The following is a 144,179-nucleotide window of genomic DNA, read 5'->3' as shown; positions in this document are numbered from 1 at the left end:
GGCCAATCAGACTTTAGTTTACACAACACAGACGCAGAAAAAAAATAGAAACAGAAAATAAAAAAAATGCGTTTAAAATGCCGCTACTTTGATGTCGTTTTCTGAGCATTGTGACGTCAAAAGATAAGAGCCCTTTTCTCATGACGGCAGTCATTTATACTACTACATGTGTAATAAAATAATAGAATCAAATTTTTGGACTTTAATACCCGTCCGAGAAATCAGAAGAGTAGGCCTACTGTCTTTTGCTTTATATATTTTAACCATCATTGGTACTTGAAGATTACCAATTTGTTTTTATATTTTCTCAATCAAGCTTCGCTAATTAATAATCAACGAAAATTCCTTTAAAAAATCCGGAAATCATCTGAATTTTTTGTATTTTACAATCTTGCGCATGCGCATTACATTCACGCTAAATCACGGGAGGCTCTTTAGTTTACGTTTCCACAATATCACATTTGCATGGATAAATTTAGAAACGATAATCCAATGCAAGTACGTGAAAATTTTCATTAAAAATTTGTCATATATATCATAATTATATATTCTGTTCATCAAAGGAAATACGGGAGAAAACTTTAACTCAGTGCATTTAATATGAAAAGTCCCAAGAGTTCCGAATGTCAGCATGGTGTGTAAATTCAAAGCAATTAAACGTTGGGCAAAAGTGTTTAATTTTTTTAAATAAGAATTAAAGTTTTAGATGAAAGGTATTTTCAGCCCCAAAATGGTTTGTTATGAAAAATTTAACTGCTATTTTTAATGCAGCTTCATTAATTTTCTCCAAAATCGTTTTGGAGCGATTCGGAACCATGCAGGAAGGCATTTTAACTGTTGTGAAGGCCTGTACCGAGACACAGCTAGATTATTCTAACTTAAGTGAAATCAATAGCATTATTGTAAGCTTAAAGCTCGATCGATGTATCTTTTTCGTTAATGTCCGGCATCATAAGCAATGTCAACCCGTGCACGCACGGGTCAAAGTCTAGTTTATCATTTTATTCATTACTTGCCATACTAATATGGTTTGAACGTGGTCAGTAAATTGCATATAAAGCTCGAGCTCCACTCTCGCCCCAAATGAAATTTACTGACCTCGTATAAACCATATCAGGTCAACTACGAACCATATAAAAGTAATGGCATATGTCGTTTTTACGTAACGTAAGATTTAACAAAGCAAAAAAGGTGCGAAGGAGCGTTCTAAAATGCATGTTTCGTCCCTGCAAAATATATTATATTACAAACAAGTAAATATCACCGTATCAAAAGAAAACCAAACAAACAAACAACAAAAACGGAAGAAATTGCAATGTTGGTAATAAATTGCAAGCAAAAATGTATAAATTTGTTATGGAAACTTTTGTAATAAACAAAACATGTTAACATTATTCAAATGATGAAACGTCCCAAACCTTAATAATTCAAAATCGATTTGAAAAAATGGACATGTATTAAAATTTCTCTCAGCAATTATGTGGACGATCTAGGTCGTAAAATATAAACCAAGATATTGTATTAAGACACGATATTGTATTGCAATGAACATACTTTGTTCTAAATTTAATATTAATAGTTCTTTGGTTAAAGGTTGAAATTGTTTTTAAAATCATAGACTGATCCTTTTTAAAAAAAAATGCATCATTTAACTGATGGATATGACGCCTTTCATTCTTCACAACGGCAATTCAGGAAATAGTCTTATATTATACATCTTTTTAATATGTAAACGGTGTGACCGTTGGTCCGAGCGCAGATTTAACACAGTGCAGTTTGATTTTTGTAGAACAAAATATATTTGAAACGTACACAGTAGGATCCGCCTGTGTGCCTACTCAAATCATCAGCCAAAGTTAAACCAAACGTCGCGTGCTCAGTCTACATTATGACATCATGTTATAGACGTAAAACGTACACGTTTTGTCTTTGGAAATAGCCGAAGAGTTACGTTATTCCGAATTTTTGTTTTATTTCTTCTTTCATTGTTTATCAATTTAATTCATATAAATGCTGCGGTAATAAAATTGAATACTTCAGCACCTAAAAGATCAGTTCCTTGACGTGAATGTTTTTATTTTCCATCTGATATTTGATAAGACATACATAGAACTAGTCGTGTTTCTTGATTGAAGCACTATTGAAACTTATCTTGTGTCCTCTTTTATTTCTTTTGATTTAAATTACCTTTTATTGAAACATAGGAAAATTTTAATTGAGTTTAGGAGCAATAAACATCGATAAGTACCAGTCAATCAGTGATCGAACTAACTTTTAAAAAACAAAATGGCTGCCAATATGGCGGCGCCCAGGGCTGGAATAATTTTTTTTGGCCTTAGTACCCCTGATTCAATTTTCATTTTTCACTGATTTTCTTATATATACGTGTTACTATTACTTCGCCCGCCTCTCGCTGCGCTCGGTATAACTTGACTGCCTATACGGCAGCATGAAGTTTTTAAAGCACCGTTGGAATGTGTTACATGTATCAACTTTTTTGTGTTATAATACCCATAAAAGGCGTTTTATTTTGCTTCTGTTTGCCAATTAATGCTTTTGAAAAGCTTTATTTTGCCATTTGTTGCATTAAGGACAGTTTGAAAACGCGTATTACGTTTATTAATATGTAAACGGTGTGACCGTTGGACCGAGCGCAGCTTTAACACAGTGCAGTTTGATTTTTGTATAATAAAATTTATTTAAAACGCACCATGTAGGATCCGCCAGCATGGTTGCCTACTCAAATCATTCGTCAAAGTTAAACTAAACGTCGCGTGCTCAGTCTACATTATGACGTCATATTTAAGACGTAAAACGTTAAAGTTTTGTCTTCGGAAATAGCCGAAGAGAGTTACGTGATTCCGAATTTTTTTAAAATTTCTTCTTTCATTGTTCATCAATTTAATTCATATGAATGCCAATGTAATGAAATTGAATACTTTATTCAGAATCTAAAAGATCAGTTCTTGACGTTAATGTATTTATTTTCCATCTGAAAAATTGATAAGACATACATAGAACAAGTCGTGTTTCTTGATTGAATCACTTTTGAAACTTATCTGGTTTCTATTTTAATTTCTTTTCATTTAAATTACCTTCTATTGAAACACTGGAACTTATTTAATCGAGTTTAGAGGCAATAAACATCGATAAGTACCAGTCAATCAATGATCGAACTAACTTTTTAAAAACAAAATGGCTGCCAATATGGCGGCGCCCAGGGCTGGAAGAAATTTTTTTTGGCCTTAGTACCCCTGATTCAACTTTCTTTTTTCACTGATTTTCTTATATATACGTGTTACCATTAATCCTCGCTTCGCGAGGCGGGCTTAGCTCGCCTCTTGCTGCGCTCGGTATTACGCGTATCCTCATGTAATTTACCTTTTGTTTTTTTCTGAGTTGAAATATAGTACTGTTTTAAAGTATTTAATATGATATATTGCTTTTTTCGCTAACTATACCTTTTATAAAATGTTAAAGGTATTTGTATTAATCAGATTTAAACGTTATGTTGCTATGCCTAGAATGTCCGGCCGGGTATTATGGTGTCAACTGTACGAAGAAATGCCCTCCATTATATTACGGCATAATGTGTAACCAGAAGTGCGATTGTTCACCTTGTCATTATGTTCACGGCTGTATTTCTACTCCCCGTATAACAGGTGAGATATTAAGTACTCTAAGGAAACTTAAAAAAAGATTCTAGTAATTAAATGATATGTTTGTTATTCGTGTATAAAAAATATGGAATGTCTAACATTTAAAATAAATTTGACATACGTAAAACCATAAATAATATGATTATAACAGAAAGTTTATGTAGTATATGATTAGTTTGCATATACATGTGAATATATACACTCAATAAAACTTCTAAGTGATCACCCTGTTAAATTGAAGAATTTGAAAACTTCCAAGTAAAATAATGTAAATTTTTCAATATTTTGTAACTGATATGTCTTTTCATCAATATCACATACAAAAATAGAACCATTTTAACAAAAGCTTGGACTTTGGGTAGTTGGTGTCAAACAGCAATGTGACATAGGCCTGTCTATTTCATTTTAGGCCACTCGGCCATTGCTCTTTGAAATTAACAAGATTTGTCTGGCTTTTGAGCTAAGACTACGCAATCGTTGTATATTTCACTGGACACCAGCGTCATTTTTAGCTTGTTTTGACGCAAGAAATAGATAGTTACATCCTACCGAAAGTCCAAGGCCTTGTTAAATTGGTTCTAAGACAACAAGATTGAAATATTTAGCAAAGGTCAAAGTCTTGGGTCGCAACCAAAGGTCAAGGTCAAAACGTTCTTAACGTGTTGAAAGATAAGTGGAAATCAGACGCCCCGACGACAAGATAAATAAATGCTCTCATTTTACAAGGTAAATACATTATACTACATGAACACTTAGAACTTTTGTTGAGTGTGTTTTATCAATAAAAGAATAGAAAAACTAAGTTGTGCAGCTAAAGTTAATTCTAGAAATTATTTAATGTATTTTAAATTTTTAAGATTTTTGATATCAAATGTCTGATTATCCCTAAAAGGGTTGTTTTGTAATCTAGTTATCATTTAGAGCGGGTATATTTCACGATGTGTTGATTTTCATTTACTTATAACAACTTCCACATCTCTAGTGTATAAAGTTAACAGTAATAGTAAATAAATTATATATCCCAGAAATAATGATCTATATATGAGACATTAGATGGAATAAAGGAAACCACAAAATCACAAGGCACCAATAAAAATACACTTTAAATTAAACGTACTTGCACTCTAAATTTTAAGCTGACCCTATGCCGACAGAACTAGTTCTCTGTCATATGGAGTAAGCGATAATCATTAAATACGAGGTTTCTTTCACTCTCTTTTTTTCACAGAATCAACCAGCTACGAAAAGGAAAACAAAACACGAGGACATGAAACCAATTCTGGTAGAAATGTAGTTATTTTCGTTGGATCTGTATTCAGTTTTCTATTGATATTAGCAATTATTCGAGAAATATGTCTATGCTGCCGATATCTTAGTCCTACTGGCGAACAGAAAATCCTTGATGATGTTTATGCAGATATAGGTGAAATGGAAAATAGAGGAACAGAATGAAGATAAACAGTATTTCACTCCATGGGCCACAAATTAATCAAAGATTTCTATCAATGCTATTGGAAAATTTTGGAAAATTTATGTATTATTTAGTTGGAAAATGATAAAATTATTAAAGTAAACTTGTTCTTTATTAAGAAGTATGTACACTTTATTACTGGCCGACAGAAGGCGATCGGTTGTATGGTATGAAAGTAAAAACTAGCCGAACGCTTGCTTTTCTACAGAGCGATAATGAACGTCTAGTTCAAGCTTTGCTCAGAAATTGTGTGGTTGGTTAAACGATACTAGATATGATTTTTAAAGATTTAAATGTATTTGAAAAAAGAAAGGTTTCTGTTTCTTTTTCAATCATTTAAAAAAGGCTGATGTACACAACATTGCCTATATGTTCGTGGGTACAGCAAAATTATCGACACTTTTCATTTTAAATATTGTTTGGTAAAATAAATTATTTTATGACCGTTATTTAGAAGCTTTTTGTCATTTTTTCCCTTCTAATTAGGGTTAGTCCATGATTTTCTGTTACTACTTCAATTAATATTTAAGCTTTTTACATACATGCAAATACATGTACATACTAAACGTCAAGCCTTCATAAATCTGCATCTACATTAACATGTAAAATGATGTAAATAAAATTATGTTCAATTGATAAATATACATTAGTAAAGGATTGTAATAACCACAGGCAGTAGGATGATAAGTTAAAATAAAGGTCTGCTTCACACTTCAGTGCGTATAGTTGAGTCCAAAAGCAATTCTCAAGTAAACCCAAAGTAAACCCTAAGTAAACCCAGAGTGGACCCAAATTTTCAAAAAGTAAACCCAACGTAAACCCAGAAAGTAAACACGGGGTTTAGCTGGGGTTTACTCTGGTGTTAGGTTGGGTCTGATCGGTACTTTATGTTAATATGTCAATATTAATATTAACAACAACTGACATTGAAATAAAAAAAGTTTACACTTCATAGAAATTTGTGAAGTATATTTGTAAATTCAATCAACCGATCAAACTTTTTGTCTAACTAAAAATAAGGGGCCAGTTTTTCTAAAGGTGGTAACTCGAAACGTATATAGACGTAAACGCAGACATAGACGTAACTAAGGCTAATTTTGCGTTTTACTAAAGGCCGTATCTTACGTTTTGTTGTAGATTTACGTCAAAATTTACGGGTGACGTGCAGCATACGTAGAAACGTACGTACCGTAATAAAAATGGCGACATATTTACTTATACAGCGTTCTCTGAGACAGCAGCGTGTTTTTCGAGATAGAACCTAACCACTGGACTCTTTAAATGACTTGGGGCTCATTTCTAGATACCGTTTCCCTCGAAGGGTAATTCTAGACATGATTGACGGGGTGGATAAGCAACTACGACCATATACTAACAGGTATCCATGCCATCCCTACGCAGCCGCAGGTACTTTTTAGTTAACATTGAAAATGATAGAACCTATGTTACATGTACATAATGGCAACGGGGGTTCTCCTGTTAGCACCAGATGTGAATCTAGTCAATTCGATCATAATTGATAGATTTGATTCATGTCTAGTTTCTTTATTTATTGTGCTTAAGGCTTTCCAAGCTTATTAGGCACATAATGGACTCCAAACAAATATTATCCTTATTAATGTTGTTTTGATCAGTTTAATATTTGAGCTCATGATAACATTTTTTCAATTTAGTTGACAAAAAACGACAATACACGTACATTTTTTTTTTTACTTTTTTATGATTTCGTCAATAAAAGTTCTTTTTTTTTGCCTAAACGACTGAGAAAGGCCTTCTATGCTAAGATGTTCTACGTTAGATTATTTGAATAACAATTGTTTACATGCTTTTTTAATTTCTTTTTTCAGATGTCGGGAGGATTAAAACAATGATAAAATCAACGGTGCATGTGATATATATATATATAATATTATGTGAAAACAATAATAACTTTTGAGCTGCATTTCTTTTGTTTAGGAAAAAATAATGAATCAATACTGATTTATTTTAACATATATACCAGTGAATTTTGTTGAAACAAAACTATACATCAAAATGTCATGGAGAAAAGCTCAAAAAGAAAAGCTTGAGATTGAGATGGAATGAAGATCAACATTAATTTTGATGCAGCAACTGAAACCAACACTGAACCAGTGAACGTTTGCATATTGAAATTATTTGAATCAACAGATTTCCGGCTGAACTCCCTGTAAACAAATTTGACCACAAATGAAAGAGTGTTTGCCGGTTCTACCCATCGAATGTTATATTTCAAACCCTGGATTTCATAGTTACAAATTTTCCTTCGAAGTTGGACTTTATTTCAACTTTGTTTATTGAAATGTCACATGCGCCTGGTAAATTATAATTGAAAATTCAACTATTGATAAAAAAGCATTTCAGGATAAAAATCAATGTCTTCAGTATCGCCTCTATTAAACTACTGATGTCTTCAGAAAAGCCTCCAAACCACTTTCAACTTCAAGAACAGTATTTTGATATGCTCTCTGTGTGTGACTTTTATGAGGTCATTCTAGTGGATAGAAGGGAGATCGAATGTTCATCACTTGAATGATGGCTTAATTAACGTTAAATTATGAGAGCCCCTAACACATAAATGTTATGATATATGTTTTCAAGACCACTTCATGATGAGAGATCAGGAGAACTGGTTTTTACAAAACGATCTACTGAACAAAACTGCATCAAATCCAAAAACCGGGAATGGATGAAAATCATAACAACTGCATTAGCTGTCACTATGATGTGCACTAAACACATGCATAAGTCACATACATCTTAATGAATTCATCTCAGGAGACCTGATGTCTTTATGGTTAGAATAATATACAATTGTAGCGGTTAAATTTTTTTTTCAAAAGTGATCACCTGTCAAAGGCATGCATTTTGACAGATATTTTAAAAAAATGATGCGCATTATTTAATGAAGAATGAAGTCGTATTAAATATATAATATCTTCCTTGTCTTTGCATCCATGTTACTTTATAACATCATTAAAATTAAATAATAATGTATAAAGACAAATCATCAATGTATGTCAACACGTTTTGTCTCTCTAAATTTTAAGCCTTGTACTGCTGATATGTATATTATAAGGACCTCAATCAAAAAATGTTCAACCTTTCAGCCAGCACCAATCAAGGCCTAGAACTAGTTTCTGAGACCATCCCATAAAAAGTCCTTCTCCACAACTTGAATTTGATGAGCCTCTGCCAAGCTGTAAGCTAAAATGGACTCTATTTCTTAAAGAATTCAAATTTTATTTATTTCAATGTTTGCATGAAAATCATGATGATCCCGTCTGATAGAGCTATTCAAAAAGGACCCTTTGACTGCTTTGCCATTTAAGTTGTTTTTTGTTGATGAATTAGTTAATTACATGTAAATCGTTAACTAACAATTGTTATAAGTTTCTAATTTAGGCAGCACTTTAACCGTACGTGGAGCAGGAGACAAAGCAAACACATCAGGCTGGTTCAGTGGTCAAACACTGGACACAAAGAGATTACCATTACAATTATAGTATAGGGTGTTGGATATTGATAGAAATTGGACGCGTCTTTATTGATATTGCAACTATTTTTTCTCCAGGCACTCCAAAGCATGCTGATGCAAACCATTTTTGTCCGTGTATTGTGCTCAATGACATGCACTTGATGAAATGACACCTAGATAATAAAAGTGCTTGACGTCCATAATAATCCCAAAAGGTACATAAAACTACCACCCAGTTGTAATGTGGAGGTGGCTCCCTTACTCAGAAAAACGCCACTGTCACAATTAGGGTCACTATAATAGAATTGTTTACAAAGCTAAGGAAATGGAATTATTGATGATGAAATATAATTATCATTATCAATTTTGTGTGAATACTCTTAAATACTTCAGTAGATGGTTTTTTCATAATGTTCTTGATTATTTAACAGGAATGACAGCAGAACAATCCACTGGATGGAGTTATAGCACTAATTAGAGATGCTGAGGTAATCATCATTATCAAGATTAACTTCATTCACTGATACACTCAAGATGTGAAGAAAATAAAATATGCGTAAATATAAAACTAAGATAAACTTTAATACTATTTTCAATGAAAGAAGTGCTGAAAATATATACCATTTCTATACCATAATGCTGAGGGATTATCATTATCGAAATAATTTGATTCACTGTTACGCAAGATATAGAGCAAATTAAAATTACATATAGTCAAATGAATAGAAACTTTGATACTATTTCAATGCTAGAAGTGCAGAAAACATGTTACATTTATACAATTTATACTTCTTTTTTATTGTATGCTGCAGTGACTGGGGGTCGGTCTGTCAAGATCAACATTGATGGGCGCCAGACAGAGATCTGTGAGAGTGGGGACTACACTAAATAAAGCAAAACAACTGCAGCAAGATGCTCATACATCAGAATGTCAGAACATTATTGCGTTAGATAGTGACTGGAAAAGGACACGTGCTATCAAAGAAATCACCCACATCCCTTTAAATTGTTGATACGTTTTGTATATTTTTACCAATTCATAAATCAAGTTTGGAAAGATATATCACTTGATTGTTATGCATGATATCTTCTTTATGACTACTTAAAATGCGTTCATGCATTATATTTAGAAATGATTTGAACCAGAGAATATCTGGAATTAAAACTTACATTATATTGTGGTTTCATTGATTTAGTAAAACTCAAAGTTAGAAGGAAAGTTGCATTACCAGATATTGACCGTTTGATTTCATATATGACACAAACAACCGGTAATCCTAAGTAATTAGTGTTTTCAATTGATGAGATCACACTATGATTAATTTTGAGGAGCTTTTAAGTTAGTACAGATAAATGGACAGGTCTCCTTTAGAGGGAAGTCAAATTATTATAGATTTGGTTTATTTTCTTTTTGATATGTGAATGTTTTAAAAGATTGATTTCAATTATCTAGTGCAATTCCTTTTTCTGAAATATGAGTGTTAAATGTTTTCATCTACATGTAGCTAGCTTTATTTCTAAAGGTATAGCAAAACGTCTGACAATGGCGAGATTTTTCAACTTTATGGCTCATTTGTCTGTCATATCGTACTTTTCGAAAATCTGTTCAAAGAGAACGAGATATTCGAATCTTGGACTTACATGTGTATAATTCCGGAATTTCGTGATTTGGATGCTACATGTATGTTACATGTATGAAGTACTGGTTGCAAAAATTTATCATTGATGTTTAAAGTTATTGATATAGTTTTGACCGAATGAAAACTTGTCCGTCAAACTGTTTCAATGTGTAATCAGGGGGAATATCCATGAACAGATGTAAGGAAGTAAAATTGCATAAAATATTAAATTTTTATTGATTGCAACGGAACGATCATTCATAATCAATGATTATATTTTGATTATAGACACCTGTTACACCAAGAATCAAACTTTGACTCAAGGGTTTATAAATACACATACCAGGAAGTTAAGGGCACATAAAGGAAAGGCACAGCTACAAAAAAAATATAACGTAAAACCGAAAATCAAAACATCCATAAACATGATAGAACTAACAAAAAATGACCGTAAATTACATCAGTCCTGGAACTATATCGAAATTTGCTTTATCATTTTGTTACTTGCACAAATCAAAACATTGTGAAAATGTACACTAGTGACAAAGAATATTCACCCACATTTATTTTCGCTCCTTTCGCCCTCGTTGGCAATGAGCGAATTAAAGAATGGCGAATTCAAATAATATTTGAATACTAAATATATATATAACATCAGAGCAAACACTAATACGAAGTTTACACCGCGAAGGAATGTTAAGGGAGAAGACAGTCTGACTCATGGTCGTCCACGTCGTCGAGGTGCTCCGTGATTTGGGAGATCCACATGGCTGTCCGGTTCATACGGGTCATACGGGCTGCTGATATGTGTGGCCGGTGGGGTCGGAGTTGAGGCTCGGATGGTTGTTCAGCATCAGCTAAGAACAAAATGCGGATGTTTCTAAAGCAGTTTGTGTTATATATGAATAGAATAGCTGAAATATACCTAAAAAGTTAAAATCATTTGAGACCTGCCTAAAAATTACATTTAAAAAACCCGACCCCCATCTATATCCCCTTCACATTTATTTAAACGATGTTAACATTACATAACCACTTACCATTGTTTCATGTGTCCTTTTCACACATTCACATAATTTCCTCAATATTAAATTCAGCAATATGTTTGATTAAGGATATTTAAATGCACTTTTGGAGAAAACATGTCCCCGAAGCATGTTTTAGGTTTTACAATTGTAATTCCATTGCTGTTGATCCTATACCTTAATACTTGCACAAAACGGTATGTTTTAAATTGTAATTTGCAGTTTTTTTGTTCTTTTAAATGTATCCGTATATTTAATTCACAAACAACTTGCTAATTACAGTAAGTCAATAATGATTGCATTACTTAAAATGTATTTCAGGGCTCTTGCAGAGTGTTTGACCAATTTTTACAAAGATGGGAACATGTGCAAAGGTATTGTACATTTTAAGATTAACAAGTAGTGTATAGAGATATGGATATAAATATTTTGTAGCTAAATAATCATCAACCTGGTAGGACACCATCTCAATTCAAAAAGTAGTTGTAGTTCTCGACGATGATAAATTGTTAATATTAAAATGGTATTTTCAACTTTACCAATAAATACGCATGCACGTAAGGTTTCAATCCTTACAGACTTTGTCATGGAAACTTCTGGTATAATATTTTATTCACTGTCAAAGTATATAATATGATCATTGTTTATCAAAGTATGCTACACACATTTACAATGCAATATGTAGAATGTCCGGCCGGTTACTACAATGACAACTGCTCAGATGTATGTCCTGAACCACTTTATGGCCTTCTTTGTGCCCAAAAATGTGACTGTTTGCCTTGTCATCACGTCTACGGCTGTTCTTCTACTCTCTTTATAGAAGGTAAGATACTCAGTACGTATTATAGATGTTACAATAAGAATGATGTTGGTACTTTTTTTTTATCAAGACTATTATTTCATGATAACTGTATCAACCAATAGCAAGTTTTGTTAACAAGTATTTACTTTTTGGTGATTTTTTGCGAATTTATTTATCTGATTTTCAGAATAAAATAACTTAAAGCGTTTATATAACGTAAACAAATATTTGCGTCAAAATTGTGCATACCTGTTAGATGCAATGAAATTTGTCAACGCAATATGTTATAAACTATTTAAAGTTTGTTGAATATTGTTTGGAAGCTTAATTTTATTTTATTGAAAAAATGTAACTATATTGTTTTTTTCAAAGATCTGGCATACTTGGGTTGCGCTTTTTATTTTCAAATTTAGAAGAAAAAACACTAAATAGGATATGCATACAATGATTGTTGTAATAAAACTGAAAAAAAACCACCACGAGGCTTGTTCAAAAAGTTAAGAGGACACGAGGAATCACTGAAACACCAGAATATATTGTGTAATTTGTAAATTATGAATAACTATTACATGTAATTGATAAGAACGTGTTCGTTGTGGGCATAGGGCTTATGGAAATCCGCTTTTGAGTTTTAAACGAAAATGTGTATTTTCGTAAGAAGTCTAGTCAGTCGAAGTAAATGTTTCTAGTTAATGGTTTTGTAATACCAACCTTCGAGACATGGAATGTGTTAAATAGATATTGTAAATTATCTGTAAGACATATTGTTGTTAATAAAAACCTTTGTTTTAATTATCGTTTAAGGAAGTTAACTGTACATACGAGGGTTGTCCCAAAATAATGTAGACAGGACACATAATTTATAATCTGTTCACTGCAATTTCATTAGACTTCTGTGTTTTCTTCAATGACCCTTTTGCAAACAATGCTGAAAAGTTCAAACCTGTACTTTATTCATTTCTCGAGAAAATGAATAATTATTAACAACAAGTTTTGTCAGGCGGCGCAATGTGCGACGTCGAAAATTTCCAGTTTTACGTTGTTGCTAAACCCTCCACATCGTTCACGATAACATTTATGTTTTATTTCCGAAAATGTCCTAGAAAAAATATTATCTTTGAACATGTACTCTGCGTGCACATTCAATATATATTTCTAGTTTTGTTTTGTTTTTAAATATTTTCTAAGTACAAACGATCTGTCGGCTCCAAACTTGCCCTGAATTACTTGTTGTCTAACGTCCGTCTTACCAAAATGTGACGTTCAACATTTTGACGTCCATTGATATCGTTCGGGGTTTCTTTTTTTCCACTTATTGTCATCATACTTGTTCAAATATTTTCAATGTTGTTTAACTACTTATTCACAAAACGCATTTCTCATCGATTTCGTTAATTTCATTTCCTTCCAAAGCCGCTTAAGATTTATTTCATGGTCTTTACAATATTGTATCAGTTACTGCTGCGCTGCCTTAAACGCTGACAACGTCATTTTATTACCTGTTAACTTTTCAACTTGTCACAAAACGCGATATAAAATATTTAAAAGTTTTGTTATAGCCAAAACATTTTCTGAGTATATGAAAGAATTATTATCAACTATCAGTGTATGTTTTATTTGAATTTTTTCATTCGAAAAGTACTTTTCCGCCCAATTTTCAATTCATTATGTTGATTTTAACTTTTTGTTTTTAACATTGCGCCGCATGTCGAATTTCTGATCTAACATGCTTTCATTTCACTAATTTAATCTCAAATAATATTCAATTTTAAAACATTATTTGAATGCAAATTTCTTGAACCCTTTGTGGCACACATTTCATCTTCCTTTGTTTTCGATTAACTGAATAACGCCACTTGTCTACGCTATTTTGGGACAACCCTCGTACATGTGTGTGATTGACACATGAAAAGCATTATCTGATACAAACATATGTGTGTATCGATTAGGAGGAATTTCGGAATGAATAATATTGATATCACATGAGTTGGCAGATTTAAATAATTGTATCATTCTTGTGAATGATTAGAAGTAGTTCTTTACCAGGTCAAACAATAATTGAATATTTAAACCTGTGATGAAATACTCAAAGATATCACATGATAAAAATCAGCATAAAAATGTTATGATGCGAATATGCGTATTGTCATTTTAATAGTTGATATTGTTTGCTTCTACACTGTTTTAAAACCATTAAACTGATAAATAAAGCAAAATAGATTAATGAATTTTAAAAACAAATTCCCGTTTGTTCAACAGAAACAACAAACGATGATTTTGAAACTCGGAGTAAAAAGGAAGACAACAAGCAGGCATCCGGAAACAGAACAATTTCTGGTAGGATTATAAAAATTACGATTGAATATGTTATATGTTTCTTATTCATACACATGTATATTTAGTCGAGGAATTTACTTATGCTGCCTATTTACTCAACTATTTAGCATAAACACAGTCTCAGCTGGTGTTGATGCAGATACTGCTGATGTTGAAAGTATTAGAACAAAATGTGAAGTGCAGTACTGTGTTGTTCAAAAGAATTCTAAATTAAAAAAAATGAACTTGCATTTGATATATTTTATTTGGAATGTTTAAATTATTACACAGATAATTGAAAGCTAGATACTATAACATGCAATTATGTTTGTTAGTTTATTTGTGCAATTTCATGACCTGCTTTTTAAAAAATGATTTTAATTACAAAAGTAATGCTAAATAATGATTTATCTAAACGTTAAATACTCGCGTCACGTATTGGTAGTCCGAAGTGATGATTATTGTTCTCGAGTATTTGAAACTTAGTTCAATTCAATGTAAATTCATACGAGACGAGAATGAACAAAAATGATGAATCATTTGATTACGTATTTCGCAAATATGCGTATTATTACATTTGTAAGACCAGAATATTAAATTAATAATTCTTATCAAATCTTAGATATGAACAAAAATATTTTATGCCAGTCTGATTAAACCATTTCATAAATGCCTTTTTATAACCTACTTGGAGGTGATTTATACTTTAGAATGATATCATCATCAAGTGTAAGTTCTGAATTAGATTAGTAAGTTGTTTTTTAAGCTATGGTTCGATTCCATCTGTGGGCAAACTTTGTTTCAAATTAGCGGCATATTAAAAACACCGATTTATTATTTTTTTAAATGTAGAATTGTGCATTTTGTATATTTAAATTTGATCAGTGTTACTCGAGACAGGTGCCACATTTAAAAAAAAAACAAGCCGAGCAATAACTGCTGCGTTTGCCTTTCCAGAACATCAATAGGAAATGGTACAATTTTGTGGGAAGTACTGCAAAGTAGATTCAGTTTGTTCTTTGCAAAGATTGTGTGCACTGGTTTCATTTGGTAACAATTTTGCGAAAAATACAGGCGGAAGGTTAATAGATTAGACAAAAATAGGTGAGGGCCAGTTAGAGTTTTCCGTCCCCTTGCCATCCCGGCATCAGGTACGTCCCCTTATACAAATGATGCAGCTGTTAATACGGATAAGAGTTCAGTTGAATGTACCTGACAGTGAATGATGATAATGTTCGAACGCCCCGCAAACATTCTTCTACATCTACAAACATCACTCTTCCAGTTATATCTGTTAGAAAAATTAGGGCTAATTGCATTATTTGTCGCAAAGAGTCAAGGGTTTGTGACATTTGAAATTGCGTCACGCAAGACCTGCGATAGCTGCTAATAAGTTCTTGGTTAAAAATAAACGCATAAAAAACATCTATTATATTAAAGATAATAAACTAAAAATAAAATTAAAAGATAAAGTAAAAAAAGCGTCCATCACTCATACTGCTCGGACAACGACTGTGAAACCTTATTTTCTCAATCACTATACATTATGAGAACTAGATACTAAGAGTTTACTGTGTATGGTCCAAAACCAAGAATGGAACGGAAATCAATATGCGTTATATAAAGACACAAACATGCACAATTATATAAAGTGAAACTTTTAAAACTTTTTAAAAATAAATTTTACGAAAATAAGTTTTAAATTTTGATATTTAGAAATTTTGAAATAAGTATAACAATTTCCTTAAATGATGTCATAAACATTACATGACCATTTTATATTGATTTATGAATCCTTTTCACACATTCACAAAATGTCCTCAATATTTAATTAATCGATATGTTTGATAAAGCATAGATAGATAAAGGATGTCTAAACAAACTGTTGGAAAAATCATGTACTCTAAATATGATTTTGGTTTTACAATTGTACTTCCATTGCTGTTGAACCTCTACCTCAATGGTTGCTCTAAAGGGTATGTTTTGTTTATTTGTAATCTGCATTTTGATATGTTTTTTGCTAAGTCAGTCTGTAAGTTTATTTTACAACCAGCTTGCTAATTACAGTAAGATAATAACAATTACATCACTAAAAATGGATTTCATGGCTTTTGCAGACAGTCCATTAGAATGTTCGACCAATTATTACAAAGATGGGAACGAATGTAAAGGTATTAAACTATTCGAAGATTAACAAGTAGTTTATAGAGAAAGAAATAGAGAAATCATTTTGTAGCTAGATAATCATCAACCTGGTAGGACACCATCTCAATTCAAAAGTTGGTTGTAGTTCTAGACGATGATAAGTTATTAATATCAATATGGTATTTTCAACTTTACCAATAAATACGTATGCACGTATTTATGGTTTAAATCCTTAGAAACTATGTCATGCAAGCTTCTGGTATTATCTTAACCACTATCAAAGTATATAATATGATTATTGTTTGTCAATGTATGCTATAAATTATAAACATTCACAATGCAATATGTAGAATGTCCGGTTGGTTACTACAATGACAACTGCTCAGATATATGTCCTCCATCATATTATGGTCCTCGATGTGCCCAAAAATGTGACTGTTTGCCTTGTCATCATGTCTACGGCTGTTCTTCTTCTCCCTTTATAGAAGGTAAGACACTCTCAGTACATGTTTCAGGAATAACCATACATTTGAGACTAGTTTTGTACTTGTTCATCAATACGTTTTTCTTAATAATTAATATTATCAACCAATAACGTTGTTTGCTTATACATGTAATTACCAATCTCCTGATTATTACATATGATTAACAAACTGATGCTTTGTATATTTGTTTTATAGTATTATTTTGGTGCTATACCAAAAAATGATTAAATAAAACAAAAAAAATTTTTCGCCAGAGACAGCGAGCGATTATATTTCAACTCGGGATAAAATAGAAGACAAAACGAAAGCATCAGGAAACAAATTAACCACTTCTGGTAATGATACTCTCGTTACATGTAAAAGAATGTAACTATTTGATTGAGGCTACTTTTGTACTTCTTCATTAAGACAATTGAATATTATCAACAAAAAACATGGTCTGCTTAATTTCCAATCTCCTGATGAATCTTTATTATGTTTCGATATACAAATTGATGCTTTGCATATTTATTTTTATAGTATTACTTTGGTGCATGTCGTCACTATGCCAAATAAAAAAATATAAACGCTCATTCATTTTTACTAGAGACAGCGAGCGATTACATCCCAACTTTGGATAAAATAGAAGACAAAAAGCAAGCATCGGGAAACAAATTAACCACCTCTGGTAGAATTATAATTATTTCAATAGGATCTGTAGTATGCTTCATATTAATGCTTGTAATAATTCGAGAGTTGTGGTTAGGTTGCCAATTTCCTCAACCTACTGGCAAACGGACAATCATTAATGATGTTTATGAGGATATTGCTGAAATAGACAGTGTGAGAGTAGAATGAAATTCGGTGCTGTTCAGGAACTCCCAAAATGATACAAACTATAGAAGTGAAAACAGTGTAATAACCAATTTCGAACTAATTTTATATTATTGAAACAATATATTACATACCAAAAAAACCTATTTAAATTTTATTTAGATTTCTATTCAAATATTTTAGTTAATGATTTGCTGTAGATATTTTTATGAATATGAGTAATTTTACATTTAAATTTAAAAATATTAGTATGGTTATCCGCAGTTGAGAACTTCATTATATGATCTTATAAATATTCAAGAAATTTTTTTGAAACAAAACTAATAAGGAAAAGAGGATAGCAAACACGAAGAGCTTTAAAATTTGACGAGAGTTTTTGTGTACGGTTTCCATTTTGGTTCAATTTTGTTGAATATTCTGCAAGTATTCGCACTAACTCCGGGATAGTACACAACTACAGAGATGAATTATAGAAATTTACTGCGATAAATGGGTTCCAGTGCTTTTGCGAAGAACGGAGAGGTCAAGAATTTGAACCTGTACGTCTACGGATACGTTTGAAACTTGTACAAGTTTGTTACAAGATAAGCTTCAAATCTGCATGTGTACTCTTATGAGTAAAACAATTTGATATTTTCAACATATTCAATGTACCATACTGTGTATGGTAAAATTTGATATCTATTATATAATTCAGTGTACAGTCGATTTTGATTTATCCTCTCATTCACTTTCAATATTGTTTACGCTTATACTATATTTTAAGTTTTAAAAACTACAAGTCTATAGCCCATGCACTTTTGTTTCTTCACTTTTATACAATATGTAGAATTACGCGAAATGCAGAAATTACGACGCAATGAGCATCAAATTAGGATATTCTCCTAGTTACCGATACTCATACACGTAAACTTTTCCTTGCTTAAACTCTCTAATAAATGCATTTTGCTACTGGACCTACATTATTTTACCGACAGTTTGTGCGAGTTTTTTACTGTATTGAGCTATATTGTTTTTTATCAAATTTAAAGTGACGTATTATTTACGTAAGCAAGGTTACAAGGGATTCTAATGAAATTTGTGAATGATGGTTGTATCCATAGCATGTTAATCGTCAGCTTACGATCTTTAATGACTTAAAAGAGACGAATGATGTTAATGTTAAAAAAAATGCTGATATAATAAAATGAGAGAATTTTAGTGGATTCTCACGATATTGCTTGTTGCCTTGGAAAGACAAAATGCTACAGATCTAAATAAAAATCAGAGAGTAATTACTTGAAATTCCTTCACACTTTTTTTCAATGTACTTATCGTTATTCATTTGAAAGTTAAAAAAAACACTGATAACAAATTCTTAGTTTTCTCTGATACACCTTTTGTTCAGATTGTTAAAAAATACAATGATACTAGATGATCTTTGTATTGAATTATCTGACAAACAAAATTATTAAAAAATTAAAAGAACAAACTATTGTTTTGAAAAGAATACCGAATATCAGCAGTAAATTATGTATAATATTTTTTGTTTATGGACAAACAGTTATTTACAGACATTAAATATGAATGAATTATGAGATATTAGAAGATAATTTTTTCTAATGATAAATTAAATTTTTTTTACTTACGTTTATTCATTTTATTTTTATAAACAGTTTTAAAGTACATGTATGATTTTAAAATGGTTTTTTTAAATTTCTATTTTTCCCTTTGACCACCCATTCATACATGTACATATATTCGCATTAGTTAAGTGTTTGTTTTAAATTTACACAGGTAAAGGGAAGATAAAAAAAGAGTGAATTAATTATTGTTCTCGATGCTAAAACATATAAAGTAATACATTACTAGTTTTGTTTAAAAATATGTTTCCAGAGAGACCACTGGTTATTAAAAATTAACAATTGCTCCACATCTTTCAATGTAATATTTTATTTTCAAATGGCATAAAAAGGTCACACATTATATCTGGAATTATACTTTGTAACAAGCATGAATATAATAAAATTCATCACATTGGTGATACCATTTAATGGTGTCTCACCTAAAATAAATATTGATAACATTAAAACCGACTCTATCAGAGGTTGTTGTGTATATATGCAGGCTGAAATTTCTCACCAGAGGTAATATTTTTCACACATAACTAACACATGCAGTATAGTTTTATTTCAGTGTCACAAATCTACAGCAGTCATAAGATTTAATTTTGATTTTTTTATGGTAGTACATGTTACATACATGTACAGGGAAAATCCTATGAAGGATTCTGTACTGTGAGCATTGATAGGACGAATCAATTGTAATTTTTAAACAATCTTTAAACACATTTTGTAAACATATATTAGCAAGTCCATGTGAAGACCGCTCATCATTCCATTTATATACTGAAGTTGGATTAATATTGTTTTTGTTAACACAATTATAAATCACTTTTTTACTTTTTTCATTTAATAGAATTATTTCAAAATAAAAAAGGTTGATATGGACTACCTCTTTTTTGAACAACATTTTTGTTCAATGACATACATTTTAAAAAATGGAAATAATAGAAATAATACTATTGTACTGCATTAGACTTGAAATATTGAATATTTGCTGAAACATATTTTTTATAAAAGGTTGCCATCATTTGATAAAAATTTACATTTTAACACCATTTTAATACCGTTGTTTGTAGAAAACACTGTTGTTATTAACCCTTATATGAGAATTAAACCATTAAACTGGAACATACAAAAAAAATTTTTTTGCATACATTTCATTTTCAGTATTCTTCATGACACATAGCCATGAGGTAAAAACATCACACCAAAAATCATTATTTTTCGGTATCAAAATATCTGAGATAAATGAATCACTAAAATCATATATTCTGTTTACTATGTCTCTACCATTCACCATCTCTACCGTCAAATCTAACCAATACATATCAAACATACTCATTTTGGGCTGTGTATATTAAATGGTGCCAATTAAGTAATGCACACGGGATCCTCAAAGGTTATAATGACGAGTTTCATTAACACGTCACAAACGTTGAACGCTATAAACCGCAACTGTCAAGCTTTGCGCCTTTTACCATAGCTTTTCCATTAATATGAACTTACCCTTAGGAAACGATAGGAATTTTAAGGTATAAATCACATTTGCAGACAAGGCATGATTTTAAAAAAGGTAAATATTAAACCATGACTTTTTGAGATATACAGTCTCATAACTGCAGCGATGTGTTCATACAAATTTTCATAACGCGTTAACGCGCGTTACACAATTTGTATGCACACACCGCTTCAGTTATGAGACTGTATACTTAAAAGAAATCATTATCCAATGCTGTAATAAAACCCTTAAAATCACACTAAGATTTTTGTGATCAAACTTTCAATATATTAGATATGAAATATGATAGTTATGGATGGACTACCTTAAAGGGGCATGGTCACGATTTTGGTCAAAAATTATTTTTCCCATTTGAATAATTACAATGCTTCAGTGAGGCATTCTTAATAGGCAAACAAAATTTGAGTGTCATTTGGTGAGTTATAAGCGAGTTACAGAGCTTACAATTCTTTGACATTTAAAAAAAGCTTTTGTTTACATTTGGAATGTTGAAGAAAAAATTTCAAATTTAGACCTTAAATGAATGTGTTAAACGTTACGAACTGTTAATCCATGCTTGAAATGAATAAGAAGATAGAAAAATCAGCTTGAAAGATGTTTTAATTTGTAAATTGTACCTATGTAAACAAAAAAAACAGGGCACGAGCTTTGTTAACATGACACAGATTTGTGAGCTCTGTATCCAGCTTAAATCTTAAAGACTGACTCTCAAATTTCATTTGATCTTTAGAAATGCATTTCTAAAGCATTGTAAATAATAAAAATAGAATTTGACGAAAATCGTGACCATGCTTTTTTAAAGACGAAAGGTACGATTAAACGGTTTTTTTTTTAAAAATCTGTTTAAATAACGTTACTTCCACCATGTTGCCGTACATATGTTTACGTTAATTTGTAAGGCAGTAACAGATGCCTTTCATCCAATCACGTCGAGGCATTTTAGTCTGAGGCAAAACAATTTATCTTATGACGTTGCTTGCAGTTTATCAATCTTCGACGTTTGTTACCTCATCATAGAACCAATCCTTTAACTTTTGACCCTCTACTCCGATTATTGTGTTTGGACTTACATCGTTTTCCACACTCGTCAATATATATGTGGAATGCAAATAGAATAATATTCAAAAATTTTCTATTTAACACAATCATAAATTTCCTTAATGCTTTTTATCTGTTAATTATTTCCTCATTTACAGAGATGAAATATAATGTTAAATGGGAATTATTGCATTTTTTGAATAAAACATATACCCAAATTCTCATTGTGGATTTACAGTTGCCATTCCATTGCTGTGGACAGTCCATTTAAATAATTTCACAAGGTATGTTTTCGGAAAGTTTCGTTACTAGGAGTGGAACAATTAATGAGTCTTTTGACCAAATACATACTTTTATCTCTGTACAATACTTGTTGTGTAAGTGTGCCTTTTATTATAAACATTTCAATAGTGTTTTCAAATCACGTTCATCCATCTTATGACATTTATATGTAAGCATTACCTATTATCTCAATCGATCGATTTCGGGAGAGAGAGAGAGAGAGAGAGAGAGAGAGAGAGAGAGAGAGAGAGAGAGAGAGAGAGAGAGAGAGAGAGAGAGAGTATGCCTGTTTTCAGTCAGATTAATCTTAATTTACATCCCATCGTGATTTTCAGAGCTTTTGCAGACAAAATTCAAAAGTGTATCCACAATTATTATAATGATGGAGGCATTTGCAAAGGTATTGCACTTTTAATTTATAGGAAACATAAAAATGTAACAATATGTATGACCATATAAATGAAGCTAATTCAATGACACCACATCTTTTCAGCTACATTTCAAAACTTTTAATATTTACATGTAGCTACCAATTAAAACAAAAGAATACGTTAATTTTCATACAATTGCAAATCTCTACTTTGTATGTGATATAACGAGATCTAGAGTTGAAGTAATCGAACGACGTGTACATGTTATAAAATATTTCAGGAGTCAATTCAAATCTTATCAATTAACATGACTGAATGTATTGTGTTCATGATTTACAAAGAACTAAAACTATGTAATTTAAGAGTTAACGTTAATAAAGAGCTATTAATTGATTGTTAAAAGTAAGTAAATTAACTAAATAACTGTTGATGTATACCAGTACGTTACTTAAAAGAAACAGCCAGATCGTATTCTATGGGAATTTGAGTCTATCATCAAAACAAGTTTAGCTTTAAAAAAAGCTTACCGTCTTAAGAGCAAACTATAAACAGCAATTAGTTATCAAAGACAAATGACTTTTTTTTTTATGTCACCTTCCTCTACATGGCGTTTGGAACATTTTTATATCATTATGTGTCTTTTAAGCCTGCGTGTCTAAAATTGAGAAATGCGTAACACGAGTTAGAAGTTGAGATCGACTATAGTATGATAAAAGAGATCTTAGGAAGGGTCGTAGACTCGTATTATTTTGATAAAATCAAAGTTATATCGCTGCATTTAGCATTTTGTTTAACAAATATTATTACCTATCGATTTTACATTTTTGTATTTGAATAAATATAATAAAAGAAAAGCAAATAATTTCAATAGCTATAATAGAATATTGTTTTCAACTAATTGGACCTGAAAATCAAAGACTGAAATTCATTCACAGCAATTTGCGTCGCTTTTTCTATTTTTAACTTTTTAAGATATGAAATCTACAAAATTTGTTAAGTCGTACGTGAAAAAATTGATCAGAAAATTAACTCCCTTGCACCGAACATATTTTCAACCAATGAAAAAATTGAAAATTTTCACAGCATGTATTTTCTTCCAATCACAAAGGAGAGGAAGTGCACAACCCGGAGACTGCAAATTATTTCAACTCTTTATACCGTATTGCAAGAAAGACGGTATTTACTATTTTGTGCAGTCTGAGATTTTTCATAGCACTCCTTTTTGATAAATGTAATTCTTCAGGCACTGAACGATACAAAATTAATCAATATTGTGTCATTTACGATAGATAATTCGTTAAAATGCAGCATATTTTGATTTGAAACGGTTAAGCTGAATGTAATTTCGACGATTCTCATAAAACTATCCGTGTATGTGATGTATTGCATAATAAAATATAGTTAAAAAACATTAGAGGCTTACGAATAGATTGCTCGAAATAGAATTTTTTCGTATAGATTGGATATAGTATGTTGTAAAGAAGCAAGGAGTTTTTGCAAGATAGCCCTAGTAATTGGTATTCTCACATCAGTCATCGGTTTGCGCTTACGAGCTCCAGTTAATACTTTTGTAAAATAAATGATAAGCATGGATCTTGGAGACCATTGAGTTAATGGACGTGACTGATGGCAAAAAGATGAGATGTTATCATCGACAGCGCATAATCTTGTGAGAAAAGAAAAGCATTATAGAGAATTGATATGTGTTGTTGAACGGGGATATCCGTTTGTAAATTGTACTTTTCCGCAAAGTTCCCAAACGTCGACCAAGCGTGAGTGTATGATGATGAAGTTGACGCAGTCAAACCGGAATCCAGAAGTTTGTTCACAACCGGGTCAAATTGGATATGTCTGAAGACTAGGAATCTCAACTGGTTGTTTTTCAAGGTGCTAATAGTAGAAATTGCTGTACCTTGGAACGAGAAAGCAAATCAAATAGTATATTTTCTGTTTATGTTCAATGTTTTGCTTTAAAGTAGATATTATATTCGAGACAGCAACGAGCTCGTGAACAAGAGCCGTGATATCTTTCTCCGTGCATGTTTGTTTATAACAAGCACCAATGTCTGATTATCCGTGTTAAAAAAATATACTTGTTAGTCAACATATTTCCCCACAATTTTATTGAAAGAACAATAAGAAAAAGTTCTAAGACTGCAATATTTTATATTGCCAGTTAGTATCCCAGTTTCCATAGAACCACTGAGTACCGAATATCGCTGCATAACCGCTCAAACCCGAAGCATCTGTGTACAATTTAAGCTCATGCGAAACACCTTGACCACTTATCTGGGAGGAAAATCGAAGATCCATTGAATTTATCAAAAAAATATTCCCAAACTTTCAAATTCTCTTTCACTTCTTTTGTCATGCTGATTTTGTACAAAATCTTACTGATACCGATGTGTCTTTGCAAACTTTATTCTATCTATGCACTTTACTATTTTTTCATGAGACAACTTAGACTCCATCTTGCACAAATCCAGCTCATAGCCTAAGTAAGTTACAGTCTGAAGAGGACCAGAAGTTTTCCCCAGGAATATTGGAACGCCTCTGTCAATACACAGTATAAAATGCCTTCAACTGTCAAACACATATTACAGTGTAAGGAGCAATTGTGGGTGATTATAAAATCGTCTACTACATGAAAAATACACGAAATCCCCAGTTTGTTTTGCGCTATCCACTCTAGCGCCGTCGAAAAACGTTTAAAGATCATCCACGAAGAATTGAGACCAGTTATGCAAATTGAAGACATGTATCCACATAATACTTATTCTTCCATTTAAAACAAGCGAATCTGAATTAAGTTGATTATCCTAAAGGCAGAATTTATATCAGTTTTGCAACAATACGGACCAACTCCACAGTTCCTGATGTGACTGATGGCATCTCCAACCGAACAAATGATCCCTTGCGTGGAATGCCATCATTAACTGATTGGTTTGTAGGATAAGATAAATGATGCATCATTCTAAATTCACCTGTTACCTTTTTCTCTACCAAACCTAATTGGGAACATTGTGCGTCAGCAAATAGTTTGGAATCATTTGGACCTAACACTCTGCCCTTTAAAAATTCTTTAAGAACATTTTCATCAATTATATCCGGACAAATATACGCTGATCTAAGATTTTAAGACTCTACACCAGGACATTCACAAACAAACCCTAATGAAAAATCATTTGAAATACCATTTTTTATAGTTTGTCTCAGTTTCGATGTAACTAGACAGCCAATCTGCAAGTCTATTTGGTTGGATTAGTGTGGGCCCTTGCTTGGTAAGAGGGGTTGACTTCGACGAATTGGCAAATTTGGTTGGCTGTGGTGACTGATACATAAATCTTTGTAAGACATGAGAGTGCCGCTGATGTTTTGTGCACTGGATGAATGGGTTCGAGCCACCACAGTTGTAACACCTGTGCTGAAAACGACATGCAAGACCTGCATTGCACTGCTTACCTAATTGAAACTGGAAACAAGCTTCTCTTGGGATAGTTCTACTCAAATCTTATGTGAATTAGTTGCTTTGATAGATTGAGAAGACGTGTGTTTAGGTAAAATTCAATATGAACGTCTCTCCAATGCACCTGGACTTGTTCAATTAAGGATCGGAAGTCCTTATCGTAACAATACAAGTTATTTTCTGCATCTGCAATGTCCCTGACCGCTTCTAGATGTTTTGCGAGTTTAGCTTGATCATGTGGATACTTTATGCAATAAATTGCCATATACCTATTCAAAGCTGTAATCCAGTCGTTCATAGAGGACATTTCACATTCCTATCATCTCACTTCGCTTGGGGAATTGTAAGCATACTTGGCCTCATCGAATTCTCTTCCTTATATTGTTTGGTCCGGAGTAGCAGACTACTGAAATCCACGTACTGCTTGGAACTATTCAAAGATGTTACCCGTGCGGTGTTCTGAAAGAGAGTGAATTAGCACGTCTTTCCAAACAAGTTCTTTGATAAAAACATAAAATCTAAGATAGGAGATCCAATCCATGTTCTTTGGGAAAAAAAGTTTCATAATTACATTGTTTTGTAAAAGACATTTTAGTTTGCAGCATTACACTTCTTGAATATGCGTTTAACATACTTTTAATGAAGTAATGCCTTTATCGTATTAGTGCATTCTTTTTTAAAGCAGTATGGCGTCGTTCGAAAGCTTTATGATCTTTATCTTTTTTTTGGTTATGTTCCTACAGAAAATGTTATGTTGCTTCTGTTTACTAAATAATGACTTTAAAAGGCGTTTTTATGTTTTTTTGCTTTAAAACACAGTTTAAACAAGCATTATTTCGCACAACCTCATGTTACCATTTGCCTGTTTCTGAGTTGTAAAGCTCTTTTAAATATGCTGCATATCTTTTTTTCAAGGAACAATACATCTTTTTTTTTTCATTTATTTCAGATTTAAACGTTATATCTTTATGTTTAGAATGTCCGTCTGGGTATCATGGAGTCAACTGCTCAGCTGTATGTCCAGCATCATATTATGGCATTTTGTGTCTCCAAAAGTGCAATTGTTCACCTTGTCATCATGTCTATGTCTTACTATTTCTAGTGTAGCTGGAGAGAAACTAAGCACTCTAAGTAAACATAAAAATATTACATAAGTTTGTTTATTAATCGTGGATCAAAATATTTGGCAATTTTCTCCCACTCAGTTCATAAACTCATTTAAATATAATGGCTAACATTTAAAATAAATCTAGCATATATAAAACTGTAGATAATATAATTATAACAAAAAACCTCATCTTATTTGTACTTATTTTGCATATATTATATCAAAAAGATATATTTTAAAGAGGAAATTAATTTGTGTAGTTAAAGTTTTAGAAATGTTTTAATATATCTAAAAATTTCATAGGATTGTTTATATCATATGTTAGTCTGACCGTCACTGAAAGGGTTGTATTTAACAATAAAAGTAAACAACTTAATTAAAATATTCTAGAAACAACAATACATGAATATGAGATCAAAGACAAAGTAAAGAAAACCACAAAAATGCAAGGTACATTTACAAATGAACATTTAAACATTCTTTTAATTAAACGTTCTGACACTCTAATTTCTAAACTGACTCTACATCTACACAAAGTAAACGATGATCATTATATACGAGTTGTTTTTTTTTTTACAGAGTTAACCAACTACGAAAATGGAAACAAAGATAGAGTAAACTGTACAAACCAAACACCAGAATACAAGGCCAATTCTGGTAGGAATGTAATTATATATGTTGGAGCTGTATTGAGTTTTATATTAATATTTGCAATTATTCGAGAATTTTCTTTATGCTGCCGATTTCCTGGGCCTACTGGCCGACATCTATACAGACATTGGTGAAAAGGAAAATACTAGAGCAGTATGAAGTGAAACTATATTTCTGTTCATGGGCCACCACAAATAATAGAATTTAAATCGTAACTAATATAATATTCAGTTGGAGAACGATGACATTATGAAAGTAAATCTGTTCTTGATTTAAAAAGTGTGTACACTAATATTACAGGACGCCAGAAGATGGTTGGTTATATGCGTATGAAATATCAAAGTACTAAAAGTACTGAAAGCGGGTGGCAAGCTTGTTTGCATGTTGCTGGGAATACATGCGTTAAGATTAAATTCTTTGGCAAAATGTAGTTCCAATACAAATTTTACCATTTAAGTTTAAGCTTAAAGTTTTTAACTTGAAGTTGTGGTTAACCCGGTAGAATACACATCATTTTCCTATTTATATACAGTATTGCCCAACATTCTTAAGGTATTTTGTATTTGATTTATATTGTTAATTGACAATTGTAATCTAAATGTTCTTAAATATATATAATGAATTCAGAAGAAAGCAAAATTTATTATTTTCGCTCAAGTAAACACTGGATAAATACTCTGAAACGAATGAAAGAAATCGATAAATTGTATATTAAGGACGGTACATTGTATTCCAATATATACTGAGTTACGCACTTCCGATACAACAACTTGACATATGTTTTACCACAGACAGTCCGATGTAATGATGTTTACAAATCGATACCAAAATGCAGAAATCCAATACAGTTTACATTTAAAGAAATAGCGAGAATCCAATCTCCCAGAAGTAAAATAAAATCATTATACTTGATGAAAAAAAGTTACGTGTACATAACAAACAAAAATCGCATTTTATAAAATGTAAGAAGGTAATAGTTGTGTCTATAAATGACAATCACACATTTGTTCTGTGAAGAAGTTTTATTTATAATTTTTACCATTAAATTGTAGCATGCATCATTGGGTATGCATATTTTCATTATAAAATTAACCATATTTTGATAATGAACCTATTTTAATTATAATTGATTTTACACGCCTTGTACAACTTGTAGATTTACGCGGAATGCAGAAATCATGACGTAATCTTGACGCAATGCCCAAATAAAATGGATTCTCATAATCACAAGTATTCGTACACGAACACAATTAAATGTTTAACCTAATTATCTAACTTGTATTTTACTGCTGGTTAGTTTCAGTTTACTTTAAGAACACATGTTTATTTTATCAAGCCACATAATGTTTTATCAGAGAATGATTGAAAGCAAAGTATCATATTAACATTTAGTTTATCAATAAAACTTCTTAGGTTGCTGTAGATTTTCAAATGCATTTAACAAAAAAAAAATAGTTTTCGAATGTATTATCTAAACATTGAACAGATGCTTCAAGTATTGGTGGTCCGAAGTTGATAAAGTCATTGAAGGCTTCATGTTAAGGTAATATGAATACTTTTGAAAGATCCAAAGTGAAGCTGAAATAAGTAACTTCAATGATAACAAACGAACGAATGTTTACCTTGACCAGAGTTCTTGTCCAGGGTTTCCGTTCAGTTTTGTTGAAGAAAATGAAAGAGGTCAAAGGGACTGATATACTACGATGAAGAATATGTAACAGTAATTATAGTTTGTTACTGGTAAATGTGATAGTTAATCTTAACATAAGTCGTTAGTTGTTAAATAACCAAAACCGCATTGTGTTTTATCATAAATTAAGTGACATATGTTTGCAGCAAATTATTAAACGTTTACATGCGATTGCAATATATGATTTAAGCGTGTATGCACGCATTATGAATCGTGATTTTAATTAAGAACGATTAAAAAAAGAAAGTGACCAGAGCCTTTTTATAATTTTAATCTTCTTTTATTTGAATAATCAGATTAAAACTGTTTTTTGAATTTCAGTACATGCACTTAAATGCGGACATAAAAGAAATATATAAGATTAAACAGGACAAAACCCCATGTATTTCCCGAAAATCCGTATTCCAAGTCCGGTATAATTTTTTTCAATTATGTATCGCTCGTGAATTTTATCAATTAGAAAACATTCGTCTACTCGAATTTTTCCGACAAAATATTCAAGATAACTGTTCAATAGGGCCGAGTACCTAGTACTTTGTAAATGTTCAACTGTACTCAAGATAACACTGGAACTAAAAGATATGATTCATTTTAACAATGCATAAATGTATTAAACATTTAGAATCTTAAATACCCCATTCAAATTTTATCCCGAAAAAATCAGTTCTGAATAAAATAACAAAAGATGACAAACTTCAAGTCTTGATATATCATTAATTATTTCCTCGAAAGAATTCGGAAACATAACCGCTTTACATTTTTAATGAATTAATCAATTTGATTTCCTCAACGCTTTTTCTAATCATAAATTATAATCATTTCCCTATTTATCTAGATATAACACAATCAGACTGCATATGTATCGACACACTTTAAATTAAAATATGTACTCAAAATCTGTTTTTCAATTTACGAGTGTAATCCCATTGCTGTTCACAATTTACAATGATTACTACAACAAAAGGTACGTTTGTTTATGTTTGCATTTCATTTTAATTTTGTTTAAGCTGCTTGGTCCGATTTTTTTGTTATTACAGTATCAAATTTTTTTCCATACAAATTATTCATCTTAATAAGTTATGGACCTTCTCCTATTTACACCAGCAGAATCAGTCTCCTTTCAAAGTAAGAAATATTCAAAGTAAATAAAAATAATTTCTTTTTGGGCAAACGAAAAAACAAACCAAAATGCATCACGGGAATGTTTAGAAAATGAAACCGCTTGGTTTCATCCCCCGAATGATTGGGGTTATTCAACCCGCATGCTATGCATTGATTGTAAAGAAAGCAGACTTCAGAAATATTAGCGAACAAAACGTACACATGTTTATTTGTAATTTGTCTGATCATTTCGACCTTTATTAAGCGCGATGTCAAATTCGTAATACAACCATACCCGTCTCGTCGTCGGGGGTGAAATTTAACATGAGGCGAAATAACGCGGTACCTTTTAATGTCGTTTGTTTTGTTAGCAAATTTTGGAAGTATTTTTTTTCATTAAATTTTGGTATAATTGACGGGTAAAACTACTGCAATGTCTATTATTATACATATACTAAGCATAGCCATCGTTTAAAAGCGTGCATAAAATTTGATAAAAAAATCGGACCAAGCAGCTTTAATTATTTCATTCATGTTTTGTTTTTTAAGAAATAATGTATTAAATCAGATAAAAATATCACTGGGAATGGATTTCAGAGCTCTTGCAGACAGCACTTCACGATGTCTGACAAATTATTATAGAGATGGTGACGATTGCATAGGTATTGTACATTTTCTATTTAGAAGTTACATGTAGTAGATAAGACAGCATGTAAATTTTAATCCCCGTGAAGCTGAGTCACCATCAATAGTTTAGTAAAATGAAACATGATAATCTACTTTATGATAAGGCTCGTTAAAGTTCTGATTTTTTATCTTTGTTATTTAGATACTATTATATAGTGTGTGTGGATGAAAAAAATACATTTGATGTTTTTTTATGAAAGTTTTCTTTTTTGTTTGTTGTTGGTTTAAACTGTTTTCAATTTTATGTTAATACCCTTTGTTATGCAATAATTAATATTACTAGGGAAAAGTGAAATGAAAGTATACTTTAAAGTTGATAGTTGTCAAATTTATATAACTGGCTCCATGTTATCACAAGTACGTCTCCATCGATATATATATAACAGTGCTGAAAAAGAAATTTTAAGTATACCTGACTGCATGCTTTTTATATATTGATTTTACAATTTTCAAGCTAACGAGTTATTGCACTTTATATTGGCAGTCGTTCTACTGAAAGTAAATTCAAAATAGATTTAGTTTTTTTAATAGTAATGTAGGCGATATACATGTATCGTACTTCGGGAAGGCGCTATAAAGCCTTTATTTGTGTTTCAACGCATTTTAACGGTTTCAATACCGTTCGTTTTTCAATTACTTGAATGATACTTTAAGGCTTTATATATGAATGAAAAGATACTGTTTCAATGTTTAGAGTGTCCAGCTGGTTATTTTGGTGACAACTGCACAAATATATGTCCTTCGTCATACTATGGCCGTTACTGTGTTCAGAAATGCAAATGCTTACCTTGCCATCATATCTACGGTTGTGTTTCTTCTACCCTTAAACATGTAGCAGGTAAGTAACTCTTAGTCTGACAAATATGGTCAGAAAAAAGCCTTATCTTTGATTGTGAAATTATTGTCTGCTTAAGAAGAGGTTTAGGCAATAAAATTACTATAGCTTTTAAAAGAATTATATCGCGTTCCCCTTCAATCCAACAAGAAAATGAAAAGTTATTTCCCTAAGATATCGAGCTTCTTATTCAGTTTTACAGATTTTATTTGTACAGCAACTTACTCCATGTTAAACTATAATGATCTCTCGACGTCATTCTTATCATTTTATCGTATCAAAGTATTGAATTATAAAGCATTCCTTTTATTGGTAGTAAACGCTTTTTAGCAAAAATAATATATATGCATAAGATATAATTATAAATGTTTGGTTTAAAGTTAATGTTTTATTGTACTATAAACAAGGCACGGGCAACATTTTGCAAGTATACTATTGTATAGGAATTACAATTAAAAATATATTGAATAAGCAATGTAAAAGTAAAAATTGAAACATAAAATTCAAAACGTTTTCTCTCATTTCGTTGTCATGCTACTTTATGGTGGCATGAGACACTTCCATATTGTGCCGTGCTATTTATCTAAATAAACAATGAAATCAAGGGCAATTTCATAAATAATTTCTTTCCCAAAATTATTGCCTAACGGCGTAGCTTAGCGAGTTAGAGGTTTCTCTGCAAATCTGTAAGTTTTGAGTTCGAATCACGCTGGGGATTTTAAAATTTTTGCCTTTGCAAAAATTATTTAAAGCGTATTTTTGGCTAGAGATTGTGAAATTTGAAAATTCTGAAATTGTGAAAGTATCTTTAAAATTATACTCATCTGTACTTTAATCCACATTAATATCAACATTTGTACTTAAAATATCGGCTACTGGTGAGATAACTATGTTGTATCTGTCATAATGTAGAATAGAATTATACATTCTTAGCATTTTAGATTAACAGATCCAACATTTCATCCTATCATGCAACAGTCATTTATGCTATAAAAAGTTCCGATAAAATTTATTTATTTATGTATATATTACAGAAAGAACAAGCTATTCTTATGACACCAAAGACGAAACAACGGACACAAATCAAATACATGTACCAGGTAAAGATTAACGTAATCATCAAAAACACGTATTGGGGCATAGTATTGTATGACTTTATAAAAACAGAACTAATTTTCACACCAAATATAGTAAATATTATTTTTTGTTACCAATCTTTTCTTTACAGAAACTACTAACTATTAATAGCTTAGATAAAGCAAAATGCTCAAATCAATTATTTGGAAACATGAAAATGACCGGTAGGACTTTTGTTTTTTTGGTTGGTGTTATGTTATTTTTAGTAATCATGCTATAATATTCCTCAACCTGTTCGCAGACGGAAATCCCGTGCTGACGTTTATGCAGATTGTACTGAAAAGCAAAATGAAAGAACGCTAACAGAATAAAGAATTAAGCACATTATTCACATTAATACTTGCTTAATATTATTTCAAAACAAAATGAATAAATAAATTTGTATCTATTTCTATATAGAACTAGACAAGAAAGAAATATATACATTGTATCATAAGCTGACTTTGTTAAAACTATATACTTTTAATTTTTAAATTAGTTTTCGACATGATATATTTATTATAAGTCTCCACAGACGTTCTCTCTGAGAAAAACTTCTAAAAAGCATTTCATTAAACCGTCCCGATTACTGCATAATAAATCGCAGAAACGCACAGTTACTTTCATATCAATGATATAACCGACCGCCTTTTGACGACCGATACTGAAGCTTTAATAAGACTAGCAAGGTGAAAGTATCAAAGAAAAGCTTCCAACTCGACGAGAGTTCTTGTGCAAGGTTTCTGTTAAACTTTGTTGAAAAAGAACTATATGCAATAAAGTCTAATTTTTGCCCCCGTGTTTTATAAATTTAAAAAGATCATCATATCATAAAATATATCTTGATAAAACTAAAACTGATAATGCAAGTTACAGAAATTTTAAAGTTTTTCAACATCGACCATTCCTCATTTTTCTAGGACGTCACGTAAATGGGCCATTTCCCGAATTTTCTCAAAAGCATGAACATTTCATAAGTGTTTCCTCTTATTCAAAAGGAGGAAGTCTAGAGCGCAGTGTTTCGTTTAAACCCATTTTACATATATTATTGTTCATATTATTTTGCATATCATATCAAAAAATTGTGTTGAAGCAAGCATGCGCACGATGTTCACTTTCTAATGAATTGATTAGAAATTCCCCATTTTTTGATAAAATTCGTACTTTTGTGAAATTAGCTCATTATTAACATATCATATGTCTATTATGACTTCGATTAGACAATCTTTCTTTATAAACATGAATTAGGTATATATTAACCCGTGCATTCTAAAGCTCTATTCATAACTTTGAATTTTGGAGCAAAAAACCCACTTTATCCACCACAGAGTTCTTTGTGGGAAGTCGTCATACTAACTCCAGAAAAGAACATGTCAAAGGGATTCAAGTCCTGCAGTGAAAAAAGTACAACGTTTTGAAGTAAGGCATGGGACTCTCAATACTATAGTGAAGAATATGTGCATTTTACAGCTGATAAGTTAGAGTTAACCATAGAGACATTTGTCTCAGGTTGTCGACTGTATTAAGCCATATTTTGTTTTATCAAAATTTATGCTAGAAATCAAATCAAAACGTTATATATCATAGGCGTCGGAACCGGCGGGGCTGGGGGGGGGGGGGGCTTAGGCCCCCCACTTTTTTTTGCAAAGTTATACCTAACCATTAGAAACATAGCATGATAGAGGGTTCAGCCCCCCTCCCCCCCCCCCCACTTTTTCTCGCAGGAAGGAATGTTGTTCCTAAATTTACCTTAAAAGATTGAGAAGTTGGATTGAGAAGCATACTAGCCCCCCCCCCCCCCCCCCCCCCCCCCCCCCCCCACGGATTAGGAATTTCAAGATTTTTGGGTGTTAGTTTTTTTTTTCTTTTTGGAGTAAAGGTATACTCTCTTTTGGGAATTACTTTTTTCTCAATATTTTTGAGGATTAGTCTAGCCCCCCCCCCCCCCCACTTTCAATTTGCTTCCGACGCCAGTGTATATGCATATATATATATATATATATATATATATATTGAACAAGGATATAAATCAACTGATCAATTGTCTCTTTTTAGGCGATCTCTAAACAGTTTCAAATACACCATGCTGATAATTGTACAAAATATGGTATTAAAAAATGATACAAAGTTGCTTGTCACGATTTTGGTCAAAAATTATTTTTTCAATTTTAATGTTTACAATGCTTAAGAAAGGCACCTTTAACAGGCAATCAAAATGTGAGGATCATTTGTTGAGTTATAAGCGAGTTACAGACCTTACACATTTTGCAATGTTAACAATGCTTTTGTTTACATTTTTAAGTGAAATTCCCGTTTAAGAACTTAAATGAATATGTTAAACGTTATGAACTGCTTATTCATGCATAAAATAAATAAGAATGTCGAAAAATCAGATTAAAAGAGATTTTCACTGGTATAATGAACCTTTTAAACAAAAACAGGACACGAAACTTGTTTACACGACATACAATCGTGAGCCCTGTATATTGCTTATAACTCTAAGACTGACTCTCAAATTTCAGTTGATCATTAAATATGCATTCTTAAAGCATTGTAAATACTAAAAAATAAGTTTTTGACCGAAATCGTGACCATGCCCCTTTAAAAGGCTTTCATGATATTGTTAATACTCTGTAATAAAGGTAAAATTCTACACGTCTTCAATGAATGAAAAGCCCGTGCTTAAAAGCTTTAAATGCATCTTGAGAAAAACCCTTTAATTTCTTCTATGTGTAATTTGCATACAAAACAAAAATGTTTAACCTAATATTTATGCTTTTTCATCTTACAACAGTTATGGTAAGTTTTTGACAGAAAAAGGCCAGTTCAAGAAATGTTTACATTAGTTTTTGATCCTCAAATGTACGAAATGGCCGCACATCCCCTTGAAGGAGATGGCGGCTTAAAACCTTTTTGAGTGAGGTAAGCTGTGTTGCTGTAAACCAGCACAGTTATTTGTTATGGCTTTCATGTCTAAGGTTTGTTGATTTTTTTTTCAAGGGTCCTAATGACAAAGTGTCTAGATGATATGAAAGCGCCTATATCTAAGAAATTGTCCAATAGTGTCTTGATAGTTCTCAGTAAATGGTTTATACTGCATTGGCGAAGAAAAATATTTGTTTAAAAACAAAATATGCAGTTATTAATTCTTTTGCTGCATTCATACATGTATATTTACATCTACAAAGTATTATTCCCTCTGTCTCTTACGGAAACCTACTGCGGTTTCATTGATATTCAAGGGCATCAATTTTCGTGGATAAAGTGAAAATCACAGGTTCAAGGATACGTAAATTCGTGGCCAATGACCCTATCAATACAAAATGTTACTTACGTACATTGACAGTAATTTAGTGAATTTTACTTACTTTTCATAATCAATTTATTAATTAGCTAAAAGAAAGATGTTAATATAAACAATAAAATGAATATAACGCGAGTTATGTATTTTTTTCTGCAATGTCGCTACCTTCATATCCCGAATGAATCACCAAAGAAAGCATTTTATTGTTTAAATATTCATAATTTACCTTCAACCCATACCATTTAGGGGATTTAACAGTCATGCCCCAACCATTTATGGGAATGTAACAGTTATGCCACAACCATTTAGGGGACTTTAATAGCTATGCTCATTTAGGACTTAAACTGTCGTGGCCCAACCATTAGGGGACTTTAACAGTCATGCTCCAACCATTCAGGGGACTAACAGTCCTGAATCAACCATTTAGGGGATCGAACCCGTTTCAGTGACTTGTAATATTACAATGTTTAAACATAAAAATATTTTAGAAAGCCTAACAAATTTAATTTTTTCATTCATTTGTAAACAAGCAACATTATTTATTCTAGATCTATAAGTCTCAGTCCACGTACATTGCATAACCTAACTACCCAACATTGTCTATGGATTTTAGGCAAGACACAATACTGACTCGTAAATTGTTATACTACTTTATGTTCCCCTTGTCATTCAAATGGATCCCATCTGGGAGAAACACCAGCTGCTGGCTCTCTTTAGACCAAAACACAGTCAGATGAAAGAAAAATATGTCATCTACATTTAGAAGGTAGCTGGACATGCGTTGGTTTCATTCATCCACCCTAGAATTGAACCATGTTGTATCCACCTTGTAACGTACTCGAAAGGTAGGAGGTAGCCTATACTGTGTTTGTAACACTACAACATTTTTAACAGATTTCAATATCTCAGGGTAATTACAAAGTCTACCAGCTCCCTGAATATGTAATTCACAGATTTATTCTTTTTACATAAGTCATTTGATACCCCTTGTATCAAAACAACACTGGTCTGTAGTCGAGGGACGTAATCTTGGCCAAGCGCGCGAATCCGCTGAAGGGATGCTCCTTTTTTTTACCCATAAAACGAACAGCAACTTCCTCTGTTCTTAAATTAAAGTTTTTAGATACGCGATGGTCAATACTCCTCGCGATAAACTGCTCCAAACGGCATACAAATGAATGAACCAGAATTATACATTATAACACAATGCGGCATCTTGTAAACAGAATGCAGGCAGCGGTTTCTGCGGGGGGTAAAAGTTAAAGAGTTAAACCAGCTTGCGCTTTGTATTCAGTGCGATTGCATAAATATACTTACAATAATTGAAGAATAAAGAGCAAATAATCAGTTTGTCTGTTGACAGTCACAACAAATAATCAACTGGGCCGTACAATCAACAAATAACTAAACAATATACATGTATAAGGTACAAAAATACTCGAGATGGTATAAATTCCTTTATACTGCACATAAATACAACTATTTTCGCGATTGTTTAAGATTGTGTTAATGAAAATCGTACCAATAAATCCGAGTCGTATGGTCAGTAATTACACAAGATTCGTATCATCTTTTTTTTTAAATGGGGAGGCAAACTTATCCGAAATCTTTACATCTTTGCAAGCAAAAAAGAAATGATATCTAAAAAAAATCCCCGACCATGCAATTCGTGGGGTTGGAAATGGACAGCGTAGTTCCTAAGACTTCTTAATTTTATAATATGTTAATTTCGTTAACTTCACAACAATTTTTATTATTTTAATATATACGTGTACTTTAGGGGGGGGGGGAGTACTTCATAATTCAATTTTTGATGTAAAATTAAGAATTCTCCTTGTTGCGAGAAAAAGTGGGAAGGAGGGGGAATGGCAAGTCATCCTTCCCTACCCACCTCCTCCTTCTAATGCTGCGTGTCATGTAATGTGAGAGTCATATACGAGATTAAATACATATATTTTAACTACTCTTTTTTAAATTTTCCATGAATTATAATCATTAAGGCCGATGTTGGTTCAATCTTTTGTCTCTATTTTTATTTTGTCACATACAGTATTTTCATCTCCTTTATTTTTTTTTGACTAAATACCCTGTAGAACTGTTTATGTTGATACTTAGTGATTAAGACACAATTCTTTAATTATATTGTTGAATTGTTGAATTACTACAAAGTTGTGTTGAAATAAAATAAAAGTTCTTAAAGTAACCTCAATGGTGATACATGTAAAACCTTACTGTAAATATCATGGCGGCTACACTAAGTGCATGTAGGATGCAATTAGGTGACATCATTAAGTACATGTTCTTCACTTGACGCAATAATTTGAATTTGCATCAATAAAAAGCACACAGGTTAGATAATAGTTTAATAATTTACCTTTTATACAATGCCTGTATATGAATTTCCTCTTTAAAAATGATCCTTTTGATTGGCACTATTTGCTTTATCTCTGAATATGAGTTATACATTAAAAAAAACTACAAATGTATAATATGATTGATTAATTAGCGCTCTGATTGGCTGATATCCAACAATGTAGAAAAAAAATTCAACGTTATATTCATCTGCATGTGGCCTAAGAGGTCAATGTAATATTTGCTTTTCTCTACATCGGACCAAAAATAGAAATTGTAGAAATTGTTCCCTACAATGCGGGGAAAATTGCCGGTTACATATATTCATGCGCGTACACCTTTGTATGCTTAAATTATCTATTATACTTTAGAATAAACGTTCATTTTTTGAAATAAATCTATAAAAATTATATCACTAAAACTCATGACTTTATGCATGCATGTATATTGCTTAATTGTAACATTTACACGTTGGTTTATATAAACTCTCTTTTACATTAAAAGGTAAACGTTCATTTTAGGAACAAAAACCAATAAAAAAAATAATAGCTTTAGAAATTACTTTTTACCAAATTTGGAATTATGTCAAATAACTTCATGGAAACAGAGAGCGTACAAACTTTGAATATTATTTTGTACCTATTCAAGAAATAAACAGACATTCAAAAAATTAACGGAGATATGAACTTGTACCTATTCAAGAAATAAACAGCATTTCAAAACATTCACGAGGATATGAACTTGGTTGATAGCTTGATCAAATCCTGTGAATCCCCAAGGCCTTCTCAGAAGATTTGATCAGGTACAAACCAAGTTCATGTCCCGATGAACGTTTTACAATTGCTGTTTATTACTTATACATACGGTTGAGAATGGAAACTTGTTTAAAATCATTGATATAAAGGTGTTGTTACGTTTACAATATTGCAACCGTCAAGCGAAAAGCGCGTGCAGTTATCATTGAGACGTCAAAAAAAAGGTTCACACAGAATTGAACGTTTTCGCTTTTCTATAGGTTCATGTAAGGAGGCATATTCATAAATATATAACAATCAACTTCAAATCATCTTTACAAAACGTGCTAGACTATTACATTCAGTTACATTATGATTCTAGATTTTTTTGTACTTTCAAATCCATGAGATACAATCAATCTGAAGAGGGTGTGTGGATGAGAAAACTCATTTTATCACACAGATGCATCTGTTTTTATAATGTATATGTATATATATTACATTTTCTTTTAATTTGATAAAATTTTGTTTTTATTTCCCCATTAGTGTCGGTTGACTATTCTGACTATTATTTTGTAATTGCAGTGATTATCGAAACGTCAGACATAAAGATACTTGCATAAATTGTGTCTATTAAAATTGCTTATTTTCGTGTTATAATAATATCGTTGTATAGCGATTGATTTGAAGCATATCATAAATGTAATTTTAATTAGAATATATAGAATCATTTTATTACCTATATCATAAAACGCAATTCATGATTAATATGTAAAGGTAAATTCATTTTCTTCATTTATGAAAATGGTTCTATGTGTATGTTTTGTAGTAAACAAATAATGGTAGTTTCCCAAAGATAATTGTTTTGGAATATTTATTTGCTATTTCCTGCACACGTTCATTGTTCATTTTTAAATTATGTGAAGTATAAACCTATCAGTTTATCAACTAGTACCTAACTAATGGATGTTATCATGATTTTACTTGACAATCCTACACTATCTAGTAAGCTATTCATACGAAAACGATTATAAAAGGTATAAACTTCACACTGCAATATGTAGAATGCCCTGCTGGTTATTACGGTGACAACTGCTCAGCACATTATGGCATTTTGTGTTTCCAGGAATGTGACTGTTTGCCTTGTCATCACGTCTACGGCTGTTCTTCTACTCTTATAGAAGGTAAGGCAGTCTCAGTAATTATAAAAGATTAAATCATACGACTGAGGCTAGATTTGTACCTTTTATTTATCAAGTTTATATTTTACTTATTACAATAGCAACCAGTAGCATGTTTTAATTACCAATTTATCATACTCTAGGTTAGTCTCTACATATGTTAAGAATTTGATGCGTTGTAAATTGTTTTATTAGTGTTCTAGGAAGTATATCGTCAGATAAAGTGGTCTACTGAATAAAGTAAACAAAATAAAATATATGATTGTTTATATATCCTCTTATATTTTCGCTGACAAAGATGCAACTCACGATGATCACGAAAGTCAAGATAAAATAGCAGACAAAAAGCAAGCATCAGGATATATATTAAACTTTTCTGGTAGAATCAGTTATTTTCATAGGATCTATATTATGCTTCATTTTAATATTTGTAATTATTCGAGAACTATGCTTATGTGGCCGATCTCCTCTGCCTACTGGCATACGGACTATTGAGGATGTTTATGCAGATATTGCTGAAATATAGAAATACATGTATATAAACAAAATGAAATAAAAATCGTTGTACAGGAGCTTCCTATTCGCTTCAAAACTATTGATCGAAATAAAGTGTACTTACAAATTTTTAATTGATTTTTATCATCAACAAAACATAATCCGTGATTTAAAATGAATTTCTATTAGTTTATGATTAATTTTGCTTTAGATATTCCATATGAATACTTATAATCTCTCAAATACTGAAAATTTTTACATCCTCACTTCGAATGTCATCATCTGATCATTTTCATTATCTCATCCTTTACACCACGCGGTGTGAAGGACAGCGACACATTTACTCCACTTTTGCCTATCCTGGGGCAGCCAGGTTAATGATCCTCAAGAATAGTGCCTTTACATCTCCATTTCAACTGTTCTTCTTCATGATATTTCTGGCGGCCCCCTCTTTCTCTTGCCCTTTGGGGTACACAGGGGTGTGTTCTTTTCGTAAGACATGTCCTTTTCATATCCATCGGCGTTTGTACTGATGATAAGTACGTCCTTTTGATGGCATCTGTTCGGTAGGTTTTATTCGTAATCTTCTCAAGCCAGAATATTCTTAGTATTTGCCGGAGAACCACATATCTCAAACCAGAGGGCGACAAAAAGGAGAACATTCACAGCAGATTGGGCAAGGCCAAGAGTGTTTTTAGAGAAATGAACAACAACTTGAGGTATTCACAGTATAGCATCGACACCAAGCTGAAGCTATACCAGAGCTGTTAATATCTATTCTCTCTTATGGATCCGAATGATGGAGTATGATATACTAGTAGACAAATCTTTGCGATGTACGAGCGTTCCACACCATGTGTTTTCGGTGAACGTCAGTATATGATGAAATAAGTAATATAAAATTATCTAGGCAACAGTAATAGTGAAAAACGGCAAACCATCATTTCGAAGAGAATTTTATATAAGATATCCGTCAAATTTTGTTAAAAATCTGCAAAAGGTTGTCACACTTACCCCGAGAAAGAACATATATATTTAGTGCTAAAAAAGAATACGTACAATTTACAAAAGTAAGCAATAAAACGTGCACATGTACATCTACGGATATATGTGAAGGTGTTGAATATATACTCTAAATGAAAATAAATGAAAGGCAGTGTTTACCTTGTTGAAGAAAATGGCGGATCCTGGTCACCCCGACTACCAAGTCAGCTGACAGAGGAAATTACATATAATTTATGTTAATAAATTTCTTCTACTGATATTATGTTTTTAAGTAAACATGTTTTTATTATTTACAGTGCATTTCTAATGATCATATAATATTTGACAGTCATTCGTAGAGTTATAAGCAAGATACAGAGCTCACAATTCTTTGTCATGGAAACAAGGCTCGTGCCCTGATTTTGTACCAGTAAAAAATATTTTCCTAGCTTATTTCTCTATCTTTTCATTTATTTTAAGCATATCTAAACAGTTTCTAGCGTTTAACACATTTGTTTAAGGTTTAAAACTGAAATTTTTACTTCAACGTACAAAATGTAAACAAACACTTTGTTTTTACGAAGAATTTCAAGCTCTGTAAGTGATAATTATAATTCAACAAATAACACTCAAATTTCGGTTGCCTATCAAAAATGCCTTTCTGGAGCATTGTAAATATTAAAATCGGAAAAATAATTTTTGTCCAAAATCGTGACCATGCCCCTTTAAATGCTTAACATTGCAAATGTGCATTTTGCTGTAACAATTTGTTAGTTTCGGTTTACTTTCAAAGCAGTTGTTGATTTTATCAAACCACACTGTGTTTTATCGGAGAACCAGATGAAGTGCAGTTATGTGTTGTTTTAAAAAAAAAAAACCCTTGAAAAAAAGATTCCGTTGCACTTGGATTTGATGGAGTTTGTATATTATTTTATGATTGAAGGCAAAATATTGTATTAACATGTAAGTATGTTTGTCAGTTTATTAATGCAACGTAATGAGTTGCTGTAGTTTTTATAATGCATTTAATAAAAATGTTTTATGATGCTTTATCTAATATTAAACAATTGCTGCTTCAAGTATTTGTGGTCCAAAGTTGATAAATTCATTGAAAGCGTTATGTTAAAATCACATGAATATTCATGAAAGAATAAAATGAAACTGAGATAAGCAAATTGACTGAAATTGTAATCTCGTTGTCCAGAGTTTCATTTGAGTTTTGTTGAAGAATTTATAAGAAGTCATCAGAGGGGTTGTGAAATACTACGGTGAATCATATGTACATTTTGTTACATATCTTTTAATTTAAGTATTGGTTATAAGCCAAAAACTGTCTATTATGTTAGATATTAGACAGTCCGAGGCGCGAAACACCGAGGATTGTCTTATATCTAACATAATTGGCAGTTTGAGGCTAATATTTGAATCCGTTCAAATGTTACGCCTCACTGACCTTACCTGGCACTGTCCAATATGTTCGCCTACTGTGTGCTGTTTTTTTTTTTTTGTTTATCGTGCAAAATGTACGTTGAAATGGAATTTCTTTTGTTATAAATAGAAAACATATAGATCCACTTGCTTGGCCTTAGAGTGTTGCATTTAGATAAATACTAGTCCCTGAGCATGCACAGTTTGTGAGTAAAAATTCGAACCATTCATTTAGTGACCAGTCAGATAGTTAGCATGTCGGACTACGAGTTCGTAACACAGAGTTCATTTTGTGAACAAAACTTGAGTGATTCTAACGATATACTGGACGAAATCATTTTGATTTAAATTTTTTGACAGTGAAGTCCAGAGAATACTCCTCGGATATATCAGGTTTTGACGACTCCGACGAAATGCTCGTGAAAGCTTCACAAGATGCTGAGATAAATACAGTCGAGTCAGGTGAGCAGAAAACACCTAGATTTTTGGCCCCTTTGTCAGATGTGGAATTAAAGAATCTCAAGGAATGTGCAATACAAGAAATAAAGCTAAATAGGCTATGCGGCTTTGCGTCATGATAAGCTGAAAGAAGAATACAAAAACCGGTCTTGGAAATGACAAAGAACTTAATGACCGACTGTCTTCATCTGTAACTGAGTTGAAAACATTGAAAGGTACAAATTACAAACCAAATACGCTTTATGAAATAATACAACACCATTAACGCACAAATGGCAAATTCATTCCCTTCTTAATGACGCCGATTTTTTCCGATTTTCGTATTGTTCTAGACTCAAACACGAAAGAGCTATCCAAACTTGGTTTAGGGATCAACAAAAAACAGGCCCTCATTATCACAGAAGAACAAGAAAACATACTTTTGGAAAGGAATATTCTTGGTAGCGCTAACGCACAGCAACTTCTTGATACGATTTGTTTCTTTGGTTGGACTAAACTTTGTTTTGCGAGCTGGCCACGAACATAGAAATCTGCGCATTGGAGAACATTCTCAATTGATCTTGAAAACTTCTCGTGTAGACGGAAGGCGATACCTGCAGTACAGAGAAGACATTTCCAAATGTGTAAATGGAGGATTGAAAAGTCGAAAAACGGCTTCAAAATTGTTAATGCTTATGAAAACACGACATACCCTGAGAGATATATTGTATCCATGTACGAAAAGTATATCAGCCTCGGGTAATCTTGAATTAATTCACTATTCTATACATTTAAAATAACGCAAACAGTGTTTCCTTGCAAACCTTAATATAATTAAACAACACATAATAACATAGCTTCAACCATTTCTTTTTGCAGACCCAATAACGGAAAGTCGTCATCGGCCTTTTATTTCCGAGCAAATTTTTCAGTCCAAACAAATGGTATGACGACACCCTAGTCAGTGTCCATCCGCTTCAACAACCGTCGCCAAGTTGTGCAAGATGGCGATATTTGAAGGATTTTTCTCTAACCATTCCTTGCGTGCTACGGCCGCTACTCGGCTGTATTTGGCAGGTGTGGATGAACAATTAATCGCTGAGAAAACTGATCACAGATCAGTGTCATTGAGAAATTATAAACAAACATCTAAGGACCAAGCGCGTGAGCGACATTGTACAAGGACAAAAATTAGGAAGACAACCAAAAACACAGAGATTCCGATCAACCCATAGTGTCGCATACATGTAAATGTCCAGAAATATCAGTATGCTTTGAAAAATACGCACATGTTATCATTAATGTAAAATTCAATTCGAAATACTGGTAAATTTACTTTGCTTACGCTCATGGTGAATTTCTGTGTTTCTCATAACTTTTGAGGATTGAATTAAACCTTTTCACGCAAACCTTGTGCCATTATTTCTTTGTTCTTTAAATATACATGTAGCCGTCCAATAAGTTGAAACTTATTGCACAGCTAAAGGTGACTTATTGGACGGGGTGGAAGAGAATAAGATATTTATTGGACGGGGCTTAACAAAACATGATGTAACAGAAATGTTTTAAGTATATTGTCTTTTCTCCTGTTCCACTTGCATATTTATATGATATATGTTCTGTTTAAAGATTAATTCTGCTGAGCTGTAAAGCCTAAATTGAATAAAAGTGAATGAATGAGAATGAGTTAGTGGTAAGTGCGATGGTTCGTGACATTAGTTGTTGACTGTACTAAATTGCTTTGTGTTTTATGATGAATTAATTGATATATGTTTGCTAGCAAGGAAATCAAGGAAATTAAACGTTGATTATGATTGCTATTTTGAATTATGTATGCATGTATTGTGAATTTTGACTTTAAATAGATAAAACTAACATCAGTACCAAAAGAAAGTGACTACAGCTTTATCATAATTTTTTGAATTTTAATAAGCAGATTAAATTTGATGCTCTCAAATGCGGACATAAAAGAAATATTGGATTAAACTGGACAAATATCATACATTTCCCATACATTTCCTTAAAATCCGTATTCCATGTCCGGTTTAAATTTTTACAATTAGCTATCGCTCGGGGATTTTCCCGATTTGAAACAATTCTTTTACACGTACCATTCCGACAAAAAGATTGAAGATAGCATGTTTGTTGTGTAACATTTCAATATGGCCGATTTATCAGTTTCTAGATAGTGTACAACTGTACACAGAACAAATTGGATTTGAAAATATGACTCATTTTACCGATATAGAATTGAATCTCAAATTTAAAATATAGAATATCCCATTCAAAATCTTTTCTAAAATGATCAGTTCTGAGTAAAATACATAGATGGCAAACTTCAAGTTTCACACACCAATAACAATCTCCTCGAAAGACTTCGTAAACATCGAAAAACCATTTTACATATTGAATTCAATTATCCATTTAATTTCCTCAATGCTATTTATGATTATAAATTATAACCATTTTCCTATTTATCGAACCATAACACAATCACTCTGCATATGTATCAATCCACTTTAAAGGAAATATGAACTCAACATCTCTTTTTCAATTTACGACTGCAATTCCATTGCTTTTGACATGTTACTTTTATTACTTCAACAAAAGGTATGTTTCATATATGTTTGGATTTATTATAAATTATTTTAATAAATGTAGGTTTGTGTTTTTAGAAGAATAATATACAAGTCAGACAATAATATCATTGGGAATGGATTTCAGGGCTCTTGCAGACAACATTTCACGATGTCTGACAAATAATTACAGAGACGGTGGCGATTGCAAAGGTATTGTACATTTTCTGTTCTGAAGTTACAGGTAGTAGATCAGGAAGTTTGTAAACGTTTATTATCGTGAAGCTGAGTTGCCCCCAATAGACTAATGAAATGAAACATGATAATCTACTTCATGATATGACTCGGTAAAGTTCTGATTTTTTATGAGATGCTAAGATACTATTATGGATTGTGGATAAATAAAGTTTACACACAGACATATCAAACTGAATTTTTTTTTATAACAGTATCTTCGTTTTCTTTATACATGCTGTTAGTTTAAACTGTTCAAAAGTTTTATGTTAATACCTTTCGTTATGTAATGATTAATATCATGAGGAAAAGCTGACAGGAAATTATACCATTGAGTTGATAGTTGTCAAATTTATATAACTGATTCCATCACAACTACGGCTCCATCGATATCAATATCAGAGTGCTAAAAAAGAAATTTCAAGTTTCCCTAACTGCTTTTTATGTATAAATTTTATAATTTTCAGGCTTACAAGTAATTGCACTTTATATTGGAAATCATTCTATTGAAAATAAATCCAAAATAAGCTTAGTTTTTTTTTACATAGTAATGTAGGGGCAATATTGTCTTTCGAAAGGCGCTATAATGCCTTTATCTATGTTTCAACGCCTTTTAACCATTGCAATGCCGTTCATTTTTCAATTATTTGAATGATACATGCACTTTAAGGCTTTACATAATTTATTTTAAAATGAATGATAATATCCTGCTTCAATGTTTAGAGTGTCCAGTTGGTTATTTTGGTGGGAACTGCACAAATATATGTCCTCCGTCATACTATGGCCACATGTGTGTCCACAAATGCAAATGCTCACCATGTCATCATATCTATGGTTGTGTTTCTACTACTCCTTTACGTGTAGCAGGTTAGTAACTACTAGTTCATGTAAAAATTAACATATGAATGATTTTCGTCTTAAATATTGAAACTTTAACTTAAAAATATGATAAGATATAAACCTTTTCCTTGTTTATGAAATTTATATCTGCTTAACAAGATATCGAAGATATTTAGATATTAGAGAGGTTTAGCAGACCAACGTGTACGTGTACTTGTACGTGTAGGTTACAAGTTAGAACTACCCGTACCAGCTCAATTACTTTTCTTGTTTAGCCGTTGTAACGTGTACTTGTACGTTTAAATGTTTTAATGTAATTATGGATATCCTCTCCTACTAAGCTGAGAATGTTGGTTATAAACGAAAAGTAGGAATTCTGCATGTGTTAATTTTATTAAACATCATTTATTATATATGCACATTTTTATTTATCGCAAATTAATAAGATAACGGAGCCATTGCATGTTTTGGAGGAAGAGATGCGTGAAATAAAACTCCAATAACATATTAAACGCTAATGAAAATTTATGTTGGTAGATATCAGTATTCACATTGAATATTCAGGCTTAAGAAAAGTTGACATATTTTTAAAAATTAATATACAACAGGGAAACAGAGGCTACAAGTTCGACCTTACGGGTACATTTCAATTTACACGTATGTTCATTCGGGTACATACGTGTAGAAATTCGTCATTACACAAACTGATGACGTAATGCACATATTTTCCGTTCTACACGTACACGTACGCGTACACGTTGGTTTGCTAAACCTCTCTAATATCACAGTTTTTAAAAGTGTTATAATGCCCCTTCCTCCTATTCAAAAATATAATAAAAGAATATTTACCTAAGATATCGAGTTTCCTATTTAGTTTTACAGATTTTACATGTACAACGACTTACTCTATGCTAAACAATAATGATCTTTTGACTTTATCAGTATCATTTTATTGTAACAAAAATGTACACATAATTGTAAAGTGTTCCTTTAATTGGTATTAGGCATTTCCGGTTGGATGAACATTTACTAAATAGCGACAACGATCTGTCAGTATGAAGCGCACTTCTCACTAAAATTGTATAGTGTCTTGTAATTTTTAAATTAACCGGGTGGTAGTAAATACAAAATTTAAAACATGACAACTTGTAATTTTTTTTATTTATTGCCACCCGGCCATTTCAAGGCACGATACGATATGATAGTCTCTCTTTCACTGTTGTTACGCTAATGTTAAATAAAGATGATAGCATATGATATGTAGCGTAACATCTCAACCAAAGTAATAAGAAGAACAGTGCTTTGTTGTTTGACGTAATCAGGTAACGTGCTGGGATTTCATCTCTTTGAAACTCAAACAAATCACCAACAATATCAACGAAAGAATCGGTAATTTCGCCAGTTATTTCATAAAATGAATACATGTGTGTACATAACCATTGACAAACATCTCTTACACTTCACTCCACTGGGAGTTAGTTCCAATAAAGAAAGCGGTTATCCTTGCTAAATGTTACATGCAGCTTTCAATAGAATAGAATGATTTAGTGTTGTAATTTTTATCTTAATTCAATTGGGTTTTATTGTATGATTCTGAACTTTGCCATTCTGTTCGTTGAATGTTTATATTGGACATTTATGTTCTATAAATAGTTTTAAATCAGAACAGTTGAGAAAAGTAAATCCAGAAAAAAAATGATTGATACAGGGACCAAAGAAATATTTCGACCAATCAAAAGCGCCAATATCTCATCAAATTAATAGGTTTCGTATAAAGTTTAAATTCTTCTTATATAAACAAGGCACGAGCTACATTTTGCATGTATGCTATTGTATAAGATTTACAATCGAAAATGTATTACTAGAGCAATGTGAAAATGAAAATGGAAAAATAAAATTAAAAACGTTTTCTCTCAATTCGATGCCATGCTCTTTTGGAATATCGGCTACTGAAGAGATTATCTATACCTGTCGTAATATAGAATGAAATTCTACATTCTGAACATTTCAGATTAACATATCAAACAGTTCATTTTATTATGCAACAGTCAATAATGCTATGAAAAGTTCCGTATGAATTTATTTATTCCTATATTACAGACACAACAAGCTCTTCCTATTCTTATGAAACCAAGGATGAAACAACGGACAGAAGTCAGATACCAGGTATAGATTAACATAAACAACAAAATACTATAATAGTATTGGTGGGTTTATAAATTGAGAACTATTCTGCAGACCATATATGGAAAATATTTATGTTTTTGTTATAATTTCCTCTTTTTTATACTGTACAGAAACAACTCGATATGAATATAAAAACGAAGATAAAACGAAAATACTCAAAGCCAACACCAAAAATTTAAAAATATCTGGTACGATCTTGGTTATTTCAGTTGGATCTTTATTGTGTGTCATGTTAATATTGGTAATTATTCGAGAAGTATGTCTTTGCTGCCGATCCCCTAAATCTAATGGTAGACGGACAACTCGTGATGACGTTTATGCAGATATTGCTGCAAACTGAAAGGACGTTAACAGAATGAAATAATTGGTGTGAAACTTTCAGATTATATTATTTGCTTATGATTTGTTAAAAACATTAATACCTGCTTTACATTACAATTGTTTTTCAAAAATCGAATAAATGCAAAATGTGAATAAATGCGTTTGTATCTATTTCTGTATTAAATTGTTTAACAAAGAAATAAACAATATTCATTGTATCCTGAGCTACCAATGTTAAAACAACGGGGTGTCAATTGAAATAATGAACTTTTGAAAAATTGAAACTATCATTGGGAAAAACCCGAATTTTTTCTGTTCTGGTGTATGTATGGCGGATAAAAATACATGGTGACAATAAAGACTCGTTTTTACAGACGTTGTTTTATATGAGATAATTTCTCATGTACTACAGTGAAGAATATGTACATTTTGCAGATTGTTGCATGTTATTAGTTAAATTTAAATCCGCTAATCACTTGGCTCACTTTAAGTGATTTTCAAATACGCCAGGCTGATAATGGTAGTACTGAGTAACCAAAAAGAAAATTACTATGTGCTGTAAAGATATACATCAGATGTAAACTTCATCTGACGAACGTTCTATACATTCTACATTCTCTGATAAGCTGGCAATACCTTTTTCGCGAGTAACTATTTCAGCTGTTGTTCAATATGTGACCTTCAGCTTAAGGTTGTAGCTATAGTCCGACCATTGCTTACGCAATAAGCCCGACTTGAAACAACTTTTATATCAAATATCCATACATTTGAGTACATGTACATATTTAATAAAAACCATTTTTTGTTTCAGATATTAAAAGAATCTTAAAATAACAACTATCATATTTACAAAAAAAGACGTAAATAGTATATAACCACTAAACAACTTTATAGTTGGTCCATTTTAGCCATTTACAAAATTTCCTCAATGCTTTAAATAGATATATTAGATATAAAATAACCAGTTTCACTTCTATTTTTCAACAAACTGCTATGTAAAACAAGTACCTGAAGTCTTTTTATGGGTTAGCTTTCACATTCTATCGCTTGTATACCGAAGTATTTACACTACAAGGTACGTTTATCTTATGTGGTGGGTTTTTTTTTGCATTATGTTATGTTTTTATTTAATTGAATGCTTAAAAGAGTTAAACAAATAACTTGCTGGTGTAGTAAAACCTATAAATAAAAATATCTTTTAAAATGGATTTCAGGACCCTTACAGACAGTACATCACGACGTTTGATCAAATTTTACAAGTAGGGAAACCATTGCAAAGGTATAGCAATATTTTAAAATTTACAACTCTAGAACAAGGAGCACATTCATTTTATCGTTTTCAGAAAAAAAAATAATCAATTTAAAAGCAGACAATCTCAATGAAATATGCCAAACTATGTACATTGAATTACAATATGATCAGAAATTTTTTTTTTCTTTAACCCTTGAGAGACAATCTGGGGATTGTCAATGAGTGTTTTCGTTTTACATATATTTTTTGTAATTAAGGAGATCATTCAGAGGAAGTCCTATACATATATATCGTAAAGATTGTGTGAAATAAGATATATGTTACTTATGGCTTAATAATCATATATATGGTCACATTTGAACCTAAATCATACGTTGCAAGTCATATATATTGTCAGCAATAAACATATTTTCGTTATTCAGATAAATATATTTTGTTCTTTCTTTGTATTAAAAAGTATTTATTGAAAGTGTCCTATGAAGGATATCGTTTAATGAAAAATCTTTGGATATTATCTTGCTATCTTACTTGTTGATGCCCCATTATTTAATATAAACTTGATTAAATTATAACAGATATAAAACTTCACATTGCAATATGTAGAATGCCCTGCTGGTTATTACGGTGAAAACTACTAAGTAGTATGGCATTCTATTTATGTGACTGCTTGCCTTGTCACCACGTCTACGGCTGTTTTTCCACTCCCTTTATAGACGGTAAGATACTTCAGTACATGTAAAAGTAATAACCATACAGTTGAGGCTAGTTTGGAACTTTTTCATCTAGACAGTCCCGTGCCACCTAAGCATTTTAACCTTTTCGTCTACAAAACATACCAAACATACATAATCCAACTAAAAAGTATATGTTCATTCAAGCTGTATTTCGAACGTAGCTGCCAAAGCCATACAAATGGGAACAAATGCAGTATCCCCCCCCCCTTTTAAGTAATTTCCGACCAAGTTTTATGACAGATTTATGGTTTTCCTCTCCTTTTGGAAATAATGAGTAATATAATAGTACTGAAGCCACCGAACCATACTTGTGCAATACGTTAAATAAAACAAATATTATCTTAAATGATCATTATTGTGTCTAAAACTATAATTGGAAGTTTATCACACTGTGTAAAAAAGAAGAAGAATCAAACACGAAAGCCACTCGGTCTACCGGAATCGGGAAAATAAGCTTTACCATTGAAATTGTCTTTAATATATATACATGCAATATTTTATGTATAAACTTTTTTCTGTTGAAATTGTTAAATATTTAAAGCACACAAATCGAGCATTGCGATCAAACCAATCTAACGACACATTTATTAATATGGTGCTCTGCTATATATTCATACATATAGGATATCAGCCTATCATAAAAATAGGAAGATAACATTTGTTTGGCAAGGCATTTGTAAGTACACGATGTTGTATAATTTGTATAATAGAATTCAAAGTTTAAAGATCATTCTTTATAACCATTCAGGGCTTAATTGACCTCTTTTTTGTTTGGAAAGAATAATTTAACAAATGTGGCTCAATGCAAGTTATCCAAAAATTGTTTTTTACAATTTTCTTTGTTGTCATTCGCATATGACATATAATTATTACACTAACGTTTTAAAATAAAATATACCTCACTTAACAATACGCTTATATATTTTAATTGGGATATATATATTCTATCGCTTAGAACACAATACGACATAGTTATTTTGAGAATTTTAAAATTAGATTTTGGTAAAAACCAGTCACAATCTTTAGGTGGGAAAGGGTCCTTTTACAGGACCCTCATGCAAGAGATAGTATGTTCAGAATCATTGGATGTGATACATTGATATTACATACCACGTAACATTTCATAACCATGTTGTAGATATTGATGTGTGTAAAATATGAAGATAAATCATCGTAAGTATTGTAATGCAATGTTAACGATCTACATTACCGCAACATTGACATTCATTCAAAATGATCTGAGTTATCTTATTCATTTTATTCATTTCGTAGTAAAAACGAAAAAGTCATGCACCACTGAAGTAATCTTAACGTAAAGGTACCCGTTAATGAGATTATATAGTCCTTATTAAATTTAAATAATTTACTTAATCGAGTAACAAAAATGAGTTTGCATACATCATTTAAAAAATAATGATTCACTACTTTTATTACAGCTTTACCTTCCTGTTTTGTTTGTAAATGTAATTTTATCTTAAAATCCCTTAGTTATATTTGGGGGTAAATAAAATAAATTGGAAGAACCACTACAACGACCGTCGTTTTCTAAACACTATACGTACACAGTATATGTGCAATGTAAATATATTAACTTTTGATATGTTTTGTGGTGTGACCGTTTGCGCGAGCGCAGCTTCAAATTAAATATGTATACACGAATAAAATTAATTAAAAAATAGTATGCTGCCAAAAAAAGTAAATGACAAATTTAAATGCAAATTATATACAATGTATCGTCTTCTCATTATTCATAATTTTTACGCTACAGTTTATAAGCAATAATATATTTTTATTGAATTACGATTTTATTAGTACTGCAGAACAAGTTTAATCTAGGATACAATGTGAATAATGGAATCTACTAGACTAAGCATACTTTTTTTTGCTTTAAAAGCATGTCTTTCTTGAAATAACACATTTTATCTTGTGCTCAAAAGTTTTACTTTGATTTTCGGGTGAACTTGAAAACGCCTTTTCCAATGCTAGGAATTGCATGGTGGGTCGAAATTTATTGACGCCGAAAAATTCTGCCGGATGAAGCTGCAAAAAACACACATAATGACGTCACTCGATTGTATTTGAAAGTGTATTTGCATATCCGTGTGGGTTGTGTCAGCAGTAAAATGTACATGTAGAGTCATTAATTATTTTTATCTTGCTTGTTTTTGTGTAGCTGCAGGTCTGTAGCTCCCGGTCTGAAAGAGTTTAATGGTACTAATTGTTTTCACAGAATTTGCGTATGAATAAGGTAAATTAGTCGAAAACTAGCGCACGGTTGTCTGCGCAATAAATACACACTTTTTTCTATGGGTGGTCCTGTAGCTCCCAGGTCCTCCATCCGAATTTTTTCAGACCGGGAGCTACCGACCTGCAGCTAGTTTTTGTGAGAACTAAAAATGGGAAACCATATTTTCAGAGAACTGCTGATCCGATAAAAACAGGGCATACATGCAACTGGTCCAAGTAACTGACGCCAAAGAAAAACCCTTTGAATGAATGTGCAGATGGTCAGAATTTTCTATTCGCACACGCCTTGCCGGTAGAGCTCGCCTCTATATGCTATTTAAATATGAACTATTTCCTTATTTTTATATGACGTAAATATGTATATAATATTGAATATGCATTAGTACATTTTTTAAGAAAACATGTACTCAAAATCTGCTTGTGGATTTACAGTTGCAATTCCATTGCTGATGACACTCAACTTAAATTATGTCATAAAAAGGTATGTTTTGGAGGTGATTCATTTGCACTTTGTCATTTTTTACATGTACATGGAATGTTTTAGTTTCGTTTTACAAGGAATCGGCATGCTAAGTTAGATATAAATTTTGGTATTTTTTTAAGCTAAATGGAATAGGGGTTTTGTACTAAAGTGTACAATTAAATGGGTTTGTATTTGACATTAACCGATTTTAAAGTAAAAAAGAAATTCTTAACATCTTAATTGAATTTGTAATGTTTTGTTTTATTGCAACTGCATTTTTTAACGTACTGAAATAATTTGATACACATATGGTGTATATCATAGCATTTTGGCTTTGGTGTTTTACTTGAATTTTACATGTATTAAATTTTAAAGAAATAAAACAAAAAATACTATCCCTAAACAATGCGTAATGTTGAGGTCTGTCCATTTATTACAAATTGTGCTTTCAGATCAATAATAAGTTTTTCTTGGCCTTTAAATAGGTGTTATATACATGTAGATAGATTGATACTGTGTGTGTGTGTGTGTGTGTGTGTGTGTGTGTGTGTGTGTGTGTGTGTGTGTTAAGAACCGTTTATACTAAATTTACAGTTTGTCTTGGTTTTCAGAGCTTTTGCAGGGGAACATCATAAATGTCCGATCAATAATTACCATGATGGAGATTATTGCATAGGTACTGTACTTTTTAAGTTATAGAAGACGAAAAAGATCAATATGCACGTTCAAATATATATTATTTAATAGCTGATCATGACATCACATTTACATTTACAACACCATTACAAAACTTTTGTAATAGAATGCAAATTAAAATCATTTGGTTACATGTACATTTAAAAATTTTGTTTCTTAATGAACAAATTTATTCTCTAAATGCATACCTTAACGTTAAATGTGATAAATCATGAGCTGAAGTTATTCAACGACGTGCACATGTGAATATGTAATTGTAATATTTTAGGATCTATTTCTAGCCTTATCAAATAACATGCATGTGTTATGTAATTAATTTACAAAGAATTAAAACTATGCAATTTTTAAGAATTAACGCAGATAACGAGTTTTTTTTTTTTTATAAGATTTCATTACACATGACCTTGTTATTGACATTTCAATGATGCATTTTTTAACCCGATTTCCAGTAATGTTACTAGAGTGTTTAAGTATCACTTATCTTTTCTAAATAAAGAAAATATAAGGCGTAATAACCTGTATTATCGAGCGTTGGTGCGCAAAATTAGGCAAAATAACGCGAAAAAAGGACGTAAAAGCCGTAACGGTTATAAAATGAGTGTTATATCTCTACAAAAGGTGATATTGTAGTACAAACAAGTTATTTTTGCCTATTCCAAATAAATGAATAAGATAATAAAGGAAAAGGAAACGATTGAATTGAACGGGAAACAGGAATACTAGTATATTACAATGAAGGTCAGAAATTGAACACAAAAATGTATGAACTTATAATCATGTTATCTATAAAAAAAAATTAACATTAATCATACGACGTAACATCTAAACCTCAAATCATTAAAATATAAATTTAAACTGGAAATAAGTTTAATCGGAAATGTATCTCAGTTACATGAATTATTAAGGCGATCTAGGTTGTGATATAAATATAAACAAAGACGTGCATGAAGACCAACTAATGTATTGCATTGAATATACTTTGTGAAAAATTTATTGCGTACAGTTCCTTGATTAAAAGTTAGATATTGTTATAAAGATTATAAAGACCAGTGTACTTTTGAAAAAATGATGTTACATTATTTCACTAAAAAGCTATGTTATTTCTGATTGCTAAACAATGCTTTTCACAAAACGTTATTACTGATGTTTTAGAAATTAAAACTGAGTTTGAAAAAGCATTTTTACGCACAAGCTCATGTAACTATTTGCCTGTTTCTGAGTTGTAAAGCTCTTTTAAATATGCTACACATTGTTTTTTAAAGTAACCACACATTTATAACATTTTTAGGCCTTTGTAGCCTTTGTTTAATTCAGATTTAAACGTTATGCTGCTATGTCTAGAATGTCCAGCCGGGTATTTTGGTGTCAACTGTACAAATATATGTCCTCCATTATATTACGGAATTATGTGTCTCCAGAAGTGCGATTGTTCAACTTGTCACCATGTCCAGGGCTGTATTTCTACTACTCGGATACCAGTTGAGATACTAGGTAGGTCTTCTCTAAGTAAACTGTAGTTAAAAATGATTGAATATCAAGGTTGTTTATTATTTTCTTTTTTAACTAAAATATGTATTTTTTCAGTCAAAGCATAAACATTTTAAAGATTAATGCCTAAAATTTAAAATAAATTTGACACACGTAGACCAAAATATATATAATTATAACAGCCTTTATGAAATTGTGGACTTGATAGCTGACACGACAACAATATAAACGTTGGCTGTGTACATCATAGAGATAAACATTTCTTCTAGCAGTTTATATTCATCGATTATTAATTCTTTAATTTGATATCAAATGTCAGCCCTATCGTCATTAAAAGGGTTATATTATAATCCGGTAATCTTTTAAAACATGTTTTTCAAGATGTTTTGATTTTTCTGTTTTTTAACATTACCGATCCAATATTGGTAGAACTACCGCACTATTGAATAAAGTAAACACTTTTAGTAAATAACTTAATATATAATAGGAACAACGAGCCATAAATGTGTGTCCAAAGATGAAATAAAGGACACAACAAAAACAAAAGGTACAAATGAACATAAATATTATTTTGTGAGCTGTCCCTACACCAGAAAAACCATTTTCTATTATATGAAGTAAACGATAATCCTACCTTACGAGTTTTTTCTCCTTTTTTCACAGAATTAACCTCTAAAAATGAAAACAGAGCTAAAATACAACGCAGAGACAAAACACAAGACTCAAAAACCAATTTTGGTTGGAATGTAGTTATTTTTGTTGTTGGATCTTTATTCAGTTTTATATTAATACTTGCAATTTTAAGAGAAATATGTCTCTGCTTACAATTATCTCGGCCTACTGGCCTTTTGACTACCTTTGGTGACGTTTATACAGATATTGCTGAAATGGAAGATAGAAGAACAGACTGAAATGAAACTGTCTTATTGTTTATATGCCTCAAAACAATTTGAAACTTTTGATTTTGATAATTAAGAGTTTTTAGATGTTTGATGTATCATTTTGTTGAATGACAGAATAGGTTTTGAAGTAAAGTACATTATAGTTCTTTATCAAGAAGGTATGTTCACTTTTTTATCAGCCACAAGATGGCGGTCGGTTATATGGTATGAAAGTAAAATGGTAGATGTAGATTTCTGTGGAGCTATAATGAATGTCAAGTTTAACCTGACGCTTTGTTTATGAAATGCAGCTTTGCTGAAAGAGAAGGTTGTAAACGAGACTGAATATGAAATTTGTTAAAGTTAGAATTTATTTGTGAAATGAATAAGTTTATTTTTCTTTTCATTTTAATCATTAAAAAAACTTGCATTGCTTATATGTGCATGTAAACTGCAACATGCGATCTTTTTATATATTTTGAACAATGTTTGTTCAGAGAAATATCTGAACCTATTTTTACGTTTTTGTCCTTTTCTCAATTCCCAATTTAGGTAAGATCATTTTTTTTTGTAGATTCTACTATTATGTCAATTTACATGCATACAAATATTTCAACACTTGATAATAATAAATTTAAAATGATGTTAATAATTTCAAAGTTACCGTAAATTGATGTGTAACTTAAACTTTTTTAACAAATCATGAAAACTGCTGCAACAGTGATGGTAATAAAAGAAAATATTGAAGTCTCCGTTGTAATTTGATAACATTGTGTAAGATACCATCGTAGAAAAACAAAAACAAATGTAAAAGAGGTTCAAGTAATACAGCGAAAAATACATACATATTGCTACTGGTAAGTGGAAAAAATGACGATAACAAACTGTTAACCATCTCAAAAATCCATAAAACGAAATTCAAATTCAAAGCAGAGCAACACGGACCCCTAAAAATAGAGGTAGGATCAGGTGTCATAAAAGAGTGAACATCCTCTTTACACCGGTCACACCTGCCGTGTTCTCTTTGTCGTGATCGGAAAAAGAACTGGAAAACTCCGTAGATAATTAGGTGATTAATTATTAGTATGAAAAACGTCAGTCAGCATGCGACCCAGTGGAAAATTGTATTTGCTGACAAGGTCGTTGTATCGATTATAGAACTTACGAAAAGATGACTTCAAACGAGACTGTTGATAGTCCTGTTTATCAACTTGTTTATCAGTAGCTTGCCTCTCCTCAGAAACTGTTAATACGAAGAGCATGCCCTTGTGTATCGAATTAACTGAGAGACAAAAACACGATATGCAGGTGATAAAGATATATTGCTACATAAGTAAGGAAAGTTGACTACAGAAAAATTGAAGTCATCGCGTTTATTATAAAGTTTAGTTGTTAGATTACCATCAATGTCTATTTCCAGTAAAATATCAAAATATGAAACAGATGACGCAAACTCAGTGGTACATGTATCTTTTATTTCAAGTTCACTTGGATATATCGAGTCGACGTAAGTATGGAAATAACAATTGTTTATTGATAATACGTCGTCAATATATTGTAAATTGGCAAATAATGTTCGGGAAATAATGTTCGCGATTTATCGTTTTTCCGCTATAATAAACCCATCGTAAATATTAACATTAGTTTTTCAAAACGGTTTTATGCTGATACTTTGATCAACTGGTTTTCTTGGAGCGTGAAATTAAAACCATCGCAATTGGTACTGTTTGAGAATTCGTGAAATTTTATCACCGTGGAATTAAAACGACCTACAGTACCTGAATGTTGAGTTGAAAGCCACAGCGAGTGATTTATTTTTTTCACGTACAAGGTTTTGAATAAATTCTGCTTCATACGAATACAAAAATAGGTCTGCTAACAATGGGGCACAATTGGTACCCATTAGATTACCACCGTGACTTTGTTTGCCAGTTGTTGATAGTATCAATCTACATTAGTTTGTAGAAAAAAAATGAAAATAATAGCTTACATTGAAATCAAAACGTTAACGCTATTGATATTTGTGAACTTTATTTTAATAAGCCCGATTAACAGAACAATCTTTTTGTCACACTAGCTATATACGGGTTCTGAAGGATTTTCAATTTAATCACGCAACTCATTGAAAATTGTATGAGTATTTTTAAAGGATGTTGCCTTTATACTACTTCCCAAGAGTACTACTACAGATATAGTAGTACAAAAGCCAAACACTATAGTTCTCTGACAAATTGAAACAGCCACATCCAATTTAGATGATGAATTATTCTCACCTTTGTTACCTCCTGGTTTTAATAATAAATAAACGTATAGGAAGTGGATGCAAGCATACACCATATAGTGACATATATAATGACTTTGCTGTCAAAATGCTCTAATACATGTAATAATTTTTAAATATACAATATATGGAAGCTAGGGCCTTGTCGTCAAGGGTCTGCATAACCCTTGAATTTGTAATTTGCTATTGTAATGGCACACGAACAATAATCATTTTATGTACATATTGTACATGTAACAATGAAATTTCGATACAACTTTGACATCATAGTTTTTAAATAAAGCGCCAAATGGTGATGAGTCTTTCAGAAAAGGAGGTACATAATAAGTCTGAATTTTTTTTAGACAGTAGCACGCTCTTCAATTTGATAAAATAACGTTATTTTGAGAAAAAACTCAGTATATATACATGATTTAGATACACTAAACGTGATTTTTCTGGAAAATCCCGGCCCAAACGGTAATTGCGGTCTGAAATGTGTAAATTTTGAAACTAAAAAATAGGCACACAATTTTTTTTCTCTGAAAATGAAACCTCAAACTTCTTGAAAAGCCAGTACAACAATAACATTTCAGCATAAAAAGAAAGTGGTATGGATTATGAGAAAATGTCATATATTTAAATACATTCATGAAGTTCCATCCAAAGAACTCAATATGTTGAAGATTTTCTTTGAACAAAGAAGTAAAGTTCATTATACATGTTTACTTGTTCATCTTGTCTTAGAATGTTTACTTTAATATGAATTTAGTATATACAGGTTCACATAGTTAAGTTTACAATCAAAGCAGGCCTTATTTGTTTATAAAACAGGCCCAAACTACTAAGATGACATATGTAAAAGGTTGCCAATAGGAAATTTACTTATTAAATTTTTTTAGCAACGTGACAGAAGCAGATAAGTACTGAATCAATCATTAATAATCTTGAAACTGAATACTAAATGAATTATGGCAATATATCTCTTTATCAAGTGTAACATGTGCGTATTCATGGATTATCTTTATTTTCAGCTGGCATATCTTCAGGTGGCTCACAAACATGACGACATTTAAAGAATCCCGCAAATTAAAAAGAGGCAGGAATTGAACCAACAGAAAATGTTCTATCTTGGCAGACGTTATAAAATTATGTACTGATAATTACTATCATGAAAACCCATAAAAGCGTTACCCATATGGATACCAGTAAATTTGGACGCATTATATTACTGATCAACTTAGATGCTTTCGAGTTTTATATCGCCTTCGAGTGTTTGTAATCATTGGTCACGTTTTATTTTTGAACATGCTTATGTCACTTTATAATATTATAACTACTTGTACTGCTCTTTATTAACACATATACTGTGTGATGTAAGAGGGGCTTGCAATTCATAAGAACTTATGAACACTCATAGGATTAATCTCTGCCATTCAGTCAATTAAAAGGTGATTAAGAGGTAACTGAAATGTTACTGAATGGCGTATCTGTGCCATTCAGTCACCTTTCCAGACCATTCAGTTATCATTCAGTTGACTGAATGGCAGAGCTTCCTCCTGTGATTACAGTATTGTCAATTGCTTCGATAAATTCTTTTTGTTAAAATGTTAACCCTTGGTAATTCATTACAAAAATGCGGGTAACGGGAGTGGAAAGCCTACAAGTGTCCCCATACTCTCCCGTGGGTGAGATGCAAAAAAATTGTGAAAGCAGAAGCTAAGGTTAAGGTACAGAGATTTACACGATCTGTCATGCATACACGTATGACAAGGTTGTCTCCAAGACGCGGGGGCGGGGACTTCCCCTGCCTATGATGCCTTAATAAACCTGCTATTATTGCATTTTAAATGCAATGTAGCTATATGCAAGACCCCCTGACCCCCTTCTACTTTTTCATTTCTTCCTTCTATTTCAATTTTTAGAGACAACCCTGCATATGTGATGTCATTGAGTATCTGTATGAGCAAACATGTTACCTTTCCTTTTCCTGGGACTTTTTTTTACCGACATTCATACGAAATATACCATCGCTTTAAACCTGTAAAATTCGACAATCTACAAAAACTGATTTTTGGGAGTTGATTTTTAATCAACTCTCCTATGCAGTCACTCGGACAAACCGAAAGTGAAACAGTGTTTGGACCTCAGCACAAATCATTGCTCCTGACAAGACTTAGTACTTGAAAATAATTGATGAATTCGATGTAATGTATGCTAAAGCATTGTTTTTCAAGGAAACTTATTTACAAATACCTTAAAAATAGTCAGATTTTAAATGGTACGAACAATTTAAATATTTTTTGTAGTCGTATGTATTCCTACGCCAGAGTTCAATATAGTCTCGTTCAACTCGACGCTCGGCTGTCTCCGTAAACCCTTGTCGGAGATTTACGGTGTCAGCCGAGCGTTTGGTTGAACGAGACTAGAGTTCCATATTGCTTGGATCCATACAATTTTCGAGAAATATTTCTACCACTGATACATAGTTTGATTGAATTAATTTTATTTTTTAAATATTATTTAACATGATTCATATGGAGGTTTCTCGACATTCTAGTCGAAAAAGTTCAAAAATTCACATTATAAAAATATGCGTAATTCAAATTACAAACTACGTATACATGTACTTGTCATGCAAAATAACATATCATTGATTTTAAAATAAATAAACATCGACAAAATCAACTCCCGTCAGTTCTTCAGTACTTTGATTTATCTTAAGTACCATTGAATTATAAGTCGAAAATTTGGTTATATTATTTAGAAAAAAATTGATTGTCTTCATTAAAGTCTTTATCTCTTTGATAGGGACATGGCAATAAAAGGTTGACTTCATTTTTTTCTTTAAATATAAAAGTTAAAATTATAATATAAATGACAATATACTTATGGAAAAAAATATTCAAACCCCCAAATGCAGAAAAAATGATTTTTTAATTTTTTTTTTTAAATATAAATCATAAAAATAATTTTGAATACACTGCACATCAATAAAACAACAATAGATATAATTGAAATGATTCTTGAAATTTCATGTTTTGTCTTTGTATTTGATATGATTAATTTTTAATCAGAGGCCTACATCCATTTCATTCACCATCAAATTAAAGCAAGATTACTGAATACATTTTTGCTACAGTCTCTTAGTATTGAAACAAACAGCTTTATATTGCAATAAAAAAAAGATAACTAGTACCAATGAGTTTTAATCATTCACTGATTTACATTACTGTATATCTTTTCATACACTAAGACACACTGACAATTATATTTGTTGACTTTGTTGCCCTTGACATAAAATAATATTTTGATAATGAATTCAACCTGAACTGAGACTTATCCAATTCTGTTATATTCTCTTTTTAGTTTGCGATTTCGTCGCACGGCGATGGCTATACCAATGATCACGCAGATAGCAGTCGTCAAACCAACGGACAAACCTGCAATGGCGCCTTTTGATATTCCTGACTCATCGTTAAGTTTGACCACATGATTATCGGTGAATGCCTTCATTAAAGTTTCCATTTCTTTTGGTGCCGAGTCTAGTGTTGTCCATGTTGACTCTTCTGGTGTTTTACCTTTCATTTCAGGATCAACAAGTTGAACCCAGTTCTCAGAGTTATGGGAAATAATGAAATGAGCCGGTTCTCTTATACTTTCTGCTGGGACGTCAGAAAATGGTGGTATATGAACGGTTGGGAATTTTAAACCAGAGAGTAGACCAGTCCGCACGCAATACTGAATTTCACAATCCTTTTCTATTGTTGCTAAGTGGTTACTGAATCCCTTAGGACACACTGTGCTCAATTTGCCATCAACCAGAGGATTGCCATGTTGGCAACTGTAGAATCCGCCAAAAGGCACCGCAAACTTTGCACCAAGTTCGTAGTCATCACTTATGCAAATTCTGACATTGGAAGCAATCAGCAAAGGATTAAAATACTGCGGACATGATTTTGATTGCGTGACAAAGTTATTGGTTCTGTCTGAAAACAGTCCCCCAAACAGATATCCACTATCCTCATGCACTTCAGAGTTTGGCTTTGCTCGACACCAGTACGATGTGTATGTTGCTGAAGCATAAAATGGTTGATCATGACAACATTTGAAGAAGATCCAGCATCTGTGACATTGGTGCTGTTGTTGAGCTTTATGTGTTGTTCCTTTGTAAAGAAGAACATTTTCAAATCCATCTGGGCACGAAAAATCCTGTGTTTGCGGATTCTTGGTCGCAAGTTTGTCACATAAGTTTTCATTATTAACAAGTTTACCTTGGAAGAGGCACTCTTGATAAACTCCCCCAAAGCTCAGATTAGTGCGTGGCGCATGGCATGAACCGTCGTCCAAATTTGAGATTTTGCTAAAGTTAGGTGCATCAGGGTTTGTACATCCTGGATACGTGTTATGTTTAAAATAGGACGAGATGGCCTGTCGAACACTCTGAACCACCTCTTCTACCAGACTCTCAGATAGCTCAGGGAATGTTGTCGTGGATATAACGTAGTCAAGTGGAAATCCATTCCTATCAACAGCAACCAAATCATTCCCAATGGTAGTTGTCCATTTGCTGAGCGTAAAATTTTCCGGATTCATTGGTGGTCCCCCATAGGTTCTAATGTCCGAATTCTTGACGCTTTTCATGTACTTCTCAAGTTCTGTTTTTGTGTTTGAATATTGATCTTTGATGCTTGCACTTGCTATACCAGGAAGGGAAATGCTTGCTGAAAATCCAATTTTTACTCTGTCTGTTGTGGTATCTTCAAGTAAGGAAGAGTCGACTTGATCCACTTTGACAATGGAGGCCCCGGCGTCGACACTGGTTAGAACGTGAGTACCGAAATCACGGACCAGCAGTTCGCTCTCGTACTTAGTGGACAGCTTTCGGTTCTGTTGAATATGCCCAGCGATTCTTAGCAGACGATTACGGAAAGACTGGTCAAGCTGTACATCGGGAAGAACCTTGGCTGTATATCGCACAAACCTCGCCTGAACTTTGGTAGTGAACGACTTATCCTCCAACTGATGCTTTTTGATGTGTTCATATTCAGAAGAAAAGCTTGCAGCAATGTCTACTCCCATAATGCTTCCCGAAGCACCAATGTTGATCGAATTTGCTGTATCTGATTCATATTGAGACCAGTGGTCATAGAGCTTGGAAAAAACGTTCATTTGACTCGTCTTGACAGGAATAGTAACGACCCCGTCTGGAAGAAGATAGCGCCTGTCTTCTGTTGTCTTGCATTTTGAATAATTGAAATTCACAACAACGCCACGGTTTTCGTTGACGAGGTTATCCCAACCAAATCCAGGCAGAACCTCAAACATAAACGGCTTTTCTCCTTTGCCATCATAACATGCCCTCGGGTCTCCATATGTAAAGTTTGACACCTCTGAATTTACAAGAGAAATCGCCAAACAGAGAAAGCGCAGAACTATCTTTGACATATCTGGTCAATAGTTTTAGCAAGTCTGGGTAGATTAGGTTTGCAGAACGTTTATAATGATAACAAAAAGATAAAAAAGAGGAAGTGAAAAGTTCTTATCAGTCAAATTACCAGTGGTCATTTTTAAGGAAACAATTCAGTGTATCTTATTGGGAGTTGATTTTAATCAACTCTCCTATGCCATTACTCTGGCAAACCGGAAGTAAAAACAGTGTTTGGACCCAAGCACAAAATATCACCGCCAACAAAACGTAGTACTTAAAAAAATCAATAAATTCGATTTAATGTTTTCAGAAGCATTGTTTTTCAAGGAAATTTATTTATAAATTCCTAAACAAATATCAAATTTTTAATGGAACGAACAATTTAGATATTTTTGTAGTCGGCTGTACTCCTACGCCAGAGTTCGATTATAGCGGTAGCGTTTGGATTCAAAGACAGATTAACCAATATAAATATAGAACCAGTACTGTTGTTTGTTAAAAATTGCTTTTATACACTTTTCCAGAAATATTTCGATTACTGGTACATTTACATGATACATCGTAGATTTTGCGTTAATTCTATCTTTGAATATAACACAAGGTCATTCATATGGGGTTTTCATCTAGCTCGGAATTCTTGTCGAAAAAAACCCCGAGAATTCATATTATAAAACAATATGTGTAATTATTTATATAGAGCTATAAAAAACTACTTGCCATGCGAAATAACATACTAGTATGTTGATATCAAATTAAATAGCAATCAATAAAATCACTCCCTTCAGTAATTGATCAGTAATCTAATCACACGGTTCTTAAGCGGTTTAAAGTTAAATCTAAAATTAACTGTAGAATACTTCTGGATCTGGATATTGTTTTTAGTGCTCGATTCGCATTTCTTTAGTTTAATTATTTTATAGATTTATAATATCATTACATTTACAGATCATAAGTTTGAGAAACAAAAATAAATTTATTGAAAATGATAACTGTTCCGTGCTTACCATACAATCATTGTCAACTGATTTAAATTACTATCTTTTTTTTTAAAAGGGGTGGGTATCTCAAACATTAGTGACTTTATCAAAGCAAGTAGGAACCCACAATTTCGGTGTATTCCTCACCGTTTTAATTTACAAGCTAAATGGCATTTATGGGATATTTAAATCCTTTTTTAAACGTTCATGTACATTTTAACAAAAAATGATAAATGTTTCAAATACATGTATATACAAAGTGAAAATTTTGAACCTATGTGCTTCTTTAGGTTTTTCTTCTTATCACTAATTACATAAAAGCATCGGGAAGTTTGTGAAAGTATATTTTACAGAGATTCCCAAGATAACCCACAAGGTCATGTTTGGAAGTAAACTGGTTGAAAACCCTCAACATCGGGTGGAAATAATGTGTTATCTGTATAATCGATAAAAATATTTGCTTTGGAGACATATATCATTATAAAAATCATTCTTTGGATGACAAAATTCCTGGATATCAGGAAATTAAAGTACTTTAGTGGAAAAGAAAAGAAAAGAAAAAAGTTAATCAAAAGATTAAGAACGTCGATTACTGTTAAAACGAGGAAGAAATCAGGAAATGCCATTTGACACGTTTGGTCATTGGCTTTAAATTCAAAATTCATGGGGGATTAAAAACCACAGTAGAAATGTGTATGTTTTTGATTGATGACCACTACTTCAGTTTAGATACAAAAAAAATACAAAAGGTTTTTAAACGACCTGAATTTAATTTATACGATAAGAATATAAGTATTATGATATACCGGTGTTCACAAGACCTTATTTTGATACCTTAATAATTGTATTTTTTTAAGGAAGTATGCATTCTTAACCTCTACTTTTCACGTATACCCCGTTCAGTAATTTTCCGGGTTAAAATTTTAACGACGTATTTAGGCATCTATTTAATTTTAGCTACGTTTGAACATTTTAGCAGAGAAAGAATATCAGACACAAAGTGTTTATTTTTCATTTGAACTGTATATGAAATTTTGATAACCCACCATCTTTAGGTCTTATGTGGTTTTTAACACTTTCAGGAATGTGGGGTTTTTTTTTAGGTAGCAGCACTATGTTACTTCACGATACCCTGTCACCGACAAAAATGTTATAAATTCTATATCGTCAAAAAGATTTTAATTGGATGCTTTTCTTCTTCAATTAACACTTACCAAGAAACTTTAAATCTTGAAAAAAGGAAACATTAAGAAATAATTACAATTCGAAAAGTTTTTATTAAACATAATAATCATTTTAGAATAGCAATCATAAAAATACTATCAATTTCAGGACGAAGCTCTTTGGACACCATATGAGGAGAAGAAAAGTCTTATGGGTAATAAACATGTTTAATTTCATTAACGACGGTCTTTGTCATTCTTTCAAAGCAAAGGCGTAATTACGCGTTAGCTAAAATGGGAATAAGGTATTAAAACACCTTTCTAAAAGGCATAAAAACGTTAACGCCTCTTTTTGACGGATGCGTATAGAAGTCTACCGATTTTGTATTATAACTTCTATCTTGATATTCTTTTTATCATCTTACCAACATAAAAATCATGAGTATGCCTTTTTTTGTAGTGTATTGCATTTTGACATAGAACAACTAACGCAATACATAATAGACATATCGACATAAATAGGTTTTCATTTCATGGATATATATTGAAAAATATTGATTTTTAAGACTTTTAATAAAAGAAAAACACAGATACGGATTTTTGTATATCCGGAGCACTTCATTCGATAAAGAGATTTACACCAAGTGTGACAGTACCAACACTATTTCGGTATACCGACAATTCAGTGATACAATGTATCACCAAGGCGTCGTTGTCTGTCAGAAATTAGAGCCAGGGGTGGCAATTTATTTCAGTAATAATCTGGTGTTTTGGGGTTTGGGGGGGGGGGGGGGGGACTTTTCATGTCTCGGAATGTTTGCATTGAAGTATCATGTGTCTCACTTAGATGTTTAATTTATGTTAAGATGTATGCAGATAAAGGATAGTGATAGATTATGTATGTGAAACTACAACTTATATGTTTGGTGTTTGCTGATTGCTTATCAGACTATTCAGAAGCCTGGTGATAAAAAAGTTTGCTATAGATTACAGAGAAAATCCCGAGCTTTCCTGTTATGAAAATTGATTTCTTACAAAGATTTAGTACGGGAAAATTTGAAATCCTATAACATTCAAAAGTCTCTCGGAACACCTCGCACAATTAAACGTTACCATCCGGGTACTTCGATGTTGCTTGCAGTATAAAATCTATGCAGACTTTTTTTTCATGAAAAGCTAGAGGGAAGCTTTTCAAAGAATACTATTAGATTTTTAATAATAAACATAGTTAGAACAAGAATAATTAATCAATATATAAAAAATGAGCAAAATATGTCGAGACACACGAATGACATCTCAACGTGACACTTCATAAAGAACATCAAGAGAACTTTGCTTTGACTTTAATTGCTTGTTTGATTTTTTTGAACCTTAATCTAAGAAGTACTTTATAGGTGAAATGTAAGGCAGATAAAACGGGAAATGATTTTATCGAAGATCTTATATGACATTAAACCAAGACAATAAAACCAGAAACAGGACTCCAATCTGGACACATCTCTTGTCTGTACAGGCAATTTTTGTAAAGTATGGCTAAATACAACACATTTTCCCGACATATCCACCTGTTTTTAGATTTAATCATATGAATTTTTCAATTCTTTAATTTTCTAAAGACTACATAGATATTTATAACCTCAAATGTGAAGATACAATGTATCATAAGAAATGTATCGGCAACTTCCCAAATACTCTATTTCACTAACCAAAGATTATCCATACATAATCATTAACAAGACCCTCTACTCTATTTCGTTTGGTCTTTGGTTTCCGTCGAAACATAAAAGTGACATTAAAGCCAATAGATAACATACTTTGATATCTCCTTTGGTAATTGTATGTATAAATTATTTTCTAGAAAAACAAAGACCTTAAAAATGTACGAAAATAAGTACCTAAACTTGTAGTGTTGTTATTCATTTAATGATGAACTTCTAAATCAAGCACAATACCTAACCTTATTGATAAAGCAATATTTGTCAACCGCAGTCAAAATAGGTCGAAAACTTATCCTGCGGTTTAAGATAAATGTACATCAGTTTTAATGGATAAATATCCATATCTTTGTTTATAATAGATAAGATGTATTCAGAACAGAACAACTCAAGGTGTAGACAGTAGCAGAAATGGCCACGTTATTTCTGACATGTTTGGCTATTTTAGTTTTGACCGCAGATGCCTCAAACTTTACTATTGGGGATCCTAGAGCCTGCTTTGATAGCAAAGAAGAAAAGCCTTTTATGATGGAAGTTTTGCCTGGATTTGGTTGGGATAACCTTGTCAACGAAAATCGTGGGATCGTAGTGAGTTTTAACTATTCAAAATGCAAGACAACAGAAGACAGAAGATATCTACTTCCAGACGGAATCGTTACCATTCCTATCAAGACAAGTCACATAAATGTTTTTTCCAAGGTGTATGATCATTGGTCTCAGTATGAGTCAGACACAGCTCTTTCTGTCAACAAAAAAGCTTCGGCGGGTGTCGAAAGTGGAAAAATTGCTGCAAGCTTCTCTGCCGAATTTGAACACATTAAAAAACATCAGCTGGAGGATAAGTCATTCACCACAAAAGTGTAGGCAAGTTTTGTTCGTTACACAGCCAAGGTTCTTCCAGATATACAGCTTGATCAATCTTTCCGCAAGCGTCTGCTTAGAATTGCCGGATATATTCAACAAAACAAAAAACTGTCCTCTAAGTACGAGAGCGAACTTCTGGTTCGTGATTTCGGTACGCATGTTCTAACCAGTGTTGACGCCGGGGCTTCCATTGTCAAAGTGGATCAAGTCGACTCTTCCCTGCTTGAAGATAGCACAGTGAACAAGATACAAATCGGTTTGGCAGCGAGTTTGTCTCTCGGAATAGTAAATTCAAGTTCGAAATATCAGTTTTCCTACTCAAATATGAATGTTGAAAAATACATTAGGGGTATCAGAAATTCGGACATAAGAACATACGGTGGACCGCCAATGGATCCTGATAGGGAATGATTTGGTTGCTGTTGATAGGAATGGGTTTTCCCTTGATTACGTCATTACGTCGACATCACTTCCTGAGCTTTCTGAGAGTCTGGTTGTGGATGTAGTTCAGAATGTTCGAAATGCGATTTCATCCTACTTCAAACATAACACTTATCCAGGATGTACAAATTCTGATGCACCTAACTTTAGTAAAATCTCAAATCTGGACGATGGCTCATGCCACCAACCATTCACTAATCTAAGCTTTGGTGGGGTTTATCAAGAATGTCACGTCCAAGGAAGTCTTATCAATAATGAAGACTTGTGTGACAGTCTTGCGACAAAAAATATGCAGACACAATCATTTGCGTGCCCAGACGGATTTGAGGAAGTTCTCCTGCACGAAGGAACAACGCACAAAGCTCAACAAGAGCACCAATGTCACAGTTGCTGGATCTTCTTTGACTGCTGTCACGATCAATCTTACTATGCTTCAGCAGCATACACATCGTACTGGTGTCGAGCAAAGCCAAACTCCGTAGTACATCAAGATAGTGGATTTCTGTTTGGTGGGCTGTATTCAGACAGAATTAATAACTTTGTCACGCAGACAAAATATTGTCCTCTGTATTTTATTCCAATGATGGTTGCCTCCAACATTAGGGTTTGTATCAGTGATGACTACGAACTTGGGGGAAAGTTTGCCGTGCCTTTCGGTGGGTTTTACAGCTGTCAAAATGGAAATCCTTTGACAAATGGGAAAAAAGCCTGTCCGAAGGGTTTCAATAACCACCTAGCAACAATACTTGATGATTGTGAAATAGAGTATTGTGTTCAAACTGGTCAACTCTCTAATCTAAAATTTCCAACGGTTCACCTCCCACCATTTTCGGAAGTTCCTGCTGAAAGTTTAAAAAAATCAGCTAACTATTTGATATCTCATGACTTTGAATCTTGGATTCAACTCATCGATCCAAACAAGAAAAGTAAAAACCCAGACGAATCGACTTGGAAACTGCTTAGTTCAGCATCCAGCGAAATGAAAACGTTAAAGAAGAAATTCAGTAAAAACCACGCTGTTAAAGAAAGCGATGAGTCGGGGATGTCAAAAGGTGCAGTTGCAGGTTTGTCTGCTGGCGTGATAACCGCTGTCGGCGCAATTGTTGTCACTATAGTCTTTCTTGTTCGACGAAAGCGCAAACATCGGAGAGATTATGACAACGTTATCCTAAATTAGTTTTAGATGGAACCTGTTTGTGATTTCGTAGTTAATTTGTGTCTTGTTGAATATCTATAACAAGCACCCATATGTTCATACTGACGTCATTTTCTAGTTTTCTGCGAGTATTTCATGCTTTGAGTGAACGGATATTGTGACATTAGCTTTTGCTTTACATATTATGTAGATATGAGGGAATAAATAAAAGCATAGAATAACATATAAATCATGAAAGTTGCCCTGTTATATTTCATTTGGATCTCTCTGCTTAGCTACTTAGCTTTTGGATAAAGTACTGATGTACATTAAATGTAATTAAGTTAATTTTACTTGCTTTTTACGATCAATTTACTAATTTGCTAAAATTGATACATGTATAAACATTAAAATACTTTCATTGCTAATCCACGCGGGTTTTGAAGCTAGTAATCATTATACAGAAATTTTTTTACATAACCCGCTGCCACGGGTTATCTTTTTTTCTGCAATGTCGCCACCCTCATATCCCGCATGAAGAAGGCATTCTATTGTTCAAATGTTCAAATGTTCAAATTAAATTGTACACTCCGGTAATTTAATGATGTGATATTTATAAACTATTGTATTTGATTTTATGTTCACTGCTTAACATTTAATTTTTAGATAACTGGTTCCATTATCTATCATGAAGGTCTGTACAATACGTCAGTGTGGTAGAGGTAGTTCTGTGTGGGAACTTAGCTTTCCGGACTGGTTACTGGTTATAGTTGATAGCCTGTACGATATATTTTATTTGGTTAGTTTATGTCATGTGACAGAGAATAAGAGATCGAGGTTATGTTAACAAGTGCATACTACGTTGGGTCCGATTTTAGCTAATTAAACAGCGGCAACATTGAATGGACAAAATAGTGACAAACAAAAATGATTTAATACACACATGTATATAACAAAGATAGATATCTACCACACTGAATGACCTTAATCTGTTTCTGAATAACCAAGTTCTTAATTTTCTTTCTATATACTTTTTGTTGTGCATGTATGCTGAAATTATAAGTGTTAATAAAAGGATATGACTGATCATTCATCTTAATTACTGAACAAAAAAAGACAACAAAGAGTGAAATATGGTCTACATTAATTAAGGATAAATTCAATCAATAATTAATCAAAACAAAGAATTTTAGTTCATATTGAATGCAAATATAACCATTTTGGGGCAAAAATAAAGGTTTTCCGACACCCCGAAATATTCCAATTTTGTATAATTTTGAAAAATAATATTTAAAATTTGAATTAAATGTCTCAGGTCACTGTGATACAAGTTAAACTCATCATCAAAACTGACAATGATAAATGTGTATATTTTTGCCATATTTCTGTATGTTTTAGGGTTTACTTTTGTTAAAAAAACCACCAAATGGTGAAAGTCAAAAATCTCTTGATTTGGTTCTGATATTATATTTTCTTTCATTTGCTCATACCTCTTAAAATGGCATATAGCGGTATATATATACCCAATAGGTTTCTTTTGATGCTCAGTCGAAAAAAAACTTTTGAAAAAAACACGACCGTCTCGAATAACTAGCGAATCTTGCCTTTTAATCAGGCTTTATGCAGTTTAATACCGGAAAACAATGCTATTGTAAGAGCCATTTTACCATTTAACCAGAATAATGTCATAAAATCATGATTTTAACCTATAAACTTTGCAAATAGTTTTATTTTGAATTCAAATACAATACAAATAAAGGTTACTTTGGTTATAACTTTGCAACTACGATTGCATAAAAATAAAAAGCTGCTCACTAATGCACACTTTAATTGTACTGTCTCGGCCTCTTTTAAAAGGCATTTTTGATCAATCAAGAATCAATTATCTTTCCCGCTCAAAAAAAAATATAAAGCTTCACCCATTACCTGAAAATCACACTTTCTATCGCCTCTAACTTTTCTAAATGACAAATTTTGAGGAAGTTTTGAAGAAAAAAACCAAAGTAATTAAAGGTTAATGTCTCTATTTTGGTAAGAGCATAAAATATATGGAATAGTGTTATCTTTTTAATATAAATAATTATTTTCAACACATGTATTTAATAAAGATTTAGTTTTCTCCGCTTTAAATTTCGTCTTTTCTGGAACATTTTCAAGCAATTCAGATTGTCATTAGAGAGAGAGAGAGAGAGAGAGAGAGAGAGAGAGAGAGAGAGAGAGAGTTGCAATTTCCTTTTATACCATGTTTACTGAAATGACTGTTCGGCGAAATGGTTCTTTTAATAGTGACTTTGTCACTTTAATGATGTTCAATATCACAAAACATATTGAAATATGTTTCACAGATTTTATTCAATTCATATGTAATCAATATCCCAGATGTTCACATGTTACATAGTTGCATATGTAAACATGTTTAATGTCCATCAGCGTGATATTCTTTTCTCCCGTTAACAGTATCATAGATTCCCATAAGCAGACATCTCAGAACTACTTAAAGTTTAAATGCAAAGGTTTCTTCAAAATCCGAAGTTAAATATTAGGATCACCCAAACAAGTCACGGTGGCTCTTTAATCCTGTATGTATAAATGATACAATATATTAATTCAATTTTCAAATTAACAACCCTTAAAAGAATTAGGTCTAATCTAACATACGTATATATACACATGTACACGTACATGAAATACTTACAACAATAAAAATAAGAATTTGAAAGATCAAGACGTTTCAAGTTGAGAGTGATTATAATTGTAAGATGTCCGGAGAAAATGTACTCATGCAAAGTTTCCATAGCAGTAGACCGTGGTCAATGGGCCTGAGTCGACGACGAGGAACGAGATGTGGAGGGTCAACAGAACTGCCGGGGTCCTGGGGGTTGATGATGAAAGGGGCTGGCGGAGGTGGGGGTGGTGGCTGGGATGGTGGTTCTGTGGAGGGTTCATATCCGGCTAAAGCCAAATACAAGGTGGTTACTATGCAGAATTCTTAACCAATGATACAGGTAGATACAGGTAGAAACAACCTAGCTTAAAATTTAATTATACATGTAAAGAGAGCAAATGCCCCCCCCCCCCCCCCCAAAAAAAAAAAAAAGGAAATAGATATATAAAGTAAAGATAATTACCCATAAGTCTTAAGGACAGGTATCCATATGCCCATCGAACAGAATAAAACACTAAGTGGCAAGTCACGATCATTTTCTTTGTTTGCTTCACTAAGAATTGTTTGATAGCTTTGTTGTAATGACGTCATAATAGGAACAATGACGTGACGTCATTATATGTACACATCGGAATTATTTTCTGGCGTTTTTTTCCCTTGACATTATTTATTTAAAAGAAAAATAACTTATTTCTTTAGTAAGCAGTTTGTTATTACATTTATGTCCAAATGCTAAAGTTTGGATATGTTATGTCTAATGAGAGCCTACATTATTCATATGATCAAAACAGAAAGAAATACTACTCAATTCTGTTTGCAATTTGAGTTTTAATAAAAATAAAAAAAAATTTAAATTAATTAAGATTTAAACTCCGCTGCTCATGCGAATCACAGTACAGATCTTCCCGCTGTTATTACTTCTAATAAGTTAGAGTCTTTAAAACGTTCTCCTTTCACAATTTTGCATTTGCTTACTGTTCACTCACCGTGCGTTTATCGTTCGCTCAGCGCGCGATTATCGTTCCGTCCGCGCTCACTATTCACAAAGCGTTCACCGCTCGCTCAAATGGCGTTTAGTACGCGCTCAGAATCCGTTGTGTACCGTTTAGAATTATTTTTATGATCATCATCATTTGAATCTTCAAAATGAAAAGATCGAATTAAAAAACATGAAAACAAATATCTTAATACCGACAGGAAATTAATAAAATGCAGTATGTATGACATTTCGTTGAAGCATCAAATCATTGGAAGTGAGTAAAAAAAAATATTATGAATGAATATGATAAAATCATGTACCGTAACGTATTAACGTGGATGTAAAAGCTCGTCACTTTTGGTACAATCAACTTTGTCTGAAAAGATGCTGTCAACAAGTATTCTGACCACTTAATAACTACATACTTAAGCAATTAGTAGATAGTATGAATTATTATGAATGCGATTATTCTATCTTGGTTTATACACAAGCCGATTTATTTACATTACATTAATTCTATAACTTCATTATGAAAATCAAAATTCTGCTAGTACATTTATCTAAACTTAAAGCGCTCTCGTGCAACATAAAGCAGTGAAAGCTTTTACAGTGAAAAATGCCATTTACCGGAAACTATCATTTTGCATTAATATTCTCGATTTATAAATGTGATGACGTCATGCCATTGTTCCTATTGTAACGTCATAACAACATAGATCTCTAACACTTCATCTTTGCGAAGCAAATAGAAACATGATTGTAACTTGTCATTTGGCATTTTATTCGGTTAAATGGGCATATGGATTCTTGTCCTCAAGATTCATGGGTAATGATAATCATCTTTTATCTACTAACATGTATTTGATTATTTAGGATGTTTAGATTTTATTAGTTTGATTTTAAGGTAGGCTATTGCCATCTGTATAATCTATTATTAATTCTGTAGAATGACCCTTTTTTTCCTTTAAATTAGCTGCAGCTGTACCTTCTACAGAACCACCATCCCAGCCACCACCCCCACCACCACCCTCCCCCCTCATCATCAACCCCCGGAACCAGGGCAGCTCTGTGGACCCCCCACCACCTGGAACTCCTCGTCGACGACTCAGAATTAGATTACCTTCCCCATAGACGAAAACTGCTGAAGTGGAAACTTTGTGTGAGATTTTTCTGGAACCTTTGCTCTTTTATCAAAACTGCAGACATATGCATATACAGTTTACATTACATAGGTGTATTGTACAAAACCGTGCTTACCGTTTCACATCTTTGTTATTCACAGATTCAAAAGAATTCATTAGTTCTTGTGGGCCCGAGCCTAGTGTCAGATCTGGGATTGAAAAGAAAATAGTCTTCTAGAAATCGGGACCAAAGATTTGAAAGAATATCGAAGAATTGCTTTAAACGTCCATATCTGTTAATTCCGTGAACCTGAAGAGAATGTTTCAAACTGCATGGTGTACAGATGCAGGAGGATATATTATATCCTCTGAAATTTAAGATTTTTATTCGCTATTTATGAAACCATCTAAATATGATTCTTAATAAAATGTTTGAATAGATTTCAAAAGGTGTTTTATTTTCATGCATCAGAATTTTATAATGAAATCCATAAGGACCTTACTTGAAAGGGAAAACGTGCATGTGTTGAGAGATCGATTTTGAAAACAGTTGTGAAAACAGTTTACTAAGTTGAGATTTGACTTACTTCATTAACCATGCATATGGACCTACGATCGGATTTGATATAATGTGATCATATGAATAGTTAATATTATATTATACAGATACGTACGTGCAGCATGCAATGTAAGTTTTGAAAGTGGGAGTACGGAGATATCCTAAATTTTGACAACCAACAAAAAATAACCTCGCTAATCTGCAATATTCTAATCCATGAGGAGGAATAGGAAGGGGTCATATTAAATTTCTATTACATATGCTAATATTGTTTATTTTTCCAATAATTTTTAACATGCTTTCTAAAAATGAGGGGGAGCAGTTCCTTCAAAATTCAAATTTCTGTATAAAAAGAAAAAAAGATGTTTCGAGGAAAAGTGGGGGTGTCTGTTATACACTTGTTGAATGAGTTCGAGGAACACCTTGATTAAATAAATGAGTTCCTTACTATACTATTCCTTACTATAAGCTAAACTAATTTCTCCAGACGTCCAATCAAGTCAGCCTCATATTTTGGCAATTCTTATTAAGGTCTTCCGTTTCCAACGGAAGACCTTATTGTTTTTGCTTTGTTTCTTTTCCTCTATTATTATTATTATTATTATTTTTTTTTTTCTGTCACGTTTTCTCAAAAACGCTTCAGCCGATTTTCGTGAAACTTTCAGATCTTACTCATGACAAAATTTGTAAGAAAATTACACGAGATTTTTTTGGTCGTCACTTCCGGTACCGAGATATTAAAGATTTTATGTTTTTGCTTGTTCACAATTTTTCTCAAAAAGTATTCAAGAGAGGACTTTCAAATTTTCAGAGAAGGTAGAGAGTGAACGGCCGCAGTGCCCTTCGCATATCCGAACGTCCGCCGTCACTTCCGGTCGTCACCGGAAGGAAATGAAAAACCTAAATTTTTTAATTTTTTGGATTTGAATTTTTTTTAGTTTTTCATTCGATAGAGACGCTCTCAAAACTTCAGAATATGAAATTCGTATTAAAATCAATCCACGCATTCTTGAGATTTTGGACTCCAAAGTTCTGAAGCGAGGGTCCGCGTAGCTCAGTCGTTAGAGTGGTGGACTTGTGCCCAGGCGACCCGGGTTCAGTCCCTGAGTGCCGAATCTTTATTCTCTCTCATTTGTGTTTTGATGAATGGGTTTATCTTTAAAATGATGGATTTGAATATTTTCAGTTTTATTTTTGTCATAAATAAAAAAAGATAGCGGCTTTTTTTAGTACAAATATAGAGCTCTTTTCTGTCAGCAGCTCTCTATATTACGACGCTCGTCGCATCGCCGACATCAAAGACATGCCGCCGAAGTGCAGTTCGCCCGCATTAGAGTTCGCTTGGTCGCTTTGCCGGCATCAAAGAAATGCCGCCAACTCAATGACTGTATGCACACAACATTTAGCAATGCACCCAAGTTATTCTACTCGGCTTAAAAAGGAGGACTGCTTCGTATTTAATCCCATATATAGATACACACATGCATGTATACATGCGTTTATTGACAAAGGTTGCTTATATATTGATTTCCTGAACATTATAAAACGCTATGTAATCTCTCTCTCTCTCTCTCTCTCTCTCTCTCTCTCTCTCTCTCTCTCTCTCTCTCTCTCTCTCAAGTACAAATGTTTTAGCATTTGAATAAGAACTAGTACAGGTAACGTGGAGTAAATTGGAAAGAAGCTAAATGTACATTGGCGTCCAAAAACTATACATATTTTATATCAAGTTACGGGATAATGTCTATGGATTCAAATAATTCGAGTTTCGATTGGCGTGCTTGACATGTACTGTAGAAAAAATTCTAACTCCCGAGCCCCTTACTCAATCCGAATGAAATTTTGTGTAAATGTACCTCGGACCCCATTCTTATTGTCTGCCAAATATGCAGCAGATTGAACAATTAAGAAGAAATTCCTGAGATCAAACGGCGAGTATAGCCTGTACGGGGACTTAAAATTTACACAGTACATGTAAGCTGCCGCGTAATATTTCTGTTGCGTGTATATTTCTTGTTTTCCGTTTAATCTGTATCTACGATAGCGTGTGAACTACTTATGAATGTTAGAACTGTGGAAATTACTGTCATCAAATTTTTACCGAATAAATTTACGTGTTACTGATTTCGTTATTTCTACATTTATAAAGATGTTATCAATCCTGCTGAAATAAAACAGTCAAGCATAATAGTAAACGACACGAAAAAACGTTCTCAACACTGAAATACATGGGTAAAATGCATCAGTCATTGTTTTAGGACTTCCCCTAATTGTTGTTAACCGAATCCGAGATCCACACCTAAAAATTCTATTTTCGATTTATTTAAGACGAAAAATCAAGCTCGGGTCTTTTCACTCCCCCCCCCTCCAGACACAAACACGCATCAATATTTCAAATGACCTCGCACTGTTACCAAACCTGAATAGTCAGACATCTTACACGTTGTTTTTCATCTCATACAAAAACTCAACTCCTCTCCCGGGCGGAAACTCCCAAAATTCAAAGACAAATTCGGGAATTATTTCGCGTCAGCAATGTTTTGAGACACCTGCAAAGGCTGTGTGTTCTAATCTCGCCAGAGCCAAGATTTGTTCTTTCTCTCTATTTCTTTCTCTCCTTTTTGTCTAATTTTCTTACTAAAATGGGAATTATTTCGCGTCAGCAATGTTTTGAGACACCTGCAAAGGCTGTGTGTTCTAATCTCGCCAGAGCCAAGATTTGTTCTTTCTCTCTATTTCTTTCTCTCCTTTTTGTCTAATTTTCTAACTAAAATATTCAACATAAAAGGGTGTTTGACTGTAAAACAAGTTGAAAAACACTCTTTAATTAAGATTTAGACAAAAACAGTGTTTTATTATTAGGGTCTTCCGTCTTCAGCGGACGGAAGACCTCCTCGTTGCTCGCAACGAGATCGTGTCTAGTTAAATTCACAATTCTATCAACACACATGGAAATGCCTTGATACGTGATTGATACATTGTTCGTCTCAATTTGCCGGCTTTGAAAACTCATAATTATAAATTATAAAGGATCGAGAAAAAGATTTATAAATGTAAAAATTCTTCGTTTTCTTTGTATTATTTATTCTTCATAACTTTATTTTAGCTATGTCCAAGGGATTCAAGAAAGGAATACCGGTATGTTCCACTGAATTAGAATAGTTGGGAAGAAGTACATTATTGTTGAATATCGAAACATTGCGCAAAATGAAATGCAGAACAATAATAGAAAGGGTTGGTGGCATCAATGTCAATCGAAACATCCTTCCTTGAACATGGTATACATGCTGCTGAAATACAAATTATTGAACCCATTTGAAATATGAATGTAAGTTATTTTATTGTCATACAGATGTTCCCTTACAAAGTACAATGCCCGGTACATTTCTGGAAAAGGTAAATTTTTTTTTTTTAGATATTACATTCAGTAATACATGTATGTATATATAACGTCAGTTTGTCCATGAAATATTTGTTGGTTCACGTAAAACTAACATGTAACGATCTACATTTGTTAGTTCGCTGGGTATGGCGGGCACTGATTGGCGGAATATCCTGTGGCGTTGTATCCAGTGCCGGGATATTGCGGCGCATTGTATCCAGTGGTGGGCGGGGGTGGATATGAATTCATCACTTTTCCTGAGTTATCTACACCGGGATATGGAGGTGGCGCTGCATAGTTTTGATTAGAAAAACCTAAAGAAATGCATCAAAGAAATGATAAATCTTGCTGTTTTGGATGCATGTAAATGGAAATACATAATTATTCAATGAACCAACTATATACCAGAAGGTTTATACATTAGTGATTAAATGCATTAACCAACGTTACAAAGTCAAAGTTCCTTATCTATTATATCTATAATTATCATTTTCATTTTTTCTGCGTTTGAAAAATACAATAATATAATTATTATAATACACATCATGTATCAGTTTTACCTCCTGCATATGATGACGTGGCTGTTGACGTCACGACCTGCTGTTGGTTTCCACTCCCTAATACTACTGTCCCAGGATGCAGGCGTCGTCGTCTACAGACGATGATGATCACCAAGACAACAAAGATGGCGAAAACCACGCCCCCGACAACCGCCCCCGCCACGATTCCAGCTGTGGAAGAGGAAATGACGTCAATTCGTGACATTTATATGCTTCCTGTATTTGTGTGAAAAGATCTATGCCTGGCAGAGATTTTAGACAGGAGGCACACACATTCCGTTTAACAGAGTCAAGATCGGAAATAAAAAATGAGCCTCTGACTAATAAAAACCATCAGTTTGATCAATGGCAAGTTCTAAAAATCCTCAAACAATAAAAATATTCTTATTCACAAAATTATACGATGCAGTTATCTTTAATAGTGCGTATTTATATCTTATGTTAAATCAATTTTTTGGAAATCCTTGCTTTGCATCATAACAATTTCTCCTTACCATTGTTTGTGTTTTTTGTCGTGACCTTCAACGTAAACGACCCTGACGACGAAGATGACGAGGAGGAAGTTGCGCTCAGTTTAACTTTGACGTCATCAAATGCATTCCCGCAAAACTTGTCAGGAGTAGAATCAAAACAGCTGTATGTCTAAAAACAGAATGAACAAAACACATTAATGTATGATTAAGAAGGTTCGGTGGTCGTGGTCAGGTTTATACTGTATTGATCTCTGTCAGAAGAAGAGCTTTTTAAGATAATATAGGAAAATACAAACTTAAAATGTAAAGTATGTAAATAAATGATTTTTTTTTCTACTAAATATTTATTTAGCTTATAGTTAAACCAATCATATCTTATAATTCTAGGAAGATCTGATGGTTAAATTTATGATCATCCAGCTTCCTTAATTTTAAAATATAATATAGTTAATGTTGATTATCTAAACAAATATCACATAAATTTAGCCAGACGTCTCATACAATTATCCAAAAAGTTATCACAGACATAAATATTCAACCGATCGGATTTAACGTCATCAGCTTTAATGGGTACGTCTGAATAAATTGTACAAGTTATACAAGGGCCTTAGTAAAACATAACACTGTGAAAAGTATACCAGTCTCCTTGTTTCACATGAATGCAATCAGAGAAAGATAGTAAATCTTCTGGTCGATAACGTTAACATAAATTTTGTCAAAATTCTGCCTTTACTCTTTTTAGCAGACCCCCGATGAGGCCGCCATAGTATTGGAGTTTCACTGAACAATCGTTGATAGACAGGTCCACAGCCTCCACGCAGACCTTGTAGTCTGTATCAAAGGGGCTGAACGTGTAGGAGCAAGGTGAGTACAATTTGGGTCTCGCTCCTTTCCATCTTATGTAGTAGGTCTCATCATCATAGATTGTATATGAATTAAGATAATTGTCACACGACTTGTCGAAATCCACTAAAAAAAAAAAACCAGGAAAAGGCGGGGAAATTTATAAAAGAAGTTGGTATTGTTTATATTCAACGAAAATCAACATTAGTTTAAAAGATCTTTAATATTTTTTTTTAATTGTAAAGAAAAACATTTTTAATTGGTTTCAGTAAATCATGTTTCTCATGTTTACGTTACTATTCTATTGAAATAAGATTTGTTCGACAACCGTATAATTACTTACAATATTCTGTGGATCCACTAACACTGGTGCAAAGATAGATCACAGTAATAAGCGTTATTTGTTGCCACATTTTCTGAAATTGTACAAGCAATGACTCAAAATCAATCTCTTGAATTTATCACAAATCAATTCCCTTTTCATTTGTAAATTTGTTCTGTATTAATTAGGTAATATAATATTAGATTTTATTTACACGGTTGTACTTCGATATCTCGAAAACTGATATTTCGAATACAATGGGTATGTCAAAGTGATTTTAAGTCCCAACCACTTATTTTTAAAAACTATTTTAGCCTCAATATCTCGAATACTCGGATACCTCGAGGTTTTCAAACAGAAGTTCGAAATTATGAAGTTTGACTAGGGCTCTGGTCTCTGGGCGCCCTACAGTGATCAGTATGTCTGTCTGTCCGTCTGCCCTTATGTCCGAGATCTCTTGTCCTGAGCATATCTATTCTCCCCTTTATCCAATCTAGCTTCTACTTCATCCACAGAATGTCTTTCGGTAAAGAGTGTAAAATGACCTTAAACTATGTTTCTAGGTCTAAGATTAAGGTTATAGCAGATATATATGAAAAATTCTTGTTCGGGGCATAATTTCTTTCCCATTCGTCCAATCTAGCACACACTTCACCACAGAAGGCCTATGGCCAAAGGTTGTGTAGTGACCTAAAATTACATTTGTATGTCAAGGGTCAAGGTCATATTTGACCGCGCAAGATCAATGTTTTAGAGCATATTTACTTTCCACCTATCCCTATTTGGCTCATACTTCACATAAACAGAGCATTTGAGTAAAAGATGTGCAGTGACCTTGAACCAGGTTCAAGATCAAATATAAAGGTTATAGCAGAATTATTTAAAAAAAAAAACCTTGTCGGAAACTTGTCTTCTCTCCTTAGACCCACTCTGGCTCATATTTTACCGACAGGGTGCCTTTGATACAAAAGGGTTTGGTATTACTTGAATGAAGTTTGAGGCCAAGTAGAAAGGTAATATCAGATCTCTCTGAAGTATTTTTTACGAGCACATTCACTCTCCATTTAGCCCTTTTGGCTCATTCTTTACATAAACAAAGCTTGTTGGTACATGTACATGGTGTGTAGCGACTTTTAACCACATCAATGTGAAGGTCAAAGCGGATCTTTATATAATTAGTTTTAGACCGTAGATTATTCCCCATTTGCTTAATCTTGCTCAGATTGTACAAAAATGTCCGTATGCACGGGGTAATGAGATTGAATTAAACGTATGCCTATTTGAACATTTCTTAGTAGTAGGTCAAGGTCAAAGGAATGCTCTTATCCTATTATCTAATTTTTCAGCAGGGTCTTTTAAGATGTATATATATAAAGTGAAAGAAAATTACGTATCAAGGGTTTTAATGAACAAAGATATCCAATTTTCATACAGACTGTTACATTTGGATTTTAATATACCTGAAAGCCCTTTGCCATTGAGTTATTGCTATCTTCTTGTTCGATATGATCTAGTCATTACTTTTTAATCTATACTCCCGAAATCCCGAAGCCCATATATTCACTGTATGTACATGTATTTCTTAAACGATATATTTTTCATAGCTGTTCTGAATGCATTTATCGAGACACTTGTAAAAACCTAATCCACAATACATTTGGTGTCGTTTATTAGGGTGTTCCGATAATTAAAGGAGATATACGTAACATAACGAGATCTCCACTGTGTAAAAAGAACTAATCAAAAATTAATTTGTGGTGCTGAGAGCCTTTGATTGAATTTAATTGTAAATGCTTAATATACACGTGTATATTCTTTGAATATATGGCAACGAACGTTTTGCCTTGACAACGTCTGAAGTTCATTTAGATAGATAAATAGTCAAGCAAAAACAGTCAGACTTATGATAAACGCCTGTCATAAGTAAATGAAAATGAAAACAGTGGAAAAAATAATCAAAATATAATATACTTTGAAAATAACAATACTACTGCTCAAACAGTTTGAAGCAGTTTTGATCAAAGTTGATTAAAGATGCTTAATTTATATTGCATTTCTGTCTAAATTTGCACACATAATATTTGAGATGCACGACAAGTGTATAGCCGGTGATCCATATCAAGCACATATTTTGATTAGCAATTTCCTTTCGGTGGTTTTGTTATAGAACAATTTTGGCCTTTTAAGGACAGCTAATATCCGTTGACTATGATATTTTTCATTACCATACGTGACTACATACTCGCTCACAGTACCGATAACAGTCACATACCCTCTCCTTCATCTGGATCCGCCCATGGAATGGGGTTAAAAATTCAAATATAAATCACCAATAAATGAAAATGGATTAAACTTAGATAGCCATGGCATAATCTTTGCCTTTGTTCTTCAAAAATGTCTGTCTTGCCATGCACGAGCTTACTGACAAATAACTTTTCGTATGCTTTGTCAATACACAATAACGTACAGTTAACTGTAAAAACTGCGTGGTATCAGTTCTATATATTAACATTAAATGAAAAATTATTAAATATAAAATGATAACAAAAAGTTACATAGATAAACATCAATAATTTAAATATTGAAAAGAAAATTCTCATTATAATTTTTTTTTTTTGTTCCAATAAGGTTTACCTTTTTACAAATTGATTTTAACAAAGGTTCACATGAGTTAACATAGGTCATACCTTGGTTGCGTTAAATCTCACTGAATTAGAACAGTGTATTTGTCAATATTGGCCTCAGATTAAAGGTCTAATCTGACTCGTGATGATCTGCACATGATAAAAAGTACCACTATCATACAGTTACATACTACAGTGACTCAGGTTAGCCATATATGTACCACAGTCATCTAATTATGAGTTTTATTCATTATGCGTCTTCTTATCTAAGTAATTTGAATTTTAATCTACCTATATCGGATTTTGAAATCCAGTCCCCTCATAAACACATCCTGTTTTACGCCGACGACACATGACTGAGTGATTGTGTTAGGGAGTGTTTAAGCTATCAGATGAAATTCTTGATCAAGGAAGTTAATTGTTAAAAAAGCATTATAAAGTTTGGATAAGCAATAATTTTTTTGTTTGTTTGTTTGTTTGAATGGGAATCTTAAATCAAATTTATTTTCAAACATAACGCACACATTAAAAGAGATATAAGATGACCTAAAAAAAAATCACAGTGATAACATACTTATTGATAACGTTATATACCAGGCTCAATCAAATATTATACTTTGCCCCGGCTTTATCGGTAAATACACTACAAGATATGGATACATAATTATTCAGGTGATTATACACATTTCAAATTACAATATATTTTATGTCTTACCATCATTTATTCATCTCCTGTTTGGGAATTCTGGATTTGGAAAACCCCATATGAATGTTAAACAGAAATTTAAATCGGTTGGTATTATCTGTCGCCGGTACATGTGCACTATGCGTGCAGAATTTAACTACCTGGCGCAACTGCACAATCCCTCGTGCAATGATTGGGGGGGGGGGCGTTCTTGATTCCCTTTCTGTGGATATTTTCATGTTTACGTTGAGATAGTCAAATTGTTTAATGTTCATGATAATGCAAGTCAAAACACAAAAACTCGTGCTATGATAACTAAGATGATGATTTGATCTCTTAACCCGTTAAAAATGTTAGGTAGTAAAATATGTTTGCTCTTCATTGTCAATTGTAGAAATACGCACATTCCAGTAATGTAGTTCTGAGTAGAATAAACATGTATAATAATTACTTTAATTAATTTCTAATTATAATAAGTATGCTATAATAATATTAAAAAAGTTCGCTATAACATGTACTTTGTTGGACACGTGATCTAATTCTGAAAAGCCTGTACATAATTATTAATTAACGTCATTAGCAGTTACATGTATCGATATAATTACAAATGATCCAGAAAGTGAAAAGTTAAACCGACATGCGCAGATTCGGGAATTTTTAACAAGGGTAAAGCATAATTTTGTTTCATGTGATGGGCGGGAATATTGATATGTGAATCGACTGTTTGAAGTGTCAAGGGTGAAAGCAGGCGGTTGTGGGGGGGGGGGGGGGGGGGGTATCAGGTCGGATCTGAACTGATTGTTTACTTGTAAAAAATCGTGTTGGATCGTGGATTATGTACAACACCTTCTCTCATGAATTTAATCCATCAACGAATTAAAAAAATAGGTACTTATATACTTAAGAAAAAAATTTGTATTACCAATGTCTTAAAAACATCAAATTTGGCCTCCCAGATTTAATGACTTAACCAGACAACAGTAGTGTTGTCTTCAATAGACTTTTTCATCTCGAAAAAAACAAAACCAAAAACAAATGAGATGTAAGTGGCAAACTTTTTATGTCAGCTTTCAATTTTTTATTGAAAAATTATTTCACTGTTAGCAATATTCAACAATATTTATTAGTCTAAATACATATGTGGAGCACATGTGAGATTCAATGACCAAGTAGGAGTACACAATTCAATTTGTAACATCTAAATCAATGCACCATCAGCTGTGTAAACAAGCTCGTTTGCACCAACTTTGCAACAACAAAAAAATACTTAATACACATACAGAGTGTTTCAATTTGTTTGAAGAACAGGTACATGCAACAGATACAAAGGGAAACAATACAGATACAAAGTAAGGAAAATAATACATCATAAATTGATGATACTTATGGCACATTACCCTATAATAATGCAAACATCTATCTCCTTAGTTAGATGTACAGCCTCCTTCGAAAAATACAATGGTTAAATATTTTAATGCCTTTCAATTTGCAATCATTTTCCCACAACCTGAAACACATCGCTTGAATTCTTGAAACAAAATTTGTAAAGCAACTTTTGTTTGAATTGTCATTTGCTCACTGTCTGTTAAATACGAAAATGAAGCGATAAAATCCCAAACTTGTAAGCTATTTTTTTCTACATTACTTTAATGATGTTCAATTTCCGGTATAAATCAATCTCAATTTAGACTATAATGGTTAATAAAAAAATGCGATAAAATATACACAACCAAATTTATATACAGCACTTCATTGAAAACAATAAATTTCTATAAATGTTATTTCATTTTATGATAAAAAGCATATAACAATTTCAATAATAACCCCCTCCCCCTCTCCGGTTAAAAAAAATGAAAATAAACTCTCCCGAACTAAAAGACCATGTGCATTGATTCAGAAAGTCTTCATGAAAAACATTTTCACGGTGGTAGTGGTATACCATTAGTAGATGACCCTGAAAATTTCAGGCCCCAAATATGAAAAAAAAATGAATAACGAACTGTGTCCTAGAGCCGATGTGAGAAATATTGTTTAAGCTGAATGACCTTAGACGATACAATATGTGCTTAATGCAAACAGCATCAAAATGTTAATATAAACACACTCTCACTCTCTCTCTCTCTCTCTCTCTCTCTCTCTCTCTCTCTCTCTCTCTCTCTCTCTCCAGCATTCAACAGCTGTACAAAAATGTTGCCTTTCTGTCTTAAGAGCAAGCTAATTACCCGACGTTCACAGCGACCGGAACGGTCACCGTGAACTCTCTTGTGGCCGGTTGGTTCATGGGATAGGCGGAGTTATATCCAAGGCTGGGCTGAGTTGGGTCTGTAATAAAACAACCACAGTATAATTGTAAAGTTCTACCAGATATCATTGTCTAAGAATATTCTGCATTCCAAACTCTTATCAAAAAATAGTTTTGAAGGGTTGCGCAAAAGAAGAGTACCCTCTCTCGATTTCACCACGCCTCGACCAAAATTATCGCCTATTAATATTCAAAGAATGATTTGCTATTCCTTAAATAAAAACTTTCTGAAAAGATATACGGTATAATGACATGGAACGAACTATAACACCCGTAGATTTGACATACTACATGTAATTCCTGAATACACACACACACACACACAAATGTTATGCATAAATACTGCACTAGAATTTAGTAATGTCAGAGTGATAATTGTGAAGTAGCGTAATTAATAATTTAGTAAAAGATACTCGACAATTTCCCTCAGAAAAAAATATAAGTACACACCTGCTGGTTCGTTGACGAGCCGGGAATGAGGAATTTCGGAATTCCGGAACACCACGCCCTTTGACCTCTTCCTACGACAGACGACCACCATAATTATGGCCACGATAATGGTGACTCCGACAAAAGGAGCCAGGATGATCAGAGTAAGCCCTTAAAATAGAAAACAGTAAAGAATATGTCCAACCCAAAATATCAATAACTGTCCGGGTCAAATAGTTGCAATTGTGTCTAGTTTTTATAACGGTTAAATGATTGATAATATGGAGAACAAAGTGATCAAAATTTATTTTAAAATAGATATATATATTTCTTTCAATGTTTTATAAGATCAAAAAGAATTAGGCGGCACGCACAACCTAGTTTAGCCTTTATCCTAATGATAAAAATGAGTTATTGTTCATTAAGGGTCTGCATGGTCAACAAATTATTCATCACATCAACTTTTAACAAATTTTAGATATGATATTTCTTATTAGCTATAAACTGTCATTTAGTAAAGAAAATTCAAAATATTTTTGGTTTAAAATTTGAATGTTTTCCTACTTTTTTTTTAAATATTAAGCTTTTCCTCTCAGTGATATTAATTTAGTCCAAAAATAACCACTACCACAACTGTCTACATACACAAATATTTATGTTCTATTTATGCAAGACTTCGGACCCATTTTTTTTTTTAGAAAATCTGATAATGATGTTATACATTTTTAAGTTGGAAATATCAGGTTAATTTAATCTTCATAATATAGTTAAATGATGTAATTATGAATTTTTAATGTAACACGTACTCATATTATTGAATCTGACAGCAGCACAGACATTTTTTTCTTTGTAAAAGTAAAGTTGTTGATATGTTAAACCTTGCTATACTACATGTATGAAATATACTTTTTGATGTAAAGGGGCAAGTTCACGATTTTTTTAAAAGTACAAATGTATTGTAAGTTTTGAATCCCGTCTATAAGTTGCAACTGACATCTGCCATAAAAATACCTTAAGTTACCTAGCAATAGAAATATTTAAACCTGAAGTAAAATTTAAAGGAACAAAATGCGACCATGCCCCTTTAATTAGTAATATGTGCTCTTACAGTCTTCTTTTTCATATTGAGTTATTTTCAGTTTGAAGTAGTTCGAAGACCCCGGTGGAGATTTCCCTTTGTAGGCTATTTCTACCTCCACACCATTCCCTTCCCAACAGAATGAGGTTGGAGTTGTGTTACATCCGTATGTCTGAAGAAAATAAAAACAAACAATATATACCGAAATTGAAACAAAACCGTTGATCGAACTTTTCCCTTAAAAAAAACCCTGACTTTAGGTTACTCTGAACAAAAAGATCTATTTCGCCTATAAAACTAGTAAAATGTGTACTACATTATGTACTTAAAAAAGCGCAACCGTACATCATCAATTTTTTTTTATCGCCGGTAAATGTAAACGAACGTGCTTTAAATAAACAAGAAAACACTCACCGCTTTTCTTTTAAAGTCATCATGATGGTAATAATTAACAGTCGTATTACAGTCCTCAATATGGAACTCCTCAACAGTGATACACACTTTGAGACTGGAAGTGCCACCGGGCTCAAAACTGACTTTACAGCTCCCGGAGTCTTTAGAGGTGACAGATCCGTCCCAGAGATTCAGGAAAGAGTCCCGACCGATGTGTGTCCCGTCCCACTCCAGATAACGGGTGGAATCTGTCATCATGTAAGTGTTACCGCACTCACTATCCGTGAGAGTTACTGAAACAAAAGGAAACTCCGTGATTTAGGAAACATTCTTATTTACATCTTTGATTAATGGCCAACTTCCGTATTCTAAATGGCGCTGTTCAAAGTGACTCACTTAAAAGACACGAGAGAAACAACATCGATGGAGAGTAAATTCATAATATATATTTACATAAATGTCGTTTAGCTATTTATTCCCTTCTTACCTGTTTCGACTGTACACCCTGACTTTGCGACCAACAAAATACACAGACCCAAAATCCAGCGTGTTTCCATCTTGAAGTCGAACAATTGATGCGTGACTATTCAGTAAACAAAGCCCGAGCCGGATAAATATTCGTCCTTCACCTCTTCTGCGATTTTTTTTAATGGACAACCCCGCGGTTAAAAATGTGGAAATTTTAAAGAAATGGTGAATTATTTCAAAACCGTTCCCTGTTCAGAAGCATGCATCCTGTATTATTATATCGTGTCTAATTATGTATTATGTAGACTGATAGATCCCTGTCCCCGTGCATTGCCAGTCTACAATAAGTCTCATTAGAAATACCGATAAATTATTCAAAATGCTACTGATGATTATCGAAAACAACATAACGATGCGTGTTTTAAAATTGTTAATCTACCACATTTGATCCTGTTTTTTAAATTTGTATTAATCTTTTTTTAAATAGGACAAAACACGGAACATGTTTTTCAAGTGATAGAGCGCCTTTAGTTTGCAGTTTTATATGATGATAATAACGTACTCTGAAACAAACTATTCAGAATTATTTATTTGTTGGTTGATTATAGACATTGTATTATTTTGTGTACACGAAACAGTGCTGTTAAAGGCTACTTGAAATTGTATTTATTAAATTACTCTGCACTGATAAATTACTATAATTATATGGAAGACTTAGAATGGGTTTAAATTTATTTGATTTATTCAAAGAATAAGGAATCATTCTTTGAATATTATGAGTTGATCAGTTTGATCGGGGCATGGTCAAATCAAAGTCCGAAGGGCTTTATAATAGATTTGACCATGCTCCGACCGAAATTATCACCTTATAATATTCAAAGAATGATTACTTATTACTTATATTTATATTATTTCCAATTTCTGCACTATAAAAACAACATTTTAAAACCACTATTTTCACCACGTAGCAATCTTCTGTGCCTTTATTTACTTTAAAGCTGCATTCGACAAAGTGTGGAGTGGATGATTATGGAAAAAAACCTTATTAAATATCAAATTAAAGGGAAGCGTGTAAGAGTTGTGGTTCATTGGCGGATCCAGGGGGGGGGGGGGGGGGGTCCGGGGGTCGGAACCCCCCCCCCCCCCCCCCTTTGTCTGGGACATATGAATTTTTTTGAAAACACTTAATGCCTATTTAAAGGCAATTTTTCCATTTATTAAGAAATACTGTAATTATCTTAAATAAATGCTTTAAAAATTGCTTATTTAAAGAATTTCGTATAATTTTGTTCTGATATGAAAAAACCCTATTGATTTTTTTTATCGAAATAAAGTACATCGTACTCCCCTTCAGCATCTGGTGTTTACTACACTGAATAAACATGTGGAAAATTAAAGAAAAAATACCAAAAATTAGGCAGTATCGCTAAAAGCACAAATTTATAATAACATCTACAGTGTATTTTCTACTCTATTTCTTTTTTAAAAAATGATTATAGTTTATTATACAGTTTTGAACTGACAAGCCATCGAGTAAAACGACGTTCAAGTACGAGTACACGCATTCGTTTTACTTTAAAAAGTCGCTTTCAAATGTATTGTTTAGTTAATTAATTAAAGTAATCATAGTAGATGAGTTTTACTTCGTTTAATACGAAAATACAAATAAAATTTATGCGGGTTATGCTATTTTTCAGGAATGCTAACTACCTTCATACCCATATGAAACACAAAAGAAAGCCTTGTTTGTTTTGTTTCCAAGAATCGGAAATTCTGTTACAATAATACCGTGTAAAGGGTTTATATGTAAACCATTATGAAAATGCCCAACTTTTCAAACTTTTCTAAATATGATCGCATCTGTACTAGTGCCGGATGATGTAGCGCACCCATTACAGAGGTCACATCAAGTTCCATGGGACGACAATTGCTTTTACCAATGTATTACACACGTACAATGATATATTCAGCAGATAAATTATCCCCATTCAATTGTCATATCATTTATACCTTTATTTAAGAAGGCAATCGATAGAAATCAAAATCGATAAATAGTTCATAATTTAAAAACATCAAAGACATCCAAAAAAAAAATACCATAACATCCATTTTCATAATAGTTTGTCGTAATAAGTCTGAGTTATTTTTTGTTTCTTAGTGTTTCTTTTCTATCAAGCATAGACGCACTTTCTCATTGCTGGAGACTTGGGTTTCTTGAGGCTAGATATTATGCAAATCTTCCTTACCTAAACCAAAACGGCAAAACGTCCAATAATACAGTACACTTTGCTGTTGAAATAAATGTGAGATAGATAGTGATGAGATAAATGTTTATTAAATACAGTTGTATACGCACGGAAAACGTTCAGAAAGTCCTTGTTTATTGACAAATAATGAATTTTGCACATGTTGGTTTTCATCAAATGGAACCCCCCCCCCCCCCCCCTCCTTTTCCAAAATGCTGGATCCTCCTCTGTGGTTAACATGTATAATGGCTGTAGATGAAGAATATTTTATCAAAATGATTTTTCCGAATATTTCCCATGCCAGAATGGTGTCCGTCAACTTAATACCTCCTTTTCTTTTTGCATTATATCTTAACGATCTTGAAGATTTTATCACAAATAAAATGTTACAGGACTGAAAAGCCTGTTTGAAGAAATTAAACAAAGTTTAAATTGTTATATAAAAAATAAACAGCATTTTTAAAAAGTTCACCGGGATATGTAGTCGGTTGGTCACGTAGATATGTTTTTGCTTTTCTATAGGTTCATATAAGGAAGCATAATTAAAAATGTAAACATCTAAGAATCATGATTATGTTGTACACGGACGACACTGTGCTGATGTCCGAAACTGAAGATGATCTACAATATCAGCGTCATAAATGAACTGTGAAAAAGGAAATGTTGAGAAAACTAAAATTATAATTTTTGGTAAAGGCAGACAAACTTCAAATGTATCATTTCTATATACAATGGGTCCGATAAAATGGTTGTTCCTTTTTTACTGTATGGTTCTGAATTGTGGGGTTTTGAAAATTTATGTATCATTGAAAAAATTGCATGTTAAATGTTGTAAACTTGTACTTAGTCTTAAGAAATCCACCCTAAATTTTATGATTTATGGTGAACTTCAAGTTGCTAGAAATCCATTGTTTGTGAAAGTAAAAATTAGAATGTTGAGTTTTTGGATAAGATGGTTTAAAGGCAAATATATAAAATTGTCATATAGAACCATTTTAACAAGACCTTGGACTTTGGGTAGTTGTGTCAAACAGTAATATGACGTAGGCCTGTCTATTTCATTGCTAGCCACTCAGCCATGGCTGTTTGAAATCGACAGGATTTGTCTGGCTTTTGAGCTAAATCTACGCAATCGGTGCATATTTCACTTGATACCGCGTCATTTTTAACTTGTTTTGACGATCGCGAAAGAAATAGATAGCTACGTCCAACCGAAAGTCCAAGGTCTTGTTAAAATGGTTCTATATTGTATAATTTTTTACATAGCTTAACACAACACACCATTTATAATTTCAATTGGGTTTAATGTAATATTCTACTTGGATGTGGTCTAAGCGATGTCTGGTTGACGAATAATGTAGAAAATGAAAAATTTATTTTGAATGTTGTTAAGCAAACTCCGATTGATCAGTTTCAACAAAAATGGGTCTCTGATTAATGCATGTAGTAAAGGATTTAACTATAATTTGTTTACTTATAATATTTTTGTACTTAGGAATTACTTAAACTGCGGTGTTTCTATGAATACCATTACTACATTAATTAGAACAAGCTATTATAAACTGCCAATTGATACGGGCAGAATGAACAAAGTACCTAGAAATCAACGATTTTGTAATTTATGTAAAAATAACATTGGTGATGATTATCATTACATAATGGTACATGTATGTCTAGATTTAAAAGAATATAGAAAAGCCTTTTTACCATCAATTTATTTCAGACCAAATGCTTTCAATTTTTATGAATTATTTTCATGTAATAAATAAGCTGTTTTCAAATAAATTTATGTAAATTTATCAATATTATGAATAAGAGAGTCAACTCTCCAAGTTGATGTGTACAGTAAACACTCTTGCTTTTTCTTATGATACTGTTTGTATTGTATATTTTCTCTACGTTGTGTTACACAATATGAGAATAAATAAATGCTATGCACTACTACACGGCGCAGCCAATGCCATTTTCAGTTATGCTTTAAGACACGCCTACTTTGTGTCGCTCATCTTTGATGAAATATTTGGCCATAAGCTTCAAAATTGATTCGTATTGTTATCACAGACAAAGACCGTTGAAAATATAAATATTTTCATATAACATGTATCTCAGGTCCACACTGTATGCTCCGCGATCAATTATTTTTAAGCATATGCAAACGGAATGCCCCGGGCCGTCATCGTCTCAAGCAACGGTCTGGAGTCCACATAGATCGATCTCTACAGACGGAAAAGGACCGTGCATATTGACCGTGGTTTGCGACGATGAAGGGCCGAGTGCTTCCTGCGATTTTTTCTAGCAAGGATTTGTACATGTATATTTTGTACTTATAAATTGCACGTGTCACTATATAGTACACTACCTGGCAATGCTTTCATTTTATTTTCAACACATAATGATATGTTACTGTGCGTGTCGGCTGCATCATAAATAAAATACAGCAATTTTTGGTGGATCTTTCTCTCTCTATCCTGACTTACATTTAGAAATGAAATAATATTTCTTTGACTTATAGCATAAATTGTTTTTAATATATACAAATGCGTGTATTTAATTTTTTTTTCTTGGAAGTTTGTTGCAGGAAAACTATTTCATCAAAAAATTCTTTAATTTTAATCTATGCTTATTTATATATATGTGTGTGTGTGTGTGTGTGTGTGTGTGTGTGTGTGTGTGTGTGTGTGTGTGTGAGAGAGAGAGAGAGAGAGAGAGAGAGAGAGCAACTGACACATCTTATTTCCTCAAAAAGAAAAATGTTAGCAGGTGACCTGAGAAACCCATGTCGCAAAGCGCCACACGGATGCAGCTCTAACAACGAATGTCCCCGTGGATGAGCTGCTTTTCGAAAATAACTGTTTCTGGTTATCCTACAATCCAGCAGTTTACAGGTACCTGGTGGAACCTACCGACAGGAATGCTAGAGCGTCCTCTCGGCTACGATCCCTCCTGCTTGAGTGGACAAGAAAGATAATGTCAACCCCTGCAGACCCAAACGTGAAGAGGGGACGACATGATTGGATCGAGGGGTGGGACAGACCAGTGACTGATTTCCGAGTTCCGGATGTTCTTGCTTCCTCTGCGACAACAGAGTACAGTCCAACTTCACCAGGCTTGTTTACTCTGATGTCTGTAAGTCTCTTTTCGGATGATCATTTTGCCATTTTGGAAGACACCACCAGCTTCTATAGGGTCCATCTGAACAACACCGTGCTGTTCGATGCTAAGGGCATTACCAGTTTGAGCCGAAAAATGGCTGTCCTTAAGCCCTGTGCCCTACTGGGGTCTCCCAAATTCCACAGTATAGAAGAGTCCTCGTGGCGGCCAAGAGCAGTTCATTTAGCAACGAGCCTTGGAGTCGAGCCCAGCTTTGTGACATCTGTGGACCAGGCAAAAAAAGATTTGAGGGAACCCGAGATTGAGCTCTTTGCAGAGTCTGACTTGTTGATTTCCCCAGCTTCCAGTTTGGAGTCCAAGAGAAAAGTGGTCGAATGAACCCCTCCGAGAGGTCCTGAACCTGTCAGAAAGAGGCTGAGGCTGGGTGGAAAGAAATCCAGTCCAGTGTATTGGGTTACGACCATGCATCAAGAGCCCTCTACAGCTTCCTCTCTGCCATTCTCAATCCCACCCGAACCATCAAAGACTGTTTTGCCCGAGTCGGCCTCTCCCTTTCATCAGCCTTGTCTGTTCTTGGTCCTCTGCCAGCTGGATTCCTCGATGGTTCAGAGAAGTCCTAGCCAGCCATGCCACCCATGCCATCTGTGTCGGCTACAGTGCCCGTGCTCCCTCTCTCATCACCGCCTGTCTCCCAGCAAACCAAGTTCACCCCTGACCCACAATCCACACCTATCGGATCCATAGTTCAGAGGGCAAAGAGGTTGCTAGGCCATGGTTGTATGCCGTGGTTGCCCTCCCAGAAGGCAATGAACCAGAGGGGGGATGGTCACCCTGACCAGTGGACAAGTTGCCATTGCCTGGCCACCACAGGGATTCCAGACGATGTCAAAAGACAGGAAGCTCCTGGAGTTCGAGTTCACTGCCCTCTCCGTCAAGCGTCCAAAGGACACAGGCAGTGACTTTGATAGGGCCAGACCTCTAGACGAGTTTAATTTCCTCGTTCTTCCTGGATCCCTTGATCTTTCTGTTCAAAAAGCAAACAACCCACCAGCAAAGAGTAGGTTTTACATATACCAGATGGTACGCAGCGTGGCAAGGGGTCTGTCGAATTCTTCCTCTGACCAGGAGGTTATTTTATTCTTGGAGGCGACTGAGGGTAAACGGAATACGTGCTGGGACTCGCTCATCAATGAGATTGACCGTGTTGATGTTCCTCTCAGGCTAGCTGACTGAACAAATAAACAATTTGTAAAGATAAAATTATTGATTGTATTTAAAATGAAAATTCATTCGATTTTTTTAATTTCAGGAGAATTAAGTAGCTAAGGTGGGGGAAGTGTAATGACCTGATATAGAAATAATTATGAATTTATCATTTGATTATTGATCTCATTAATAAGGGGTTAAGTGGGTGGATTTTATGAATTTTACATAACGTTATACCTAATACAGTTTATTTAGGGGTTAATTCTATTGAATGTTTACCGTATCTGCTAATTTTAAAAATCTTTTTTTAGCACATGTGTACTTTTCTTTTTCCCAGTTTGCATATTTATTCTTGACATAGTGACTTTATTAATATACGCAAGGAAACTATGCATGTTGATTGTACCTATGCATTTTTAAGTTGTGCTATTCATTGTCTACTACACCTGTAAGAGTACTAGATTTTATAAATTTTTAAGCTTCCAGTTTGGAGTCCAGGACTGGATTTTTAAAATTTTTAAATTTTATAAAAGCTCCTGTGGAATTCGAACTCATAAATATCAGACTCGTTATTAACGCTCCAACCCATTGCGCTAGACACAATATTATACTTGGTTTAATTGGAAATACGTCACAAAATGGAGATGGCCGATGCCAACTTAATTAAATCTTTTGTAAAATATCAAGCACTTCTCCATCTGTTGTTATTCTTATATATCTAAGAAATTCACCCTTTATGTTCTTTTAAACTGGGCAATGGCCTGCATTTACAAAAAAGGACTATATATGACATGGGCCTAAAATGGCCCCCTGAAATGAACATCATCATTTTACTGTAATTCTTTGGGGGTTTTTTGTACAGATATACATATGTGATGTGTTAGCATAATATTCATTTTGGTTCAAGTGCCCACAATTTAGAAATATGACATCGTAGAGACAACCTTTTCCCGCCATTTTTGCATTTTTAGCATAAAACAGCTTGTTTTCAATCAGTTTTTCTTTCAGAAAACATAGAGCGCATGCTTGAACGAACAAAGTATTTTAATCAGAGATGTATCTAATTAAGACTAATAAGTGACAAAATTTGTTATCTTGTTCAAGCATACGCTCTATGATTCCCATTCGAAAAAAGATTAGAAAAATGTCAATTTTTGACTGATTTTGATTGAATTCTAAAAATAGCGTCACTTCTGACGTCATAAAATGCCAGTGGGTGCAAATAAATCAAATAAATAGTTGAAAAATAAATTCTATATCAACTGTTTTTAAAAATAAGTTTACACTTTAATTGTACCCGAAACACTTAAAAAATGGCAAATTATGGGGACCAAATTTAACTCATATCATATATAGTTCTTTAAGCCGAAAGTCGATGTACTGCTTTAAACGCTGGCGTTTATAAGTGTGTTCGCTTGTTTAGTTCTTCAAAAAATGACTTGTATTCAACTGACACACAACAACAAAAAGAACTTTTTGTTTCAGCTTTCAATTGTATTGAAAAAATAATATTTCATTCTTTTTTACTCTTTTACAGCGTTATATAGTCTATATTCATGTATATGAATGCATATGAGTATGTTTTATCTGTTAATGAGGATCTGGCGCTGCAATTTTTATCACTAATGGGGTTTATCAATGGAACAAGCTTTGAAAAAATACCGTTTACATAATGGAAAAATGTTAACTGTTGCATACATATGTATATACACTGTATATAAACAAAGGGTACTTCGTGGTGTACATAACTGAACAATTTTCATATCATATAACTGTCTATTCTTAAGGTAATATTATGTTCTAAGTTTGTTATCAACTGTACATAAACTTGTAATTTGATTTCATAATACTCTCCATTAATTTGGAGGAATATTAGAATATCTTATCTTATCTTCTACTTAATGAGCAAGTAAGTGTTCTCAATTTCAATTCCATTTAATATTAGTAAAATATGACAAATGAATTGTTGGTGTAAATATATCCTTATTACACATGCACTGAGTTTTACCATTTATTTAAAAAAAAAATGTGCACGAAGTAGATATCTTCTTACATGTAAATATGAGGGGTAAAATGAATGAAAAATTGTTAATACATATGACACATTGATTTATAAAGCAGGCCTCTGGCCTACGCGGTTAAAACTTCCTCAGAAAAGAAACAATGGTCAAATTCAATTCAATATGAAATCATTTTTTCCGCAATACGAAACGTAACGCTCGAATTTACAAAACAAATTCGCTTTTGTTTGAATTGTAACATTGTCATTTCTATAGGGTTTTTAATACAAAAAGGAAACAATAACTTTAAGTCCAAAATTTGTGAGCAATGAATTTTTACGTATGAGTACATTTTCTATCATTTTCCAGTATACATTTTTACTTGTGCTGAAATTCTTGATGAAGAAATGCAATTAAGTATACACATAGTTCATTTTATACAGCATCCCTTTTAAGCAATTATTCAATTTTTTAAACCATAATTTTAATTGCAAACGACAGTTATACTCTCCCAAATTTAAATCCAAAATACACGCTTCTTAACACCACGGTAAAGGAACCATACAGTCTTAAAGAGATATTTGGTATTCTTTTTTCTCTCTCTCTTTCTCCTGCATACTTGAAAGCAATAAAAAGAAGATATTTCCATTCTGTCTTTAGGTAGGACGAGCTAATTAGCGAACATTCACAACGACCGGAAGGGTCACCGTGAACTCTCTTGTGGCCGGTTCGTTCATGGAATAGGAACAGTTATTTTCAAGGCTGGGCTGAGTTGGTTCTGCAATATAACAACCGCAGTTTATATATATGATATATAACCAGACCATTTCAAAAAAAAAAACCCTTAAAATTGTTTTAAAATTAATTCCCTATACAGGTAAATATCGGTATCTCGAACATGGGATATCTCGAATACCCCGGTTATGTCGAAGTCGGCCGCCGGTCCCGGCCGTTTTCCCTATATATATGATTTTAAAAACTACTGATATCTCGAATACGGTTATCTCGAATACCCCGCTTATGTCGAAGTATGTTTACGGTCCCAATAACAAATTTTACCTGGGTTATCTCGAAGTGAAGTCAATTTTCCGGTCTGCTAATCGCACCCCGCATGTCGTGTCCTCGTTATTCTCGCCCGCGGCAATTCACACCTTTTCTCAAGACTGATAGTCTATTAACTCCACGCTTAGCCAGTGCAGCTATCGATGACACGGTGATTGTTATTTATAACAGCTTGGGTATATACTCCGGTGATTGATAAAACAAACAAGTTCACAGCTCCCAAAGTAAGCACCCCTAACATTACCGATAATATGAATAATGATGCACGCTACTTATAAAGCAAACAAGTTCACGGTCACTCAATTACCAAATAGCGCAGCGTAAATTATCGTATAATCGATATCGATGCATGATCAAAGTGAACTTCTACTTAATGAATAATATACCAAAAATATATTTAATAACACAATCAAACAATTAACACATTTGTCTTTGGCTATAAAAGATGGTACAGAATTCTGTACATCATTCAACAACATGTCTCAACACAGCAAAGACAAGATCCCCACTCCCGGGCTGAAGCGCAAGCTAAAGACCCACACCATTGAAACAAAGTTTCAAGCCATTGCCGTAACGTTTCATATAAATTCTTATTTGAGTGTATATGTGCAATGTCTATAAATGTCTATAAATAAAACATCGTTTCAATATTCCGTCTTTTTTTCCGTTCATACCGGTTCTCAAATTATAGTGCATATAAGGACTTCCTGTGTTAACATGTCAGGACAAAAACAAAAACGCTAATGGAGTCGAAGAATTTCGACTTCGTATACCTCGAACACCTGGATATCTCGAAGTTTTTCCGTGGTCCTCCGAACTTCGAGATATCGATATTTAACTGTATTTAACTCTTTCCTCATAGTTTTAACGATGTCGTAGAGTACACCCTCGCAAGAAATAGATGTGTTAAATTTAAATTTCATAATTAAAAGAATGAAAAACTAATTATAATTTTACATATTGTTTAAAATTGTTTTAATTACAAAAACTTGAATTTAACATTAGTTTAAAAAATAAATCTCTTACAGAATGGGGTAAACTATACACAGCTCAGTATTTTTTGTTTTAAATTTTTATTTCAACTTGGTGATTTTTTAAAAGGATATGGCAATGATATATATTTGTAATAACATCAAAGTATAATTACTATATTAATATTTGATATCAAATATAAACATCTAGAAAGGACATAATCTGACAATGAACTACTTTTAGAACACCCCTTATGTTTGGCATAGTACTATTTTCTGAATAAAAAATGTTAACGTTATGCTTAAAGTGCTGCGCTACGCTATTTTTTTTTTTTAGCTAATGCCTGTGCATGCACCAGTCTGGGAGTGATTAATCAATAACTTAAAAAAAAACATTGACAGCTTTCTTTTTTTACATATTGCATGGGAAAAATGAGAAACGTCGAACGCACCTGTTGGTTCGTTGACGAGACGGGAATGAGTAGTATTGGACTTCCGTAACGCCAGACACTTTGACTTCGTTATACGTTTGACGATCACAATGATTAGGATAATGACGACCATGCCAGACAGCGGAACGATGAGGGGCAGTAGTAAAGTCCCTAGAAATAAACAACAGTAAAGAAAATCTCAAACTTTAAAGAAGAGACCTAAGGTATACAATGCTCACCTTAGGAACAATAGGTACATGTATCATACCGATGATAATCATTATGATAAAATCAGCCTAATGGAGTCATGATACAAACTACCTGGAAAATGAAGTATAATACATGTATATCCTGTATAAATAAAAAAAAATTCCCCTTGGATATTTCTATGTTTATTATCATAAGTCCTTTTTCTAACAGGATGATTTTATAGTCGTATCACATTTTGAGAATTGCAGTTCTCAAAAACATCCGAAACAAATGTTTATATGTAGAACATATTCCTACATCAAAATTTGAACCCCTTGTGAGGTCCAAGAATCGTCCAAGGGCCATAGTCAGCAATATTCTCAGAATGCCTGCGTATAAATTAAAATATATATTAAACATCTCAGCTTTTATGAATGATTAAAATGCTTTCCTTTGTAAAATTGGATCCACAATCTCGGGTTGCTATCACTAAAGTTAGATTTTAAGAAGATTTTAAAAGACCTGTCTCTATATATTTCTGTATAAATCCACCCCCAAACTTTGTGACCCTATCCTACACAGGGGATCAGAGAAGAAGATTTTATAAGATTTAACTTTATATTCCTATGTAAAATTTGACCCGCACTCCAATGGTGGCCTAACCCTACACTAGGAGTCATGATTTTCACGACGTTGAAAATGCACTACCTGAGAATGCTTCAACACAAGTTTCGGCTTTCCTGGCTGATGACTTTCTGAGAAGAAACTTTTTAATGATTTACCCAATATATTCTTATATAAAATTCACCCACCCCCCGTTTTGGCCCCATCTTATCCCTGGGAGTCACGACTTTCACATATTTACATCTACACTACCTTAGAACGCTTTAGCTTGCTTTCCTGGCCAAATGGTTCATGAGAAGAAAATTTTTAAAAACTAATTATTATCTTGAAAAAAACGTGGTCACTTATTTTCACAACTATGAATCCCTTTTGCCTTAGGGTGTGTCTGACCAAATTTGGTTGAAATTGGCCTCGTAGTTCTTGAGAAGATGTTGAATATATGAACAATTTTCGACAGTGTAAAAATCACAGATATCAGATTAGCTTTCCGGCCCTGTATTTTAGACCCTGCTAGGTATTACTCATAATGCTGATTAGACACCTCATCGTGTGAGACGTAGTTGAATCGAGCCATTTTCCCAGGTTTGCAGTCGTGTTGCAAGAGGGGCGCACGATTTATCTACTAGTATGTCTTTGCATATAACTGCTTGACTTTCTTCATAAAACGGGCACAGAAAACAGACCGTGGTGAGTACTGTACAGTGCATTCGATATGTATTCTTGATATTTTTGCATAGTAAGTAAAACTTTGTCGTTTAACCTATATCTAAATATATCTTGACTAGCATTCACAAAACTTACCTGTGTTGTTCTCTAGAGTGTGACAGTCAAGACAGAGTTCAAATACAATATTCTTACTCTATTAATAACTTTAAACGCCTTTTGTATTTCTATTTCTCTTCTCCTTTTAATCGTATTTTTCTGCTTTAGAGATATTTTTTGGTAAAATGAATTAAATGTGTTGGACGGAAATGAGTTTCCAGAATGGAAGCCATTTTGATTAAAACTTTGGTACATGTTACCATGCATAGGTATTTTTATTAATATAGACAGCTATAAGATATAATATACTATATTATTATAATAAAGTTGCCAATGGTTTTTGCCTACATGGATTTATATACTGATTTTTGATTGATACAGTTGATTAATTAGCGTTGACGTTGAAGCGTTGTGACAGTGGTCGATGAGCATGACGTAGTACCTGAGTGGATCTAGTAGGACATTATTTCATTATCACGCCACAAGACATTCAGTTCTAGGACCACAGACCTAGAAATAGTGATGAGGGTGGACTTAACTTTATTAATGAACCATCAGTGCAGGCGTCTGTATCTAAATGTCGATAGTTGAGCTAAGTGGAACCCTATAGTGATGGGACAAGTGGACAAGAAGTTTCTTTTGTTAATTTTTGGCAACATAGCTAATATTAACGTCACTGTAAAAGTGTGTTTGAAAACTAAATATAAATAATTAGATCCTTTAGCTGCCTATATATAAAGATAGTATTTGTCAACAAGGGAAATAGTTTTGGTGTCTAGATTTAAACATTTAGTTTGGTTTATATTTTTTAAATGCGAGAGTGATTTTGAGAGTGAGGGTAAAAGTGAGTGAGAATTTGTAAATATTTTCTATTGGTTTATTTTCTTGTCGATAAATAAATTAATTGAAACTATCTTGAGTGTTATTTGGAGATCGCCTTGCTCAACCACGTTACAGACAGACGGACATACAGAAGACAGACAAAATGTGATAAGAAAATCTCACTTGAGCTTTGAGCTCAACTTAGCTAAAAATCAATAAGCTATCCAGATCATATATTTGGTGCAAATGTATTTGGGTTTTATTATGGTTGCTTGATTTTGGAGTGAAAGGTATGATCAAAATTGTTTTTCTTAGACAGATTGCATACTGTTTAGATACAATTTTTTTTAATGACACACGCAATGTGTCTCTGTTTTAGATAATTTTCCTTTTCCTTAATTATATGCATTTAAATCTTTCAGAGCCCAAAAATTCAGGGTGCATTACCAGGCTATTTTTTGAGTTAAAATATTTTGCATTTTTCTTTTTATTTAACGAATGAAATGCTTACCAATAAAGTAATAGAGTACTTATATTCGATTGAAACTATATTCCACGATAGAATCATATCGCATAACAATAAGATATAAATTTGGGATCTTGTAATGGATCTCTTTACATTGCAGAGAAAGAAAAAAATACAAAGAATGGAAGATAAGGTCGAGTCTGACCCTAATATATCCATATGACTTTGAAATAGGATCTATATCTTTAAACAATTGTTGATATGCACCCTAACACAACACTATGTGTACATATTAGGTTAATTATATCTCACAATAGAGTGAATTATGACGTTTTTATACATTTATAGCTAAAACACATTTATATTTTTAATACAGATTTTGGAACAGACCTATGTATAAATAGTTTAAATCAATCATGTCTCTACATTTTAACAGTCAATGCTAAAAAACATTTTCTTCTTTATAAAAGTATAATACCTTGCCATACTATATGCATGGAGTATACATTTTGATTTTTAAAAAGTTCTCTTACAGTCCCTTTCCTTTTTTTTATGCAAATTTATTTTCAGTTTAAAGTAGTCTGAAGATCCTGGAGGAGATGCCCATTTGTAGGACACTTCTATCTCCACACCTTTCCCAGTCCCGCAGAATGAGCCTGCAGTTGCGTTGCATCCGTATGTCTGAAAGGAAAAAAAACGATGTATTGAACTTATAAGACGGTAAACTTTTCTCAAGACAGACAGTAAGCGATTCTGAGCAAAAACTGTTTATTTCGCCTCTATCAATCGACAAAATATTTTAAAGTTTTGTGTACTGGTTAAAATAAATAAATGAAATGTTAAGACTATTACATACTGTGCATCATGCAATAGCCTGGATCATATGAACATGATTGCTACTGAAAAAGAACACATACCGCTTTTATTTCGGAGTCACCATCATGGTAATAATTAACAGATGCATCACAATCCTCAATGTGGAACCTTTCAACTGTCACGCACACCGTATAGTGTATAGCGGGGTCAAAAGAGACTTTACAGCTCACAGAGTCTTTGTTGCGCCAGAGGTTAAAGATTGAGTCCTTACCGATGTGTGATCCGTCCCACACTAGATAATGGTTCTTTTTCAAGCTGAAGTAAATGCCACCGCAAATATCATCCGTGAGGGTTACTGAAAAAAGGGGAATTCTGATATATAAGAAATGTTGTTTTAATATGCACAAGAAACAGGCACGTAGCATCGTTTTTAAAGTAAAGGGGGGGGGGGACAGACTCATCTATAACTCATTTCCTTATTTTCATACCAATTTTTCATTCAATTTTTCATAATTATGTAAATTAGTTGCTGCGAAAAAAAGTGGGGGGGGGGGGGGCGCCGGACCCCATGCCACCCTCCTTGATGCTTTGTGCCTGAGAAGCATGACAAACAAAACTTCGATGGAGGAAATATCATATGTAATTACACATCTATCGGTATAAAATGTCGTCTAGCTTTTTATTCGTTACTTACTTGTTTCACTGACTTGGCTCTCCGACTTTGGCATCCCTAAAACAAGAAGCCCTAAAATCCAATGTGTTGTCATCATAAATAAATAATGCGTCACTTTTCAGTAGACAAAGCTCATCTGCAGTATATTCGCCTTTTGCCTACTCGCCCCTTTGGTTTATATGAAATACACCACGGTTGTGAACGTGGATAATTCAAATCCTTCCTCCTCCAGTAAATAATATCGCGTGTGTAATTAGACCGACGAATCACAGCCCAAATGCATTGTCAGTCTTCAATGCATCGACTACTCTTTTGATAGAAAAAAGATTAATTATGCATGTTTACTTCATATTTTCCATATATTTTATTTAATCATATGTTTACCATATTCGATCCTTATCTTTTGTTAGGTGGAGTTAAATTTAATATATATTATATAAAAAAAAACAAGGAATACACTTTTTCCAGGGAAAATTTGACTGTAATTTGAAGTTTTGTGACGAGTCGGTGGACCATTTATTGGATGATAACAAAAACACCCATAAACTGACCTTAAGAGGAATTATATTCTAAACTGGTCTTTCATCCACAGTTATTTCCAAGTTAACCCTTGCTCTGGTAAATCCCACGTCATGAAGGTCCCTGTTTACCAATTGCCGTTGCTCTTGTTTTCCTTTGATCTTCCTCGTTCCGCCTCACTTCAGCTTTAACCATATTGCGCCTTTCTGTTCCTGATCTTATAGACCACTGCGGGAAATATGACATCCCCACCCCTTGTAATTGTCATCAATGCTTATGTTTCCAATGATGTCTCGTATGTGAAACAACCTCTACATGGTCATCTGATGTTTTTGCTGACCACTTTTTTCTTGTCCTTGTTTGAAATCCAGCTCTGGTAACCATGTCATCTGCTGAGTCTCCTAGAAGTCATTTTGCTGCATTAAACTCTTCCACAACTGGGTTTTGGCGTTTATTGAACAGATGAAAAGTAAGCTTTTAAAGGAATTCTTGGCATGTATTTTCATTGATCAGCTCTATAAACGTAATACATTACGGAAAAGGCAATAAACATGATAAATACAAGTAAGATATATATAGCGATATCCGAAATAGTAATGCATGAAAAACCTTTACTTTAACTAGGCGAATGAAACTTTGTAATATTCTTACGCATGTAAAAGAAAAACAGGATTTAAATGTATATTTGTTTTACTCCCAAGGAAAACGCATTATAATGACGCTTTAGTAGTCTCCATGTAATTAAAGATTAACATGTAGCTATCATTGTATAGTAAATAAAGTACAGCAGAAGGCACGATGCGTGCGCACATAGTGAACTTTGCCGGATGCTTCATATGAACAAAACTGTGATTGGCCGAAGCCAATCACAATAAATTGTTTGAGTTTGATATCAAGTGACTCGACAGTCGTCTCCCTGTGAAAATAGATCACAATCAATTATGTTAAATTATATTTGAGTTAGATTAGGTTCGTAATTAATTTACGAAGTATTCTCTCGGTATATTAATATATTTACCATTTTAAATCTCCGTAATGATCTAGAATTTTTTTTATTCTGTGATCTTTTCGGGGTAAATACAGATATCTAGATATCTAGATTGTCTTAGATTGTTTTCCTTTCATTATTTCTCGTGTACTTAATTTTATTTTCGTTGAAAATCCTTTAAAAAAAAGCGGAAGCAATAACATGGGAAAGACTTTAGCTAAGTAATTTTATATAATAAAAAAAACTCTTTAAATTTAGCTTTAAAACTTAAACAGTTTGATCACTTTATACAGATCTACAGCTGTTTAGTCAAAAATTGGCGAAGAACATACAGTCCACAAAACCCCAGTAAAAAGCTTTTATTGATTTGCTGTTATTTACTCTTAACCAGGTACAGGTGTCCGAAAAATCCGTTCTATCTACCTGTCTGCGGGGGAAGAAGGGTTAATGTCTTCCGAAGTTCGCATGGTTATCATGTGACCGGATTGTCTACATTTGAATCTGCAAGGACGTATACGTACAGAGAAATACAATCGAGAAAAAAAATATTGTATTTATCACATTTGGGTATTCATAAGTAGTTGTTTTAATAACCACTTTATCAATAATTTTCCACTCAAGCTAGTACAAAAGTTCTGAGAAATGTGGATTTCATGTTCATATGCTTACATACCTTCTCCCTATTTACATCTTACAAGCCATATGTTACCAGCAAAGACAATGTTTACCTGCGTTGGGTATGTGGTTCGTTATCGATTTCTTATTATTTATTTTTGACCCCATTGCCTTTATCCGAAAATATGTTTAAATTATTTGATAATAGAACAAAAATATAGTGTTGTATCCCCCTATTATCCGATTTTTAATTAAAAATTTCTGAATAAGAAAAATACCAAGCACTTCTACATCAATGGTAAATCTTATGCACTGTATGTCTTAGATAGTCATCTCTAGGCTCATTTATACTTAGAAATTTTAGCGAAATCAGTAAAAGATGCTTAGAAAGTGTTCAGCCTGGCTTCTCTTTTGGTTTATTTAAATGACACTCAACATTAAAAACACTGTTTGTTTCAGCTTTTAATTCTATTGATTTATTTTACTGTTAGCCAAATGTTATAATGTTATAAGTATTAATTCATGGTTTTTAAACACTAAAAACTTAAACTTACACAGTTATAGATTAAATGAGTAAGTAAGCTTTCTCAATGGTAAACCAATTTAAGAAGTCTCGATGGTAGTGGTCATTTTTAGACTGTATTGATCTCCTTTGAAAGAAGAACTCTATATAAAAATTTCAAAAATACCCAAATCTAAAAAATAAAATATACAGACTTTTCCTTCGCTGCATTATGGTTTAAAACTTAACAATGCATATCTTAAAAATTTAGAAAGATATGAGGGTGAAGTTGTTGACAATCCAGCGTCCTTAAAATCAGTTAACTGTTAACAATAATAAATTGTTGTAAACAATTCGTTTGTACTAAATGTCACCTAAGTATACTCCCACCGAGTTATACAATTTGTTGAAAAAAGTAACATGTAGTAGATATCGTAATATATGTACATATAAGTGAAAAAATACATGGTCAATGGATAATAATGCACATTGTTCTATTATGCAAACATACTCTTCTTCATATTTAAACCTTCCTTGGAAAATTAACATCAATCGAATTCAAGTTACATTGAAATCATTTTTCCGCAAATTAAGGAAACAGATTTATTAAGCAAAGTTTGTTTGAATGAAAAAAATGTTATTTGCATATTATCTAGTTTTACAATACCTAGAGAGGAAACGATCAAATTTATTAGCAATGGCTTTTTACTTATGACTTCAATTCTTTTCATTTTCAGTATAAAAATTTATTTGTGCTGGAATTGTTAATAGATAAATAGAAAAACTCAATACTCATACTTAAGAAATAAAGAACGGGTTTTCGTAAATGTTGCAGGATATACCCCGAGGTCGAGAAATGTTGTTTTGAAATATTAAAGCCGAGGCATTTATATTTCAAACAACATTTTGAGACCGAGGACGTTATCCTGCAACATTCACGATAACAAGAACTTTATTTCTATACTACTAACAGCCCAGTAATTCCACAGATCGTTTCTCTTATAGAGAGACGATCTAGGTCATTTTTACGGCTGTTCCGTGTAACCCCAACGGTTTTGTTAGTAATGCTTACATGTGCATGGATCAAAGGAATCGTATGGACAAAAATTGTCTTTGAATTTTAAATACTCTTCACTTATTTATAAAGTATCTTTGAATCATATTTTCCTAATAATTTAAGGGCGATTTAATACGATTATTACTACTACACGTTATACATCTTATGTAAAGACACGCAGTGAAAATGTGCTAGGGAGGTCCAAGGAACAGCCGCATTGATCTCTTAAAAATAAACATTTGAAGCAATACACATCGTTTTTATTGAAACAAACACGTGAAATTGACATGGTTTTAAAACTTTTTACGGTTTGAAGTTGTTCTTCCATGATCAGTGCGAGACAAATAGGTATTTCTGATCTGATAATTTACTGATGACGTTCGTGGTATATTGGAGAATAATGTTTGCGGCATCTTTTTGATCTCGGCAATAACTGTAGAATTTTGTATTAACTACACCCCTTTTTTTATGCAATATATATGATTTAATATCATTTTTTAATTTCATAACCTTAGTGCATACATCAATTATTCTCTCCAAAATAAATCTTAAATAAACTCTACTTAACTAGAAATTCAAGTAAAATGATCCAGACAGTCTTAACGAGGAATTTGTTTTTCTTTTGTTTCTTTCTCTCTTTTGCAGTCTTATAAACCATAAAAGAAGAGATTTTCATTCTGTCTTTAGAACCCCCTAGTTAACGCAATTTTACAGCGACCGGAACGGTCACCGTGAACTCTCTTGTGGTCGGTTGGTTCATGGGATAGGCGGAGTTATGTCCAAGGCTGGGCTGAGTAGGTTCTGCAATATAACAACCGCAGTTTTTATGCGCTAAATAACAAATGTATATGTGAAGTATTACCAAAAAAAAAACTAAAATTATTTTTAAATTAATTCGTTGTTTTAAACTTTTTTATCATATTAAAAATTAAATACAAATTCAGGGTGCATTACCAGGCTATTTTTTGAGTTAAAATATTTTGCATTTTTCTTTTTATTTAAATGACACTCAACATTAAAAACACTGTTTGTTTCAGCTTTTAATTCTATTGATTTATTTTACTGTTAGCCAAATGTTATAATGTTATTAGTATTAATTCATGGTTTTTAAACACTAAAAACTTAAACTTACACAGTTATAGATTAAATGAGTAAGTAAGCTTTCTCAATGGTAAACCAATTTAAGAAGTCTCGATGGTAGTGGTCATTTTTAGACTGTATTGATCTCCTTTGAAAGAAGAACTCTATATAAAAATTTCAAAAATACCCAAATCTAAAAAATAAAATATACAGACTTTTCCTTCGCTGCATTATGGTTTAAAACTTAACAATGCATATCTTAAAAATTTAGAAAGATATGAGGGTGAAGTTGTTGACAATCCAGCGTCCTTAAAATCAGTTAACTGTTAACAATAATAAATTGTTGTAAACAATTCGTTTGTACTAAATGTCACCTAAGTATACTCCCACCGAGTTATACAATTTGTTGAAAAAAGTAACATGTAGTAGATATCGTAATATATGTACATATAAGTGAAAAAATACATGGTCAATGGATAATAATGCACATTGTTCTATTATGCAAACATACTCTTCTTCATATTTAAACCTTCCTTGGAAAATTAACATCAATCGAATTCAAGTTACATTGAAATCATTTTTCCGCAAATTAAGGAAACAGATTTATTAAGCAAAGTTTGTTTGAATGAAAAAAATGTTATTTGCATATTATCTAGTTTTACAATACCTAGAGAGGAAACGATCAAATTTATTAGCAATGGCTTTTTACTTATGACTTCAATTCTTTTCATTTTCAGTATAAAAATTTATTTGTGCTGGAATTGTTAATAGATAAATAGAAAAACTCAATACTCATACTTAAGAAATAAAGAACGGGTTTTCGTAAATGTTGCAGGATATACCCCGAGGTCGAGAAATGTTGTTTTGAAATATTAAAGCCGAGGCATTTATATTTCAAACAACATTTTGAGACCGAGGACGTTATCCTGCAACATTCACGATAACAAGAACTTTATTTCTATACTACTAACAGCCCAGTAATTCCACAGATCGTTTCTCTTATAGAGAGACGATCTAGGTCATTTTTACGGCTGTTCCGTGTAACCCCAACGGTTTTGTTAGTAATGCTTACATGTGCATGGATCAAAGGAATCGTATGGACAAAAATTGTCTTTGAATTTTAAATACTCTTCACTTATTTATAAAGTATCTTTGAATCATATTTTCCTAATAATTTAAGGGCGATTTAATACGATTATTACTACTACACGTTATACATCTTATGTAAAGACACGCAGTGAAAATGTGCTAGGGAGGTCCAAGGAACAGCCGCATTGATCTCTTAAAAATAAACATTTGAAGCAATACACATCGTTTTTATTGAAACAAACACGTGAAATTGACATGGTTTTAAAACTTTTTACGGTTTGAAGTTGTTCTTCCATGATCAGTGCGAGACAAATAGGTATTTCTGATCTGATAATTTACTGATGACGTTCGTGGTATATTGGAGAATAATGTTTGCGGCATCTTTTTGATCTCGGCAATAACTGTAGAATTTTGTATTAACTACACCCCTTTTTTTATGCAATATATATGATTTAATATCATTTTTTAATTTCATAACCTTAGTGCATACATCAATTATTCTCTCCAAAATAAATCTTAAATAAACTCTACTTAACTAGAAATTCAAGTAAAATGATCCAGACAGTCTTAACGAGGAATTTGTTTTTCTTTTGTTTCTTTCTCTCTTTTGCAGTCTTATAAACCATAAAAGAAGAGATTTTCATTCTGTCTTTAGAACCCCCTAGTTAACGCAATTTTACAGCGACCGGAACGGTCACCGTGAACTCTCTTGTGGTCGGTTGGTTCATGGGATAGGCGGAGTTATGTCCAAGGCTGGGCTGAGTAGGTTCTGCAATATAACAACCGCAGTTTTTATGCGCTAAATAACAAATGTATATGTGAAGTATTACCAAAAAAAAAACTAAAATTATTTTTAAATTAATTCGTTGTTTTAAACTTTTTTATCATATTAAAAATTAAATACAAGGTCGCGGAAAAAGGAATACCCCCTTGCAAGATAAGCGTTTAATCTAAAATTTGTAATTAAAATAATTCAAAACAATTGCAGTATCAAAATATAATATCAAATTTAAACACTTCAAGGGACATATTATGAACATGGAACAAACTGTTTCAAACACTGTTTCATAGTTGACATAATACTATTTCCGGAATTTAAATTTTTTTTTAACGTTATGCATAATATGCTGTGATATATTGTAACTAGAGGTACTGTGAGCAAGCTCACAATTGATACCCCCCGCTAAGAAAAAAAAAATCATGACGCGTGTATTTTTGCTATTATAGAAAATATTGGATGAATCTATTTCACTGTCCATTTTCTATAAATAACAACTGCTCTATTTTTTAAAACTGTTTATGCTAATAGTAGTAAACAAACCAATTTCTATCCTTTAATTTCATTTTATTTTAAGTTAACTGTTAATGCATGAGGACATTTGCATCCTTCCGTTAACAACCATGACTCGAATCAAACGAAATCCACATGTCAAGCAGCCATTTAATATTTAAACATTTTGAATTATTGGTATACTGAGCCCGATTTTTTCCAAAAAAAATTTTCCCACACATTTTTTTTCCCAAATAGAAATTTCATCTGGGCAGGCAGTTTTCAGAGAGACGGGGATGAAAATCTAAAAATAATTTTATGTGACCTGGGAAGAGCAAGCTTTGTGTCAAATTTTAGCTTCTAATAATTCCATTAATACAAGACATGACACAGACAGAATTTAGCATTTTTTTAAACAATGACCTTGAACTTCCTCAATTGACCTTGGGTCAAGGTCATGACACACCCTTAGGTCATAAGCAATCTTTGAGTGAAGTAAGAACACTCAATGCGTCTCCATAAGGAAGATATGGACCGGGCAAGAATTCTGCATTTTTTCTGCCAGTGACCTTGACCTTGCCCGAATGACCTTGGGGCAAGGTCATGACACACCCTTAGGTGACATGGGTCATGAATGGGACATGAATGACATGGGTCAAGGTCATGACACACCCTTAGGTCATAAGCAATCTTTGTGTGAAGTAAAAACTCTCAATGTTTCTCCATAAGAAAGATATGGACCGGACACGATTGCACAGACAGACAGACGGACAGACGGACGGACGGACAGACAAGGTGATTCCTATATCCCCCCCCCCAAACTTTGTTAGCGGGGGGTATAATAATACCAGAGTGATAATTGTAAAATAGCTTAACAAAGACACTGGTAGCTTTTCGTTTGAGACACATAACAAAAATGAGAAAACATTGCACCTGCTGGTTCGTTGATGAGACGGGAATGAGGAATTTCGGACTTCCTGAACACCACGCACTTTGACTTCTTTTTACAATAGACGGCGATCACAAAGATAAGGATGGTGAAGACCCCGACTATTGGACCCAGGATGTTCCAAATATGCCCTAGAGAGTGACAAAAGTAAAGAAAATGTCAAATTACTAGTAAACCCCAAAAGATCAGTAAGCTGCCCAGATCATAAAGTTGCAAATGTAAGTGTTTATTACGGTCACCTGAGTGATATTGTAAAGTAACCTATGATCAAAAGGTGTTGTTTTCATTAATCAAATTGCTTACTGTTTAGATACATTATTTATTTTAATTGGCGCATATGACTTAGATTCGAATCTGTATCTTAAAAAATCAGTTGATGTTGTCATACATCTCAACATAACAGAATGTAACATATTAGGTTAATCAAATCTTCACAGTAGAGTAAATTTTAAAGTTTTAATGGATGTATATGTAAAACACATTCATACTATTGGATTTGATCATAGAACAGGCCTACTTATAAATATTTATATATCAACCTTGTCTTTAAAATTCGAGGGTCATTATTATAAAATTGTAATGATAATATCATTTTTGTGACACTTGTTTTCTCTTCTTTTTATCATACATAATATTTGTTTACATTCATTATATTTATATCCACTAAGTGTGATTCCCAATATTTCTTGCAGAAAATAATTTTAATTCACTGCTATATTGAAATTGACATGCCTTAAATCTACACAATCCAGTTCTAACCAGATTATCAATCGGTCGAAACTTTCAGCAACCTAGGAAAATTCATGGAATGCAGGAATTAATTATCAGCCAGAATCAAGTTCCCCTATCAGATGATTTAGCTTTTTTTTTCAAACGTACTGAAGTACATTACCAATAATTTAGTTGATTTTACTTGCCTTTTACGATTAATTCATATTTGTTCAATAAAAGATGTCAATATATATATATATATATATATATATATATATATATATATATATATATATATATATATATATATATATATATATATATATATAACTTGCTTTTTTTGATGCTTCATGCGGGGTTTCAAGGTAGCGATCATTGCAGAAAATAATTTGCACAGCCTGCGAAATAGGGTTATGGATCTTTCCTGTAATATCGCCACCTTCCTATCATACATGAATCACCAAAGAAAGCATTTTACTGTTGAAATGTCTCCTACTTTGATGTCGGATGATTATGTAATATTTTGTGTTATCTCTGGGTCAATATTATTTTTTAATTTCATCTGTGTTAAAATAAACTTTAAACCAATCAGCGTGGCTTCTTGTCACCACGTGACGTTTATCAATCTGTTTCCTACAGGAAAAAGCCACGCTGAACTTGAAAGAACTTTTTTTTGGAAAAACCCATGTTTTTTGCAATTAAAACTAGAATATCTAATACCAAAAGGTTACACCAAACTATAATTGCAAATTGGATCCAACACCTAAAGGCGTTTCACCTTTTCAATGTTTGGAATATCGATATCTTGATTTTTTTGTATGTTTTACTATTGTGGTTCAGCAAATTGCATAATAGAGTACCAAAGACTTTACATTGTTGTCAGTTGTTTTTCTAGTCTATGATAGTTTAGGTAGTGTGTATTTTTATTCTCTGTCATTTACTTCAATAAATGACATTTGTTTAATTTCTAAAACTCTTTTGTTTTCTCTATGCGTAACATCAAAAAATTAAGTGCAGTTGTTTTGGACTTAATGGACATAGAAGTGAAGTAGCTGATAGTTAAATTTTGCCATACAATATGGATGGAATATATATTTTGATTCAGTAAGAAATAAATAAGTGTTCTTACAGTCATACAGAGTTATTTCCAGTTTAAAGTAGTTTGAGGACCCCGGTGGAGATTTCCCTTTGTAGGCTATTTCTACCTCCACACCCTTCCCTTTCCAACAGAATGAGCCTGGAGTTGTGTTGCATCCGTATGTCTGAGGAAAGTAAAACCAAACAATGTATTAAACCTAAAAAGACTTTGAACATTCTGTTTAACATATTAAACAGACATTAGGTAATTCTAAACCAAATATATCCATGTCGCCTCTCAAAACTGATAAAAGATTTAATGTCTGTGAATTAGTTAAAAGTACATTGAGCTAAAGTAGGATCGTAACCATACATCATTCAATGCTGCCAATAGCCTGGAACATATGAACAAGATTTGTACTGAAAAAAAGAACACTTACCGCTTTTATTTCTGAGTCGCCTGAATGGTAATAATTAACAGTTGCATTACAATCCTCAATATGGAACTCCTTTACTGTAACACATATATCAAAAGAAGTGTAAAGGGGCTCAAAACCGACTTTACAGCTTCCGGAGTCTTTTTTCTCTATTACAGAATAGTCCACGATGTTCACGAGAGTATCCTGGCCGATGTGTGATCCATCCCACACCAGATAATGATGGGTACTTATGTCTATGTAAGAGACACCGCATACATCATCCGTGAGGGTAACTGAAAAAAACGGGGAGTCAATGATATTAGGAACATCGTTTGCATGTTTGAATTATTATAATTAGATCGACAAACATTTGTATTCTCAATAGCGCCGACAGGACTTGCACGAGAGACTTCGATGGAGAGTATATTCATACGTACTTAAACATTTATCGGTAGGAAATATAGTCTAGCATATTATTCACTACTTACTCGTTTCACTGATTCGGCTCTCTGACTTTGCAACCCATAAAACAATGAGCCCTAAAATCCAAAGTGTTGTCATTCTGAATGATTGGTGCGTTATTTTTCAGAAAACAAAGCTCCTCTGCAACGATTTCGCTCACCTTCTCGGCGTCGTTTTGGGATTTAACAATCAACGCCGCGATTAAGCGCGGAAATAATTTTGTAATTTCTCCAACCGCTTCCTTGATCACCTTTCGAATATTATTGTCATTTAAATTTAGATCACATGGTCTTATTTGACTCTTTTTGCCGTAGTTTAAAGTGCCTCGTGGTTCTTTAAAATTTCATAAAATCTGGTTCCTTGTAGTAGAAGTTATTATATATGTTCACTGTTTTAGAATTATCTTTAATAATTGGTGGATAAAAAAGTTCAAGAAATAAATGTAAAAAAGCTTATTTTTTGTTCTGCTTTTTCAACAACATGCTTAGCATCAACACCCCCTCCTACCGTCCCTGACACATTTTATTAAAAACTCGATGCATGAGTACGCATACTGATTCATTAAATGTTTAAGTGTGAAAGTTTAAGTATTTGAGTTTGCAAAAAATAAAAACATGGCATGGCAGAAGCTTATACAAAATAGTATTACTGAAAAATGTTTTGATGTATACTGAATGGAAGTCGAGAATTGCTGTAAATAATCTCTTTCTGCAAACTTCCATGCAGAATAGGAGTACGACAAGGGACTAATCGCCATTTTTGTTTAATTTAGTGTCTTTTGTGTAGAATCCATTTTGATAACATCTAACAATATCGGTGTTTCTACAAAGCGATCGACCGCATGGCAACGCCTTCTTAAACATTGAAATTCAAAACTCTAGTTCCTGTTTCTTATGTAGAGTTAGTTTTAGTTTTTGTTAGATTTTCTTTACGTTGTTTTTATCCAATGTAATTTTTTGTGTCCTGGAGTAGGGCCTTTGTGTCCAAAAAATTTGACAATCTGAACTGTTCGTGTCGTTAGCCATTTTAGTGCTTTTTTAGACGCTGGCTATATATATATGTAGTCACTGTCTGTTGCTACGGTGCTGGATTATAAATAAACTTTAGGGGATTTTTACCTTAGTGACTTTTTTGCAGGCTGAAGAAAATGAAAAGTAGGTCAATTTGAGATATTTCTTAGTGAATGTGCATGATCATCAAATCGTTTATAAATTCTCCTGTTAAAGATTGCAAAGATTGATTATTCTTATGTAATACTAGAAGTTAATGTTATTTCTGCCGTGAATGTTCATGAGAAAGCATTACTGTTCTATATGAAGAAACTTGCACCCGTCAACATCCGGATCAGTCTCGCTCTTTTCCGTTACCGAAAAGAAGACTCAGATACTCAGTAGTGATTTGCGGGGCTGGAAATAGCACCACGTGAGGGAGGTACTAGAATAGTTAGAGAACTTTTGAATTTGTTCGAAGAAAGTGTACAAGTAGTTGATACTATTTTTGTCGAATACAATTAAATTTAAAATCATTTTTTCGCAATATGAAATGCAACGCTCGAATTCATAAAAACAATTGTGACTTTTTTATTTGCTAAACGCAGTGCATGTATAAAAATGAAGCGATGAAGTTCAAAATTTGTCAGCTATGCTTTTAAAAAAATGACTTCTAAAATCATTTGATTTTGAGGTGAAAGTTTTAAGTCAAAATTCTTTGATGGAAACAAATACAACCATGTACAATAAAATATGCATTTCCCCATACATAGCATTCTCTAAAAAAAATCAATATGATATAGTAACATTTTCCATTTCGAATGAACTGTACACACTTTTTTTTGTAAAATAATTATTCACACCCCTTTCCCCAAAAATTAACTCGATCATGTCAAATGAGCCTGTCCTAGAACGGCATTTGTTAATGTTTATTTTTCCGTTTTCGGTTATAAAATGTGGAAGTCTCCTTTCTATCATCCGATTGAGCTAATTAGTGAAATTCACAGCTACTGGAATGGCAACCGAGTACTCTATTGTAGCCGGTTGTTCATGGGACAGGTGGAGTTGTATCCGTGGCTGGGTTGAGTTGATTCTGCAATTTTAATGTAAAATACATCTACATACCAAATGATCAGACATAAATGGAAATTGCTCCATGGTCAAGCTTTCTCTTTAGGAAAAGTTTTTAACAAAATCTGCACAAAAGGCATTCTCTCACGCGAAACAGGTAATCATTTTAGATATTCTTTTAAAATATCAAATTAAAGAAAAATCTGAATGAAATGAAATTTTAAAGAATTGCACACAGCTCAATATTTAAACATTTATTTTCATTTTCCATTTATAAGGATGTGATAATTATATAAAAACATCAAAATGCAATAATCCCTTTATCACAAATTGATATCAAATTGAACACAAACAATTCAAAATGAATAATTATGAAATGGAAAGAACTAAACACACCATAAAATGTGACATAAAACTATTTCCTGAATAAAAAAAGTTATGCATAAATTGCAGCGCTACAGTATGGTAATTAAATTGATTATATTGTGAAAATATCTCATTAACAGAAGTATAATGGCCTTAACAACAACAATAGTCATCCTTAAGATTAAATCAGCTTTAGTTAACAAAATAATGTGACAAAGTTGTAGAGTGGATCTTGTTTAAAAAAAAAAATCTTCCGATTTTTCTCCAGATTTTTTTATGTTAAAGATCGAGTCCCTTCAATCTTCGAGAAAAACATTGTTGAATATTTTTTTCCTATTAATTCCTTGTTGTCCAAACATACCACAATAGTTTCAGCTTTATTGTCAAATGGTATTTGAGAAGAAAATATTTTTGTTATTTATTCCTATGAAATAATTGATGATTTGCACAATAATAAATCTACACTACCAAAGAAAGCCGACACATAGGTTTCAGAATAACGGGTCACACTTTTTTGAGAAATTGAGAAGATTTTTCTCTATTTATTCCTATGTAAAAATTCACCCCATCCATTGTGGCCCCTATATAACCACTGGGATCAGGATTTAAACAAACATGTATCTAGCCAAAAGATTTTTGATACAATATTTTTTAAACAGTTCTTCATTCAAAATTACTAATTATCTTCCTTTGTAAGAAGGCATGGCCTTCTTTTAAATAAAAATTTGAATCCTATCCACTTATGATGCTTTGAGTCAAGTTGGTTAAAATCTATTCAATGGTTCTTAGGAAGTTGAAAATATGAAAAGTTTACAAACGGTTGGAAAAACGGATGAATAGATGGACGAACAACGGACAAAAAGTAATCAAAAAAGTTTACTTGAGTTCTTAGCTCAGTTGAGCTGAAACATGTACACTCGCAACTTCTCTTTAAACATACGTGACATAAAGGAACAGTCGAACATACCTGTTGCCTAGTTGACGAGACGGGAATGAGTAATTTCGGAATTCCAGAACACCACGCCCTTTGACCTCTTCCTACGACAGACGACCACCGTAATTATGGCGACGATAATGGCGACCCCGACAAACGGAGCCAGGATGATCAGAGTAAGCCCTAGTAAAAGACAACGGTGAAGAAAAAATCAAACCCAAATTGTTAAATCGTTAAATCTTCACAATGGAGTAAATGATGTAGTTTTGTTTTATGTGGATCTGACCGCATAACAGACGTATATACAATCAGTCTATAATAACCATGTCTGCACATTTCATAATACAAAATGCATAGAGTATAGAGTATAATTTTGAATTAAGAAGGTTCTTACAGTCTACTTTGAAGTTTTCATACTGAGTTATTTTCAGTTTAAAGTAGTTTGAAGATCCCGGTGCAGACTTTCCTTCGTATGCTATTTCTACTTCCACACCTTTCCCATTCTAACAAAATGAGCCCGGTGTTACATTGCATCCATATGTCTGAAGAAAAAACAAACAATATATTGAAACTGAAACGTCGATAAATCTTTCCTTAAAACATTAAACAGGCATTAGGCAATTCTGAATAAAAAAATAATGTCAAAAGTTTGGTGTGCTAGTCAGAGTTATCTTAGGACTGTAACTGTACACCATGCAATAGTTCTGTACATACGAATATGCTTGGAAATTTAAAAAAAAAAAGAGTGAAAGTACCGCTTTTTTTTCGGAGTCGCCATGATGGTAATAATTAACAGTAGCATTACAGTCCTCAATATGGAACTCTTCCACTGTAACACACACTTTGAGACTGGAAGTGCCACCGGGCTCAAAACTGACTTTACAGCTCCCAGAGTCTTTAGTGGTGATAGATCCGTCCCAGAGATTCAGGACAGAGTCCCGACCGATGTGTGTCCCGTCCCATGCCAGATAACAGGTGGTATCTGACAACAGGTAAGTGTTTTCACATACATCATCCGCGAGGGTTACTGAAACAATTTTGAACATAGATTCCGTGAGATTTCAAAAACATTCATATTTTTTATTTGTTATTTACATTTTTAAGTTTGATTTATATAAAAATTGCGCATGACTAACTTTTGTATTCTTGATGGCAATGGAATGACCTGCACGAGAGACAGACAAAAGATATCTTCGATTGAGAGTAAATTCATATATATTTATTAACTCATTTATAAAACGTCGTCTTGATTTTTATTCACTACTTACTTGTTTCACTGCGTAGGTTCTCCAAATTTGCCACCCACAAAACAAGGGAAACTAAACACCAGCATTTTGCCATCTTCAACGATTGGTGTGTGAATCCCTAATATTCAGTAAATGAAGGCTTGTGTGCTATATATTCAACTCCTTGGCGTTGTTTTTTTAAGGTCTTCCGTTTCCAACGGAAGACCTTACTGTTATTGCTTTGATTCTTTTCCTCTATTATTATTATTATTCTTTTTTTTTTCTCCCACGTTTTCTCAAAAATGCTTCAGCCGATTTTCATGAAATTTTCAGAGCTTATTCATGACAAAATTTGTAAGAAAATTACACGAGCTTTTTTTGATCGTTACTTCCGGTACCGAGATATCAAAGATTTTACGTTTTTGCTTGTTCACGATTTTTCTCAAAAAGTATTTAAGATAGAACCTTTAAATTTTCAGAGATGGTAGAGAGTGAACGGCCGCAGTGCCCTTCGCATATCCGAACGTCCGCCGTCACTTCCGGTCGTCACCGGAAGGAAATGAAAAACCTTAATTTTTCAATTTTTGAACTTGAATTTTTTTTATGTTACTATTCGATAGAGACACTTAAAACACTTCAGAATATGAAATTCGTTTTTAAATCGATCCACGCATTCCCGAGATTTTGAGCTCAAAAGTTCTGAAGCGAGAGTCCGCGTAGCTCAGTCGTTAGAGTGGTGGACTTGTGCCCAGGCGACCCGGGTTCCGTCCCCAAGTGCCGATTATATTTCTTCCCTAATTTTGTTTTGGTTAATGATTTTATCTTTAAAATGATGGTTTTTATTGTTTTCCGTTTTATTTTTATAATAAATAAAGATAATAACAGCTTTTTTAGTACAAATATAGAGCTCGTTTCTGTCAGCAGTTGGCTTAATTCAGACGCTCGTCGCATCGCCAGCATCAAAGACATGCCGCCGAAGCTCCCTTGCAGTACGACTACATTAGAGTTCACTGGGTCGCTTTGCCGGCATCAAAGAAATGCCGCCATTTCCTTGACTGTATGCACACAACATTTACTTAGCAATGCACAAACGTTATTCTACATGGCTTTAAAATGAGGACTGATTAGTATTTATTTACATAATTATATAGATATACGCATGCATAAATACATGCGTTGCTTATATATTGATTTCCTGAACACTATAAAACACTATGAAATCTCTCTCTCTCTCTCTCTCTCTCTCTCTCTCTCTCTCTCTCTCTCTCTCAAGTACAACTGTTTTAGCATTTGAATAAGAACTAATACAAGTAACATGCAGTAAATTGTATAGAGGCTAAATGTACATTGCGTACAAAAATTATACATGTATTTATTTTAAGTTACGGGATAATGTCTATGGATTCAAATAATTTGAAATTCATTGTTTAATGATTGTCTTCTTACTGATTGGAAGTCAACGCTAAAAAGTCATTTTTATTACAGATGGTGTACTTTTTTCTTTTCTTTTTTGTGCATGTCTATATACTGATACAAATCTGTTGCCTGTCTGGGATTAAGAAAAACCTCCGAAGTTTATACACGTAACCATACAAACGAACGGGTGACTGCGACAAGGTTTGAAAATTGACCACCCGTTTATGAGTGTTTGAGCCTAAGAATAAACAGATGTAAAAAAAAAAAATCAATAGTTACATCTTTCAAACCTCGGACCACATTCTTATCGTCTGCTAAATATTCAGCGGATTGAAGAATTAAGACGAAATTCCTGAGATTAAACGACGCTTATTGCCTATACGTGGAAATTAAATTTACACAGTACACGCACCGACCCCCCCCCCTCCTTCCTATTCACAAAATCATTTAGTTTTTCTGGCCTGATTTTACTCGATCTTTCATCTTGAACCTTTATTTTCAACCTAGTTCAATTCTAGATTACTGTTCTAATGACCAGACCTATTCGTTCATTTTTAAGAGAGTTATGATTTTTTGGGCATTTGAGTTTCGATTGGCGTGCTTGACATGCACTGCAGAAAAAAATTCTAACTTCCGAGCCCCTTACTCAATCCTAATGAAATTTTGTGTAAATGTATCTCGGACCCCATTCTTATTGTCTGCCAAATATGCAGCGGATTTAACAATTAAGAAGAAATTCCTGAGATCAAACGGCGAGTATAGCCTGTACGGGGACTTAAAATTTTCAGAGTACAAGGGATGTAAACAGCCGCGTAATATTTCTGTTGCATGTATATTTCTTGTTTTCCATTTTGTCTGTATCTACGATAGCGTGTGAACTACCTATGAATGTTAGAACTGTGGAAATTACTGTCATCAAATTTTTACCGAATAAATTTACGTGTTACTGATTTCGTTATTTTTTGCATTTATAAAGATTTTATCAATCCTGTTGAAATAAAACAGTCAAACATAATAGTAAACGACACCAAAAAATATTCTCAATACTGAAATACATGGGTAAAATGCACCAGTCATTGATTTAGGATATTTCAAATCGACAGAAAGAAAATTGATGTTAGAATGTCCCCTTTAGTATCATCCTCATATCTCTATCTCTCTTTCTTTCTTTCTCTCTCTCCCAAACTTGCGTATATACTTTGTTATGTGATGTCGCTGATACGTTTTAAGGCATCTCTCTCTCTCTCTCTCTCTCTCTCTCTCTCTCTTTCTCTCAAAACGTCTGAATATCTTTTAATCATTTAATGAAACAAATTAGAAACATTAAAAGGTATAGGAAAGTACATCACTTATTTACATAATTATATAATTTTTGCAAATTTCGGATAATCGGCTTAAAAATTTACAGCGCCAATCTGAAACATACAGGTAGTTATATTTTATGGTTCAAAAATTTATTTCAATGAATTTATTTTAACTTTTATGTAGTCAAAATTGATATTAGTTTTGTTTAAATTCCGTTTCGTTTCGTTTCGATTTTTGATTTCGTTTCGTTTGATTTCGTTTCGTTTCGATTGATTTCGTTTCGATTTGTTTCGTTTCGTTTCGTCTGATTTCGTTTCCTTTCGTTTCGTTTCGATTTCGTTTCGCACTTTACAGGCGCCCGTATAATCCTTTATCCATCCCTCTTTTAAATCACATCTGCATTTCCTGATATGTTTCGTTGAGTAAGATAAAAGGCAAGGTCATTTCCTCTTCTAAAAATCGGACGGAAGACCTCCTCGTTGCTCGCAACGAGATCGTATCTAGTTTTTTTTTTTTTTGGTATTTCGTAATGATCAACGTCGCGGTCGTGAACGTGAGAGGCATTATGTGTATTAAGTAGACTGACAAATCACTGTCAATGTGCATCGTCAGTCTACGTAAATTTCCCAAATATAAATAAATAAATAAAATATTTACAACACGGTTTTTATATACTGGTGCTTGGTAAGTTTTCAACATTATACATATGATATATATATATATTGAATTTTTTTCCTTATTTGATCCTTACCATTAGTTATGTTAAGATATCTTTTAACAAAGGATTAACATGGAACACACTTTTCTAGTGAAAGATCGTCTGCAATTTGTAATTTTTGTGACCAGTCACTTAGCCATTTATCGGATAATAAAATAACGTACACTATATCGAACAATTCATCTAATTGGCGATTGATAAAAGATATATAATTTTTGCATGCATTACAGTACTGTAAAAGTCTGGTTAAGTTAACTTTTGTAATAATACTGCATGAAACAAATTACTTTTCATGGAACTGCAATATATACATATTTTAACAACTGTGCGTTTCCTCTGCTTCATAAATAGTGTAAATGTTGTGAATTTTCCACTGACTATCCTTACTTTAATATACAATAGGAATTACATTACCACATAGAGGATACAATGCAGAAGAACTAATCTAATTTTGTAGTTGTTTTACACTCCCGTGTCGTTTCTTTTATTGTTCAAAGCTCAAGATTGAATATCAAAAGATGAAGAGTAATTGTTTAATTTGACTTATTTATTTGACCGGATATTTAGGTTTAATTGCACATTTTGTCATTCGTAGCAGAAAACAGTCGACTAATTTACCAGAATAATTGTGTTCTAAATTACCGACTATTAATAAAACAAGTATATACTGAAATATTTTTTGGCTAGTATCTTTACTAAACGTTTGCCTGCTAGTTAGAGTTTTGATATCAATGTTTACGATTAAATATCATATTGAACATTTATATGTATGCCATCTACCAAAGTGAAGAGTAAAACTCTGATATGCCCCGATCTTTCTGTTGATCATATCAGATATTCTGAAGTTGAGAAGATGAATTGATTCGTCCTGAAGAATTTAGTACTTGTCATTCAGCGCGCGTTTACATCTGAGATAGAGTAGTAGACTTAGCTTTATATCTCCTTACATGTACCACAACATAAGTCTGCATTTTGAGAGTTTTGTTCAATCATTATCAATTTTAGTGACAAATAGAAAAACATGCATCAAATTGATTATTTTCGGTAGTTTGTTGGAAGAAAACTATTTAGTCAGTAATGCTATAATTTCAATTTATAGTTATTTATGTGAGAGAGAGAGAGAGTGAGAGAGAGAGAGAGATATGTAGCAATGATTCAAATGCTAGTTCTAACAACTTACTAAGTTCTAATAATAAATGCGAAGACTTATTTTACAACGTCATGTGTATTAATATCATATTAATATAAGTACATAGATGATTATCAGCTATTGATAAGCATTATTGACAAACAGTACATGAATATATAAATAGTTAAATTTAACCGAAACAATAATACATAGTATGAAAAATCTACCACATACCCCGATAAAGTTTTGAACAGATGAAATAATACATCAGTTAAGTTTAACATCCATTGATTCGTCTCACCATGAAGTAGATAACAACAAATGATATACAATTTGAGTCAAAATGTTAAGGTTTGAAAATAATTAGATTTTATCGTTGCCCTTCAAAAACGAGTTTTGAGTAAAGATTTAGGACACCACTCAAATTCAAAGTTACATAAATGAACTTTTACTTTACTCAATAATAGATTATAGCTGAAGTGAAAGAAATTATAGGTAAAATATCTTGGTAGATCTGATGGTTAATCTGTTGACCACCTAGTCTTTTTAACTCCAGTGCAAGGCTTCAACATACAGTTTATTGCTTAGTTTTAGTTTCACAATTAGTCAGTTACGTATGTACGACAATATCCGTTCTAGCTATATGTCTCCGGGGGTTATCATCTTCTGAAGGCCGGGATATCACGTCACTAGGATTTCTGCATTCTTCAGAGTCAGAGCAAGTTGTCAAATCTACAAAGGTTAGTGAAATTAAAATCAAAGGCCGGAACGGCCACAAAGGCGTCGAGCTGACATTTTCTTTTATATAGAATATATATGATATCAATAATTTGAATTTCTCCAGGGCCAGTTCTCTACTAATAGTCGTATATCAAATAATACTAGAATAAAAAAGTAAATTAATTATGATTTGTGCTGCCTTAAAAACAAAAATCAGTATATTCCCGTATAAAATATGTTGTGATGCGTTTATAATACAATAACTCATCATGGATACAAAAATCGAAGAAATTTCAAAGTTCAAAAAAAAAAATTTTCTTTCTGCTTTAAACAGTCTTTAAACAATTTTCACAGGTTCATAATTTGAATAATTAACGGTGTGTCCCCAATTATAATGATAAAACATACTTTTATTTATATCAATTCCCGTTTGAAACAAGATTACCTATGGTATGATTGTTTACAAACAAATCCACAACACGTGCTATCTAAAATGCGCAACACAACCAACTGCATTATCGTGTTTTCTTATTGCAACAAAATCACTAGATACGTTTATCGCTTACATTTATTTTGGAGACCGTGCCCGATATAAATAAATTTACATATCAAATTTTATTTCTATCGGGCACGGTCTCTAATTAAAATGTAAGCGATAAACTCAATTACTATTTAGTAAATGTTTACACCTTATTGTATTCATCCGCCATTTCTTGATTAAGTAAATTTATACTTATGCAATCAGTTGTCAATAACCAGGGAGGCAAAGATGGGTTTTTTTGTACACAATTTAGTAGAATAAATGGAATAAAAATCTTGTAATACGTTTAATACTTAAAGGAACTTATTTCTTTTGCGCATTTAAAAGGCGGTGCAGAGCATGAATATTTGGACGATTGCCAATCCAGACGATCGCTAGAAGGCCGCTGAGCATTAGCTCGACGCCTTTAAAAACTATTATATGTAACAAATTTTGGTATTAATAAGTAAGAGTCTTGTTAATTGATTTATCACCAATTTTCCCTTCAAACCAATGGAAAAGATTCGGTGCTGAGAATTGGAGGTGTCCTGTATATATGCCTAAGAATTCTTACATACAACTACCTTTTAGACTTACGTACATAATTGTATAAATTGATTTGCACAAGCTACCAGCTAAGTTCCTATTTTCGAAAATGGAGTGGAAGACTCCTTCCCCTTGAACCGCCATTATGCGATAAGGTAATAAATTGAGTTGCCTCTCTTTAATATGAAACTTTTGAAAAATAGCCAAGCACTTCTCCATCATATGACGTAAGAAATTATCCTTTGTTTTGATTTATTCTGGGCAATGGCTATCTTTTCCCTTTACGAACACAGTAAATGATAATTCTCTCATACTCAGGACGTGTACCCGATGGCTTCACTTTAGAATCATCCGAAGCTGAGGTTTTGTTTTAAACGCCACCTAGCCAGTGTGTTTGCTTATTACGGGCCGCCAGAAGGCGGTCCGTTATTTGATATACATTAAAATATCATATTTACATCTACCAAGTATGATTCCCTCTATTTCTTACGGAAACTTATAGTTAATTAATAGCTCTATAGAAACAGCCAGACTGAAATCTACACGCCCCATTTATCGATTGGTCGAAATCTACAGCGGCTGAAACAGACAACAAAATAACAGGACAGATATCGACACGCCCTGTTTATCGATTGGTCCAAACCTATAGCGACCTAGGAAAAATCCCGGGCTGCACGAAATAATCATGGCGATGTCAGACTCAAAGTCTCACAGGAGACGATTGAGCTGTTTCTTTTAGCTAACTTACTTACGTACATTAACAATAATTAAGTGAATTTTACTTACTTTTCTTAATCAATTTATCAATTAGCTTAAAGAAAGATGTTAATATAAACAATAAAATGCTTGCTTTGATGAATCATTTGGGTTTTGATGGTAGTGATCATTGCGGAAAAAATTAACATAACCCGCTAACGCGGGTTATGTATTTTTTCTGCAATGTCATTACCTTCATATCCCGAATGAATCACCAAATAAAGCATTTTATTCTTTAGTAACTGCGTTTCTGCGGGATAGTTCTTTTTTAATAGAATTAATATTATACTTATTTATATGAATCAAAAGTAAATTTGCATGTAGAAATATCTTTTATGCCTTTTGAAAAATAACACATATTTTTTTTTTACTCGTAAATGTAAAGTAGGTCATACTTAGTAGATTATCGTGTTTGGTGCGTTTTTATCGAGACTATAATCTATTCGGGAATTATTTCGGTGTTCTTCATTCTTCAAAGATCGGTATACGTGACATATTATAAGAACTGAACTACTAAAGACCTGAATGACATTAAATTTTATATAAATGATATATTTGAATTTCTATGTGCTGCGTCAAATGAAATGGCTCTGTGTGTGTTTATTATATTTCCATGTAAATTGTGGTAGAAAATATCATGAAATGATATCCATATCAATTATTTACGCAAAAATATGAAAGAACTCAAAATTTGAACTAACTTTAATGCAACCAACTCGTTATTTTCCTCTTTGTGGTGTGTTATTTATGTAAACAACCAATGATGATTCATACAATAATTATTTTGCGGCCCATTTGACGCTTGCGTCAATATATGATTTCTTGTCATATGTTGATTTCCATTTTGCATTCATATGAGTTGGTTTTACTTTTTGTATGGATTCAAATTTTATGTACATACTTATTACAAATAAAGCAAGTGTTGGTGATATTTTTAGGATCATTTAGCCTATTTATTTTTATTGTTGAACTTAAAGTACCATTGACTTTGATAAGTCGTGTTTTTTTTGCGTTTCTTCTGTTTATAGACACAAATATATTTTTCTGACTAAGTCACGTTTCATGATGCATGTTTAATGTCAACTTAAAGAAATACAATACTTACCATTGTTTGTTGACCTCAGTCTTGAATATGGTGACCGAAGTACTTTCATTTTTACTCGACGACATAAAATGTAAATAGCTGCGATCCAAGGCATCCAAACAAATATCGCTGATGCAACACCTGATATCAGGTTCAAATCTGTCAAAATATCAAATGTACAAGTTTACTGCCTTCATCACCAGATTATCTTATTACGAACTGTAAGTAACATTAAACGAGTCTAAGATGGAAATAGCTTAATGCGGGATTCTAAATATCATCGGATTTTTATCAAATTAAGTGAACTTATTGCAGACTACGAACTCTGAAAATCTTTTGCTTGTGTATTTCTTCATGCATAATGAAGTCATGGAATCCGTTATCCATGCTTTTTATATCTTTTCCCATAATTACAAAAACTTGAGAATGATATTGGATTTTTTTTTATAAATCCCTGCTTGCCATTTCTTATTCGAGTATCTACTAGAAATGCACATACATAACTGTGTGTGTTCCATTTCGTATGTTGTTAATAGGCAAATAAACGTGACTGAAACTTATAATAAGCCCTCTGCACCCTCCTTGTGCTACTTGCCTGTACAATTAAATTTGCTATTTAATGCCTAGCAATTTTATCAACAAAATCATCTTTCTTCACTTAAGTATTACCTGAACGTGTATGTATGCTACAGGAGTGTTAAACTTCAAAGACATGTATTGACAAATCAACGCGTTCTTAATAAACCATATGTATCAGTTATTGCAAAAAACGCCTTCGACATCGTATTATACGTATAGTGTACATGTACTCTGTATCAGGTTTCTATTTCCGTCCCTTTTTGTTGATTTTTCTTGATTACTGGATAGAGCCATCAAAGAAAAATTATTAAAATCGATATGAAGAATAAAGATTTCCTCATGCCCTATCTTTTTCACAAAAGAAACTAAACTGACATAAATAAAAATGAAAACAAATTTTTAAAGTGAACTTAAAATGATAAGAAACTCTGTCCTTCTTTATGCATTTAAAATTTCTCAAAACATCTATATAATGCAATTTCTTGTTGTGAAAGAAAAATCTGATACCTCTTCAGCCTGTATAATAATGTATAAATATGTTTCGAAGTAAAAATCTTTTGACCGCTTTATATTATATGGCCATCGACAACTATGCACTATTTTGGAGATATAAGCAAAGTGTTCCTGAACCATCTAAGGACAGAGTTAAAGCTTAAAAAACGAACCACAGAAACATCAAATCATAGAAAAGCTGTTTCCATCTTATAACAAGTGCATGAGTGTTGAAAGATATGAAACAAAAGAGGCTTAATTGACATATAAGATTTGACAGATAAGACAATTCTTCTAATATAATTTCTTATTCTGTCCAACATGTAGTATCAAATAAATGATGTGTTGGTTACACAGCAGCGGCTACTTACGGTTTAGGATATTAAAATGGTACACCACGGTGACTTTCAGTCTGATAGTGTTAGTTGTATCTCGGGTATGGTTGCTGCTGGGTATAATTAGTTTGATTCCAACATACGAGTCCACAATACCACAAAACTTCGCATAGTTGTCATTGCAGGAATAGGTCTGAAATAAGAAAAAAACGAAATTACTTACAGCAATTAATCTTATAGTCACTTGACTGATTTGTTTTCAACTTCAGCTAAGTTCAGTTTTAGTTCAGTTAAGTTCAGTTAAGAATGGATTTAACAACACACAATGTACATATATATCAAAATACCATGGGTTTTTTTTTTTTGGGGGGGGGGCGGTTGTTTAGGGGGGGGGGGGGGTTGTGGAGAGGGGGGGGGGGGTATTAAAAGTTTACCTTTTTCACATGATATGCATATTTTCCGTCGTAAGACATCATCTTGATGCCACAATCCTCGAGCAGAACGGTTTGAGACTCAATACAAATTTTGTGGTCTTCGTCAAAAGGTTTAAATCGAATGTTGCAACTCTCAGTTTCAACCAGATCTTTACCACGCCAAACAAGATTGTATTCTACATTACTGTACGGGCGATACGTGTTGAAGAAACGACATGTCGTGTATGAGATTTCTACTGCAATGCAGGATAGGTACATTTATATACATTACTACATACCAAAACATTTTTATGGAACATTGTTCAGATGCAGAAAATAAATTTAATCTTTTTTTTGGAAGTACATTATTACTATCAAAAACAGATGCATAAAGGTATGCACATGAACTTTCTTGGGAATTCATATTTTTCAAAAAAAAAAAAGCAAGCATAAACGTGCTTTTCTGTGTTTTTTAACCTACACCCTTTCAATAGTCCAGATAAACAACATTGGAGTTTATTTGTTTCCATTACCAAAGATTCTAAGTGTATATAGATCATTTCTTACTGGTTTGAAGCTCAGCCTCCACCATATATATCCCCAATAGGATAAACAACATGCATACTTCTGTCCTCATTCTAAAGCAACAATATAAAAATACCTGTAGTTCATTTCTTAGCGATCAAATTTCTTATTAAAGAAATACAAGTTAACAATCTATGTACATATATACATGTACACATACATTTTGGGATTTATATGAATGTCGTTAAAAAAATTACCCTGCTTCAAAGTTCATTTTCATAAACAAGTTTTATTAATAATGTTTCATTTTTCAATTAAATCTAAATATTCTAACTCGACAAGCAACACCATTGATTTTTTTTAACTTCCTGGTAGGTGAAAGGTTTTTTTCCACCAAGATAACTGAATTCTTGTTAGAATTTATATGAATCCATTAAAAAAAATACTTACGTTTGCTTTCTTCCTAGACACAAATCGTTATTAAGTTCATTTTAGTATTTCAGGATCGTAGGCTATAAAGCGGTTTGTGCATCAAACTGACTGGGGGATTTTTTAGTTTATTTTTATTTTTTCACGGGTGACTGAATGAGGAAATGCAAAGGTAAGTATACATCAGTTTTACGTAATCGAGCGCTTTTTGCATTAATACATGTATGCCTCGAAGTTTCCAATTTAGATATTTTAAGTAGCGTCATGAAAAGCAAATGGGTGAAAAATAAGAAAAGAATAAAAAAAAATAACCAAACAACAACGATAAAACCCAGAGAATGTGCACACAGTGTTAGGTAGATTCAGTGATGTGTATAATCCTCTGTAGTTACATTGTACATTGTGTGTTCTAAAAATGCGTTAGTTGTTAAAAGTTAAATCTGACAAAAAGACTATGTTTATATATTTTTGGCAGGTTTTTTAATTGTTTAAAGTTATGTTTGTGAATATATGCTTTCTATCATGAAAAGCGACTTAGTTTTAGTGCCTTAAATCACAGGGGCCAAGCCCATTTTAACATTAATTTCAATGTAACCATAAATAAAGAAAGGGGTCGAACTCTGACCCAAATAAAAAACTACCAGCTCGCTTCAAAAGCCTAAAAAATCAATTAATTTTTAAAACACTCGCAATATGCATGTATTTTTCGGAAAAGTAATGTCTGAGATACACTCTGCCGAATATCAAGTTGATGGGTCTTAAAATAACGGAGATATAAGTCATTATTCTCTCGAAGTCGCCAGTTTATTTTTACTCGGACATTTACCGGTCTAGGGCTCACGATGGGATTTTGCCTCTGACAACAGCATTATTGCAACAAGTCGAGAAACCTTCGCACTTATCTTTGAAAATCTTGCATCAAATGCACGCTACTTACATACAAAAACTCCGATAAAGTTCCTTAAATACTCTCCATACTGAACTTTTATTCTGCAATCACCCTGACTTCTGACAGGGCCAGCCATTTTGACGTCTTCGAGAAAGACTGATTCTGATTGGACCATCAGGAATATTAACCAATGAAATTGAGTTAAACATTAGCTATCACAATGGCCGGTCTGGTCAGAAGTTGATGTGGCTGCAGAATAAAAGTTCAGTTTGGAGAGTATTTAAGGAATTTTATCGGAATTTTTGTATGTAAGTAGCATACGCTTGATGTGAGATTTTCAAAGATTAGTGCGAAGTTTTCTCGACTTGTTGCAATACTGCTGTTGTCAGAGGCAAAATCCCATCGTGAGCCCTGGACCGGTAAATGTCCGAGTAAAAATAAACTGGCGACTTCGAGAAAATATTGACGTATATATCTCCGCTATTTTAAGACCCATCAACTTGAAATTCGGCATGAGTGTATCTCAGACATTACTTTTCCGAAAAATACATGCATATTGCGAGTGTTTTAAAAATGAATTGATATATTAGGCTTTTGAGGCGATCTGGTAGTTTTTTATTTGGGTCAGAGTTTGACCCCTTTCTTTATTTATGGTTACATTGAAATTACTGTTAAAACTGGATTGGCCCCTGTGTCTTAAATTCAGGAGAAAACAAAACACTTGACTGGGCACATAAACACATGTTTGGACCGTTTAATTAGTACTCTGGATATTTTACTCACTCCACACGAATACTATAAAAGCCATTCAAAGAGAGATCTAACAAGTATAACAGTAAAATATTTTGGTTATTCATATATACAAATTTAAATAATTGCATAAAATAATTTACACAATCCTTCTGCTTCACCCTTATCTCAACCAAAATGACCGGTTGAAAACTATTTACAGTTTAATTGTCGGATTAAAGCTTAAAGCTGTAAATAAACACTTTATTCTAACTTGTAAATCTATTTATTACAACATGACACCAATAAATAAATTTCCCTTCCTTTCTAAAACTCTACTAATATCTAAATAATCATCTTACATCATTAAATATATATGAATACAATATTAAGACCCTTATTCAACATATTTAAGAGTGATGCCGTGACACAGTTAATGTACTTTCTACTCCTTATCTGTCAATCCTATAGCCCTAAATCCTCTTACTCAGATAGTGGGGAATAGACCGGTGAGTACACACTACACAAAGTATCTCCTAGTTTCCTTGCAATTTTACGAATATTAACGTAGTTTGTTTGTTACCCATAGATTGTAATGGATTTATGTGATAATGTGCACTCTTGTGAAGCTTCAAATTTATCAGTTTTCAATTTTCTCCATATTTTTGTATTTTGCACAAAATATTACTATTTCAATATGTTTCAGAGTTTGATTTTTAACGAAACGCTACAAAACATGCATCTACTAGCTATAGTAAATATAAAGTGAATAAAATTGTGCATGATTCTATCTATGTATGCATTTTATAAGACCATCAAGCAAAGTACAAAGGGTTTGTATGGATCTGAATATTAACTTTTAAATCGTTGTCTGACATAAAGATAAGGATAGGCCCCAATTCGGCGATTGACTTACTTCTAGAGAGAAAGATAGTATTATATGAATTAGACGCAAAATTCATGTTAAACAACTACTTAATTAACAACATATTCTGTTTTTAAGCTGCGCAACAACTTTAAAATTTTAACTATGTCAAAAACCTCACAAAATTTTCAAAAGAATTACAAGTGCATAATGTTAGAAACCCATTACACTTACTGTAAGTGTGTTTTGATATTTTTTTTTTATAAATTATAATTCTTCTGAAAATGTTTTGATGTTTTTTACATAATAAAATTCTTTACTTTGGTATGATTTTTAATGCATGGTTAAATTTTCAATGTCTATAATCAAGTCACAAGCTGGATGAAGAGGTCGAAATTCTTTGTTTCATTAACAAGGTTCCATCATAATTTTGTTTACATGGGTGTTTTATTAGGGAAAACTTCATTTAAATTTTGCTTTTCCTGCTGCAAAGGTTATATATGAACGCAGTGAAAAAAATGTTTTTCATTAACATTTTAATTAAGAAATGTTTACTTATTTCAAAGTACATTATTTGTATGCTACAACATGCAACATTGATTGAACGTTGATTGAAATATATATATTTCATATTTCATTAAATAACTTATGTACATTCACCTGAAGAAGGATGTAAATCCAGAAAGCGCTAGTGAATAGAAACTTTGGAACCGTTCATTTTCTTTTTCGTTTTTGATTATATATATATATATATATATATATATATATATATATATATATATATATATATATATATATATATATATATATATATATATATATATAATTTTTAACCATATAGGTTTGCTGTAACGTGTATAATCTTTTATATCTATCGACTTTCCTTTAGTTGACAAGATGTACACAACTTGGCTGGCAGTACTCCTTGTTGTACCCTCTGGTAATGATTTTTGTAATAATTCTTGTTTCTTATTCTCCTATTCCAAATTCACTGACATATTAATGTATCATTCAGAAATGTAACTGAAATATATTGAAATATATACAGGAGTTAAGCAGTTTTAAACTCTCTACTACATTAATCGATGTAAGCACTTGTGTTTATTATATCAAAGGAACAAATAAACAATAAATGGAGAATATTAAGAGTAAAGCTTTTTAAAATACATATATATATACATGATATGTCAATTATCTTTCTTTAAAACACTAAAAATAATTTTCGGAGTAAAAAAAAAATGAAAGAATGAATTATAAAATCCTTCCATATTCTGTTACGTATTGATGTGACAATGTTCTCTGGTCTTCTATATATTGACTATATTGTTATCTAGTGGTACATACACAAGACCCTGGAAACACACAAACACCGACTGCATTCACTAAAGGACAGACTGCTAACCTCCACTTGACCAAGGGTGAGAAAATCCCGTTCAACAAAAGAATCACAGAGTTCGGGGCGAACTTCGACGCTGATGGATCTTTTGTGTGCCAGACTCCTGGTCTCTATGCCTTTACCTTTTATGGTTTGACTGAACAAAATTGGGAGCTGTGGCTTGAAATGATGAAAAATGACCAATTAATTGCTTCCGGTGAGTTGTCAGAGCGTTGTGAAACAATTTACAAGTACATTCATCACCTGTGTTCGTTCCTTTAAATTGTCACTTTGATTGCATGTCGTGTATTTATTTCAGTTTATGCATACACGTATGCTGACTACGCTGATGCCGGAAATGCCGCCATTTTGCATTTGAATGTCGGTGACAAAGTTTACTTGAAGGCCCACGACGACTACGACCAAACCTTATTTGGACAGGGAGACCAGATTTACACTACTTTCACTGGGGAACTTTTGTATGCGGATAATGTCGGCACGTATCATTTTGGCGCCCCCCCCCCTTCATACTAAATTGGTACTTTTCAAATGAAGACGAAACAAATAATTCTCTTCTTCACCAACACAAAACCGTGATATATACATATATTTTTTTCATTAATATTAATTTACGAAGGCCGACTTTAGTTTTCATTGCGCATGTATTCCTGCATTCTAGTAAAATACTGTGTATCCATACGTTTTATGAAACTGTTTGAATACCAATTATTAAATTGGCCACAATAAACAAAATACAGATTAAAAAATTAAGATATTTTAAGAAACATTTTTTTTTAAACAATTTTTCCGTTGTTCGTTATTTGAGCGTTGACGTTGTGCTTTTTTGACGTTATTAATAAATGAAGCTTTGTAGGAGTATATAAGAAGTTATAAGAAATAACATTTAAAAAAGTAACAATTTTACACACAGAAAAATGTTTTCCTCAGGGTTATTTTTTTTTAATTTTTGAAATAATCCATTGTACAAATCTTCATACAAAAATATAGCGAGATTTAGATAAGGTAAAATATGATGTTACTAATTACATATATTACATATTACAATTGAAAGAAAATAGTTATTGTAGTATCTTTCAATCTGCTTCGAAGAAAATGGCAATTTCCTATATATTCTTATAGTAAATGTACTTGTATCTTAAGATGGCCCCTAATATGAACCAAATCGTAGATTTTTTTGGAACTTCGCAAATATTTTACTCAGTAAAACCCAAATCAGTCTCCTTAGAATACAAACAAACACTCGTATAACTGTGTTATCGTTTTCTGTAACTTAGAACTGGACGCAGTGAACGCCTACGGAGCCGTTGGGTTTTCTGCAGTGATGACAGTCAACGCCTCCATCAGTGACGGTTCTGCCGTAATTTACGACACCGCCATCACGAATATCGGCAACACATACGACACGACTTCCGGCACATTCACTGCTCCTCTTGAAGGAACTTACGTCTTCCATTTCCATGCTCTAAGCCATGCCGACGAAGTGGGTTCTTTATTAGTTTAGCATTAAATTGAGATCAAACAAAGACTTAATAATAATTATGAAAAAGCACTAATTAGATAATGGACACGAAAAGGTTTTATCCTTAATAAACTTTGACCAATTATAATCTACAATTATAATTGATGGTTTAAATCACCGCGATATTTAACAGGAGGCCTGGCTTGAACTTTTCCACAACGATCAGTACGTGGTGGCTACCTATGGATACACGTCTGGGTCCTACGCCGACTCCGGAAACTCAGTCGTCCTTCACCTTAAGAAAGGGGATACCATCAAGGTCAAGGCCAGGCCCGGAACTGACGTAAAACTGTACGGGGACTCTGATGAGTATTACACGACGTTCTGTGGGGCCCTCCTTTCACCCACTGTTCATGGATCCGGAAGTGGTACGTTTTTCTGATGGATCCATTTGTATTCTTAGAAATAATAAATGTTTTGGTCACTGTCTTATTTCTATCGAGGTTTTAGTCTGTCATTTCAAGTAAAAGAAAGAAATCAACTAAAGAACGTTACTTTACCTATATGTAATTTCTGCTTCATTTTTTTTTAATTATTGACAGGACATAATACACACCAAGAAATCGCTTTCTCAGTTGGTCTCACCCATAATGAAGCTTCAACCAACGGCCCAAAAGTGGTTTTTGACCGAGTTTTTGTCAATCTAGGACAAGACTTTAACGTCAACACCGGCGTCTTCACGGCGTCAGTGGGAGGTCTCTACGCCTTCCACTACCACGCCCTTGCCCAGCAGGGACAGGAGGCATGGGTGGAGCTCTACCACAATTACATCTACGTGAACTCCCTCTATGGCCACACCTCCGGAAGTTACGGCCCCGGAAGTAACTCGGCCGTCTTGGAGCTAGTGGCCGGAGACACTGTGTATTTGGACATCAAGCACCACGACTCGTTCCTGTATGGGGGCGGGGATGAGGTGTACAGCACATTCTCTGGTTATTTGTTGTCACCCATTGACAGCCGTCATCCGGTTGTTGGATAAATGTTTTGATTAAATTTTCAGTTTAGTTATTAGGATCGGTTTGTTTTTTGTTTTGTTTTGTTGATGTTTTCCGTTAACTCTAATGTTATAACGGGAAAATAGCTAAAAGCGGCAATAATATCTTAAAGGCCATGAGAATTAGAATAAATCGTTATTTCAAGTGGCAATCGCCACCTCTCCTGCCTTTCCGGCAAAGCTCGGAAAAACACCTCCAATGTATTACAAAGGCGCCACGAGAACTCTCCTTTATATAAACGTTGATAAAAATACAACACATTTTAGATCTGTTAAAATTTGAGCTTGTCATTATCTCATAATCATTAAGATTAATGATATACCCTAAAATATAGCCGATACTTAAGTTGATGATAAGCTCCGCCATTTTGGATAAAATTCTAACATTCGGTAATTTTAATACTTCGATGTGTTTTTCCGAGCTCTGTTAGAGAGGCCCGTGAAGTTGCGATTGTTCCCAGTGGCTATATACATAAGTGTGTATAAGAATATCTCGAACATGACAGAAATTTGAATATAAATGTTAAACTTGCTCTTGGTATGAGTTTAGTACTCAATATCAGATTGTTTTCTTGATTATTCTTCTGTTCTTGATTCCTGTTATCTTGGTACAGTCATTTCATGCATATCTTTTACAATTTTATGCTATGCTATGGTATGCAATTTTAATGATATGCTATGAGATCTCAATGATATGCTATGAGATTTGTATGCTATATATGAGAGATTGAAATGAAGGGCTCAATAATATGGTTTGCTATACTATGCTATGGTATGATATTTGAACAAAAACACCTCCATACACAGAAGAGTTCCACACATTTCAAAGTAATATGATAAAAAGCCAAAGTTTACCACTAATCTGCAATGTGAACGTTTATTTTTTCAAATAAAGATATTTAAAACCGAGTTAAAATAATGTTGTATGCTTTGCTACGGTATGCTGTGGTATAATATTACTAATGAGATTGTATGCTATGGTATGAGATTCCAATGCTATGCTATGAGATTTCAATGTTATGCTATGCTATGCTATGGTGAATGTTGTAAATGATATGGTGACTGTTCAAGTCTCCAGGTAAAACAGTTTACACTTACTTGTATTTTAGTTTTGAAAGCAAGTTTCTCTTATGATTTGGGAACGATGATTGCAATACGCTTTATGTATCTTCTATCACAGAAAAAAGTGTGTTCACTATTACCAGTATTTGATCAATAAATCTATGATCAGTACAATTCGAAATTTACATGGTATTACATATTCTATATATTGTCTTTGCACTGAGATAAAGAAAAAGTTTGACCTAAGGTGTCATTGATACTTCCTAAAAAAAAATTGTCTGCATTTTCTCTACCATTAATATTATGATGAATTGAAAGCCAATCATTTTAATTTATTATTAAAGTAGAGCTGAATTAATATTTAGTATTAGTTAAATCATAGTAAGTTAATTTTAAGCGATTAGGATGGATGGAGCAGAGCTACAGAGCTCTCCTTTATCGCATATTTTTTTCCTAGTATGATACATGTATAATCATGGCTTACAATAGGACCCTCATGTCATCGATAGATCTAAAGTTCTGCGCCAATCAAATGTTATTCTTCCTTTGTATGCGGCGTTTAAGATGTCAATTCAAAATGTGACGTCGCTGTGAACGTCGAGAAATGTTTGTGAAATTGAGGAGCATCACCTTATAGAATGTTCGGCGACTGTTGATTGAATGAAGAAGTGAGTTATATTCTTATTTACGCAAAATGTTTTACGATGAAAGCAAACGTGATAATTTTGACAAAGAACTCTCAGAAAATTACAGCTCAGATCAGCTCTGACACGCGATAAAGCAGTCGAAATTGTGCGGCAATCAGAAATGGTGAAATCACAGATCAAGGACAGGAGTGTGTCAGCTACAAACGTGGAGGCAGTTCGCAAGCAGGCCCTACAGGTCAGAGTCCGCAGAGCAATAACAGCCGAGGCAGAGGTCGAGGTCGTGGACACAGATATACACATAGCCGTGGCAGAGGTAACCATCACAGGAGACAAGGTCAAGGGAAATGCAACAAGTGTAACTTACACCATGCAAGGGATAATTGCTTTGCTAGAGGCAAACAGTGCAGACGGTGTCACCAATATGATCACTTTGTTGTGTGTTGTAACCAGAATAGCATAGCAAAGATAGTGCAATCCGAGCCGGAAGAACCATAAAAAAAATCAGGATTTCTTGGATCTGTCACAACCTGTAATGAGGATGAAGCAGCGTGGAAAATAAATCTTAAAATCTGTGGAGTAGGATTCAGCTTGGTGACTGGTATCACACAGGACATTCGCAAATTTGTTAGTTCTTGCAAATTTTGCCAAACACACCGTCAATCGCAACAAAGAGAACCTTTGAAGTTTACTCCATTACCTAATCGACCATGGCAAAAAGTCGCTGCAGACCTTTGAGAGTTGAATGGAACACACTATATAGTTGTCATTGACTATTTTTCCAGGATTGTTGAAATAGCTTTCTTACAGTCTGTCACCAGTGTACATGTTATTGGGAAAATGAAGAATATATTTGCTCGATGGGAAATACGAGAAGGGTTGGTATCTGAAAACAGTACCCAATTTACCTCGGGAGCTTTTCACTAATTTGCAGAAGATTACAAATTTCGACAGACGTTTACGAGTATTCGTTATCCATAATCCAACGTGGAAGCAGAAAGTTCCGTAAAGATCTCAAAACGAATTCTCCGCCAGGATAATATCTTCAAAGCATTACAATCGTACCGCAATACCCCTATTGAAGCGACGGGTAAAAGCCCAGATACCGGAAATGTTAGACCCAGAATGGATGGACCGTGATGACGTTTTCTTTCGCGATCAACGATACAAGGAACAGTACAAATGTAGTTATGACCAATATTACAACGCGCAACCGTTACCCATACTAAAGCCAGGAGATTCTGTCAGATTCAAAACAGACAAGGACAAATTATGGCTTACTCAAGGAACCGTACAGGAAGCAGATACAAAAAGGCGACCGTACATTGTTGAAACTCCCAGAGGAACACACTCAAGGAACTCTACAGGAAGCAGATACAAAAAGGCGACCGTACATTGTTGAAACTCCCAAAGGAACACACTCAAGGAACTGTACAGGAAGCAGATACAAAAAAGGCGACTGTACATTGTTGGAACCGCCGACATCTTCAGAAAACCGGCAGACCTGTACACTCAAATGACAGTGAACCGGTAATACCCTCCGAAACGTTCGTCCCAGATGCCGATCCAAATCCACCGGTCACCGATAAGGAATTGCGACCGCAAAAAAAAAAAAACGCGTGTGATATTCCTACGGTTCCGCAGTCGCCTGGAGTCACCCAAACGCGCAGTGGACGAGCTATCAGACGTCCAAAGAACCTGAAAGATTATGTTTGTTGAATGCCTATGTGTTGTATGAATGTGTCATTAGTAGAAGACTTGTGTGTTCTAAGTCTGTAATGTTTGTGTCTCATGTGTATCATATATGTCCATTGTAATAAGGTTACTTACCTTTAAATTTCTTCTAGTCACACTGTTAGCCAATAGGAACTTGTTTGAAATTTACTGTATTTTCTTAACTGGGAGGGGAAGGTGTTTCATGTTTCATGTTTTTATGTTGAATCAGCTGTTTGTGTAACATGTGACCATTTATGTGTACTTATGTGTATGACGTCACGTTTTCTGTTGTTAAGGAATAAACGTTAGAAATGGACGCACGTGTTTTCTTGGTGCTTGTCTAAACAGGCCTGAACCTCTCACCCAAAGGCTGTGAATTTCACGATTTAGGTAGAGGACTTTCGGGAAATCATTACTACGTATTTAGTATTTTACAAACATGTGAGGGAGTAAAGAAGATGATTTTCTAAGATTTAATACATTTCCATTAAATGAATGTCCCAGGGGTCATAAATTTCACTAAGGAGATTTTATACATGTTTACTTTATGACCATATCGGCCCAACCCTAGAGTCTGAATCCCTGACTCAGAGGCCATGAATTCCAGAATTTTTGGTAGAGGACTTCATGGTTAACATAACTATGCATTACTTTTTTTCTCACATGTATGGGAAAAGAGAAGACAATTTTTGAAAATTTAGGCCCTTTTGCATATTTGGCCCCGCCAATGAGGCCCTGGGGTTGTTAAAGTTATCAATTTCGCAATTTAGATTCCTCTTTCACACCAAAAATGCTAACAATTAACCATGCAGTTTTTAAAGAAGGTAGAAATTTAAACTTTAACGCATGAAGGACAACAGACGACGACGGACGAAGACCAATTGCAAAAGATCAACTGAGTAACCCGTGGGACCTAAAATATAAAGTTTTTATATATCATTACAGGCCTAGGTTTCATTGAATATATGAATTGTTTCATCACATTAACATCGGTCAATGTTTTTAACCGGTTTTCCAAAGGAAAAATCCGGTTCTTGAAATGGTGAAAATGGCGGGCGGGGATCTGCCAAAAGGGTACCCTTATTGTACGGATAACTCCCCCCTACAGTTTTCAAGATAGGAAGTTATTCTTTTGCAGATCAATCGTACACATATAAGAAGTATTGCTAAGATTTTGATTTTTGATAATTTATGAAAAAATCCCAGCTGGTGAGCTGAGTCATTTTTGGCAAAATATTGCATATCGGGTACCCCTTTTGTACAGATATCTCCTCCTACAGTTTACAAGATAGGAAGTTGTTCTTTTGCAGATAAATTACATATATCAGACGTGTGAATATTACTTGAATTTTGATTTTTTGATAATTAATGAAAAAAAAAATACCAGCTGTTGAACTTAGTAATTTTCTTGCAGAATACTGCACCCAATTGTACAGATAACCCCTCCTACAGTTTTCAAGACAGGAAATTGTTGTTTTGCATATTAATTGTACATATATTAGAGGTGTGCATATTACTTGGAATTTGAATTTTGATAATTTATGAAAAAAATACGAGCTGTTGAACTTAGTCATTTTCTCGCAGAATATTGTGTATAGGGTACTCTATTTTTCTGGTTAGGTAGTGTTTATCAAGTCAAGGCTGACGTGGATTATGGATACAGTTCAAATAAAAGAAACCCCGGTCTACTGT

At 33.0% G+C, this 144,179-nt stretch overlaps 10 protein-coding genes and 4 pseudogenes across 12 annotated transcripts; 7 read left to right on the top strand and 7 right to left on the bottom strand.

Moving 5' to 3' along the window:
- Positions 1–11,387: 11,387 nt before the first annotated feature.
- On the top strand, positions 11,388–17,945 carry LOC128161757 (uncharacterized). The gene is made up of 8 exons (XM_052825149.1): positions 11,388–11,467; positions 11,592–11,644; positions 11,956–12,093; positions 14,332–14,409; positions 16,506–16,559; positions 16,884–17,021; positions 17,273–17,353; positions 17,605–17,945. Exons 1-8 carry the CDS (start codon positions 11,388–11,390, stop codon positions 17,853–17,855), a joined length of 873 nt encoding a protein of 290 aa, XP_052681109.1. The 3' UTR covers positions 17,856–17,945.
- A 4,257-nt stretch (positions 17,946–22,202) lies between these two features.
- Positions 22,203–28,004, top strand: LOC128160739 (uncharacterized; annotated as a pseudogene).
- Positions 28,005–46,745: 18,741 nt separating this feature from the next.
- Positions 46,746–50,413, top strand: LOC128160569 (uncharacterized). Its single transcript, XM_052823904.1, has 5 exons — positions 46,746–46,825; positions 46,940–47,004; positions 47,749–47,892; positions 49,966–50,031; positions 50,163–50,413. Exons 1-5 carry the CDS (start codon positions 46,746–46,748, stop codon positions 50,390–50,392), a joined length of 585 nt encoding a protein of 194 aa, XP_052679864.1. The 3' UTR covers positions 50,393–50,413.
- A 4,528-nt stretch (positions 50,414–54,941) lies between these two features.
- Positions 54,942–58,164, top strand: LOC128160570 (uncharacterized). The gene is made up of 5 exons (XM_052823905.1): positions 54,942–55,087; positions 55,681–55,745; positions 57,107–57,256; positions 57,741–57,800; positions 57,917–58,164. Exons 1-5 carry the CDS (start codon positions 55,008–55,010, stop codon positions 58,162–58,164), a joined length of 603 nt encoding a protein of 200 aa, XP_052679865.1. The 5' UTR covers positions 54,942–55,007.
- A 4,310-nt stretch (positions 58,165–62,474) lies between these two features.
- Positions 62,475–65,842, bottom strand: LOC128157908 (macrophage-expressed gene 1 protein-like). Its single transcript, XM_052820566.1, has one exon. The coding sequence runs from the start codon at positions 65,840–65,842 to the stop codon at positions 63,734–63,736; it is 2,109 nt and encodes a 702-aa protein (XP_052676526.1). The 3' UTR covers positions 62,475–63,733.
- A 4,239-nt stretch (positions 65,843–70,081) lies between these two features.
- On the top strand, positions 70,082–73,191 carry LOC128160286 (macrophage-expressed gene 1 protein-like; annotated as a pseudogene).
- Positions 73,192–76,563: 3,372 nt separating this feature from the next.
- On the top strand, positions 76,564–77,186 carry LOC128159102 (uncharacterized; annotated as a pseudogene).
- A 3,579-nt stretch (positions 77,187–80,765) lies between these two features.
- LOC128161477 (uncharacterized) lies at positions 80,766–86,440 on the bottom strand. 3 transcript variants are annotated; one of them, XM_052824758.1, is made up of 6 exons: positions 86,364–86,440; positions 83,046–83,118; positions 82,593–82,828; positions 81,881–82,028; positions 81,387–81,557; positions 80,766–81,140 (listed from the first exon to the last, which is right to left on the bottom strand). In XM_052824758.1, the coding sequence occupies exons 1-6, from the start codon at positions 86,367–86,369 to the stop codon at positions 80,959–80,961; spliced, it is 816 nt and encodes a 271-aa protein (XP_052680718.1). In that variant the 5' UTR covers positions 86,370–86,440; the 3' UTR covers positions 80,766–80,958. The 3 variants fall into 3 exon arrangements, with proteins under 3 accessions (XP_052680718.1, XP_052680719.1, XP_052680717.1); XM_052824759.1 differs by lacking the exon at positions 86,364–86,440 and adding an exon at positions 85,712–85,839; XM_052824757.1 differs by lacking the exon at positions 86,364–86,440 and adding an exon at positions 85,659–85,743.
- Positions 86,441–87,369: 929 nt separating this feature from the next.
- On the bottom strand, positions 87,370–91,180 carry LOC128161494 (uncharacterized). The gene is made up of 5 exons (XM_052824782.1): positions 91,023–91,180; positions 90,557–90,828; positions 90,173–90,314; positions 89,086–89,235; positions 87,370–88,655 (listed from the first exon to the last, which is right to left on the bottom strand). Exons 1-5 carry the CDS (start codon positions 91,090–91,092, stop codon positions 88,552–88,554), a joined length of 738 nt encoding a protein of 245 aa, XP_052680742.1. The 5' UTR covers positions 91,093–91,180; the 3' UTR covers positions 87,370–88,551.
- Positions 91,181–98,881: 7,701 nt separating this feature from the next.
- LOC128161696 (uncharacterized) lies at positions 98,882–107,063 on the bottom strand. Its single transcript, XM_052825059.1, has 6 exons — positions 106,934–107,063; positions 106,404–106,691; positions 105,811–106,064; positions 105,427–105,574; positions 102,052–102,201; positions 98,882–100,344 (listed from the first exon to the last, which is right to left on the bottom strand). Exons 2-6 carry the CDS (start codon positions 106,477–106,479, stop codon positions 100,241–100,243), a joined length of 732 nt encoding a protein of 243 aa, XP_052681019.1. The 5' UTR covers positions 106,480–106,691; positions 106,934–107,063; the 3' UTR covers positions 98,882–100,240.
- A 5,336-nt stretch (positions 107,064–112,399) lies between these two features.
- LOC128160227 (uncharacterized) lies at positions 112,400–117,362 on the bottom strand. Its single transcript, XM_052823525.1, has 5 exons — positions 117,147–117,362; positions 116,680–116,951; positions 116,292–116,424; positions 114,436–114,582; positions 112,400–113,001 (listed from the first exon to the last, which is right to left on the bottom strand). The coding sequence occupies exons 1-5, from the start codon at positions 117,217–117,219 to the stop codon at positions 112,898–112,900; spliced, it is 729 nt and encodes a 242-aa protein (XP_052679485.1). The 5' UTR covers positions 117,220–117,362; the 3' UTR covers positions 112,400–112,897.
- A 1,339-nt stretch (positions 117,363–118,701) lies between these two features.
- Positions 118,702–121,848, bottom strand: LOC128161764 (uncharacterized; annotated as a pseudogene).
- A 4,516-nt stretch (positions 121,849–126,364) lies between these two features.
- On the bottom strand, positions 126,365–131,925 carry LOC128160068 (uncharacterized). Its single transcript, XM_052823335.1, has 4 exons — positions 131,741–131,925; positions 131,343–131,499; positions 129,922–130,059; positions 126,365–127,006 (listed from the first exon to the last, which is right to left on the bottom strand). Exons 1-4 carry the CDS (start codon positions 131,780–131,782, stop codon positions 126,885–126,887), a joined length of 459 nt encoding a protein of 152 aa, XP_052679295.1. The 5' UTR covers positions 131,783–131,925; the 3' UTR covers positions 126,365–126,884.
- Positions 131,926–134,740: 2,815 nt separating this feature from the next.
- LOC128158967 (complement C1q tumor necrosis factor-related protein 4-like) lies at positions 134,741–139,085 on the top strand. The gene is made up of 7 exons (XM_052821965.1): positions 134,741–134,800; positions 136,046–136,096; positions 136,491–136,748; positions 136,851–137,027; positions 137,827–138,032; positions 138,205–138,439; positions 138,614–139,085. Exons 2-7 carry the CDS (start codon positions 136,054–136,056, stop codon positions 139,048–139,050), a joined length of 1,356 nt encoding a protein of 451 aa, XP_052677925.1. The 5' UTR covers positions 134,741–134,800; positions 136,046–136,053; the 3' UTR covers positions 139,051–139,085.
- The last annotated feature ends 5,094 nt before the right edge of the window (positions 139,086–144,179 follow it).

This window comes from Crassostrea angulata, chromosome 8 (assembly GCF_025612915.1).
Source record: "Crassostrea angulata isolate pt1a10 chromosome 8, ASM2561291v2, whole genome shotgun sequence".
NCBI lineage: Eukaryota > Metazoa > Mollusca > Bivalvia > Ostreida > Ostreidae > Magallana > Magallana angulata.
The sequence above is the reverse complement of the archived record's forward strand: the minus strand, read 5'-3'. Positions and strand labels throughout refer to the sequence as shown.

Coding starts and splice junctions, on each gene's coding strand:
- LOC128161757 (XM_052825149.1), top strand. CDS start 11,388: ATGTCCCCGAAGCATGTTTTAGGTTTTACAATTGTAATTCCATTGCTG. Junction 14,410..16,505: donor CGGAAACAGAACAATTTCTG/GTAGGATTATAA, acceptor TGGCTTTTGCAG/ACAGTCCATTAGAATGTTCG. Junction 16,560..16,883: donor AGATGGGAACGAATGTAAAG/GTATTAAACTAT, acceptor TGCAATATGTAG/AATGTCCGGTTGGTTACTAC.
- LOC128160569 (XM_052823904.1), top strand. CDS start 46,746: ATGAACTCAACATCTCTTTTTCAATTTACGACTGCAATTCCATTGCTT. Junction 46,826..46,939: donor TTTTATTACTTCAACAAAAG/GTATGTTTCATA, acceptor AATGGATTTCAG/GGCTCTTGCAGACAACATTT. Junction 47,005..47,748: donor AGACGGTGGCGATTGCAAAG/GTATTGTACATT, acceptor TTCAATGTTTAG/AGTGTCCAGTTGGTTATTTT.
- LOC128160570 (XM_052823905.1), top strand. CDS start 55,008: ATGTACTCAAAATCTGCTTGTGGATTTACAGTTGCAATTCCATTGCTG. Junction 55,746..57,106: donor TGATGGAGATTATTGCATAG/GTACTGTACTTT, acceptor TGCTATGTCTAG/AATGTCCAGCCGGGTATTTT. Junction 57,801..57,916: donor GGACACAACAAAAACAAAAG/GTACAAATGAAC, acceptor CTTTTTTCACAG/AATTAACCTCTAAAAATGAA.
- LOC128157908 (XM_052820566.1), bottom strand. CDS start 65,842: ATGTCAAAGATAGTTCTGCGCTTTCTCTGTTTGGCGATTTCTCTTGTA.
- LOC128161477 (XM_052824757.1), bottom strand. CDS start 85,709: ATGACCTATGTTAACTCATGTGAACCTTTGTTAAAATCAATTTGTAAA. Junction 82,829..83,045: donor TAGTGGATCCACAGAATATT/GTAAGTAATTAT, acceptor TTTTTTTTTTAG/TGGATTTCGACAAGTCGTGT. Junction 82,029..82,592: donor TCGGGGGTCTGCTAAAAAGA/GTAAAGGCAGAA, acceptor TTCTGTTTTTAG/ACATACAGCTGTTTTGATTC.
- LOC128161494 (XM_052824782.1), bottom strand. CDS start 91,092: ATGGAAACACGCTGGATTTTGGGTCTGTGTATTTTGTTGGTCGCAAAG. Junction 90,829..91,022: donor AGGGTGTACAGTCGAAACAG/GTAAGAAGGGAA, acceptor CTTTTGTTTCAG/TAACTCTCACGGATAGTGAG. Junction 90,315..90,556: donor ATGACTTTAAAAGAAAAGCG/GTGAGTGTTTTC, acceptor TATTTTCTTCAG/ACATACGGATGTAACACAAC.
- LOC128161696 (XM_052825059.1), bottom strand. CDS start 106,479: ATGATGACAACACATTGGATTTTAGGGCTTCTTGTTTTAGGGATGCCA. Junction 106,065..106,403: donor GAGCCAAGTCAGTGAAACAA/GTAAGTAACGAA, acceptor CCCTTTTTTCAG/TAACCCTCACGGATGATATT. Junction 100,345..102,051: donor TCTCGTCAACGAACCAACAG/GTGCGTTCGACG, acceptor GTTATATTGCAG/AACCAACTCAGCCCAGCCTT.
- LOC128160227 (XM_052823525.1), bottom strand. CDS start 117,219: ATGACAACACTTTGGATTTTAGGGCTCATTGTTTTATGGGTTGCAAAG. Junction 116,952..117,146: donor GAGCCGAATCAGTGAAACGA/GTAAGTAGTGAA, acceptor CGTTTTTTTCAG/TTACCCTCACGGATGATGTA. Junction 116,425..116,679: donor GCGACTCAGAAATAAAAGCG/GTAAGTGTTCTT, acceptor TACTTTCCTCAG/ACATACGGATGCAACACAAC.
- LOC128160068 (XM_052823335.1), bottom strand. CDS start 131,782: ATGATGTCTTACGACGGAAAATATGCATATCATGTGAAAAAG. Junction 131,500..131,740: donor ATGCATATCATGTGAAAAAG/GTAAACTTTTAA, acceptor TTCTTATTTCAG/ACCTATTCCTGCAATGACAA. Junction 130,060..131,342: donor CCATTTTAATATCCTAAACC/GTAAGTAGCCGC, acceptor ATATTTTGACAG/ATTTGAACCTGATATCAGGT.
- LOC128158967 (XM_052821965.1), top strand. CDS start 136,054: ATGTACACAACTTGGCTGGCAGTACTCCTTGTTGTACCCTCTG. Junction 138,033..138,204: donor CTCTAAGCCATGCCGACGAA/GTGGGTTCTTTA, acceptor GATATTTAACAG/GAGGCCTGGCTTGAACTTTT. Junction 138,440..138,613: donor TGTTCATGGATCCGGAAGTG/GTACGTTTTTCT, acceptor AATTATTGACAG/GACATAATACACACCAAGAA.